This window comes from Leptinotarsa decemlineata, unplaced genomic scaffold (assembly GCF_025532065.1).
Source record: "Leptinotarsa decemlineata unplaced genomic scaffold, Ldec_3_MD MMD2_tig00026347_RagTag_RagTag, whole genome shotgun sequence".
NCBI lineage: Eukaryota > Metazoa > Arthropoda > Insecta > Coleoptera > Chrysomelidae > Leptinotarsa > Leptinotarsa decemlineata.
In genome coordinates this window covers 2497499-2607987 of record NW_027412698.1, presented here as the reverse complement: position 1 = coordinate 2607987, position 110489 = coordinate 2497499, and the positions used below count along the sequence as shown (strand labels likewise).

The window sequence follows — 110489 nt, the reverse complement described above, 5'->3', positions numbered from 1 at the left end:
AAATTGATTGACTGTTTAATTTAATATTTAACGAAATATTCAAGTTGGTTCTTATTCTTGCTAAAGTATCTGCCGTTTCATTTCCTTTAATATCAGCATGACCTGGTATCCAAGCAAATTTAAACAAGATGTTATTTAAATGAAGCATGATATGCTATGTCTCTGATGGATAAACTTGTATGATCATTTTTAGCTGTTATTTCTTTGAGTAAAATTTTTTCTATAGCACTTCTGGAGTCCGTAAATATTAGATTATTTTTTAAGTTTTTTCTTAAGCATACTACCATAATTTCATGAATGGCTATTAGTTCTGCGTCACAGATATTTGCCATGTCATTTACTCTGGCCGAAAAAGAGAAATCTATTTCTGGGATGTTAATTCCTATACCCGTTTTTCCTTCTCTTTTTAAAGCGTCTGTGTATACGAAAGTATATTGTTCTTTTTATTTCTAATTTAGTTTCCCCGGTTTCTCCTAATGAAGCATTAATAGGTGTAGATTTCATTGTTCCTGTTACCAATCTTAATCCTTGATTATGTATTTCAGATATTATTTTATTGAAGAAAGAAATTTGACAAACTGTCATTGAATTCAAAACTTTGTCTCAACTTCAGCAACCAAGACTATCCAGCCAGTTTTTAACGGATATCATTTATAAAACCAAATGTAGACACATTTAAGTGAGCCTGAAACGAACATATCCGGGCGTATCCTTAACGCCCCCTTCAAATCCGGTGGATAAGTCCGCAAGAATTTTGAGTGCCTATTGACAGTTATTTGTATTGGGGTTGCAGTGGGAAATATATTTTCCACTGTTTGAATAGAGAGGTCGATTGTTTATAATATCAAATATTCAAAACATCTAACAGTTAAATTTAACGACTTTTCTATTGAACGGCTTGGCTCTGGTTGACCATAAGATTATTATTATTGAAAGCTTGTAAAGGTTCCCTTCTTCTACGAAAACACGTGTTTTGGTAATCAATATTTAACGAAAAATAATATACCTAACTTATCCTTTATTACAACTTTTATGTGTTTTCCCACTCTTTCGAGAGTGAACATTATTGAACAATGTTCTTGTAGTGAGTTTTTCCTTGTGAAGTTTAAGCATCAACGAGTTTTGTTCATTCGGGTTCGAAATTAAATGTAAGGACTACGATGCAAAATATTATGGACAGACAAAAAGATCTATTGAAATAAGATATAAGGAACACTTAGCACACTTAAAATATGGAAGACCTGAAAAATCAGCAGTTGCCCATCATATTTTGCAACAAAACCATTCCATAGACTTCAGTTCATTAAGATTAGTTATAGACAACTTAACAACAATAGGCATCAAGATGCCTATGAGAGTGTAGAAATAAATGAACATAATAATATTATGAATAATGATGAATAATAGCATACTATATAGCTTGTTAAAATAATATTTTAATCATCAGATTTACCTGACTATTGCATAAGGACACTTTGTAAAATTAATTTAAGACTAGTAGATAAGGCCATATTGTGAAATTAATTTAAGACACTCAAGATGCAGGCACCTAGAAGAGGTATCTATGGTATAAATAAGGATAACTTTATAAGTTTGATCTTCCTCTTGAAAATGATCACTTTGTGAACGAAACACGGGTCGAAGTGTTAAAAATAACGGTTTGGTGTTGGAAAAAAACTCCAGTAAAATTTATATTATCAAAATTTAATCTACATTTTGAAGTTCTCAAGAAAAACTTGTTATTTTCGTTTCATTTCATTTCATTTCAAACATTTCAGAATTATTGTCATGAATGAATATGGGCAATAATTTTGGGATAACCTTTAGGTATATGTGTAACATGCAACCTCGCAAAACCTTGTATTTGCTGAGGATGCAGAGAAATTTCTCTCAAATACAAATTTGGAGAAATAAATCAGCTATCCCAAAACACATTCTTTCAACAATACATTTACAATACAAAACATTTTTTGATTTCTCGACTTATGTACTCAAGAGAAATTGAATTTCATTTCACACAAACAAACAACCCTCAAATAGCTGCCACCATTGAGTAGCCTACTAGTTATCTCATCAAAATACTAATATTGTTAAGTAATAGACTAGGTCAGTCTATAGACTGAATATTCTTTGAATGTATTTTGAATAAATGAATAATCATATTAAAGATAAAGTCGTTACTTAAATGTATTTTGAAGATATTTCGAATACATGAAATATCATTCGTATTAATATTTGAATTTAAAAAAGTCCCCAAGTTCAAATAATGTTACTGCCAACATCTTTTTGTGATTCCTGTTGCAAATCTTTTAAAAATTCTTTTGGTTTGGAGATATATAATGGAAAAATTCATAAAAATTCAAGAAATAATACCAATATTCCTAATCCTGAAACCATCGATGTTTCAAAGAACAAAAATGCTTGCATACCCTTCCACAAGAGTTTGGCTACTTTGAAACGTAATTCAATTGTTTCTAAGAGGATACCGAAAGCTGCCAGATTTCATTCTGCCTCCGTCCCCTCGAATACCATCGATGAATGTATCAAATACAATTCCACCGAATCCTGCGAAAAACTTCTTTTATTTGGTTACAAAAATTTCAAAATTCCATATGATAATAGCAAACGCAAAATATCTCTAGCAAGTATTTAAAAAAAATGAATCAAATAACATTTGAACCTACTGAAACTAAATTTATCAATAAATCTAAAAATCCGGAGTCTACCGTAATCAAGATGATGATCAATAAAGTATCAGATGAAGATCTTTCAGAAGCTGTAAAAATATATTATGATGACAAACTGACAAATTTTGGCACGGAAACCTTTCGTAATCTCCAGTCCAAGCATCCGTCAAAAACTCGAATTTGTTACGAAACTATATTAACTCCTTTTCAACTAGTTCTTTAGTAGTGAATGAGAATGAAGTTCGTCAAGCAATTATGTCTTTTCGTACTAGTTCTTCTGGATGTTTGGATTCTTTGAGGCTATCTCATCTGCAGGACTTGATAAGTTATGGTGCTGGTTCTGCTGCGTGGAAGATTTTATCATCGCTAACAACCCTTTGTAATGCTTTGATATCAGGTACTGTGAACGAAGAAATTTGTTATATTTTATTTGACGCTTCATTATGTACTTTGAAAAAGAAAGATGGTGGAATTAGGCCGATTGCCGTCGACAAAGTGTTTCGCCGTTTAGTTGCAAAACTGCATCCATTCAAGCTGAAGGAAGAACTGGGAAATATTTTCCCTTGATTTTTATATTGTTTCGGATCTCCAAATGGTTGTGAAGCCGTTTCCCACGCTGCCCGAAGATATATTAATGAACACGAGTCCAATAGATTCAATTATACCACCCTCTTTTCCATCGGATAACAATTTGAGGGAGGCCGAACAACTGTGGATATCACGAACTGATCTAGAAGTACCAATAGCAGAAAAAAATGTTCAACAAACCTTAGATATTCCACTGGTAAAAAATGCCTTGAATAATTTGTAAGACATCGCTAAATCTCCTATAGAAAAGTCACGTATAAAAGCAGTGTCGTCAAAACATGCAGGTTGGTTGAATGCCTTACCAGTGTCATCCCTTGGTACATTATTGGACAATGATTCTTTCAGAGTTGCTGTAGATCTTTTACTAGATTTCAATATTTCTGTTCAACACAAATGCAAATGTGGAGTGGAAGTAGACACCCGAGGATATCATGGATTGAGTTGTAGATCATGCCTTAGTTTCGGCAACTATACCTTCCATCTTAGAACTCCAGGCACTTGTAGCGTTGATGGGAAATGACCAAATAGCATGACTCTCATTCCTTGGCAGAGAGGGAAACCGATTGTCTGGGATTGCACCAGCGTCGATACTTTGGCTTCTTGTCACGTTCCTTCGAATTTTGTGTCCAGCGATGCAGCAGGTTCATCAGTGGAATTGTCAAAAAAACGAAAATACAATTATTTAGGAGATAATTTAATTTTTTATGCAATGGGAACCGAAACCTTTGGTACCTTTGGCCCCCAAGCATTGGAGTTCATTCATGAAATCGGCATTAGGATCTCCAAAGAGATCAATTACCCAAGAGCTAGTACCTCTTCCTTGATTAAAAAAATTAAGATTCTGTGTCAAAGAGGTAATGCAGTTTCAGGTTTAGGTACAATTCCTCAATCAAAAACACTAAGTGAACTATCCATGTTTCCCATGAACATCTACCTATGATGGTACAGCCAATCCTATCCTATCCTCATCCCCAATCGAGTATTATCTATCACAAATCTCTTTCTCCGATGCCGCTATCAAATTTTCATGTTTTTATGCAACAGAATCCTTCGGTTCATAGTTACCCGTACAACAGTTAATACAAATATGTACAGACAGTGCAGGAACTGGAGTTGTGCAGTGTGGTGGTAGACTCGCAGCAAAACGGTCAAGCTTTGACAAAAGAAGAAGTGGGAACTCTAAATGAGGCTGAGTTTAATCCTCTGGCTGAGCCCTCACAGCCCCCAAAAGAACTAATATCCAATTCAGTTTCAAGTAGTTTAGCTTCGAATTCCTTATCCCACTGATCCAATGAAAGGGTGAATCATCGTATTCGTGGTTACTCAGAAAAAGACAGTAGTGGCGAAGGTAGTATCAACAGTTAGTCAGTCAGAACTCTCGAGTTTGATGGGTTGAAAAATATTGGAAACACCGTTTCATGAACAGTGTAATGCAATGTTTATCAAACACAAGATGGTTGCTAGAATATTTGTAAAAGAATACATATAGGGAAGCATTTCTAGTATAAAAGGTATTTAAATCAAAGCCATCGCAAGAGTTATCAAAGAATCTTATTCAAATCTTAGAATGCCTTGATGGTGCAGTAGGTTTATTATGTTTTTGTTTCTTGGGAGCTAAAATAGGAAATACAACATGGAGAATTGATAATTAGTGTAGAGCACTATGTTAAATAACAATACTATATCTGCCTTCCATATCATTATTTGTCAGGAGGTGATCAGAAAAAATAGTAATAGAGAAAAAAATTTCAATTCACTTTTTTAATTGAAAAAATAACAATAAAACAATAAACAATAAAAATAATTGAAAAAATAATAATTATTGTTTGGAATTCCTCATTTCTTCATCAGAATTAGGCAAACTCGTGAAAAATCCTAGTCGTTTTAACCTCAGTTTACTCCAAACTGTCGCCGTTTCTGGATATAACAAAGTGCCGCATTCCAAGTCGAAAGAGACATTCAAACTAGACCAAATGTCTGTCGCTAGTTCATCCTTGGGACCCGGCGGACAATTCATCACCGGATAATCTGTGTTGCCAGAAATAACTGGTTCCAGCCCATTTAGCCTTCTAGCCACTGCAATAAAAATTATAGGAATATTCAGTCCTTCATAATAGTTTATTATGTCCAAAGTATAACCGGTGGTTTTGTATGCAGAAGATACTTTGAATTCAGTATTCAGTCCAAGATCCTCACAGCAATTTTTAATTTCATTACAATGTTCTTTATCAGCTGTGCTGCCCATCACTATCACAATAAGACAATTGTTAGGAGGAATTAAATGGTCCAGTTGATCTGCAACCCATTCGAAATTCCTTTTTACTATATCCAAATCTTTATCAGTAACATTGGAAAGGTTTCTGTACACTTGCTTGTCCACCATCAATCTTTTATCTCCCGAAGACCGCAGCCGCCAACTATTGGAGTCAATAACATCAGCAACCAGAATCTCACCTGGAAGTTAAAACGAAATTAGTTTCAAAAAATCATCTAAATTCAAATTTATGCAATATTTTAGACCCCTCTATGAAATCAGAAATGTTTAATCAACTGTTTCAACAACAACAAACAACAAAATATAATTTTGAAAAAAAATTCAAAACTCCAGTTAATCCCAATAAATGTTCAAAATTTTTACCATTCGCACTCTGACAATAATGAAGTTTGTTTACAAATGTATATCCCACATTGGGAGATGTTTCTGGGGGTAATTTCGTCTTCATCAGTATTAGGCAAACTCTTGAAAAATCCTAGTCGTTTTAACCTCAGTTTACTCCAAAACATATAATTGTTGATAGCGATACTCTGTGTCGCAAATAATGCCGCCGTTTCTGGATATAACAAAGTGCCGCATTCCAAGCCGAAAGAGACATTCAAACTAGACCAAATGTCTCTCGCTAGTTCATCCTTGGGACCCGGCGGACAATTTATCACCGGATAATCTGTGTTGCCAGAAATAACTGGTTCCAGCCCATTTAGCCTTCTAGCCACTGCAATAAAAATTATAGGAATATTCAGTCCTTCATAATAATTTATTATGTCCAAAGTATAACCGGTGGGTTTGTGTGCAGGAGATACTTTGAATTCAGTATTCAGTCCAAGATACTCACAGCAATTTTTAATTTTATTACAATGTTCTTTATCAGCTGTGCTGCCCATCACTATCACAATAAGACAATTGTTAGGAGGAATTAAATGGTCCAGTTGATCTGCAACCCATTTGAAATTCCTTTTCACTATATCCAAATCTTTATCACTAACAGTGGAAAGGTTTCTGTACACTTGCTTGTCCACCATCAATCTTTTATTGCCCGAAGGCCACAGCCGCCAACTATTGGAGTCAATAACATCAGCAACCAGAATCTCACCTGGAAGTTAAAACGAAATTAGTTTCAAAAAATCATCTGAATTCAAATTTATGCAATATTTTAGACCCCTCTATGAAATCAGAAATGTTTAATCAACTGTATCAACAACAACAAACAACAAAATATAATTTTGAAAAAAATTCAAAACTCCAGTTAATCCCAATAAATGTTCAAAATTTTTACCATTCGCACTCTGACAATAATGAAGTCTGTTTACAAATGTATATTCCACATTAGGAGATGTTCCTGGGGTAAATTCGTTGCAAGCACCTCTTTATCTATCCACGAGTTCTGAAAATGAACTGCAATTGTGTATCATATACTTCAGATGTCATCTCAAAAACATCCAGATGCGTCATATCAGTGATCTAGTGAGCTCTTGCAAGGCATAATTTCTGCTTGTCTTCCGGTAAGAGTAATTTCAGCAAGATAAGGTTGATTTGAAAGTGGCTAGATGTCAATTATCCAAACCAGTGTATAGGCAAATATGCTTCCTTAGCCTCTGATATGACGTTTAATTTTTTTTCTCCTCCCGCTTGAGGAATTACTATTCCTGTAGCTCCAATCTCCAAATTTTCGTGACTGGGCGCATATACCCCAAAGTTGAGGATTTTATTACGACAACCAAAATTCTGCCACGAACTCCTGGATGAATAGCCGTTATTTTACCTGATTTCCACTTATTGTGTGGGGTTTGATCATCGACCAGTATGACTATGTCATTGAGTGCTATGGGTTCCCAACCATTTACTTCACTTGGACAAGGTTGGCAGCGAGTCCAAAATGAATTTGTTAGCATTCGAGAAATCTTTCATACCGTCCGGTGGAACGGTATCCGGTCGATTCGACGTGGGTGCTTTGTTCACTTACTCAAATCGACCGATGTGTTGGTCGCTGGTTCAAGCCCCAGGCTGAACGATCAATTTTCACTTGCTGTCGTCCAACCCGTGTTAGGAATCACACGTTAAAAGGTAAGACCTCGTCAGTCCTTAGCTCGCACAAGTTTCGACTTCTGAGGGTTGGGGCAAAATAGTTCATGCCAGTGTTGATGAAAGCTCTAACACCTCTCTTCAACCATGCACCTCGAGATTGCTGATTTGACTGCAGCTCGAAAGTTTATCACCCAGTATTTCTGATTTCATTAATGACAAATTCTACTTCTTAATGATGAAATTTTTCATCATAATGTTGTATCAACAATCTGGTGAAATCATGTTCTTATTCATTCATTTATTTACGGCATTGCCTATTTTTACGAAATAATCAACAAATTCAAACTTATGTACTATAACTATCAGCTAGATGCAAGAAAAAATAAAAAAGGCAAAAATAAGCTAATCAATCACAATATTTTCACAGTATTTTTACACGAATCCAAAAAAGAATTGAAAAGTTCTATATCCACATTGTAAGTGTTAGCAAATCTCATAGTTTTGCTTATGGACTCATTCTGGCCATAGTTAAAATGATAAAAGGGTACTTTGGAAAATGTATATATTTCTTGTTCTTAAACTCAGTAATACATACAGTTTATTGTATGATTTTCACAATACAATAATCTGTATTAATGAGTATTAATATGGATTATCATCAACTATCGGCCAGTTCTATTCAATTATTTTTTGTTCTCCATGGATTTACATTTAAAGCAACAAGTTCCGGAAAATTAATGCTTCCATTGATTATTTTGTGAATTAGCTCAAGATCTGATTTTAATCTTCTATGAGCGAGAGTATTCAAGTTGAGAATGTCCAATATAGTTTCATAGTTATATTCAACAATATAATTTTCCAGTTTCTAAGCAAAGTACCTTAAAAACTTGTTTTGAACACTTCCAAGTATATCAATATCCTCATTATATGAAGGGCACCAAATTGTGGAGTTGTATTCGATTATTGATCTAACGATTCAGCATATAATGTTTAAGGAAGAGAGAGATAATTCCTCTGCAGATCTAAGAGTGAAACCTAACATTTTTAGTGCTCTAGAAGTAACATTTTCAATATGGTGTTTGAATGACATTTTTAGGTCAAGGGTGATTCCTAAATCTTTGATTGTATTTTTTGTTTCCAGATCCGATTGCTTGATTTTGAATGAAATATTTATGGAATTTTTGTTACGGAAAATAGTAAAATTATGATATTGGGATATATTGCTATGATCAAGCTCACCAAAGAAGAAACTCACCTCAGCTTCTTGTGCAGAGCTAGAGACATCAACATCGTACCCAAAGGTTTTCTGCTGAAATCGCCAATCCCAGGAAAGAGAGCCAAACGCATATTGAAAATCCTAGTCGTTTTAACCTCAGTTTACTCCAAACAATATAATTGTTGATAGCGATACTCTGTGCCGCAAATAATGCCGCCGTTTCTGGATATAACACAGTGCCGCATCCCAAACCGGAAGGGACATTCAAATTAGATCAAATGTCTCTCGCTAGTTCATCCTTAGGACCCGGCGGACAATTTATTACTGGATAATCTGTGTTGCTAGAAATAACTGGTCCCACCCCATTTAGCCTTCCAGCTATAAAATGCTATAAAAATTATAGGAATATTCAGTTCTTCATAATATCCTATTATGTCCAAAGTATAACCGGTGGTTTTGTGTGCAGAAGATTCTCTCATTTCAGTATTCAGTTCAAGATCCTCACAGCACTTCTAAATTTTATTACAATGTTCTTTATCAGCTGTGCTGCCCATCACTATCACAACTAGATGTTTGTTAGGAATAATTAAATGGTCCATATCCAAATCTTTATCGGTGACAGTGGAAATGTTTCTGTACACTTGCTTGTCCATTATCAATCTTTTATCTCTCGAAGGCCACAGCCGCCAACTATTGGAGTCAATAACATCAGCAACCAAAATATCACCTGGAAGTTGAAATAAAATAAGTCTCAAAAAATTATTTGAATTCAAATTTATACAATCTTTTAGACCCCTCTATAAAATCTTTGGATTTCACAAATGTCCAAATAACAATATCAACAACAACAAACAACAATCAATGAAATATAATTTTGAAAAAAAGTTCAAAACTTCAGTTAATACCAATAAATGTTCAAAATTTTTACCATTCGCACCCTAATAATAATGAAGTCTGTTTACAAATGTATATCCCACATTAGGAGATGTTCCTGGGGTAATTTCGTTGCAAGCACCTCTTTATCTATTCACGAATTCTGAAAATGAACTGCAGTTGTGTATCATATACTTCAGATGTCATCTCAAAAACATCCAGAGGCGTCATATCAGTGATCTAGTGAGCTCTTGCAAGGGATAACTTCTGGTTGTCTTCCGGTATTAGTAATTGACAAATCCAAATGAGTTTTCAACTGATGTTACATTTCATCAAGATAAAGTTGATTTGAAAGTGGATAGATGTCAATTATCCAAACCAGTGTATAGGCAAATATGCTTCCTTAGCCTCTGATATGACGTTTAATTTTTTTTCTCCTCCCGCTTGAGGAATTACTATTCCTGTAGCTCCAATCTCCAAATTTTCGTGACTGGGCGCATATACTCCAAAGTTGAGGATTTTATGACGACAACCAAAATTCTGCAACGAATTCCTGGATAAATAGCCGTTATTTTACTTGATTTCCACTCATTGTGTGGGGTTTGATCATCGACAAGTATGACTGTGTCATTGAGTGCTATGGGTTTGCAACCATTAACTTCACTTGGACAAGGTTGGCAGCGAGTCCAAAATGAATTTGTCAGCATTCGAGAAATCTTTCATGCCGTCCTGTCGAATGGTAGTCAGTCGGTTCGACGTGGGTGCTTTGTTCACTCACTAAAATCGACCACCGTGTTGGTCGCTGGTTCAAGCCCCAGACTGAACGATCGATTTTCACTTGCTATCGTCCAACCCGTGTTAGGAATCACACGTTAAAAGGTAAGACCTCGCCAGTCCTTAGCTCGCACAAGTTTCGACTTCTGAGGGTTGTCATTCGTAGGAATGCGGCAGCTGGTAACCGTAAAAATAGATTTTTTGAACAGATTTTTTCTTATAGTATTCGCGTCTGGATTGATTGGTACCAAATTACCTTCCCTGTTGGAAAAGCCGACCAAAAAATGATTTGGAGTAGGTGCTTCCGCATCAGCTGAATCCATCGAAACCTACGCTTCCGCTAATAGCCAAGCATGTGAATAGCACATCCCATCTTTTTTCGCAAATACTACCAATCTTCAGCATAATTGGGGAAAAATAGTTTATGCCAGTGTAAATGAAAGCTCTAACACCTCTCTTCAATCATGCTTCAGGTGGTTGATCCATTGGAGGTGGTGAAAATTTGCTTTTCAAAATCCTACATTTGAAACACCTCGAGATTGCTGATTTGACTGCAGCTCGAAAGTTTATCACCCAGTATTTCTGATTTCATTAATGACAAATTCTACTCCTTGATGGAATTTCTCATCATAATGTTGTATCAACAATCTGGTGAAGTCATGTTCTTATTTATTCATTTATTTATGGCATTGCCTATAATAAATTGTCCGCCGTGTCCCAAGGATGAACTAGCGAGAAACATTTGATCTAGTTTGAATGCCCCTTCCGGCAATTTAAGTATTGAAAAATTATATTTTTTCAATAAAAATAATGATAATAATTATAAAAGAACTCAAGAACGGCTGGACCCATTCCTATGATTTTTGTGTTTTTGGATTTGTCTTCATCGGGAATAGGAAATGAGAATTGAAATATGATATTTCATCAATAAAAATAATAATAATAAAAGAGGAAAAACATCAGTAATAATAGTGACGTATTATAATAAAACGCAATTTATCCGTTAGTTTTTCATAAAGATACATCAATATATATCATGAAAACATGTCACAGGGCCCGTATTCCATGATTTATTTGATTTGGATAATTCTTGAGTGTCTATATACTTACTAGGGAATACCAGTATCTTCTTTTGTTGAATCGGGAACACCATAAAATCCAACAATAGGGTGTGTTAAGACAAGACTTTGTTTGTGGTAGCTTGGGTCTGTTACAGATTCTGGATATCCCACCATACCAGTTTGAAATACTAGAAAAAGGAAAATTATTACGAATACACCATCAAATATGTTAGATATGTGTTTACTACAACTTTTGATTAAAGTATGCAATGCAGAATTTGAAGAAACATTTCAAAATTCACATTCTGTTTTCAAATACGTATCAACTCAGAATATAGTTCAATGAAACTGTTAGTTATATCAAGTTTTCAGTGTGTAGTTCAATATAACAGTTTCAAAAGACTGTCTTATACAATATATCTCAATTATATGTGTATAGGAGACTAGAGGAGGAATGGAAGGATTTATCCCATTGGCCAGATTGGGAAAAAAAAAACAATTTCAATTGAATACTGGTGATATAAAAGTCAAGTGCAGAATGCTGCAGTAATTTGAAAAAATTATGTTCTTGGAGTATATGTAGAACAGTAGAAAAACAGCGATCTCGTGCATGTATATTTTGAACTGAATATATGAAGAATATTAGTAGGATTTGTAGGATTTGATCTATGGGGTTCGGTTGATAAAATCATTACAAATAACGTAGTTGCACAAATATCTTTTTGTGAGTGAAGACTACTAAAAGACATATTTTTGCCAAATTCCTGCCCTGTATGTGTACATTTCTCGAAATTAATGTTTACTTGATTATATCTTGCCAAACTTTTATCGGGTTCAGATTTAAAACTCTGCAAAATGATCTACAAAGAGACTGAAACAGTATTTTTCGTTATATCCAAAGTTGTTTTCCATTTAAATCAAATATATTTTCAGAAGAGAGTAGTTTCTGAAAAACAAAATTTTGGCTTTCTACTTCTACTTTACACTAGCTATTGTATAGCGAAATACGTGTTGCGTTTTTGGAAAACTGATCACAATAAAGAATGGCCAGAAAGTAATTGATACGGTCAGAAACGTACAGCCTAATCTGAATAACAAAAAGGTAAATGGTCCATGTAACAGGGGGATTATATTAATAATCATTAAAAAATAGAAACTTTCCAAAAATATTGTATTTTCAGCAGATAGACATAGATAAAATTTCATATAAAAAAACATGGAGTATCACAATCAAATACAGTAAAAAAGTCTCACTTAATATAAAAGGAACACTTTTTACAGTTGGAACCATGAAAGAATTCGCATACGACATCAATTTATGCATCAGATGTAAGTCCACATTACGATTTTGAGTCGATTTCATAAAATTCGTCAACACTTCATTAATGATTCTTAAAAACCTATATTACATTCTATTTTTAAACTCCCATACCTAGTAATTAAAATTTTCCAGTATGCGGAATATTAGACATAATCATTCCCAATTCGAGATCAAAATGTATAATTACTGTATAAAATTTACTCACTGTGAAATATGAAGTGCCTAGTTTATTAGTTGTGGAAACAAGTGAACAATGTAAAGTGTCAAACGGTCATCGCCATCATCCCAATATTAGCTCCCTCTGATTGAATACAAATGTAAACTGTTTGTCTTCCTTTTGTGAACTGTAAAAGAAAAGGATGCTAAATGTATTCAATCGCTTATTTTGTTAATGACCCACATGAATACTTTTATCGCCTCAATTGTATTGGTCATTAGATGAAGTTTCAGATATTTGCAGTTAATTTTGGTTAATTTTGAAACAGCACCATTGTGTCATTGATAGTTCAATTGCTAAATTATTTTCGATAGGGAAATGAAACCATACACTATGACTCAACATTTCCCAATAATATTTGATATAGTTGAGCTGGTAGTAATAACTTTGATCCAAATTTCTTCAACGTTATTATAACATTCGTTCAAGTTCAAAGATGTTTATTTGTTTTAGGTTTTGTTAGTTTTCGGTTAGTTGTTATCGGGGGGGGGGGCCTGCTATAGGCTCATTCCTCTTCAGGGTTAACCATCCCTTCAAAAAATTAGTATATATATGAAAATTTAAAATAAGAGTTCAGGAATTTTAATTATATCTTTAGTTAATAATACCACTGGCAGAATGTGTCGAATGGTCCAATAGCTGAATCATGCGGATTAATTCGTGGACTCATATATGAATTTGAGAATTCGTCCTTTTATCATGTGTTGTTCAGGTGGTACCAACAAACATAAACACATCAATGAAGATTTCTTTTTTTGAATTGAAGGGGTTATATTTTTGGAAGTGATTAATTTTTGGCTTTCTACTACTCCATCTTGATACAAAAAAATGTGGGAATCTTCCAAAGAAAGGAAAGAAGTAATAAATTTTAAAATAAGTAACTCTATACATGGATGTGTATGTAGATCATGCAAAGAAGTTACTTTCAGACACAAACTGAAAGAAAGCCCTCCTAAAACAGTTACTTTCATATAAACATTGAATTACACGAAAAAAAAATCTTTCGAAACAAATACTTTTATATGAACACTGAATTACTCAGAAGATACTTTTCTCTACTCAGTTTGTATTCCAAACATTCGTTATGGAATAAAATCATAAAATCAACTTGGCTTGGAATCTCTCAACTTTTTAATTTAATTTTTATATTTTTGTTCAATTTGTTCCCTTTTTACTTGTATTTTATTTCACCATTAGTGAAATAAAATACAAGGTTTTTTTTGCCTAATATAATTGTTTTTTCAGCTACTCATTTTTATTATTGTTCTTTAATTGTTTAATTCTTTTTTTTAGTTCTTTCACGGATTTCATATCATTTTATATAATATCAGACAATGGAAGTCCGAACTAATGAAATTCATTAAAATATATGTTTTATAAAAATGTGATTTATTTTACTTTTCACTCATTTCACTTATATTTCATTGTTTTCAATGAAACTCTCTTTGGGTATTACTCACAGTTCATTTCCACTAATCAATTATGTTTAACATAACTTGTCGATTTGACGTTTTCTATAAATTTATTCAACTCGTTTCGAGTGATTTTGAAATGTGAAAAAACGACAAAAAATTACTGGATCTAGTCTTGAATCAGAATTTGTACTTGCGTTGAGTGATTTCCAAGTTGAAAAGTGAGGAAAAATGATTGAACCTTGCTTAGAACTGCCGAATGATATAAAAATATATTTATAAAATTAACGAAAACAAAACGCCTTACTTCTCGTAAACAATCACATGTTTTATTTTTTGTAAATGATTACGGAATATGCCTTTTATAAATATATGTTTATATCATTCGCTGATTCTTGTCTCGGTTCAGTGATTTTGTCATACCTTTCAACTCGGAAATCACACAACACAAGAACAAATTTCCATTCAGAACTCTTACTTTATCTCTTCTGCCTCTATGAAATCACTCAAAGTAAATGGAGCAAAATGAATGTATAGAAGACGCTAAAGTGACAAGTTATGTGATGAATAGCATCCTTGATTAGTGAAAATATTTGTAGATTCAATACTTTATTATTGAAAAATAATGAAAACAATGTTGCAATGGAATTAGAAAAAATCTTGTATGTAATACGAAAGGATTTCATGGGCACAATTTTAAACTTTTCGTAACTCTTTACATAAATAGCTATTCCAGAAGTATGGCCAAGCATATAATGCATCAAATATACTAATTTCACAAACCTATTCTGATGAAAAATATAAATTCAATCTTTTTTCACGATTCTACATTTTTTAGAATCACAAACTAAACTGCAAACCAAATAAACCTAAAATGATATTGAAAATTTGCACATCATTTTCGTATTTTCAATTTTTAACGCACACGCCACTGCGATCTTTGGCCCCGCCACTGAGAAACGAATGAAACCAGCGCAGCGTTGCCAAGTGATGAACAAGCGAATGTGGGCATTCAATAAAAAATGCTGAATCTTATTCTCGTCGCACTTATTTCAAGTGCTTACTTCCACTACTCGCCAGCAGGGGCGTGCATCTTTGAGAGAGTGAAGCAAGAAGAGAGATGAAAATATCATTGACAGATAATAATTTGGTCACGTGCTCCCACGGTCTCTTAATAAAAAAACATTATTGGAAAAAAGTTCAAAGCTCAGTTGACGCTTCTTCTGGTCAGTCAAGAAAAATATAACATAAATTTTGCTCAATAGGAATCAATCTTCCAACTTTTACAGAACATATAATTCAAATTGAAGAGACGCAATTCCTCACAAACATTCGAGATAGATTGTTCAGTTTTGATTAATCAGAAAAAATACTCACGTCAACCCCATGCTCGTTATAAAAATCTGCAGTTCCTAAACTGGCATACAACTTATAGACCCTCTTCTGCAGTGACCTCATAGTAGGCAACAACTGCATTTTGTGCTAAAAAATAAATAGTTTACTTTTGGCCTAGCCTTCGGATGAAAAAAAAATCACCTTAAAACTTCCTATGGAGAGCAATATAGATTTTTGAGGTCGTTATCTTTGGTCGTTTAACATAACTATTGATCTCAGGTAATGATATACCCAAAGCAAATTTGGCTGCCATTAAGGCTAAGGGATATCCTGTAGCTTTACTAGCCAAGGCACAGCTACTGGAAAGTTTCGCATTTACCTCGTTGATGTAATATTCTTCAGAGTGGGGATTCAGTGCATACTGTATGTTTCACACACCTACAACACCGAAATGCCGGATGACATCGATTGCTGTTGTTCGAAGCATATTATATTCACTATTTGTGGGCGTCTGACTCGGAGCTACCACTCAATCAATGAAAGAGGTAACCCAGTGAGTGTTTCAAGGAGGCATAACCTAGCGCCTCGAGACTTCAAATAAAAAACCTTATATTCTATTAAATATTAAAATTAAAAAAAAAATGTTGATATCAATTCAAGCAGCAGCAGCAGAAGTCTGAAGGGAATTCTAAACAAAACATTACTTTGGACAACAACTTTCTAGAAGTTAAAAAAAGGCGAAATAACAGACTTGATAGGACAAATCTAGATATTGAGAAATATAAGATTTAAATTTGAAATACCACAGGAAAGGTAACCGGACGTCATCGTGTGAGAAAGAACTTTGTACATAAGAGAATAGAGGATATCAAGAAAAACCATCAGGTCGGCCTATACCGAACATCATGTATAACTAATGTCTTCCGTGGCATTGTTTTTATGTTTACTCTATTCTCATTTAAGGGAGATATTACTTTAGACATGCATCTAGATGGAAATAATGAAATAATTAAATAAAATCAAATCTAAAATGTTTAAAAATTTACCTTGATCGTTTTCGGATACTGGCAGCGAATATACAATTTTTCCTAAAATGGTTCCCTTTTCTCTGATCTGTTTTGTTGGCTGCCTAGTGTCTATTCTTTGAATAGACATTCTAGACACTCTCCTTCCTCATCCAAGCAGAAAGAGTTTGGTTGTTACGCCAACTACTCGGAAAGTCGCAGTGTTCGTCTACAACAATGAAGCCCATATCGATTTGACTCGAAAAAGCTACAGAAATATTCAATTTTACATTTTTCAGATACACGAATTTGAACTTTCAAGATTTTCATAGTGATAACTTTAGAAAGTAAATTATTTCCATATATTCTTGCATTGCATGAATATTGAGGTACAAATTTTCAGTTTTCAAAAGTTAAAAAATTTAATTTTTCATCCTCTAATATATAAAAAAGAATTGCTGTTCGTTAGTCTCTCTAAAACTCGAGAAATGCTGGACCGAATTGGCTAATTTTGGTTTTGAATAATTTGTGTTAATCCAGAGAGGATTTAAAAGTTGAGTAAATATGAAGAAAGAAAAGTAATAATAAAAAAAAAAACTCAAAAACAGCTGGAACAATTTTTAAGGATTTTGGATTTGTCTTCATCAGGAATAGAAAAATTATTATTGAAATATCATAATTCGTTAATAAAAAACATAATTTTGAAAAACTCAAGAACGGCTGGACCAATTTTTATGATTTTTGTGTCTTTTTTGGGAATAAGTTAATAATTATTGAAATATGATATTTCATCAATAAAAATGATTGTAATAAAAGAGGCAAAACATCAGTAATAATAGTGACGTATTATAATAAAACGCAACTGATAGGTCACATGTATATCACAGGGTGCCAATTCCCATTTATTTTATTATATACCAATACCATTCATTTTATTATACTGATTAGTTTTGTATCAATATTAAAATCCTAAATTTGCTCATTCATCGACTGTTAGGCGGAACGACGTTCGAGAGTCTGCTAGGTTTTTATAAAGATACATCAAAATATATCATGAAAACGTGTCACAGGGCCCGTATTCCATGATTTATTTGATTTGGATAATTCTTGAGTGTCTATATACGTACTAGGGAATACCAGTATCGTCTTTTGTTGAATCGGGAACACCATAAAATCCAACAATAGAGTGTGTTAAGACGAGACTTTGTTTGTGGTAGCTTGGGTCTGTTACAGATTCTGGATATCCCACCATACCAGTTTGAAATACTAGAAAAAGGAAAATTATTACGAATACACCATCAAATATGTTAGATATGTGTTTACTACAACTTTTGATTAAAGTATGCAATGCAGAATTTGAAGAAACATTTCAAAATTCACATTCTGTTTTCAAATACGTATCAACTCAGAATATATTTCAATGAAACTGTTAGTTATATAAAGTTTTCAGTGTGTAGTTCAATATAACAGTTTCAAAAGATGGCCGCGAAAGCCTAAATGTCTTATACAATATATCTCAATTTTATGTGTATATGCGACTGATACTCTCCTCTGCTTCAAGGAGAGGAGACTAGAGGAGGAACGGAAGGATTTATCCCATTGGCCTGATTGGGAAAAAACAATTTCAATTGAATAACCATGATATAAAAATCAATGCAGAATGCTGCATTAATTTAAAAAAAATATGTTCTTGGAGTATACATAGAACAGTAGAAAAACAGCGACCTCTTGCATGTATATTTTGAACTGAATATATGAATAATATTAGTAGGATTTGCAGGATTTAATCTATGGGGTTCGGTAGATAAAGTCATTACAAATAACGTAGTTGTACAAATATCTTTTTGTGAGTGAAGACTACTAAAAGACATATTTTTGCCAAATTCCTGCCCTGTATGTGTACATTTCTCGAAATGAATGTTTACTTGTTTACAGAATGCTATATGTATTCAATCGCGAATTTTCTTAATGACTCACGTGAATACTTTCATCGCTTCAATTGTATTGGTCATTAGATGAAATTTCAGCAATTTGCAGCATTATTTAAAAAACTTCATGAAAGTTTCATTTATCCATCTCATAAGGTTGAGCAAATCTATGAATAGGTATACTAAAATTGATCAGGAAAATATATATAATACAGTATTCAATATTTAACAACAAAGTTACTTTTCAAAAAACATGTTAGTGTGTTCAGGAACTAATTTTATGAAAGAGGTTCATATAAAAATAGGTTCGGATAGGTTTTGTTTCCAAGCTACAGTGGCTTTTTTATCATTTGATTTGTTTTCGAAACTAGTTTTGTTTTCTATAAAAATTAAATAGAAACCAACATACAAAAGTTACTGCGTAAAATCAATGTTTAAAAAAACTTTTTTTTATCAGTAATATGTAATATGTCGTATTTTACAGGTTGCTACAGGTAACTGAGACCTTAAACTGGTTCCATTGTTAGAATTAGAGATATGTTCCAATGATTAATTTTGAAACAGCACCATTGTGTCATTGATAGGTCAATTGCTAAATTATTTTTGATAGGGAAATGAAACTATACACTATGACCCAACATTTCCCAATAATATTTGATATAGTTGATCTGGTAGTAATAACTTTGATCCAAAATTTTTCAACGTTATTATAACATTTGTTCAAGTTCAAAGATGTTTATTCGTTTTAGGTTTTGTTAGTTTTCGGTTACATAGTTGTTATCGGGGGGGGGGGGCTGCTATAGGATCAGGGTTAACCATTCGTTCAAAAAATTTGTATGTATATGAAAATTTAAAAAAAGAGTTCAGGAATTTTATGTGATGTCTTTAATTATATCTTTAGTTATGTGATGTCTTTAATTATAACTTTAGTTAATAACACCACTGGCAGAAGAACGCCATTTGCGGAAAATCATCTGTGATATTTAATGATTGGGCAAGTTCTTGAATAATGTGTCGAATGGTCCAATAGATGAATCATGCGGATCAATTCGTGGACTCATACAAGAATTTGAGAATTCGTCCTTTTATCATGTGTTGTTCAGGTGGTACCAACGAACATAAACACATTAATGAAGATTTCTTTCTTATTAGTTATTAAATGTCAGAAATGATTATAAATATTCATTTGAAAGTATTACAACATTTCACCAATTACGAATCATTAAGAGCCCTATGGAGTGGCGGCGCCATATTGAAAATCGCGAAAACACTTTGTGAAGAAATGAGATGTTACATAAAAAATATGTAGGAGGGAAAGTTATCGATAATGTAAAGAAGAATGTCGGTAACTCATTGTTTTCCATTTATTCTTCCAAACATGTTTTCAACTTCTTCACCAAATGAAATATGAAATAATGTTTAACTAATCTATAAAACGTGTTTTCCCCATCAAGTGCTGCCATCTAATAAAAACTGAACCCATTTTAGAGCAGAGAAGGTTTTAGCAACATCGCTCTTAGCAAAGCACCCGTCGAGTGCAAATAATATCAGTTTGATGTTAGGGTAATTGGTTTCTACAAGTTTCAACTTTTACACCATTCAATCTCGTTTAATCAATTTGGTCATTTCTATATCTTCATAAATATATGTTATATATTATAACATATATTTATGTTAATGAATAAATAATAATAAATAGATTATAATTTATTCTTCGTATACGTTAAACTCCACTCTTTTGTTCAGTTAAGTATCATATTTTTATTTTCCATTTGTCAACTTCACATGAATAAAGTCGATCATTACTTTTTCCATCTGCTATTTTATTTCTATTGAAATTGATAATGAATAAGTTTACCAAAATATTAGTGTTCCATCTTTAAAGATTCTCTCACTTTCATTTGATTTTTTTAGTGTTATTAGTTTATTGTATTTTATAAAAATAAAATTTATGTTTGTTTGAAGGTGATTGACAATGTTTCATGATGAATTTCATTAGTTCGGACTTCCATTGTCTGATATTATATAGAATGATTTGAAATCCCTGAAAGAACTAAATAGAAGAATAAAAAAATTGTAAAATAAGAATAAAAATGAATAACTGAAAAATCAATTATATTAAGCAAAAAAAACCTGAAATGAAATAATATTGAAATAAAATACAAGTAAAAAGGAAACAAATTGAACAAAGATATGAAAATAAAATTAAAAAGTTAAGAGATTCCAAGCCAAGTTACTTCACGACGTTTCGATTGTTAGTATCCAAAATCGTCTTCGGGTGATGACTGGACTCATTCCTCCGTGAGCTGACTATTTATAGGACTTATGATGTACTGTTTGGAACCTTTGGTGTAGTAATGAATATTACTGGAGTTTTTTCCCAACACCAAATCATTATTTTCACACCTCGACACGTGTTTCGATCACCAAGTGATCATCTTCAAGAGGAAGATAATATCTTCATCTTCAAGAGGAAGATAATATCTTCATTTTCAAGGGGAAGATATTATCAAGGGTTAGCCTTGCAAGTATTTCCAGTTCAATTCCTCTTGAAGATGATCACTTGGTGATGGAAACACGTGTCGAAGTGTAAAAATAACGATTTGGTGTTGGGAAAAAACTCCAGTAATATTTATTTATAGGACATTTGAGTACTTTCACTTACCCCTGCTTTCCTTTTTCCGCTTCACTGGTTTAGTGGGAGATGACCGTTTAGCAGGAGTTAAGCATTTTTTGTTTGATTATGGGTTTCCATATGTTGTGTATCTATACGCTAGCTTGGCTGAATATATTGTTGGATGGCATGTATGCGGCTTCTTTGAAGTTTCTCCAAAACCAATGTTCCTCTTTGTGTATGATCTCTGCTTGGGACCATTAGAAGTTATGTTGTTGAGTCTAAACATGCTCTGCTATTTCTGATTTGCTGGTTTCCCCTCACTATGTGTGTTTCTTGTGCTCGGCAATGCGAACATACAATAGCCTCTTAGTTTCACCGATATAGGATTTTCTGCACTCCTAGGGTATCTTGGAATCGCAGTTCGCGTTTGGTGGCCTGGTCGTCTAAGAATTGAAATTCGTTGCAGGCTTCCTTCTCCAATGTGAAAGTGATGGAAGGTCTTACGCTGTTGTTGTGTTTCAGGAAATCGTCTAGTTCACCATTTCCTTGGTTCCGTATTATGAAGGTGTCATCAACGTATCTCAATCAGACAAGAGGTTTCTTGTGGGCTTCTTCAGTGGCCAGAGTTTCAAACCACCCCATATATATGTTGGCTATGACTGGTGAAAGTGGCGATCCCATTGGCAGTCCCTCATCTTGTGTAAAGAACTCGTCCTTTAATTGGAAATAACAGTTTCGTACACAGCATCGTAGCAAATCCATAATTACTTCTATAAGTAAATTCGTTCTGTCTTTCAGGTCCCCGTCTTCGGATAGCTTCCTCTGTATGATTTGGAGTGCTTCTTCTACCGGAACGTTGGTATAAAGGCTTTCCATGCCGAAACTGATTGTTTTAATCTTCATATGTGATTTCAATTGCCCCTAGTAGTTCGACAAAATGCCTTGAATTCTTCACAATGGTAATGATTGTATTATGGGGAGTGAAACTCTAGACAAGTCTTGTGTAGCCGAGTCTCTGGAGCTGATGATCGGTCTGAGCAGGACGTTCTTCTTATGGACCGATCAGTCATCACGACTGTTGATACTAACAATCGAAAAGTCGTGAAGTAAATTGGCTTGGAATCTCTTGACTTTTCAATTTTATTTTTATATTTTTGTTCAATTTGTTCCCTTTTTACTTGTATTTTATTTCACTATTATTTCATTTCAGGTTTTTTTTTGCTTAATATAATTGTTTTTTCAGCTATTCATTTTTATTCTTGTTCTTTAATTGTTTAACTCTTTTTTTAGTTCTTTCAGGGATTTCAAATCATTTTATATAATATCAGACAATGGAAGTCCGAAGTAATGAAATTCATCAAAATATATATTTTATAGAAATGTGATTTATTTTACTTTTCACTCATTCTATGTTATATTTTATTGTTTTCAATGAAACTCTCTTTGAGTATTATTCACAGTTCATTTCCACTAATCAATTATGTTTATCATAACTTGTCGATTTGACGTCTTCTATAAATTTATTCAACTCGTTTCGAGTGATTTTGAAATGTGAAAAAAGACAAAAAATTACTGGGTCTAGTCTTGAATCAATATCTGTACTTGCGTTGAGTGATATCCAAGTTGAAAAGTAAGGAAAAATGATTGAACCTTGCTTAGAACTACCGAATGATATAAAAAAATATATTTATGAAATTAACGAAAACAAAACGCCTCACTTCTAGTGCAAAATCACTACATGTTTTATTTTTTGTAAATGATTACGGAATGTGCCTTTCATAAATATACTTTTATATCATTCGCTAATTCTTGTCTCGGTTCAGTGATTTTATCATACTTTTCAACTCGGAAATCACACAACACAAGAACAAATTTCCATTCAGAATTCTGATCAGTCATTACTCTATCTCTTCTGCCTCAATGAAATCACTCGAAGTAAATGGAGCAAAATGAATGTATATAAGACGCCAAAGTGACAAGCTATGTGATGAATAGCATATTTGATTAGTGAAAATATTTGTAGATTCAATAATTTATCATTGAAAAATAATGAAAATAATGTTTTAATGAAATTAGAAAAAATCTTGTATGTAATGCGAAAGGATTTAATGGGCACAAAATCAAACTTTTCGTAACTATCTATATAAATAGCTGTTCTAGAAGTATGGCCAAGCATAAAATGCATCAAATATACTAATTTCACAAACCTATTCTGATGAAAAATACAAATTTAATATCTTTTTTCACGAAGCTACATTCTTTGGAATCACAAACTCAACTGCAAACAATAGAAACCTAAAATAAGATTGAAAATTTGCACATCATTTTCGTGTTTTCAATTTTTAACGCACACTGCCACTGCGATCTTTGGCCCCACCACTGAGAAACGAATGAAACCAGCGCAGGGTTGCCAAGTGATGAACAAGCGAATGTGGGCATTCAATAAAAGATGCTGAACCTTATTCTCGTCGCACTTATTTCAGAGTTAGAGAGAGTAAAGCAAGAAGAGCGATGAAAATATCGTTGACAGATAATAATATTTCCAAGAATAAAAATATTCTTGGAAAAAAGTTCAAAGCTCAGTTGACGCTTCTTCTGGTCAGTCAGGAAAAATATAACATAAATTCTGCTCATTTGGAATCAATCTTCCAACTTTTACAGAACATATAATTCAAATTGAAGAGACGCAGTTCCTCACAAACATTCGAGATAGATTGTTCAGTTTTGATTAATCAGAAAAAATACTCACGTCAACCCCATGCTCGTTATAAAAATCTGCAGTTCCTAAACTGGCTTACAGCTGATAGCCCCTCTTCTGCAGTGACCTCATAGTAGGCAACAACTCCATTTTGTGCTAAAAAATAAATGGTTTACTTTCGGCCTAGCCTTCGGATGAAAAAAATTACCTTAAAACTTCCTATGGAGATCAAGATAGATTTTTGAGGTCGATATCTTTGGCTATGAGCTGCACGTTGAAAGGACCAGTAACCTCTAATGAAGCAGCTATTGACCTGACAATATTTTTGATTTTTGCCAAGGTCTCAGTGTTGATATCCTGAGGAGGTGTTACGAGCGTAGCATCTCCAGAATATACTCCAGCATTCTCAGGATGACACCTTCGTAAGTTACTGCATCAACATCTATTTCTTTGCTCTCCACCAAGAAGTTTGATATCACTACAGGATGTTCCTTACTGACGTCACTAGCTGCATTCAGGTAAGTTTCCAAATCCTGATCTGAGTGAGCTACATTCATTGCAGCACCGCTGCCCACACAGCACTAGATATTCATGGAATATTCCCTGTATATCATAAAACGAACGTATATATTCCAAATATTCATAGAATATTCTTGGAATATATACATGCCTTTAGAATATTCATAGAATATGCTTGAATGAATATGGCAGGATTATTCCCGAAAGAATGTGCATAGAATGTCTATAAATGGATTATTCTCCCTTGAATATTCTAAGAATATTGTCGATCGAATATACCATATGATATATTCTTAAAATATATCCCTACGATATATTTTGGAATATTCTATACAATGGAATTTTGAATTATCTTATAATAACGTATCCAAAAATTCAATATTATTAAAAACAAAAATATTTGAAGATCTTAATCGAATGCATAACCTAATGTATATAACCCTGATATTGTTAACCAGTTTTTGAACTCAACGCAAAGATTCTGGATGAATTGCTCCAACAGCAACTGTTGGAAACGACAAAAAAATTTGAATGGGCCAATAAATGAACCAATTGCATCAATAAATTGGTTAATTCTCATCCTATTTGTCTTTTTGTATTTGAAATTATTTAATTAAAAAGCGAAAAATCCTGGAAACAGAGAAATGGGGAAGTGAATAATTGGAGTAAACGTTTCTCATTGGTCAATTGAAGTGTAGCGCGCGACAGTCGAATAAGCTCTGTGAAAGCGGCTGTCCCTTAATGCATGGTACATTTGCGTTTGCGTTAAATTCGACATTTGATTCAACATGGCGGTTGACGTTGCAGGTTCGCGTGTGTAATGCATGGTGTGTTGGTGTTATTATCAAAGTATAATTCTGTCACGTTCAGTGTACCATTTATAATTTGGGGTTGTCCAATTTGCAGTACAGCGAATAGTTTGATTTTGGATCTTCAAACAGGAGAGTTGCATCTATTCAGTCTTCAAGAAAAGTAAGTAAAATGCAATAGTATCGATAGTAAAGTCATGGTGATTAACCTACTATACCTCATTTTAGGTTCGAGGAGAGTTGGTGTGTGGGATTTTTGTTGGTTTGACTAAGTACATGTTTGAACTAGAGTGATTTCAGTTGTGTATCTTCAATAGAGAAAAGTAAGTGAATGACACATTCTTTTGTATCATTTGTTTTCATAATTTTTATCACTCCTTTTCAAGATAGTATCAATTTGCCCAAAAGGAAACAGAGTGGTACCTGGTACAGGCAGGTGCGCCAAGGAACTGAAAACGTAATGATTACTTTTCAACAAGACAATGCAAGTTGCTCTCCAAGTCATAAAATGTTGTAAATGTTCATGAGTAACCTTTGCGAAAAATATCTATTTGATTTTTATTCCAGTTTCATTGTGCCATTTTCAAATAGTGATAATGAACGTTAATGTACATTTTGTTCCAGGTATTACTATTGAAACACTGGCTGATGCATTGTTGGACAAATATAAGGAAAACTATTCTGGTAAGCAAAGTTTGAGTAACTTTAAGTAACTTTAACCCATCATACCACTCATTTTAAATACTTCATTTGTGGGTTTATTTTTCTAAGTGAGAAACCTAACCTAACCTATTTCTTGATGTAATACACTTTTTCTTTTTCAATGAAATGATATATTTATTATTTTTTAATTAGTGCTGATGAATTCACAGAGTTGTTATTTTAGTATATTTTTTAGTATACATTTGTTTGAGAGTAGGAACATCCTACTCATACATTTCTAATATTTGTAATATGACAGTATTCAGGAATATTTTATTCAGTGAATAAATATTTTGAATTAGATTTTTTATTTTCAATATTGGTTGAAACGTCAAATATTTCAGTGTACATTGTTTTTAAAATATATTTGTTTATGAATATTATGTGTTTTATTACTTGTGTGAATCTTGTATCAAAATGCAATATATACATGCCTAATAGCAGTTTCTCGTCACATTCTTGGAATATTCCAAATATTCCTAGAACATTCATAAAATATATTTAAAGAATATTCTATGGTGTTTCTCTATTGTATATTCCTACAATAAACTAAGAATATCCTGAATATTTTATGAATATTCCTCGGGTTCTATTCCTGGAATATTCTTAATAGAATATACCTTAGATATTCTAAGAATATTATAAGATATTCCAAGAATATTCCCAAGGAATATTCTTAAAATATATCAAAGGTTCGCCAGGAGCACTTCCAGGGAATATTCTCCAGAAGATATATATATATATATATATATATATATATATATATATATATCCATGGCATATTCATAGCATAATACAATATCCTTAAATGTATATTCATGAAATATACCTGGAATATCTATTGCTATGTGGGTGAGTAGGTACATACGAAGACCTGACAAGACAAGGATACTACTTCGTTACAAAAGTCTGCCGTCGATTGTAACTTAGTTAACTCTTTCCATCTCGATTGCATTAATCTAATTCTATCGAGTATTCGTGAGGACTTGAACCTGTTTTCAGCACCGACAATTCTCTCTGGAGAGGTGCCCGAAATCCTCGTCTACTGTCTATGCAAGTCTATGGCTATATTATTTGGAAGTCGACCACCTATTGACAAAATTATCCCACATGGATTTTCTATGTTGTATATGTCCATAACGACTTCAAAAATATATTACTTCAAAGTATAATCTGTCAGACATGTCATAATCTGTACTAACAGTCTCGGGGTAATTGTTTTCCATTATTGTCTTGCGATTTAGACATCTCATCTCTCTCAGATACCCGACAGCACATCAGTCGAATTCAACAGAGCTCCCGATTCGATAAACACCAGAACCGATCACCATCGTGTGTTCTTCATTGAAATCTAAGCCATGAGAAGATGCATTAAATGTTAGGTAGAGGTAATTAGTCGTGGCAGGCCAGTCTGTTGCTACAGCGTCGATTTGTTTCACAAAAGGTTTTATATTGAGTTCTTTTCTAGTACAGCAAGTTCTGTACTTTTAACGGCAGAAGCAATCTGTTTGTCTGAAAATCCAATTTGCTTAGCTTTCAGCAAAAGACCGTGCCTCAAACCATTTTGGTCAATCGTTTCAAGCAGATTATTATACTCTAGGATATTTTTCATTTTATGAAGGAACCATTTATCGATTTTGGTAAGGTCATTCAACTTATCTATAGAGGTGCTGCAAGTACAAACATTCTTTTATCGGTAGGCTCTTTCAATTCATCATCATTCAAAGGCTTCAAGTAGGGATCAAAGCCTGTCACATTCTCATCAACCATCCTTAAAGGTTTTTTAAAGGCTTCTTCGAAATTTTTTCCTACAGCCATCACTTCCCTCACACTCTTCATAGAACTACCAATTTTAGTGCTGACCCTGGAAAAGTTATGTAGATCTCACTTTGGTATTTTCACTACACAGTAATCGAGGTTAGGTTCAAAACAAGCAGTAGTGACGCCGGTAACAGAATGTTTGATCCCAAGTAATGCTATACCCAAAGCCAATTTAGCTGCTACATAGGCTAAGGGATACCCTGTAGCTTTACTAGCCAAGGCAGAGCTTCTGGAAAGTCTCGCATTTACCTCGATGATTTAATATTCTTCAGAGTGGGGATTTAGTGCATACTGTTTGTACACTCACCTACAACACCGAATGACATTAATTTCTGTTTTTTGAAGCATATTATATTCACTTTTTTTGAGCGTCTGATTCGGACCTACCACTGTGGATTCTCCAGTATGTATACCAAGTCGATCTACATTTTCCATGTTACAAACCATTATGCAATTATCAAAAGCATCTCTCACCACTTCATATTCAACTTCCTTCCATTCTTTCAAGGATTTGTCAATGTTCAGCTGACTGATAGCTTTCAATTCTTCCTTACAATTGGCGTATCCTGAACCTAATCCACTTAGAGAAAAAGTTGATCTGGCCAACACAGGATAACCCAACAGGTCGGCAGCTTCTAATGCCTTTCAAACGAATACTAGGAACAACCTTCTCTCCTATTTCAGATATTCTTTCACTGAACACTTTGCGATGATTGCCTGAATAGATGTTCCCAAAATTTGGCTATTATACTTTTTGAAGAGCCCTAACCTATCCAATTCGACACCGCAATTCAATCCTGTTTGTCCACCGAAAGTTAGGAGTATTTCCCCCGGTCTTTCTGAAGGAATTACTTGCTCTACATATTCCGGAACTAGTGGCAGGAAGTAAATTTTATCCGCTAGCTCTTTTGATGTTTAAACTGTGGCTTATTGGAACTGATCAGTGCTGTTTGGATGTTTTTTTCCCTGAGAGCGTTTATTGCTTGGGAACTTGAGTTAAAAAAAATGTCCAAAATATGTTTTTTCCATTAACCAGCTATCGCACCCCTATGAACAACAACCCTCACAAGTTGAAACTTGTACGTGTAACGTGTGATTCCTGACACGGGTTGGACGATAGCAAGTGAAAATCGAGCGTTCAGGCTGCGGCTTGAACCATCGACTCACACATCGGCCGATGTACTGAGTGAACAAAGCACCCACCCACGTCGCTAATCTGTGTAATTCTTTTCAACTTCCAAAAATACATCAAAGAACACTTTCGAGTGTTGCTGCCAGCTGTGTGTTCAGGGTGAAATCGTTCACTGAAGTAAGGAAGCTGACTATGGACTATATCTTCGTTTGTTGCATCGTTGGCATTTGAAAAAAGAGGCTCCAGATCATGAGGCAACCTTTTGACATCAATAGCAAAACCATGATTTTGAGGAGTAATGTAACACCTTCCTGTATCATGATGAATACCTGGTTGGTTGTGACCTCGATTACCATATCTGAAAGATATAAACAATGTGGATGAAATTGTTCAGTGACTATTAAGTATATCACCTACTTCATTTCAAAACTGGAACAGCCTATAGCTATAGACAAAAGTTGATGTCCTAGATAGATTCCGAATATTGGTTTGACCTTATTATTGCCTAGAACCGTATTGATGATAATGGTCCCTTCGCACATCTCTGGATTGCCCGGATCATTACTGAGAAAGGGCCCATAGTAGTCATCAATATTGAGTTTATGATTGCATGGAACAACGTCGACTCTTGCACCTCTATTTATCAAACATCTAATTTGATTGTATTTCAAAGCGCAGTCGACTGCACAGATCCTGGGTGTACCACTTGGGTTGTATGTGATGGGTTCCTAAAAAGAAAACCACAAATACTTGCCATTTGATTGCATGAGCTTGAATGTATGTCCAATTTACTTTTGAAGTCACAATTATTCATCTATACTTTTTATATATGTATATATATTCAATTGTGAATATTTCTGATTGTGTACTTATATGTGTATTTACATTTTATAATTTGATGATGCTAACCACAATCACTTTATATATTTACTCAATGTATCATAAATGGTGAATACATTACTATCATTATTATTATGGCCAATGAAAATGCTGTCAGGAATCAATAAATATCATATGAATATATCATATAAATAAATAACAAAGTATGTTCTGATGTTGACTTAATATGTTATTGTTGGTCCTGAAATATTGAGACTTCCTGAAGTATTTGTGATACTGGGGAATTTGTTGAACTTATTATGGGATTGTTTTCTTGTGACCATCTGTATAAAAAAATGTTCTTGTCTGATATTCTAAATTTGGTTTGAATGTGGTGCTTGGAAAAATATTTTATGAGTAGAGGAACTCAACATGTCCTTTATTTAAATGAGTTTGGGACAGGTTAATATAATTTACTTAAAATAAGGTAATTTTGTGTTATAAATTATGGTTTTTGACAATTTCGTTGAATAACCTGAAGATCTGTAAAGGATGTCATGATGTTATCAAATCTCCAAGAGATATTGACATTGTCACAATCTATAATATACGTTAAAAAATATATATAAAATACAAATATTGGTACACTAAAATCAACACAGACACATTGGACAAATAACAAGAGACATGTTAAAAAATCATAATATAATTTGCATGCTCTATAAAATCAAACATACAGTCTAAAATAGATATATGAAGATAAAAATAATTATAAATAATAATAGAGGTGTCGATGATAGTCAGACGATTTCAGAGAGATGAAATACATGGGTTTCTTAGCAAATTAGTACTCATATAATTCAGTTAAAAAATAGTTACTTATAATACTTGTAACGTTTCAACTGTCTACTAGACCATATGAGAAAACCTAAACATATATATGACAAATTTGCGAGATGTTCTGTATACGGCTTTTAAATCTGAGAGTATCATGAAAGAAGTAACCGAGTGGGTGTTTCAAGTAGGCAGCTTTCTAGAAGTTAAAAAAAGCCCGAAATAACAGACGTTGATAGGGCAAATCTAGATATTGATAAATATAAAATTCAAATTTGAAATACAACAGGAAAAGTAACCGGACGTCAAGCACTTTGTACATAAGAAAATAGACGAAAAAACCATCAGGTCAGCCTATATAGAAAATCATGTATAACTAATGTTTTTCCGTAGCATTGTTTTCAAGTTACTCTATTCTCATTTGAGAGAGATATTACTTGAGACATATTTCTAGGTGTAACTCCTGAAATAATTGAATAAAATCAAATCTAAAATGCTTCAAAATTTACCTTGATCGTTTTCGGATACTGGCAGCGAATATACAATTTTTCCTAAAATGGTCCCCTTTTCTCTGATCTGTTTTGTTAGCTGCCTGATGTGTATTCCTTGAATGCCTGCTACATTCTTCTTCCTCATCCAAGCAGATAGAGTTTAGTTGTTACGCCAACTACTCGGAAAGTCGCAGTGTTCGCCGACAACAAGGGATGAAGTCCATATTCGATATGATTCGAAAAAAGCTACAGAAATATTCAATTTTGATATTTTTCAGATACATGATTTTAAACTTTCAAGGTTTTCAGTAATAACTTTAGAAAGTAAATTATTTTCATATATTCTTGCATTGCGTGAATATTGAGGTACCAATTTTCATTTTTCAAAAGTTGAAAAGATGTCATTTTTCATCTTCTAATATATGAAAAGTAATTGCTGTTTGTTAGTCTCTCTAAAACTCGAGAACGGCTGGACCAATTTTTATGTTTTTTGTCTTTTTGGGTTTCTCTTCGTCGGGAATAGAATAGTAAATATTGAAAATGAAATGTCATTAATGAAAATAATAATAATAATAAACATTGGAGACCTTGGATTATCAAAGCGCCTGACGTTCGCTTTTCTTAGGTCGAGTGGGCTGTAGTTAGAAACTTAGTCTACCGCGGTCGCGTTATGGGTATAAAGATAGAGATTCCTGACACAAGGTGCAGGTCCTGTTGCGAGGCGTCTGAGACCCTAATGCACTTGCTATCAGCATGTCCAGCATATGTGGTCTCGGCCTATATCCATGGACATAACGCGGCCCTGAGAGTGCTATATTACCGTCTACGGCACTCTTACGGCATTGACGAGACACCGGTGTTGCCCTACGCTCCGGGGGATATTGAATCCGTTGTGGTGAACGAGAAGTGCCGAATTTATTGGAACTATTCGTTCCCCACCCTCAGGCTCATACAAGCTAATAAGCCTCGACCGGCACAGCAAGACGATATTTGTCGTGGAGTTTTCAGCTCGTGGCGAGACGAATATCGTCAGAAAAAAAGAGGAAAAACGGATAAAATATCGAGATTTTCTCTTCGAACTCCGCAGACTCTATCCAGATCACTCGGTCAAGATGGTTGTTCTGATTATTGGAGTACTTGGTGGAATGATGCCCTCTCTACTCTCAAATCTTAAAATCATACCGACTTGCCCTACTAAGGCAGAAATCTTAGCCGGAGAGATGCAGAAGGCTGTCATTCTTGGCTCACTGATACAGGGCACATGATTCTTGGACCCAATGACCACTAACCCCACGCCGTGGGGAGTGGTCGTTGGTTGATAATGCGGGAGCGCCCTCTCGAATGTATCGGGGCTTCGGGGAATAAAGCCTGACTAACGCAAACTATGGTTTGAAAAAAATAATAATGATGATTAAAATAAAAGAACTCAAAAACGGCTTAACCGATTTTTATGATTTTTGTGTTTTTGGATTTGTCTTCCTCGGGAATAGGAAATAAGTAATAAAATATGATATTTCATCAATAAAAATAATAATAATATTGACTGTTAGCAGAACGACGTTCGAGGGTCCACTAGATTTTTATAAAAATTAAAAGATCAAAATATATCATGAAAACGTCTCACAGGGCCCGTATTCCGTGATCTATTTGATTTGGATAATTCTTGAAGGTCTATATACTTACTAGGGAATACCAATCTCTTCTTTTGTTGAATCAGGAATACCATAATTTCCAACAATAGGGTATGTTAAGACGAGAATTTGTTTGTGGTAGCTTGAGTCTGTTAGAGATTCAGGATATCCCACCATACCAGTTTGAAATACTAGAAAAAGGAAAATTATTACAAATAAACCGTCAAATACGTGAGATATGCATTTATTTACTAAAACATTTGCTTAAAGTATGCAATACAGAATGTGAATAAACATTTCAAAACTCATATTGTTTTTTAATTTTTTTTTTTGGTGATCAATAGATGAAAAACACAATTCAGCATGATGTTTTCAAATACGTATCAACTCAGAATATATATCAATTAAAACTGTTAGTTATATCAAGTTTTCAGTCTGTAGTCTGTTAAAACATCCGGACCAGTACTGGTGATTTGAAAAACACCAAACCCTATATTCAGTTAATTTTGGAACATATCTTTAAAATCAGCCAAATCTCAGCTTTCTTTTTTGAAAGTTCCTTAAGTTTTCAAATTTCTCAAACATATGTCAAAGAAAATTCGAAACATTGGCATATGTCGAATGAATTAGAAAAACAAAGTGACTTCTGAAAATTTGCTTTATATATTTATATACCTACATTTTTCAAGTTTTCTTGTTATCTGTCGAAGAAATTTAAAATATAAAACAACTTTTGACAAGAAAACTGCTGCTATGATTGGTTTTGAATTCTGTAAAATTTGTTTTGAATTCTGAAGACAGATCCAGATTTGGGTATGTAAATTTCAAGATAAGTATACTAAGATCAACGGTTATGGACATACAGGATTGCTTACTTACATATATCGCCACGGTAAACAAGCACCAAGCAGATGTAACGTAACACTGGTGACACTTTCAGTAGCTGCCATAAGACTGTGTGTTTAATATTTTTCAAGGATTATTTTTGGACAGTATTACATTGTTTTTGTATATTTTGATTAAATTTTTATTTAACTATACTAATTAGGTTTCTGAAACATTGAGTTTGTTATTGTGAAAGTCATATTTATTGTAGTTTTGGGCATTTTTTAAACTGGTGTAACGAGTAGACGCCATATAAGACTCTTCTTCCATTTTGAAGTTTGTTTTTCGACATTGTGGAACTTGTTTTTTGAACATTTTTAAATTAAATTAAGGTAAAAATTGGAAATATTCACATTTTTGTAAGTAATAGCAATAATTGTTTAACCATTAAATAACCTTGTAATTTTTAGTTAAAATGTCTGGTCGTATTTGTGCAGTGTCAACTTGCAAAAGCAATCAATTGGCATTGGCACTATTACATCAGTGGTGTCACTGATGTAATATTTCACTCTTTTCGTATTGCTAAGGATATGATTTCTACAACTTTGCAAAAAGAATGGATTCGTCGCTGCAAAAAAGGGGATAAATTCACTCTCAAAAATGGATTTGTTTGTTCTAAACATTTTACAGAAAATGATTATGAACGAGACCTTGAAAATGAATTGTTAGGAAAAACTTATTCTATTAATTTACTGCTTAAAATAAATATGGATTTTTTATAGGTTCGCCTTTGCGTCGTAAATTTAAAAAAACTGCAAAAAGGGAAGATTTTCCTTTGAATATTATTTTTTAATTTTGCAAATAGAGAACAATTATCAGAATGAAATATAATAACTTAAAGGCTGACGAAAATAGGTCACTTAAAAAAAATGTAAACAATTCTGATAATAGAAAAAAAAATCGAAATTTGAATAAAGTAATACATTAGTCCTTTAAATTTATTTTTCTACATTCATGCAAAAAAAAAATAATTCGAATATATTTAGTGGATTAAGTAGTTCCTTCCTGCTCTAATGTAGTATTATAATATATTAAATTGTGGATTTGTCAATTTCATCATTTATGGAATAAAGTTAAAGTCAAATTATTCTATTTGAATTTCTCATTCTGTTAATGAAAAATAAAAATCGTATAATGTATTTTCTGTCATGTAAAAAAAGTTGTTACAGCTATAAACAATTTATTACTTATATATATTTTTGATCATTATTATAAAAGATGGTACAAAAAGTTATGAAAAAAATTTTTAGATAATATTATTATCTAAAACAAAGTTCATTACAAAATGTTTTCACGAAAATAATAAAAAACTTTCAGAAATAGCAAAATAGCTCGCCCTATCATCCACATAAGGAAAATTTGTACTTAGTATTAATCCATTTATACAAAGTATTTAATGTTATATACGTACGCAGTTACGTATCAAGAAACCCGGATTTCTCATTGAAGTTGATATTACATTCTGAAAATGATTGGAAAACGTGAGTTTTTGATCAACCAAAACCCCCACAGAATCACGGAATCGTTTGATTCCGTGATTCGCGTTAAACTTTAACCTTCTAGTACATAGTTGAATGTTACCGGTGATATTTTACGTTTGAATGTCATTATTTTACATTTATTCGTGTTTAAGTTAAATTTATTACCAATACACCAATTAGTCAAAGAATTTATGTCCACCTGCAAAGTGAAACAGTCTGCTTCATTTTGGATTTCACGATATATTTTCATGTCATCTGCAAAGAGAAATTTATGAGCAATGTCATTTAAAAATAGTATGAATAATAACGGTCCTAGATTAGACCCTTGTGGGACACCCGAACAGCAGGAGGATTTTATACCATCACATTCAAATGGTTCCTTGAACAGTTGTTTTATAACTATTTCAGCACAGTTTTTCACTTAAACTCATCTGTTCGAGCGTTAGTGGCATGATGAGGATAATTTTCGAATAGATTCTGAGTTGAAAACACTGTAAACAACGAAAATTGAGACCGTTTCACTTAAACACGTCCTTCTCACACGAAACCTACTGTACTATTGTACTCACTTACTTACTTACCTACTTCTCCGTCTATGGGTTTTATGGCCCCAAAGGAATGACCGGGAAGCAAAGTTCCATCTTCGAGCACTAAAAAACGAGGAAATTGTCAATGCCGTCGTCCATTTTAGCAAAAAGTGTAGAAAGGTTCATAGAGGCACGAGAAAAGCGATAACTGTGTTAACGTCGCCTGGCTTCGCAGTCACTACTCTTGTTGAATGGTGATTGCACGATTCAAACGATTGCTTGCTTTGATATTGTGTCGTAAATGATACCGGATAATCTCGTGTACAGTAAGTTAGGTAAGGATTTCTGAAGACCAGTTGGGGATTGAGAAGTTGACTATATAAACGAGAACTTTGATATTCTGAAATGGAAAGGTTTGGTACCTGACTGATAAGGTTCTTCGGCCCATTGTTTGTGTTCATTCATATTAGTATCTATTTTACCAAATAAAGATTATATTCTCTGTATTTTCGGACCTTGAAAAGAGGTGTAGCAGAAACAAATACCGCATTGCTGATTACAAAATACTAGGTATGTATTTTTTAATAACGAATACCGCAAACATATTTCATGATAACAAGCATTTCGCATTGTTTTTGGAACTTTGGAAAGATTTTCAAGGAACTGGGTATGAAGGTGGTTTTTAAAACAAGTCATACACTACATACAGAGCCTTTTAGGGAGTCCAAAAGACGAAGTCGAGAATTCGGAAAAGTTTGGAATTTACGAAATTAAATGTAAGGACTGCGATGCAAAATATTATGGACAGACCAAAATATCTATTGAAGTAAGATATAAGAAACACTTGCACACTTAAAATATGGAAGACGTGAAAAATCAGTAGCCGCCAATCATATTTTGCAACAAAACCATTCCATAGACTTTAGTTCATCAAAATTAGACAAGTTAACAACAATAGGCAACTAGATGCAAATCAGAGTGTAGAAATAAGTAAACGTAATAATATTATGAATAATATTATGCAATACCAAATAGCATACTATATATAGCTTCTAAAATAATATTATTGGATTTACTGTAATATTATTGTAAAATTAACAGATAAGGCAAATTGTAAAATTAATTTAAGACACCAAAGGTGTGGTATATCTGTAGGGTATACATGTATGATACACCTGTATAGATGAATAGGGTTAGCCTTGCAAGTATTTCCAGTTCAATCTTCCTCTTGAAGATGATCACTTGGTGATCGAAACACGTGTCGAGATGTTGAAAATAATGAAAAATAGTGGATCGTGAATCACAGAAAAAAATTTTTTCACTAATCTTAGAGTGCTTGTTCAGGAGGCCTGGCTCAAGTAATTATTCATTATCACTACTTATATGAGGTTGAAACGAAAATTAGTGGAAAGCAATTTCTTATCGAAAATAATGAAAAATAGTGGATCGTGAATTATAGAAAATAATGTTTTCTCAGTAATCTTAGAGTGTTTGTTCACGGGACCTGTCTTTATCTATAATTCATTATCAATACTTAAACGAGGTTGAACCGAAAATTTATGGGAAATGATTTTTTAATTGAAAATACTGAAAAATAGTGGATCGTGAATAAGAGAAAATTCTTTTTTCTCAGTAATCTTAGTATGCTCGTTCACGAGGCCTGGCTTAAGTTATAATTGATTTTCAATACTTATACGTGGTTGAAAAGAAAATTTGTGGAAAACGATTATTGATGGAAAAAAATGAAAAATAGAGCATCTTGAATGATGAAAAATTATTTTTTCTCAGTAATATTAGAGTTCTTGTTCACGAGACCTGACTTAAATTATGATTTATTATCAATAGTTCTCAATCATCATCAATATTTTTCATCAAAAATCGTTTTCTACAAATTTTCGTTTCAAGCTCGTATGAGTATTTATAATGAATTATAATCAGATGGTCATTGCTTTCACCCTCCATTTAGCTAAGGAAGGAAGCACCTGAAGAATTCACATTCTTCTAATTTATTTTTTTCACAAAAAAATTGAGTTTTTTGTTCAATGATGCAGAAATTGAAAGCCAGAAAACGTTTTCAATTCCATAAATGGAATTTGGAAATTCAAAGACTTATATGAAAGGATTTAAATCTACATGTTAATCAAACCACTTCAGAAAGTTTTAAGGTTATTAACACTCCTGCTTGTGGGTCGAAGTGAAGAAGACCAGGAAAAAATTACCAATTCAAATGAGAAATCGATAGTTCTTGCTTTTTCCTAAAATGTGTTCACTATGAAGTTCCTTATAATGACTCTTTTAAGTTTTCTTTTGGCCACTTTGTATAACTAGATACTGTACAACACGTACCACAAAGTGTTATTGGTGTTTCACTGTTGAATTAAATTATAATACAGAATCAACCGCAGAAATGTCAGTATTTTTTTATGAAATTAACGGAAACTGATATATAGATGAGCACTAGCGAGAGTGATATGAGAAGATTAAAAAATGTACGTGGAAACTTTACCTCTGATTTCGAACTGCTCGAGCTCCTCCGGGTAAAGCCGTCCAGTTTCTCTGTGGCAATTTTGCCTTGGGTATGTTCAGGATTCATGAATTGAAAAGAGGGTTCAGACTTATTCCTGCATGAGTGGAGCTTATATTAAAGTAGTTTATTTTCTTACTCTTCTATAATAATATCGAAAGACTCACTAGCACATCTTGAAAGTCACGTATTCCATAGCCAGTATGGGAAACAAGAATAGTTGTCCACACTCCAGACAGACACTCGACCTCTTTCAGAATTCTCGTCGATAGACAACGAACAGCAACCGCTTGCAGGGAAAGTTTGATTGGACTCATGTTGTGTTTCAACAGCGCCAGCTTCAGAATATATTGTCCAAGAAAATGGCATTTTGGAACTCCTGCAATATCATTATTCTTGTCAAGTGATTTTGGGTGGTCCAGAACGAAATCTGATGTTTGCATTATTGTGAACGCTTTGTTCAAAATGGGTCCACCATTATGAGTGGATACGAGATTTTCAACTTTGAGATCGATATAGCCAAAGTGTTTATTGGTAATCCACAAGGTTGATAGGGCCACCAATTGAAGCAGAGTATATCTCATTTCGTTGTTCTCCTGCATATATCTGTCCGTAAATGTTATTGCAAGATGCAAAGTTTTGTCTTTGACTACTTTGAAGCTATTATAGAAACCGATTAGCCAACGCAGAACAATCTCACGCGTCGTAGGATTTGTCTTGTGCTCTTGGATAAAGTTCTCCACAATCAAAAACTTCTCCTCGAGTCTCCTAAAATTTCGCAGAGCAACATCCATAGGGCAGTCTGTTTCCTTTTTAAATATGTTTGGAGTGGTTTTCAGAATCCATCCGTCCCATTGAGTACTCCTCTTCTTCCATTGCTCTTTCTAGTGCGTTTTCTAAACTGAGGCAATCAATATTTTCATCTTCTTCCTTAACTTTTTGAGCTTTGGGCATTTTTCATTCGTTTTTGTTGCTTTGATTGAAGCAGTTCTTCCCCTCCTCAACTTCTTCTGACGATCGGAACATTTCTCTTCACTTTTTATTTTGTATTTCTTCTTTTTTTTATGTAGATTTTATTGGAGTAGATTTGAAATTTTCTTCATTGTTTTGGTAATTTTGACACTGTGGAGGAGTTGAATTTTCATTTGCATCATGGATTTGAAGTTCTTGAATTAGATTCTAAAGTCCTGCATGTCTGAGAAGCTCCATTATCGTCTGGAACTGTAGGGGTCCTGTTCGATAGAAACTCATTTGAACCATTTTCTTTTGTCTCTTTCTTCTGGACTTCGTGGTTCCTAACTGTACCATCATGTCTGTAGGATGCCTGAAGTTCAGTAGTTCAGTGTCTATTCTATATTCAAATGTGATTTCAACGCAGCCTTCTTGTGGAATTCCTCAACATTTTTCAGCTCCAGCTGGAAAAAATTATCTGAGAAGTTATTCTAGATAAAATTTATATTTTCAATCAAATTGCAAAAATATTTTATGAAATGAAACATTCTCAGCTTGATATTATTTGTAGAGATAGACAAAAGAACCTACGGGGTATTTTGGAAATATTAGGGAGATATGACCATGAAATTTCATTATTTCGGGATGTGTAGTACAAGTCAAAACTTTCACTTCACGGGAAATGATTCGAGTGTCGGATTCATATTTCAAATAACCAAAATAAATATTTAAAACGATTTAGATCTAAATTTCGAGGGGGTGATTATTTACAGGTCGTTTTTTTATCATATGGTGACATTTCTATATTCTAAACCGTAACACATACGAAGACGATTAAATGGGAAATTAGGTAACTGTCATCAGGAACAACACAATGGCAGAAGAAATTTTACGCGTTATTTCGGGAAAAACCAAAAATGCTGTTTTTTTCGAATGGAATTGTTATTACAGAGAATATCAAAAAATGAAAAAAAAAATTATACTAATACATGCATCTCTTATTTTTTGTTTGAGATGGTCGATATCTGTACTTGGTGTTGAAAACCTTTATCCTTTATATATCTCCAGACGAAAAAAATTAGAGAAGTAAGATCTGGGGATCGAGCTGGCCAGTTAATTGGTTCATTGTTTTCAATCCATTTTCTTGGAAATATTGCATCTAAATGTTCCCTTACTATTACTGTATTATGGGGAGGAGCACCGTCCTGTTGAAAATATTGTATTTAATGGCAGATATTCAGTGACAACTCATCTAAGTGGTCATCGAATTCATTGAATAGAAAATGAAGATAAATTTCACTATCCTAATGATCATCGTAAAAGAAAGGGCCAAGGATGTTTGTTCCCACAATTCCCAACCAAATATTTATTCCGAACCTTTCTTGTAAATTGGTTTCCCTATAATGGATATTTCTGTTAAACCAACCATTGTTGGTGAATTTTGATTCGTCCGTCCATATTATTCTTCCACAAATATTGCCAACTTCACTATTTCTAAGTCTTAACCATTTCGCGAATCGAACTCTCATGCCGTAATCCCTTTCATTGAGGTGATGAACTTTGCGTATCCTACTGTATTTATATTTGTACTTTTTCAAAATAGTTCTGGTCAATTTTACAGAAATCCCCATATCGTGGGCAATTTCTCGTAAAAAACAATCTTGATTAGCATAATTTTTGTAACTGGCCAATCCCAAATTGATAAAAAAAGATGTTTTCACTGTGTAAATGTTCATGTGGTAATATTTGCTATTTAATAAGTATTTGATTTTTCACACTTTCAGTAACCACACATTTTCTTGTTTTCTTTTCTGTCAAATCCACCATAGTCCCTCAAATTTCTTTCCAATCGTCTAACCATTTGAATGTTCGGAATACGACGATTCGGGTATAGCTCAACACACATATTCTTTGCCAAAAGAGGATTTCTATTTGATTTTGCATAACTAAATAGTATATTAGTCCTTTCATCATTTGAATACATCTTTGATATTCTCATAAACGTCTGACAGTTCTCAACAGATATCAACAACGCATTCATTTTTCCTGTCATAGAAACCAAGCAAAGCCTACGCGTTCAAGATGGTAAATGAATTGATATGCTATTTGATCACACCAAATCATACAATAATCGAATATTGACCAAAAACTGATAGTTTCGTTACTTCAAGGATTGAGAATTATAAAAATATTACGATTTATAATTGATTTGGGATAAGTAAGACTTGAAAGAAGAACTACGGCTATACAAAAATTTCCAAAACAAAAAAGTACGAATTTTCATTGTGTTAGGGTACCTGCCTGTCGAATTTATTGGGTTGTCTGAATTATATTTTGAAGAAATCGAAAATATTTACAAAAGTAACGGCAGGACCGTAATTTAAAATTGTTGTCACTGATGATGGTAGTTATTTCAAATAAAACGCTATGAAAATATCAAATGTGAATTTATTGCATTATCAATATCTGTAATAAAAAAGAAAGGTCCATATTTTAAAACAAAGTTGGTGTTGGTCATGTTGACACGAAACGTTTTATCGAATATTTATTATTACATCATCATCGTTATATTCTCCGAAATAACAATTCCATTCGAAAAAAAACGAAAAACAGCATTTTTGGTTTTTTCGGTATAACTCGAGAAGGGCGAGTCTCCATAAATTTTATTCGACCATTGTATTGTTCCCGATGACAGTTACTTTTTTTCCATTTAATCGTTTTCGTATTGGTTAGAATATAGCAATGTTACCACATGATGAAAGAAACGACCTGTATATATGAAATTATGTGCGTTTAATACTCATTCGAAATATAATGATTGTTGATATTAGTGGAAAGGAATAATTACCCGCATAAATCCACTTTCGAAAACGAGCCTCCAAATTAAGAAGTGAATACGGATTATCTATACAAAAGTGTAGCTGGGCAATTAATATTAACAATAAATGTTTTGTCAAAAAATTAAGTTGAATGTTCGACCAAGAACATATCAAAATTAACATATACCTAATCGATTTGTTTTGTCGAAATTTACAGAACACACTACTGAAAGCACTATAAGAAATGTCAAAAATTCTTAAAATTGTAATTCTTAGAGATGAGTTCGTTGACACTGAACAAAAATATACTTACAGAGAGCATGTGAGTGTCACAGTAACGAAAGCTATTTTGTTTACGAAGATACAATTTAAATAAATCATATACCGAATTCCACACATCTGAAAATAAGACCTGATGTTTTCAAACAATTTTTTTCAGCCAATAAATACAAAAATACGACTTAGAAAGCACGACTCTAAGCCCCCCATATCGTGTTTAGTGCTTTGATTATTTTGTGTTATTCTATTTTCTATGATGAAAAACTCAATTTTCACTAAGATTTTTATTTGTTATGACCGATTACGGTTTGTTAAACCTTATCAAGTGAACTGACGCATTTTGACAAACAAAATCCTTAAATAAACAACGAACAGTCAATGTCCTTTTGGTACCTGTAAAAGGTACCTGAAATAACAAAAATATTACCTGGATTATCAATGCCCCATCTGATCTACCAAAACAATAATTGTTCAAATTCTATAACATATCGAAATAACCAACTATTGATCCAAAAACACTACTTGAGAATTGCTCCAAATATCAATTGATCCTAAACTAGTTGTCAAAATTCACAAATACAAATGGGGAGAGCAGCATAGTTCTAGTTGGACATTAAGTGCAATAAAATTGAGGTTTTTATACAATTTATTTAAAAGCGGGCGATGCGCGCACGCGCTGACCGATACGGACCTTTGAATAATAAAAATTATTTTAACCCATTAAATATAATTATTAAAAAAAATATCACATATCTTCTAGATACTTGAATAAACGAAAATCCATGGAAAAAATGTTTCCCGTGATTATTTCATTAGATATAGATATATATAGATTTTGAATTCATAAAAACCCTGATAATTTTCAAAGTAAAAACCTCAAATATTTTTCACTCCTTGGAGTTTTTCTTTGGAAAAATTAAAAAACAATAGATTTCATTCTTTTATCAATAACCAAAGACGTTGAAAGTGAAAAATTTTCAGTTAAAGCAATGAAAATATTTTTTAATATCCATATTTATTCGTATTTCTATTAAAAGTCACATAAAAATGATTTTTCATAATTTCAAGTTCTATTTGTTCGAAAAATTATATATATATATCTTATAAACAAATGTATTGTTTATAATATATTTGAAATATTTTTGGGGGGATTTTCATCAGTGATAAATAATATGAGTTTCAAAGACATAATCGTTTCTTTAAAAAAATGTATTGTTTGATAATTTTTTTGCTATTAAATATGAATATTGAGAAACGATTTTTTTAAAATCATAATTCCTTTTGATATTCTGAAAAAAAACTTTTAATTTATATTTTCTTTATTTGTTCAATACACAATTTGATTTAAACAAATGAATTTTTACAATATATTTTTTTAAATACTACTAAAAAGAAACAAAAACAACCATGTATCAACAAAAGCAAAAATAGAAAAATATTAAAAAAAATTCAAATATAGAAAAAACTTTTTCACACAAAAATATTGTAAGAATTAATTTATTTGAACAAATTTTTTATTGAATAAATAAGGAAGATATAAATAAAAAAACTTTTGTTCGAAAGTAATTGACAATATTTCATGATGAATTTCACTAGTTCGGACTTCCCTTGTCTAATATATAAAATGATTAGATATCCCTGAAACAACTAAAAAAGAAGAATTAAAAATGAATAGCTCTGAATAACAATTATATTGAGCAAAATAACCTGAAATGAAATAATAATGAAATAAAATACAAGTAAAAATAAAAACAATTCAACAAAAATTAAAAATAAAGAAATACAAAATGAAAATAAAGATAAAAATAAAAAAAATAAAAATATGGAAACCCATCATCAAGCGAAAAATGGCGAACTCCCGCCAAACGGTCATCTCCCACTGAACCAGTGAAGCGGGAAAAAAAATGGAAAGCGGGGATAAGTGAAAGTACTCAAAGGACCCATAAATAGTCATCTCTCGGAGAAATCAGTCCAGTCGTCACCCGAAGACGATTGTGGATACCAATAATCGAAACATCGTAAACTAACTTGTCTTGAAATCTCTTAACTTTTTTATTTTTATCTTTATTTTCATTTTGTATTTCTTTGTTTTTAATTTTTTTTCAATTATTTTTATTTTTACTTGTATTTTATTTCACTATCATTTCATTTCAGGTTTTTTTGCTCAATATAATTATTATTTACAGATATTTATTTTTAATTCTTCTTTTTTAGTTTCAAAATATTTTATTGAAAGAACGATAAAAATAAAATTAAAACAACAATAAAAATTAACTGGCACTTTGGGGTGACTTTATTGATTCCAGTGGCGCATTTGCTTTTTCAGCTGCAGGAAAACTCGGAAAATCATTTTTCAGTTGTTTCAGGTATTTCTAATCACTTTATATATTTGAAAATGGAAGTCCGAACTAATGAAATTCAATAAAACGTTTTTCTTCAGAATATTAAAAAGAAATAGGAAACTGTGATTTGAATAAACATCACATTTTCCTAAATATTCATGTTTAGTAGCAAAAAAATTGTTAATCAACGAATGCGTTTTTGAGCAAAACATTTTTTCAAGGAACGATTCTGTTTTCAAAAATCATAATATTCATCACTGATAAAAAATCCCCCTATGAAAATCTCAAATATCTTATAAGCAGCTGTTTGTTTATAACAATGTGTTTAACAAATAGAGCTGAAAATTATGAAAAATCATTTTGATTAAACTTTATTCTATAAGAAAACGAAGAAATTTCAATATTGAAAAATTTTTTTTTCATTGCTTCAATTGAATTTTTCACTTTTTAACGTCTTTGATTATTAATGAGAAAGTGAAAAATCAAAGTTTTTCATTTTTTCCAACGGTAATCTACTTTGGAAGCTTTCAATAAAGCAGAAAGAAGTGAAAAAAATTGAGGTCTTTAGGTTAAAAATTATCAGGATTTTTATGTAAATTGAAAACTTGTAAAAATCATTTAATTAACTAAAGTATATCTAATGAAATGATCACGAGAAAAATCTTTTCCATGGAGTTTCGTTTCTTCAAATGTCTGGAAGATATGTGATTTTTTTTAATAATGATATCTAGCGGGTTACAATATTTTTATTGTTCAAAGGTCCGTATCAGTCAGAGCATGCAGGACGCGCATCACCCGCTTTTAGCGCTATTTTCGCCACTAAACTGAAATTATAAATGTTGGTGATGGAATTCCGGGAGGCGAGATTCTTTTTAGGAAACTTCCTTTCAAATTTCCGATATCTTTGATATTTCTTAGATATTTGCAAAAAACCAAACCCTCCTTCTTTTACTAAATTACTTATGACTTTTGCAATTTTTTCAAGTCCCTCTTGGAATTTTTCAAAAAGTTGCTATAGGTCATTCCGAATCGAATGAGCCCTGGATCATAATTTTCGGTGCCCTTGGACAGAAGTTCCAAAAAAATGATCTTGTGACCCAGACTAGTATGGCTGATTTTTATCTGACAATACATGCTCAAGGTACCTCACGAGTATGTTGAAATTTCTGACTGTCTGGCCTGTATAAGCTGCTGAAAAGACACCATATTCTAGTCTATATATGCCCGATTTATTCCACATATCCCTTTTGGGTTTCGCGTTGTATAACATGTTTCCCTAATTATTCTTACCAGTGAATGATGTTATTATGTTAAATTCTGAGAAATAGTTTTTTATGTTTTCGGAGAACTTTCCCCCGAATAACTTATGCTAGCATATTTTTTAGCTTCTTTAGGTTCTTCATGATTGAGATATAGTTCATTCCTCATCAATTTTTAGTTTTTTATTGGAGATCAGTTTCTCAAATAAGTTGACTTGAATATGATTATTAAATGCTATGTGCTTTTTGATCCTCATTCCTTCTTGAAAAGCCTTCTCTGATGATGGAATCATAAATGCTTTATGTATCATTGATCTGAATTCAGATAATTTATGTAATTATGAACTGAAATAATCTAAGGGGATTGTACAGTCAGTAAAATCGTTTTTTCTGAATATGTTCAACTGAAATTCATTATTAAATTTTGTAATAGTGACATCAAGAAATTTAAAGCTGTTGTTAAGTTCAATTTCAACTGTGAATTTTATCTTATCGTGAAGAGTGTTGAGGAAATTCAAAAACTGATTTATCTGTCTATTTGATTCGTCAAAACCCACGAGGATATCACCCACATACCTAAACCACAATGAAAAAATGCGTGTCTGTAATAAGGCATTATTCAGGATACGCGTCTTTTCTAGGTTGTCCATAGATATATCTGCTAGTAAGGGAGTCAACGGTGAGCCTATTGGAAGACCTGAATTTTGCAGGTAAAAGTTTTTATTATATTCGAAATAATTTTGTTTGAGACAAATTTCAAAGAGGTTGTATAGTTCTTCAGTGATATATGGATTTAGTATTCTGTTTATCTATTATGTCTTTCAGCAGAGGAAGACATTCGTTTGTTTGAATATTTGGAAACATGTTTTTCACATCAAAAGATACTAATTTATTGTTATTATTGTAATTAAATAATATGGTGGTGTGATGTGTGAAATGATGGTGTGATATTTGCTAGCTCTCTGAACTTAGAATTCAACAATTTTGAAAAATTATCGGTTGGAGCATCAAAGAATTTCGGTTCATTTGCTATACCCAACTTCACGTTAATGAAGTTCGCTACATCTGTTACTAAAATAAATCAATTGAAAATCACTCAAAGATGATTTAACGTGTTCTGAAAAACCCATATTTTGGAAAAAATAAAAGGTTACTTATTCTTCTTTTCACCATCTCTTCCTAATCATGAAAAACTACTTTATGCCGCAATACATTTTGATCACGAATCACTTTGTCATGAGCTATGTAATAAGTTTTGGAAGATAGCACTTACCTTGAGAAAATTGGTCCAAATTATATCTACAGAATTTATCACAACAATTATTTTGTTTCTCTCTTACAAGTCGAGGCAAGTTGACCACTGTACTGATGGCTAATTGTCGAATGCATCCTTTGATGTACCCTCTCTCGTTTAGGTAATAGAAATACTATTGCCAAGATTAATACATTTTGATGGGTTTCTCAACTTTCTCCGACCGGATAAGCGACATTCCATTTTCGGGTAGTGAAGCTAATAACCTCATAAATTTATTTTTAATATGGGCCGAGATAGGGCCATTCCCCTGTCCGGCAGCATTCTAAGCAAATACCTGGAAAATCACTCTATGTCTATTAAATTTCCATATACCCTCTTTTTTCTTTTTCTCCAACTAAGCCTTCGGATACCATTTCGAGCCCCTATACCAACCTATAAGATCGTATATTGCAATATAACCCCCTCTTTTTTTAACAATTTATATGTAGTATATATCATATAGATCTTCCATGTACAGATTGAAATATATACATCCTTTATATTATTATATAAATTATTATAATTTTTAGTACCTACTTTAATATTGAATATGATTCCTATATTTTTATATAATGTAATTTCTTGCGTTTTTCTTTTCATAAAACTTTTTCTGATGCTAAAAAATACTGAAAAACTGCCATAAAAAATTGTATGCTCTAAAACTTTGTAAAAAATACCATAGAGTTTTTCTAATGTCTCTTCTACCATACAACGGTGTGGGGTGAGTTACATCCAACAAAAATTACACCTTTCTTAACAACTAATTTTACAAAATAATTTCCATTCTTTTATGTTAGTACTTAAATGTTTCACTTCTGTCCATGTTACTCCTCTTTTTTCCAGTATGTGCCATATTGTCTTATTCCATGTTTTTCTTGGTCTACCTTTCTTCTTCTGGATTTTCGCTTCTTAAACTTTTTTAGTTAGTGTTACCGTATATCAACACTGGTCGGTATATGAATTCAAATGATTTCAATTCAGTTTTGCGTGTAATCTCTTTTCTGTTAATGAATTGTTCATTCATGGCGTAATAAAGTTTCAATGTTTTCTCAATTCTGTTGTTGATATCTGCATCTCGTGTTCCCTTCTCATCGAATATAACTCCAAAATATTTGTACAATATTACTTGTTCTATTCTTGTTCCATCTATTTCTATTTGCATTTTTTTTCTTCTATTTTCGCCTATTGTCGTTACCTGTGTTTTGTTTTTATTCATCGTCATTTCGTAATCCATCAATACTTCATTCCATATATCCAATTTTTTTTTGTAATTTTTCTTCGCTATCTGCTATGATCATGAGAGTTTTATTAATAAATATTGAAAGACCAAAAAATGCTCGATGCAAGATTACTTTCAATGGTATATTACATTTCTACAAATATCAAAAATTTATGTACATTGTACAAATGTAATAAAGATAAGCTAATTAAGCTACAGGGCTCATGCCCCCTTTATAAAGAATTAACTCATTTTCTTTATAATTACTAATATATTTGAATTTAAAATTTTTTCTTTTCCAATTTTTGGCTCTCTAATTATTGTTTCTTCATATTCCTGATTTGGAATATGAATCGGTTTGGAAATTCATTTTCTTTCAATCATCACCTTATTGAAATCCCCACAAAGATTATTCTCCTCTAAATCAGCAATACAATATTTCATTACACAAAGATCGCCATCTATATTCCTTTTATTTTCATTTCCAATAATAAATAATTTAAATGAATTTATCTTCATAAATTTTTATTTTTTCATAAATTTTATATTAAATTGAAGTCTTCTATTAAAAATTGGAATAGCCCCGTTCTATTTTTGATTCCCCAATGTTACAGAAGATTTTAATTGAAAAATAGCATTTACTTTATTGACTTGGTAAAAATTGAGTTATATAGTTATTCCAAAGTACAGCCTTAATAGAATTGATTTTTCAGTTTTTATTATTTTTGTTGTTGGAGGAATTTTAGGATTAAATCAAATCAAATTACGAAAAATTATAGGCATTTTCTCCTATTAATATTATTATTGATATTAATTTCAATAAATATTATTTTTTATTTGAAATTATACTAATTTTTTACCTAAACCACTTATTTATTTCAATAAATCAGCACAAATTAGAATTTCATACCTAAAAATAATTTTATTTTGATATTTTTGTGTTTACTTTCTAATTTTATTAAATATTATTATTATATTCAAAATTATACAATTTTTTTACCTAAACCAATTATTCAAATCTATAAATCAATATATATTAGGAAAATTATTCTTTATTTTAATTTTTTTTTCAATTTAGCAGGTCCACTGCCTAGGATTTTTACCTAAATGAATAATTTCTAATAGTTTAATTGAGAACGATTTTTTTAGTAACTTCCATTCTAATTATTTCTATCTTAATTTTATTATTTTTTTATATTCGAATAACTTTTTCAACATTAGTTTTTTTTCAAAATAAATCTTTTTCATTTATTCCCTCAAAATTTGATTTTTGAATTATTTTATCAAATAGGTTCACTCTAGTCGGATTATCAATTTGTACAAGAATTCTTAGAATTTTCTGAGGATTTGAGTTAGTATAAACATGAAATATTATTTCATATATTGGATCTTCAATTTCCTTAGTAAGAGTGATTTTCTTCCTATATATTTTATGAGAATCATTCACCTTTCAACGAAAAAATTCAGGAGCCTATAATCTAAGAAGATTGGTTTCACTCCTGCCGAACATGGTTACTCAGCGTAACCTTACTTAACTTCTAAATTTCAATATGGCAGATTAGTGAACTGGATTTAAACCCCATTTATAAATATTAACCTTCTTTATAAATGATGGCTTGGAACACTATAATACTTCAAGATAGAGCTTCCTTCTTAATAGAATAGTTAACTTTTTTCCATGATCATACATTAATAATTTTAATTATTATTACAGTATTAGTAGGTCAATTAATATTAAAATTATTTTTAAATAAATTCTCCTATTGATATTCATTAGAAGGATAAACTATTGAAATTATTTGAACTATTTTACCAACAATCACTTCAATTTTTATTGTTATTTCTTCTTTACGTTCAATTTATATGTTAGATGAAATTAATACTGATCTTACGAATACTATGATTTTAAAAATATTGAATTTGATTCTTATATACTCCCAACTGAAGGATTGAATACATTCAATTTTCATCTTTCAGGTGTTGATAATGGAGTAATTGTAACGCTTAATTCCCAAATTCGAATATTAGTGACTGCCACAGATGTTATTCACTTATGACCAATTCTTTCAATAGATTTAAAAATTGATGCAACACCTGGGCGATTGAATAAAAGTAGATTTATACCTAATCATTCCGGAATATTTTTGGGTCAATGCTCTGAAATTTGTGGTGCTAACCACAGATTTATACCTATTGTTATAGAAATAATTTCTCCTCATTTTTCAAAATGAATTTTTGAAATAACTATTACTTCATTAGATGGTCGATAATGAGCAATGGAAATTTAAACTATTTTATAGTAGCAGGGGAACCCACGATGCTCGAGTAAATCCCCAAAATGGGGATTTACTCAAGCGTCATTGAGACGTATTAGGTTGCAAAGCTTAGATGATAAGAAGAAAAAAATGTTATATAATATATACCTTTTCATCGGTGGAGAAAGCGGCTATAGATTTTTAAATATATAAAAAATAATGTTGTATGGACATACTCCAGCGCGTCAGATATTGATAGTATCAATATCCTACGTATTTTTAATAATGTTGGTATGTTAATCTGATCGTTTGCATGATGATGGTTATATGTAAGGGTTAAAAGTGAAAAGAAAAAAAATTCAATCGAGAGCGTCAGATTTTCTAAGGGGGTGTTGAGTGCAACACCTCCTTAGAAAACATTCAATAATCTGACGATTTCGATCTGACGCAAACTCGCGGCCATTATTATAATGTGCAAAAAAAAATGCAATTTTGAAATACTCAAGCGCGTCAAATTAAGATTTATATGGTTCATCTTTATGTTTTAGACATGCTGTCTCATAATCTGACGATTATCTAGAGGGATTAGCTTAATCTGACAAGAACCACATTTTTTTTATTTTTTTTTTTATTTATTGAACTTAATCAATTGAAAAGCTCAGGAAATAGCATGCAAATAAATGAGTGTATGTTTTTTAAGTAGAATACTTGTATTTATAAGAAAATGATTTTTTTAAAATGCTCAAAAAAAATTTAATTTTTCATAATCAATTGATTAATTAATGAAGAAAAGAGAAATGAAACTTTCAATGTTTTTCAACACTTTTATTTGTTACTAACGTTACTGCAGTTTCGTCTTATAAGGACATTTTCATACTTACAATACATAATGACATTTTCAAACTTATACAAAACTGCAGTAACGTTAGTTACAAATGAAAGTGGTAAAAACATAGAAAGTTTGATTTCTCTTTTCTTCATTATGATTTCCTACCACGTAGTTAACGGCTACATCCATCAATTAATTGATTAATCATCATCTTCATCAGGAACGAGTCTCCGTGATCAGCTGTGATGGCGTCATGGCAACAGAATTCAGAGTGGGGACGGAGTGAGAGAGTAATAGATAGAAAAAGTGAATAGAGAATAGAGGAATAGAAACTCGGAGATGGAAATATAGGTATCACACAGCTGCACGCATTAAACTTTATCGACGAATTTTTGTTATTTCGGCTTGCGAAAATCGTCAGATTATATATTTTTCGTTATCCTTGAATTATTTCCTTCAAAATAAAAAAAATTAGCTACGCTGGAGAATGTCGAAATGACGTTATTTTTTTACAACGTTGCTGCCCTCCCCTTTCTTTACGTCACTCTCAAGTTGTCAGATTACTAGAATATACACTTTTTAACAGGTAATTGACTCACCCTACCTTAATCTGACGCGCTCGAGAATTTCTGATGATCATTTTTTTACTAATCTGATCCTTTATCCCTCACAGGCGGCCTTATATATGGGGTTCATATTTGGTGGAGGTACTTAACCGGGTACAAGGTATCCCCCTGTATATTAATCTGCCGCGCTTTAAGAAATCTAGAAATCCCTGCTTGGGCTCCCCTATTATAGTATTTCTACCGATACAGAGTATCACAAACTGCTTGGCTACAGTAAAACAACGTGGCTGGCGTCAATGCCGGTGCTTTTGAAAAGTTTCAAAAAAATGTCAGTCATTGAAAAATCATTTTCTGATTATTGACAAATGCCGTTATATCTTCAAGATGTTTTTCGAAAGGCAAAATGTCTCGGCCATAGAGTTTGCCAAGGAAATAAATCGTCTCTGAGATAACCTGGATAGTAGAAACTGCAGTGGCCAAGTTTAATGAAACAAGTGAAGAATACTTGGAGCATTGCTATCAATGAGCCTTTTTCCTGAGAATAGTACAGCGAACGTGTCACGAGAGGCAGCACTAGTAGTAGGGACAAACATAAACTATTCACATGTGAAACAGTGTTATTTACGTAATATTAATTTATTATTTAAAAATATAAATCTGATATAAAAATTATTTTGTGCTACTATAATGCCAACAAAGCATTGCTGTTTTGCGAATTGTACGTCTGATAACCGATATCCGAAAGAAAACGTGTTTTTTATACCATTTATAAAATCTCATATCAATTAGGTTAGATGTAAGAAATGGATACATATTCCGAGGGGAGTGGATTTAACAGTGCAAAAAATAAATAAATATTCATATGTACGCTCTAAACATGAAATTATTAGTAAATTTTTCATAGTTAATTATTTACCATCGATTAGATTGAGATATAACCTCAATCGTTTATCATTATATAATTTATTATAATTTATAATCATATTCATTTATTATATTTAATTGAATTTATTTCATTATCATCTATATTTGATTCATATTTCACTCGGAAATAAATCTGAAATTCATAATTATTTTTAATTTCATTTATTACAGTTTGAATCTACCGCTACTCTTTCACTAGAGTCTGTATACTAACCTGTCACCTGTCTATTAATGCACCTATTTTTCAGTTACTTTTGAATTACGGCATGCAAGCCAACTTTTTTTTGGTACAACATTGTTATCCTTTACAGTTGCAAATTTTAGTTTTGCTCCAGGAACATCTTCTCCTGTTAAAAACATTATTTTTTAATTGTAAATTACCATATGTTTATATGAGGATTGGGCAATGTTTCTCACTACCGAACTACTAGCGCTGCTAATCTTCATGTAACAAACTTTCCTACAATTATTGAGTGAGTTATGTATCTGTCAGGAAGTAACGAACCTGTCGAAAGAGTTTTTTCTCAAATGAACAAAATATGGACAAATGATAAAATAGTTAAGTCTCGCAGTAATGAAAGCTATTTTGATTACGAAGATAAATTTGAATAAATAATATACCGAGTTCCACACTTATCTAAAAATAAGACCCGATATTTTGAAACAAATTTTTTTCAGCCAATATATACAAAATACGACTTGGAAGTCACGCCACTACTGGTGCTCAGAGTCGTGCCTACTTAACTATTTTGTGTTTAGTGTTTTGAATATTTTGTGTTATTCTATCTTCTCTGATTCGATGATCGATTTCCTCAATAAGTCTTCTGCAAAATAAATATTTGTTTTTCATATCATCGGCATATTGTAGAATAGTATTCTTTGTACAATTTCTGTAGTGAATTATATCCACTTGAACACGATTCTGCTTTCATTATTTTCATGAAGAAATAATAGGGGTAGCAAAGTATCTTGATCGAGACGGGGGCGTTGATTTACAGCTGCATGAAATTTTATTGATAACTATTAGAAATATTTCAATTACTCATTAAGCGTTGCTCTAATTTAAAACTTCAACTTCTTCGAATGATGAGCTACTTAATTAGTAGAAATTCATATTGAATATAGGATAAAGAAAATAGCTTTTGTATAATTTTTACAAGATTTTCATTTGTTGTGGCCGGTTTCCACTAATGTTTTGCTAGCGTTTTCGCAGCTATTTTTATCAAGTACTTCCTTGGTTTTTCTCATTTTGTCTTCAATCGAGGACCGCCTGCCGGGTACTGACGATGCCCAATAGGCTGAAACAGCTGTCTACCGGTGGCTCTTAAATTGAAATCAATATGGGGATGATCAAAAAGTACTTATCTATTCATTTTTTGATTTTCATGGAATTATTTTCCAGCAGCTTGACTGCATTAACCTTTCTAGATTTCATATCATTTCTAGAAACATGTGGATTCGTTTTCCGATGGCATTTCAGGTTAGCTTCCCAAATTTCTGCTACCGCAGTTGTCGGTTGAATGGTCAAACCACCAACACTGACATAAAAAACTTGGCAAGTTGACTTGGGTGTCACACCAATAGGTGGTTCCACTTATGTTTCGCTTGCGTTTACGCAGCTATTTTTATCAAGTACTTTCTTGGTTTTTCTCATTTTGTCTTCAATCGAGGACCGCCTGCCCGGTACTGACGATGCCCAATAGGCTGAAACAGCTGTCTACCGTCGGCTTTTAAATTAAAATCAATATGGGGATGATCAAAAAGTACTTATCTATTCATTTTTTGATTTTCATGGAATTATTTTCCAGCAGCTTGACTGCATTAACCTTTCTAGATTTCATATCATTTCTAGAAACATGTGGATTCGTTTTCCGATGGCATTTCAGGTTAGCTTCCCAAATTTCTGCTACCGCAGTTGTCGGTTGATTGGTCAAACCACCAAAACTGACATAAAAAACTTGGCAAGTTGACTTGGGTGTCACACCAATAGGTGGTTCCACTTATGTTTCGCTTGCGTTTACGCAGCTATTTCTATCAAGTACTTTCTTGGTTTTTCTCATTTTGTCTTCAATCGAGGACCGCCTGCCCGGTACTGACGATGCCCAATAGGCTGAAACAGCTGTATACCGGTGGCTCTTAAATTGAAATCAATATGGGAATGATCAAAGAGTACTTATCTATTTATTTTATATATATATATATATATATATATATATATATATATATATATATATATATATATATATATATATATATATATATATATATATATATACATATATACTCAGTATCATTCAAATCTAAATACCAGTTACAAGACATCAGCTCAAGCTTGATTCTATCCATATCTTCTTCGTTAAGATTCCTGTATTTTTTCACTAGTGTAGTTTTGCTATCACTTTTAAATATGTTAAGGGTAATCAGAGAGTGATCACTTATTTTAGGTGTGAAATGAACTTGAGCAATACATTTTTTTTGATTAACTAGAACATAGTCTATCAGAGTTTCACTATCATTTGTTATTGTAGTAGGTTCAGAAATTAACTGAAAAAATACAGGAATCTTAACGAAGAAGATATGGATAGAATTAAGCTTGAGCTGATGTCTTGTAACTGGTATTTAGATTTGAATGATACTGAGTATATATGTATATATATATATATATATATATATATATATATATATATATATATATATATAGAAATGATATGAAATCTAGAAAGGTTAATGCAGTCAAGCTGCTGGAAAATAATTCCATGAAAATCAAAAAATAAATAGATAAGTACTCTTTGATCATTCCCATATTGATTTCAATTTAAGAGCCACCGGTATACAGCTGTTTCAGCCTATTGGGCATCGTCAGTACCGGGCAGGCGGTCCTCGATTGAAGACAAAATTATGTCCTTCTTATATTACAGCCCTCGATAAAACTAATAAACATTAGCGAAAGCTCGGGCAGCTAAAAAGAGTAATATTTAGTCTAATCAGATCGAATCCCCATAAAAACTACTCTTCTATATATATATATATATATATATAGAAGACAGGACAATAACAGAGACAGGAGAGGCAGCTCAGGTAATAAGACCAAAACAGGTAGTCGAACAAACACAGGTAGTGGCAGCAACGCAGGTAAAGGGAAACATCCATCCCTATAAATTGAGACACAGAGTTCGAAGTAATCAGTCTAGTTGAAAAAACCAGACATCACCAGAAGATGGCAAATGAGACTTTGCCGAAACGTTGTGAAAATAATCCTTATGGGGAGAAAATACACAGAACACGGAGCGAAACCCGAGAAAACAGCTCATCATACTTTATCCGTGAGAATCTTCGAGTTAACATTTTAAACCTTTACGGGGAGAAGGTATTCCAACAAACAAGAACATTTGAGAAACTTCGAACAAAGAGGTCCAGGCTTCTCTGCCAACTCACGTTCCTTCGACGCTGTAGAGACCAAAAAAATCATTCCAAACTGCGTAAAAATAAATTATCACCTCAAGACCCAGGCCACAGAAAACATCATGAGAAGAACAAGTTTTGCACTCTTACGAGCCAACATCCATGACGCCAGAAGACAACTAAACGAAACAGACACACAACGGCTTAGACTACACACAACTTTAAGCAACATAATTCATCCACTAATATGGGATAAGATTGACACACTAGCGGAATTCCGAGCGGAAAATGACTTCGATATCACAACAGAGAAACAGAAGGACAAGTTCAACCGTCTCAGTCTGACACAAACAAGGAAAAACAACATACCAAAGATTGAGGCCACCAGAGTGGTTTACAACTATTCGAGCCAGCACCTAGATGAGGCATCCACTGAGGCGCTAGCTAAAGGTTTCAACTTCGCGGTCGCACCAGGCCGCATACCGGTTGAAAATATAATTAGCAATGTAGAATCAGCCCTGAATAGAATAGACGACAAGGAGACGCAAGAGTCAATTAGACAGGACATTGCACACGTACTCAAAAATGCAAACCCGCCGACCAGAAATATACCCCATAAAGAATACCAAGCACTGAAAAATCTACGAGAGAATGAGGATATCATCATCCTACCAGCAGACAAAGGCAATGCAACAGTAGTGTTAAACACCATAGATTATGAATCCAAAATGATGAAACTACTAGAGGATCCAGCCTACAAGAAAATAGTTAGAGATCCAACTACCTATCTAGAGAAAACCACAAAAACTGCCATCAATAATTCTCCTATCGACGACGAAATCAAAAGACATCTGATTCCAAGAGAGAAATCATCCAAGTGCCCTAAACTTTATGGACTCCCCAAAGTCCACAAGGAAGGGGCACCACTTAGGCCAATCGTGAGCTCGGTAGGTTCGCCAGTGCATCAATTAGCGAAACACGTTGCTCATGTACTTCAACCACATGCGGAAAAGGTCGATTCATATGTGCGCAATGCCGACCACCTCATAGACATATTGAAAACACAAACCGTTAGTCCGGACGACATCCTTGTCAGCTTTGACGTAACCTCGTTATTTACCCAGGTACCCACCGGAGAGACACTAGAAATAATCAAAAAGAAATACAAACCGGAAGAGCATATCATCACATTGGCGGAACATTGCATCAAAAACACTTACTTCATCTATAACGACCAACGATACAGACAAATTGAAGGGGCACCAATGGGCTCGCCACTATCACCCGTTGTTGCCAATCTCTTTATGGAAGAAATCGAAACCGAAGCAATAGCAACGTCACCCTTGAAACCTAAACTCCGGCTGAGGTATGTCGATGACATCTTCGTGATTTGGTCTCATGGTCACCAGGAACTGTCCAGGTTTTTTAATCATTTGAATGAAATCCATCCACGCATTAAATTTACGAAAGAAGTTGAAGAAGGCAACCAGCTCGCATTTCTCGATGTACTGATTATGAAAAAGCCAGACGGAACATTAGGTCACACGGTATATCGAAAGCCAACACACACGAACAGGTACCTAAACGCAAATTCACACCACCACCCAAAACAAATTCACGCGGTGGCAAAAACACTCACTACACGTTCGAGGAGGCTGGCAGACAACGATCACAGACAACAAGAGTTGAACACCATCGAAACAACGCTACAAATGAATAACTACTCAGAAAGAAGTATAAAAGCGGCTGCCAAGACCACACGGAAACAACAAAAAACTCGAGATACACCGGTCATAACAACCACACTACCATATATTGCAGGAACAACAGATAAAATCAGCAGAATTCTTCACCGACATAACATATCAACTTCGTTCGTACCAGAACGAACAATAAGGTCCATGCTTCGTAATCCCAAGGATCAGATACCACTGGAATCACAAGGAGTGTATGAAGTACCATGCCATGATTGTGACAGGACTTACATCGGCCAGACCAACAGACGAATCAACATTCGCAAAGATGAACACAAACTAGCAGTGAAGGGAAAAGTCACCACGTCTTCTCTCTTCCAACACGTACTTCAAACAGGACATAACATCAATTTCGACAACACAAAAATGCTAGCAAGCAACGAAAACTTTTACTCACGAACAATCAGAGAGGCAATCGAAATTGAAAAACGACCTAATAATATGAACAAGAGGAATGATGCGCAAAGATTACCATCAACATGGAGATCCGTTTTATCACTTCGCACAAGCAATCAGACCGCTCAACTTCAGAGGCAAAACTCAGGTAATAAGACCAAAACAGGTAGTCGAACAAACACAGGTAGTGGCAGCAACGCAGGTAAAGGGAAACATCCATCCCTATAAATTGAGACACAGAGTTCGAAGTAATCAGTCTAGTTGAAAAAACCAGACATCACCAGAAGATGGCAAATGAGACTTTGCCGAAACGTTGTGAAAATAATCCTTATGGGGAGAAAATACACAGAACACGGAGCGAAACCCGAGAAAACAGCTCATCATATATATATATATATATATATATATATATATATATATATATATATATATATACTACCAACTATATATATATATATATATATATATATATATATATATATACTACCAACTATATATATATATATATATATATATATATATATATATATATATATATATATATATATATATATATATATATATATATATATATATATATATATATATATATATATATATATATATATATAGTTGGTAGTATATATATATATATATATATATATATATATATATATATAGTTGGTAGTATATATATATATATATATATATATATATATATATATATATATATATATATATATATATATATATATATATATATATATATATATATATATATATATATATATATATATATATATATATATATATATATATATATATATATATATATATATATATATATATATATATATATATATATATATATATATATATATATATATATATATATATATATATATATATATATATATGTACTACCAACTGTCGAAAGCGCTCGCAGATACTTAATAGAAGATATAAAACTTCAAATCCTTTTTGTAGAATTTAATATTGAAATACTCAAAATGAAGGAAATTAGTTGCATCAATCAAATATATATATATATATATATATATTTGAATGATGCAACTAATTTCCTTCATTTTGAGTATTTCAATATATATTTCAATATATATATATATATATATATATATATATATATATATATATATATATATAAATTGGATAATGTTAACGACTGGAGAAATGTATGGTAAAATGGATTAACAGGGTCTCTCAGTCAAAAAATCAAAAATCAAAAAATGTAATTAACAGAAATGTATGTAATGATAGTTCACCTATCAATATTTCTTATAAATCTATACCTAACCTTGGAAATTTATCTTCAAATATCATAAAACTTTTTCATACTGAACAAAATATCAAAATATGCCAAAAAAATATTAAAACTATAAAGAATTTGAATACTAAATTGAAAGATAAAACTGATACAACAAAAAAGTCAAATGTGATTTATAACATTCCTTGTAATAATTGTAACTTGAATTATATTGGAACAACATCTAGAATTCTTAATGATAGAATAACTTCACATAAAAGTGATGTAAAGCTCAATAAAAAATCATGTGCATTAGCACAACACTCTATAGAAACAGGTCATAAACCAAATTTCTCTAATATCAAAGTTTTACATACAGAAAAAAATATTTCCAAACGCCTTTTTCTTGAAATGGTGGAAATTAATAAGTCTTCTGATTGTATGAATAAGAAAACTGACATTGATAATCTCAGCAGTATATATAGTAATTTACTAGAACTACATCAAAAACATAATAATAATGAAAGATGTATCAATCAATAACTCTTTCATTACAGTAAAAAATTATCAAATCATCATACCCATTGAAAAATGACATTTATGTGAAGGTATGACATTTGTCAAACCCACAAAAAAAAAATCGTATACATGTTAACTTTTATGTCAATTCTATCTTCAATTTATTGTTTTTCACTCATTTTTACTGTAAGTATGATTTGTAATATTATTCAAAGGCGAAAATATTAAAAAATCATTAAATTATAGGCCCTGAAGAAGCTTCCCATTAGAAGCGAAAGCTTGGCAAAGTATATATATATATATATATATATATATATATATATATATAGAAAATCAACTACTCTTTCAAGACAGCCATCAATCACAGTGTTCATCTATATCAAAACATTCCGATTTTTGAATCTGAACCAAACATATCACACCTCATCAACTCTGAAGATCTCAATGATTTAATAAGAGACCTAAATCTACCAAAAAGTAAAGCAGAGTTATCAGCATCGCGGTTAAAACAATGGAATCTACTTCATTCTGATGTTCGAATATCCCATCAAAGAAAACGTCATGCAGAATTTTCTTGTTTCTTTAGTAAGGAAGATGGACCTGGTTTTTGTCATCAAACCTATTGAAAAAGAAAGTATTTATCAATTTACTCAACAGTGGTGCTAATTCTAATTTAACATTTTTACCAATTTTTATGGTAATTCCATCGAATTCTGGAGCTTTTCCCGAATCGAACATATTAATTATATTTCTTCTATATCTTCTGATTCGGTAGGCTTTGACGATGATTTTTATTGAAATGCTGGATTATCTTTTGTAGGAATAGGAATACTAGATGATAAATTTGTATCAACAGTAACAAAATATTTGTTGAAACTTTCACAAGTATGAATTTTCAGGATCTTTTTTGACAATTTCGTAATCCATATTTTCTTTCAAAAATATTCCTATTCCACCCCCACGTTTCAGCCTTGAGGAATAAATAGAATTGAAATTCTTGAAATTAGAGAAGAGTTCTTCGCCTTCACTCTTCCATGTTTCGGAGATTATTATCACATTTGCTTGAACTACTTTATTGATAATTTCTATTTCATACATTTTATTGTTCATTGATAGGCCATTTGAATAAGGAATTTTGAAATCAGCAGTTATTTTGCTATGGTATTCAAAAATTGATTGGTATTCAAATGCTTCTATATTAGGTTTATCCATTCTTCAGAGTTTCGGTTAAATTTGATGAATAACTATTATCAATTTGGGAAAAGTACTTGCTATCTTGAGACTTGATCGATGGACAACGGTATATAGCTACATAGTCAACATAGTGTTTGGTTTTAAAATTTAAATCCGAAATTTCACAATTTGCACATTTTATTATAGAACCAGAACAATTTTTTCTTCATGACAATCGCCACATCCAGAGCAAATTGTTGAATTTCTACAGTTTCTTGAAGAGTGATTGAAGCGAAAACATTTGTAACACTGTGTTAATTGATTACTATCATAGGCATTTGAATTCTGCTAATTGATGAACAATTTTCCTTGTTTTTTTTTTCAAGAATATTCTTAACTAGATTTCCATTAACTTTAGCAAAAATTGTATATTTGTTTTAGCAAGAAGTGTATTTTACGTGATTTATTTTCATGAAATCATTTTCGGTAATGAAAGAGTTTTGTTATTTTATCTTTAAGAGATAGTTCTACAATTTCGATTCTTGAATTGAATTTCTTGAACTTCTTATTACATATAATCATCTTTTAATTCATTTTTGAATTTTATTATTTTATTATTATTATTAATGAGGATACGTAAACCTCAACAAAAGGTTTCGATAATTGCAAAACTGACTTTATTCATGTTAAAAAAGAAGCATAAATCATTGAACAAATTCAGTTTGATGTAATCAAAATGTCTTATAGGGCAATTGGAGATTAGTAGATGCATCGCAATAGTACTCCAGAGCGTTCATCTAGTTCAGATGGAGAATGAAATGCGACTTGACAAAAGTATAATCGTGAAAATCGGAAACTCAGGCCACGTATCAGTAATTATGAGAATGTATTTCATCATTAGTCAAATGAAAAATTCACAAGTCATTTAAGGTGGTACTTGATTTTCTATCACATAATAGAATATAAATTTTGGAAATGTTATGTCTAATAGAGCACACTTAGATTATACTCTAAATTTATGCTAATCTTAAATTTACTTCATTATGTGTAAGTAATTATTCCATTGATTACTTATGAGATTAAAAAATGGAATGAGTTGGAGATTTAGAAATGAATTATGAATGACAGAAAACATTTATTATATATTTCAAAAATTGCGCCGAAATATTCTCAACGTCCACTTCGACCCACCTCTTCAGATGGGTATGTTCTGAGCTTGCCGTGAGCTGAAGTAATGATGTCATCAGTGACGTTCTCGAGGCGACCACAACAACCACGTTCATTATGTGGAATTGTTATAGGAGCATTTTGATCGTTGTGAGCGCTTAGTGGAACGCACGGTACATACCGTATACTGACGCGAAGAGGCGACGCGACTCGATGGGATATTCTGCGATACCACCTACTGACGGTACAGAATCATTAAATTGCACTCTAAAATACCGTTCATCAAATACGGACCCAGTTGGGTGATGACTGGCAAATTGCCGAAAAGGCAGAGCCATAAGAAGAAGAAGAAGAAAAAATACCGACCATTCTTTTGTCCCACGTATTTAACTATTTTGTGCCATTCCCATTGGCAACACTGGTGTCGGGTGCCATTGTGTAATCTGCTGAAAAACATTATGGCCGTACTTTATATTAAGCAAATTTTTATTTTATATTTTTCCACTTCTCTTGGTTTAACGTCGCGATGTTGACAGTCAATACTAAAATGGTAAGTATATCCTTGCAGCAATTATTTTCTGAAATGTATAGAAGTTTTTTTTCAAGGTACCATAATGGGTATTAAAACTGTGAGGTCAAAGGAGATCATCAAATAAATATCCTATTCTATAAAGCAAAAAGTTAATCTTCAGTAGAAATTGAAAATTGTTCTATAGACTCTTACCACACCATGATTCAGATGGAAGATCTTCACATGGTATGTTGATTTTTCTATTTTTGGACTTGAATTCTTATTCTTAATGAGAGAAGGAAAAAGACAATTTTAGAAACGTGATTTATCATGAAGTAATTCAAATTATGGAATATGGACATACATATTCTGATTATTGCAGTAACCAAGTGTAATTCCTGTTTCTAATTATTTTCAATACTGAAATAACGTTATCAGCAACAATGAATAATCAATATCGAACCACCAAATATTTAAACTCACAACATAGATAACAAGTGAGCACTTTCATTTATATAATTGTGACGTTGACCAATTCAGATTTAAGATACCTACATCAAACAGCGAAGTATGATTGTTTTGTATCTGATCCTTCCTCTTTATAATAATTACATACCAATTACTTGGATAATCAGAAAAACGAGGATTTTCATGTAAATTATCACATCAATACAGAGGCTCACTTCACTCTTAATCATCTCTCAATAACTAGAGAAGTGTTTATAATTGGCAATAATCTCATAAGAAGAACCTTCTAACTATTTTTAAATTTTTTTGGAGGTTCTCTTGAGATCCAAGAAATGAAAAAAGTCTCCGGGGGCCAGATTTGGAGAATAAGATGAATGCGGAAGCAATTCATGCAATTTTGCTATTGTTTTCATTGATTTGTGACTCGAGCATTGTCTTGATAAAACAGCACCGTTTTTCTTCAACTAGGGCTGGTTTTTCCCGATTTACTCTTTCAAATGCTATATAATAGTTGCTGTTGATGGTTTTATCCTTTTCAAGATAGGCAATGAATGTTATACCATGCGCATCCCAAAAATACTGATATCATATCCCTACCAGCCGACTTTACACGCTTTGGAGTAGGCTCTCAATGTGTAGTCCACTCAGATGACGATCTGATCGTTTTGATTCTGGTGTGAAATGATGGAGCCATGTTTCGCTCATTGTCATACATCGACGCATAAATTCGTGTTTTTTTATGGTGGAACAGCTTCAAACACTGCTCAGATTCATCAATTCTTTGTTGTTTTTGGTCAGTTGATATCTTTGGAGCATCAGCTATCTCGATCAACCTCACTTTGAGGTCATCTAGAATTACTTTGTTGGGTGCATCATCCTCGGTTCTCATTTCATCTTGTTTAAACTTGGCACATAGTGCCCATGTTTACAGATCTTTGTACATGTTGAAATTATCTTCTGTTTGTTAATGATTTTTTTTCTTTTTTTCAATTGTATGTATATTAGGGTAAGTTTCCTATTCAATAAAGATTCATTCATTCACACCACTTCTCAATGGTTGATTATCCTGGTGCAAAGTCCGAATAATGGTAATCAAGTTGGACCTTGGCTTCAATAGAATTTTTTTCGCCAAAAAGCAATGCTTAATTAACAAAGAATATTTATTTCTATCAATTTTTTTCAAACTAACAAAAGTTGCTTTACTCAAAGTGTTCTTTTGTTTGAAGGTGATTGACAATGTTTCATGATGAATTTCACTAGTTCGGACTTCCATTGTCTACTCTATAAAATGATTTGAAATCCCTGAAACAACTAAAAAAGAAGAATTGAAAATGAATAGTTGAAAATAACAATTATATTAACCAAAATAAACCTGAAATGAAATAATAGTGAAATAAAATACAAGTAAAAATAGAACAATTGAATAAATAAAAATAAAGAAATGAAAATAGAAAATAAAAATAGAAAAAAAAAATAAAAAGTGTAGAGATTCCAAGTCACGTTAGTTCACGACGTTTCGATTGTTAGTATCTACAATCGTCTTCGGGTGATGACTGGACTGATTCCTCCGAGAGATGACTATTTATAGGTCGTTCGAGTACTTTCACTTATCCCCGCTTTCCTTTTTCCGCTTCACTGGTTCCGTGGGAGATGACCGTTTTGGCGGGAGTTGGCCATTTTTTTGCTTGATGATGGGTTTCCATATGTTGCGTATTTCTACGCTGCCTTGGCTGAATACGTTGTTGGACAACATGTATGCGGCTTCCTTGAATTTTCTGAATTTTCAATTCTTCTTTTTTAGATGTTTCAGGGATTTAAAATCATTTTATAGAGTAGACAATGGAAGTCCGAACTAGTGAAATTCAAAATGTTCTATTCCACAAAATAATAGTCCGACAGCTGCACTGATACCTGTTGGATATAATCCGAAGTAATTTGTGATATTAGCCAGGGGAGTAGTTGTTTTCTGATAGGTGGCTGTTCATTAACCTACAGTGTAGGTTGAGACCGGTCTGAACGAATTGTTCTTTAAAATAATTTCAATATCAACCAGTCTTCAAGTATGCCTACTGACTATATTTTTAAAAATAATACTATATCCTTTATGTCTTCTTATATTATGGAAAACGGTGAAATCACAAGTTTCAGTTGTAAAAAAAATTATGGGACTCTTGTATTTTTGTTGGCACATAATCTGAAGTCAAAACACATTGTTTCAGTCTGCTTTTGAAGATACGAGCATCCAAAAGTAAACAAATTGACTATTTCAGACACTCATTTCTCATGATGAAAACTTTATTTAAAAAATATATCACATGTTTCGCTTATGCAGTAGCTTTTTGTTTATTGAATTGAGTACTATAAGTTCATTCTTTCTTACTCTGATATTTATACAGTGTGGTCCAACAAATGGGAAACTTTTTTATTATCGTTTTCTCAGAAAATTTTATTCTTGACAAAAGTTGGTGCATGTTCCAAAACTATACCAAGTGTACATGAAATGGCTTTATGACAAACACCATACAGGATAGGACAAAAAATATAAAGTTCGTTCAACAGTAAAGTACCCTTATTTCAAAAAATATAGAAATATGTTGAAGAGAAAAGTTGCTTAGAATTAAAAGTTATGTTCAGATACGAAGTCATGGCCTGCTATTCGAATTTTTTTTCTTTTATAAAATTTTGAATTACCCCCGTATGATACATATTTTTACTATTTTGATTTAATATGTATTTGAAGTAGCCACAATCAAATCAGTTTGGAGTATTTTTCATCAAATTGAAGTGTATTTGTAAAATTTACTTGGATTTGTATTTTTTTAGGTGACCATCAACTTCATGTTTGTTGCAACGATATTTAACAGAATTCTAGAATAAAACAAATACTCTTTTTAACGAGACAAATACTTTACTAAGTATAATGTTCATATGAATAAACTGTCAAAATCTATCGCGGATTGCCATGAACAAAAAAGAACCAATAAGCGATAGTACAAAAAAATACAGTAGGTAACTTCACAACTTAACAGGTGCTAACAATAAAAATTATCGAAGCGTCTCTGTATGTCCACCTTCTCTTTCGATGCATCTAATTTTTCGCTCATAAAATTCGTTTAATGTAGATCGCAACACATTAGCGGGAATATTTGTGCAATGAACTCGTATTGAAATTTCAAGCTCATCAACATTATTAAAGGGGCGATCTCTGTAGACTTTTTGTTTTAAGTATCCCCATAAGAAATAATCTAGAGCTGTAAGGTCTGGAGAACGAGGAGGCCATCGAGGATCGGTATGTCGTCCTAACCATTTATTACAAAATGTCCTATTCAGCCACTGAGAAACATTTCTAGTAGAATGGGCAGAACAACTGTCATGTTGGAACCATAACTTTTGCCGTTCTTTTAATACCATATCATCCAAAAACTCTCCTATTCAAATTCTCGCGAAAAAAAAAAAAAAAAAAACGGACCTAGTAATTTATCATTTAATATACCACACTAAACGTTTGTTTTCTGATAGTATTGATTTTTTTGTCAATAATAAAATTGGGGTTGACATCTGACCACCATCTGCAATTTTGTGATGATAGAACTCCATTTGTTGTAAAAGCAGATTTATCTCCAAACAGAATACATCGATGAAAATATATCGTTGTTCTTCTATAATAATAATAATAATAATAATAATAATAAATATGCTTTATTGTCTTAAGGGCAACTTGTTGACAAAGCTTGAGCAATGGGACAAGTCATATAACTTATTAATATAAGTAAAATTGCAAGTCATAGTAGATAATAAAGAAATTTCGTTTAACTAATAAAATACGAACATAAGCTTAAGCAATAAGGACAATTAAATATAACTAATCAATATAAATAATCAATCTAATCAATCTATTTGACTCTGAATCCACATGGAAAAATCATATCTCAAATCATAGTCTCTTTCTTGAAATGTACAAATGAATGTAGGTTTGTAAGCATGGTACTTTTGTTTCTTGAGAATACACTTCACAGAGGTTTTTTTATGCCGGTATAATCACTAATTTCTTGGGTGGATCTTCTAGGATTTTCTACTACTGCTTGAAGTACGTCCAGCTGGTTTTCTTCTGTGCATACAGGTTTCGTGCGCTCCGTATTATGTTTATATTCTAGTGAGCCGGGCTGTTTGAAATTCTTTAAAATTCTACTTACACTTGAATAGCAAATTTGTTTGTCTGGATGCCGCTCGATAAAAATATTTCCAGCTTTGCGCATTGTTTTACAACCATCACCACAGATTAAAACTAATTCTGCCTTTTCAGTTAACGTTAATAATACTGGGTGAGGCATTTTTAATTAAGGACAAATATGAAAACGTTTTACAGGCAAGTTTTAAGAAGCCACACTATCAAACTACAGTATTGTTTTAGGGCGTATGTGTTTTTTGTTCATGTCTATCCGCGATAGATTTTGGATTGTTTTTTAATATCTGTTCTAGTTGAGGCATTGTTGTCAGAATAAATGAATTTTTATACTTTTATTGACAGTTTATTCATATGAACATTTAGTTAGTAAAGTATTTGCCTCGTTAAAAAGAGTATTTGTGTTATTCTAGAGTTCTGTTAAATATTGTTGCAACAAACATGAAGTTGACGGTCACAGAAAAAAAATACAAATCCAAGTAAATTTTACAAATACACTTCAATTTGATAAAAAAATACTCCAAACTGATTTGATTGTGGCTACTTCAAATACATATTAAATCAAAATAGTAAAAAATATTTATCATACGGGGGTAATTCAAAATTTTCCAAAAGAAAAAAAATTCGAATAGCAGGCCATGACTTCGTATTTGAACATAACTTTTAATTCTAAGCAACTTTTCCCTTTAACATATTTTACATACATTTACAATTCAATACCACTTCCATCAGTATTACAAAGATCTGACATGTTTTGTCGGTGTACTGTCGGTGATGACTATCATCACCCGAAGACGATTGTAGATACTAACAGTCGAAACGTCGTGAACTAACGTGACTTGGAATCTCTCCACTTATTATTTTCTTTTTTCATTTCTTTACTTTAATTTATTCAATTTTTCTATTTTTACTTGTATTTTATTTCTCTATTATTTCATTTCAGGTTTATTTTGGTTAATATAATTGTTATTTTCAGCTATTCATTTTCAATTCTTCTTTTTTATTTGTTTCAGGGATTTCAAATCATTTTATATAATAGACAATGGAAGTCCGAACTAGTGAAATTCGTATATCGAACTATGTCATCAAGCATATCTTCGGTGTAGCGCAATTCCTTTCACGCCAGGTTAATGGATTATAATGTTTTCAGATCTTGTTCTAACGTTTTTCCTGATTGGGAATTTCGCCCATTTTGACTTGTTTTTGTCTAAAAATTGTATTTTTGTCATCTGCGTGTTCTGTTTCTTCTCCAGCAGCATGTTCTTCGTCTATTTGTGCGACTCCGACTTCTTCTAGCACTCCTTCATCTTCACCTTCAGAATTACTATCAATAAATGACTCATCATCATCATCAGAATTGGCGCCAAACACTTCCCATAAACGTTTGAGTCTTTTTTTGTTCTATTTCGTAAGACATTTCACAATTTTAGCGAAACTCCTGAAATATTCATGAAAATAATCAACAATATTTTGCAGAATATTATTTCAAATGAGAAATTCACCTCCAAACTTGATAACACAAATAGTTACATTGAAAGCGTTCCGGGGTATGTCTACCCCGACTGACTTCCAAGATGTCTCGCTCACAACTGAGACGTTGGACAGAGATGAGGGTGTGTAGTACCTGAAAGAATATGTTTCAACTACAGCTACTAAGCACCAAAAGTCGGTAGATAAATTCGTTTTGATTTGAGAGCTGTGACTTGCAGTTCTGGGGTATAGTATACCCCTAAACACTAACGAAGGGTTAAGTTATGTAAGGGCAACCCATGAAGTATTCTGTATTTATATATTTCATATTCAATGCTACAACACTGAAAGCTAAGTAAATGATTTAACCTTAAAATAAGTTGATGGATGTAGCCTTTACCACATGGTAGTGAATCATCATGAAAAATGAAACTTTATATGTTTTTTGTAATTGACATTACTACAGTTTTGTCCGATAAGGAGATTTTCAAACTTATACATTAAACTAAAAATGATTAATTACATTAACCCTTATATAACACTACTCTAGGCAATAATAGAGGTACTTAACTTAATTGAGTACCTGAATTTTTTTTACCTGTGACGATGTGGATGAGCTAATTTGAACACTGGTGAGTAAACTAGATCGATTTGAACATTTAATAGGTTGAACCTGCAATGCTTATGCTTATGAATTTCCAAGGATTCCAAATAATTGAGTTTGCAACCCTTCCTTGCATAGTGCAAAATTTCTGTATCGTTTAGATTCGGGAAATTGTAGTTGCATCCCAATGGTTTGATATCGTCAAATCATTTTCACCTAGTCTGAACGACCTTTCATATTCAGCATACCGTTTTGAGAAATTTCGCCCACATTGTCTCACATAAACACTATTACACTCTGGACACTTGAGCTTATAAACTGCAGATTTCTTTAATTTTTCCACTTCTTGATTTCTGAATTTACGGCTTTGTTTTCTGACTAACTTCTGGATTGTGTCTGAGTTGAAACCATTATTATGGCGCATCTGTATAATTATTTTAAATTCCCTAGCTGGATTGTTGCCAGACAAAGGTACTGAGAATGTTCTTTGCAAGAGAGCAGACATTACCATTCCAAGTAATTCTTTCCATCCAGACAGTCATAAATTAGCAGCCTACTATTCAGCGTTGCACAGAGCATTCTCAGTACCCTTGTCTGCTAATAATCTAGCTAGGGAATTTAAAATAATTATACAGATGGGCCATAATAATGGTTTCAACGCAGACACAATCCAGAAGATAGTCAGAAAACAAAGCCGTAAATTCACTTACAGATCAATATACCCCCAGATCAAGCAATCAGAAATCAAGAAGTGGACAAGTTAAAGAAATCTGGAATTTATAAGCTTAAGTGTCCCGAGTGTAATAGTGTTTATGTGAGACAATGTGGTCGAAATTTCTCAAAACAATATGTTGAACATGAAAGGTCCTTCAGACTAGGTAACAATAATTTGACATTTCCAAACCATTCCTTGTGATGCAGAAATTTTGCACTATGCAAGGAAGGATTTGGAATCCTCGGAAATTCATAAGCATGAGCATTGCGGGTGCAACCTGTTGAATGATCAAATCGATCTAGTTTACTCACCAGTTTTCAAATTAGCACATCCACATTGTCACAGACAGACAAAATTCAGGCACCCAAATAAGTTGGCTTCCCACCATCAATAAAGGACATATTAGGAGATGAATGTGATATTAATAACCTATTAGCTTTCCTCAGAAATACCAATTTGTTACATACTCTCTAAATTTTTTTTTCCATGTAATATATCGACAAGTCGCTAATGACCCTAGAGGTCGATGCGACTGTAAATAAATAAATAAATAAAAAAAAATAAAATAAGTTGAGTACCTCTGTTATTACCTACAGTGGTGTTATATAAAGGCTAATGTAATTAATTATTTTTAGTTTAATGTATAAGTTTGAAAATGTCCTTTTAGGACGAAACTTTACTTACAAATAAAAGTGGTAAAAAACATGAAAGTGTAATTTTTAATTTTTCATAATTTAACTTCACCAATTTATTGTATCATAGTTAATCCATCGATTTATGAATAAACTCTCTGAGAATCGCACTTGTTGACTAAACAATTCTCTTCATCTTTCTACTGAAAGCAACCATGTATTTTCCGTGCATGAAAGAGGGCAAACTTTTAGATTGCAAGTGTCAGTTGCGGCATAGCGAAATTGGATGAGGTCTTCTGTGGAGGTTATTCTGAAATCTTTTTGTTCCAAAGTCTTTTTTTGTTTCAGTACCGATTACCTTTTGTTTCATTTCATGTATTTGAAATTTCACTGAGATGAATTTTCCAATAACGTTGAGGTTTTTCATGCCTCATTTTCCTGAAAATTATTCTACTTATTGCCAAGTGGACATCTGCATACTGAACCTCCAGTAATTAAATATTATACTGTTCTACTGCTCAAGACTGCCTAAAATATTCTTGATTATGATAGAATTCTTCTTGTTCTTTAGAGGGACTGTCGAATTTAGTATGTGATTAGCAAGATACTAAAGATTTGTGAGCTCCTTCTGAATTCTACGATAAAAATATATGTAGCGATTCCTGACTCATTGAATGAATAAATTTATTTCAGTTTTGAAAATATGGACCCTTTTTTATTGTTTTTTTTCCATTTCAGACCAGAAATCAGTCTTGCATGGACAGTTGTATGTTTAGGCCGATAAGAAGTGCTGACATTCCACATGTGTCTGCTACGGATATGGATTATGGATAAATTTGAGTGGAAACACCTGGGAACACTCGTTGAATGCAACTTGAGGGAGTCAGTTACATACCCATAATAATAGAAGTGGTTCGGAGAACATTGACGAACAAATGGTAAGATTTCAACATTTTTCTTTCTGAAAGATTATGAAACAATAATTATTTCTTAGCAAGCAAAAATTTGAGTTCAAATTAGAATTCTGCATATGAATCATCCTACTGTATATAAAATCACACACAATTAAAATTGAACCATCATCTCTCGTTTCAACTCGAAATAAAATTGAGTATTTTCTCTGTATGAACTTTGGTTGTTTCCATGTGTTTAAACTTCATGAGTGTTATATGCTTCAGATTTCATAATGTATCAAGAAAAACATTAATTTCTTTGCTGATTTCATATTCATAACCTCTACTTTCATAAGTAATACTTTCACTTGTTTTGCAATTGTAATTAAATTTGATTTGAAAGGGTTATATTTTTAGGAGTGATTAATTTTTGGGAAGAAAGTTTTTGGCTTTCTACTACTCCATCTGATACAAAAAAAAATGGATGAGAGAATCTTCCAAAGAAAGGAAGGAAGTAATCAATTTGAAAATAAGTAACTCTATACATGGATGTGTAGATCATGCAAAGAAGTAACTTTCAGACACAAACTGAAAGAAGGTCCTCCTGAAACAGCTACTTTCATATAAACATTGAATTACACGAAAGAAAAAATTCTTTCGAAACAAATACTTCTATATGAACACTGGATCATACAGAAGATACTTTTCTCTATTCAGTTTGTATATCGAACATTTGTTGAGGAATAAGAATCAGATATCATTCACATGAGTTCTACTTTGAATGAATGGTAATAAATTGTACTCACATGGAACACTGTCACCCTAACTGGTATATATATAATTATATCTCATTGTACTATGGAGTTCCTGAAGAAGAGCCAATAAAGTCTAGAAAGCATGAACAGAATGGAGTCTCGAAAGCTTTCGTATTTTTTGTCTCTGACTTCAATACCTGCTTCAATCTTACCCTGTTTCTTAACTTAGCCAGTCGAGCTAACCTCTCCTCTCTCAATATTATTGTATATTATAAAAATATAGTTGTATAAAAAAGGGTTACTTACTAATGTGAGACTTGAATGAACGTGATTACAAACTAACAGAAAAAACATGAATTTTAGGTGACAGTGAGAAAAACAGTAGAATTTATTTTAATCAAAGCGAAAAATTTTGTTAGGGTATTCCAGTAACACATTGTATTGTTTTCGCTGGATATTTTAACTATATAATAGGTTCTTCAAGCATTTCCATTCTGAATGAATGCTCTATATAATAACTATTTGAACCATACGACCACGTTCCGAAAACCTAAAATTTGTAATAAGTGAAGATGAATGTTATGATCTATCTGTCTAATGTTGCGAGTCAAAAAAAATGTGTATTTTATTCATCAATTTCTATTTCGTTCCCTTCAAAGTTGTTCCCCCGATATAATAGTAGTAGTAGTAGTATTTATTAACCATAATGAATACACTCAGTACAAATGGCAGGTCACAGAATAGGTATACTAACATAAATGAGTAAAATATATATGTATATAGAATATAGAGATGTCAGAAATAACAATTACAAACTTATAACAACAAATAGCTTCACAAAAGGAATGTAAATATTAAAATAAACATATATCTGTACATAAATATTTGCCAACACAAAAGATATTTCTTTGTTTTGCTCTTGAAATTGTCATAGCTGCTAATGTCTTTAAGAAGCTTTGGCAGCTTGTTGTAAAATTGATATACAGTTATAGAGAGTTCATTTTTTGAAGGTTGCTGTCCTATGCTTTGGTATATCAATAATGAATGTTCTTGAAGAGTAATTATTACTTCTTCCCAATATGTTGAATTCAGCAAAGTTATTTTTCACAAATGTTATGCATTTTAGGATAAATATGGAATGGAATGGTAGAATACGGTGCTCTTTAAAAGTGGATCTACAGGATTTTCTATGTTCCAAATGGAATATCAGTATAATTAGTCTTTTTTGAGATATAAAAACTCTTTTGTACTCAGTTGGTAGCCCCCATGTTGCAATATTATTTAATAAGTGGCTATATGCATAGTATAGGTTCAGCAACCCATTCCTGTCTAAAATTGGTTTCATTTGAACAATTGCCTAATATGCTTTATTGACCTGTTTACCAACAAAGTCTCTTTGAGAAGAGAAGCTGAGGTCAGAGTCTAGCCAAGTACCGAGTAGTTTGGCACTATCACTAAGATTCATATTGCTATAAAGATTTTCAGGAATTTTTTTCTTTATATGAAAATTTATATAAACCGTTTTATTCTTGTTCGGAATAAGGCGATTTTTCTGACACCATACTTCCATTTCAAGAAGAGTAGTTTTAATATTCTTCTGGAGTTCCTCAAGAGTATCTCCACAAACAGTAACTGTGGTATCGTCTGCAAACATTGTAACTTTTCCAACAGTTATGTGGTTGGTAAGGTCGTTAACAAACAGAAGAAAAATTGACAGTCCCAGTACTGATCCTTGAGGTACGCCTAAAGAAACAGCACACCTCTCTGATAATCGATGTTCCATTTTAATAATTATACTTCTGTTCGTCAAATAAGATTCAAACCATTTCAAAATAGTGCCCCTGATACCCAGAAAACTGAGTTTTTCCAAGATGAAACCAATGTTTAGGCAGTCAAAAGCCTTTGAGAAATCAAACGTAAGTGATACTACATATTGTCCCTTGTCTAAAGTATAAACAAAATTCATTAAATGGTATGTGCCAGCGTTTTTTCCAATCCTCGAAGCAGTTCTGATGTGCACTTTTTGGCATGTACTTGAGCTCTCTCAGCGATTCTGCTTTTATTTCTTCAATCGTCGCAAAACGCCGTCCTCTCAATCGCAGGAGCCAAATCTGGTGAATATGGTGGCTAACACATGATTATGGTGTTGTTCTTTGACAAAAAATTACGAACGAGTAATGACGAGTGAGCAAATTTAAATAAAAACACACCCTCCGCAAGTTTATGGCAACAAGCAAGACGAATGCATAGAATTGCTTCCACAAGCACAACTTACGATAATAGTGACTGGATAGAACAGTTTTTCGAAAGAATCACACCATGTTGGGTAAACAAGGAAACAGATTTCGAAGTGAACCCAAATATCAGCCAGCGATCATCACATAGAGATATAGTATCTGCACCAATCTCCTTAAACGAACTGGATTTTGCGTTGAAACACTCAAACAAATCGTCACCTGGGTTCGATCAAATAACATATGATATGCTTTGGAATCTACCACCTACAGCTAAAAAATTTTTATTGGAAATATTCAATGATGTTTGGACTGGAAACGAAGAGATTGAAGATTGGAAGAAAAGCATTGCGGTGCCAATTCTGAAGCCAGGGAAAAACCCTAACTTACATGAATCCTACCGACCCATATCTTTATTATCATGTATATACAAAACATTCGAACGAATCATCAAACATAGATTAGAATTTTACTTGACCTGCAATTCTAGTCTCCCTTCAAAACAGTTCGGCTTTAGAAAAGGACTAGGAACCATTGATGCAGTTTCACATCTTGTAACCGATATTCAGTTATGTTTTTCAAAAAATCATTACCTAGGTGCTGCCTTCTTGGATATAAAAGGGGCTTACGATTCGGTGTGTATCCATATGTTGAGACAAAAATTAATAGAAACTGCAATCCCCGAAAGAGTTGCTAATTTAATATATAAAACATTATCGCGAAGAGAAGTGTACATTAGAACAGCAAATAATTCGATTATAGGACCTCGATATGTCTCCATGGGATTACCACAAGGATCCGTCCTATCACCATTACTGTTTAATATTTTTACAAGTAATATACACGAGGAAAATACTTCCTATAAACTCATTCAGTACGCAGACGATTTTGTAGTATATAACACCGAAAAAAAATTACAAACCTGCATATTGTCTTTGAAATCTTTCATCGCATCGATGATTACGAAGTTTAACTTATTGGGATTCACCCTCACCCCCGAAAAAACCTATATTACATTTTTTACCAGGCACAATTTACCAAACATGAATAACATCACAGTTAACAATACCGATCTCCCAGTGTCTCCAACAATTAAGTACCTTGGAATTATTTTAGACAAAAAGCTCACATGGAAACCTTTCATTGAACACATCGCAACAAAATGCCAAAAAGGAATCAACTTTTTAAAGTTAATACGAAGGACATGGTGGGGGGCTGACCCGCAGACTTGCCTGCTTTTTTACAGAGCATACATTCGTTCCATCATTGACTATGGCAATACGCTATACGGATCAGCTAGCTTATCAACTCTAAAAAAATTGGACATTGTGCAAAACTCTGCCTTAAGACTCTGTCTAGGTCCCATGTGTTCAACACCCATCGAACCGTTACGTGTAGAAGCGTTAGAACCACCACTTGTATTAAGGAGACAATTTTTGGCAGAAAAATTCATCATTAAATCGGAAATCAAAAATCCTGGTATCATACAAAAAGTAGCCCAATTGAACATGTGTGACCTAACCAACAAATATTGGGAGAAAAAACCATCCCCACCGCTATGTACTGCATATAGAAACATACATAATATAATGGAAAACCCGAATAAAGGTAGCATAAATAACATGAAAGAATTTCAATATGCCCTAAATTCATTCTCTATCACAATCCCTGTATATAGTGATGAACCAAGTTTAAACAATTGCATCCTGAAAAGTTATATAAATAAATTTCCAGAGTACACATGCATTTATACAGACGCTTCCAAACAATGTGAAGGAACTAGCTGTGCATATTATATTCCCATTGCGAATGTGAGTGAGATATTCAAACTGAACCAACTCACTTTCATATTTTCAGCAGAAGCAATTGCTATAACCAGAGCACTTGAATATATAGAACAACAGTGTATTAAAAAAACAATAATAATATCTGACTCACTGTCTGTACTATCAAAAATATCACAACCTATCAACATACTTACATATCAACTCAGCTCGCATATTCTGGAATTGAAAATTCTTATCAGCAGGCTCTATGAAGCTAATTTTGATATCAAATTAATGTGGATCAAAGCTCATGCAGGCTCAATAGGCAACGAGAAAGTTGATGAACTGGCAAAGACAGGCATCAGAACAGGACAACACCTTGAGAATGAAAGTGGCGCTGAGGAATGTCTAATCTTAGCAAAGAGTAGGTTCAAGGAAAATTGGGAAACAGCATGGAAAGAGTATTGTAAAAACTCTGCTACGCAGTATACCCGGTTAGTACCAAAAATCCCTGCGGAAATATGGCACAAAAAAATGAAGTATGGACGGAAAACAATTGTTACAATAACCAGACTGAAATTTGGACATGCATGTTATCCAGCTCATCTTTACAAAATAGGAATCGTTGAGTCAAACAAATGTGCCACTTGTAATGTAATATCTGATATTGATGATATATTTTTTAACTGTTCTGAACATCAGGAACAAACCAAAGATTTCATGGAAACATTAAGACGAGAAAAAATAATACCACCGTTAAATATACTGCTCTTACTGGCACTGAACAAACCACAAGTAATAGATGCTATGATGAAATTCGTGAATGATTGTAACCTGAAGTTGTAGAGGATACTTGATGTGAATTCTATGTGTTCATGTTCCCATCCCCAAAATCCTTTCTTTCCGTTGTCTACCTTTTCTGTGCAAAGTCACCCTGATCGACCCCTGGGTGTGAAAAGTAATATCCTAACACCCGTTCCCTTGCTTTCGAAAAATTGAGAGAAAAACTAACGTTTAGTTGCTGGCTATTATGGACTATGCGTCCAACGGCCACCAAAAAAAAAAATATGATCAAGACCGGTCTTTCTGATCCCAGATTGTTGAAAAAGCTGTTTTTAAAATAATTTTCGAACACTGAAGTTTCCATCCATCCATTTGTTGTGGCAGCGTATGTTGTTCCAGGGAATCCTGTATTTTGTGGAGCCATAAATTGGTCCCATATATTCTTGCCCTTGAATATTATGAGTGGAGGGGCTTTGGCTCCGGCAGCACTACATCCTAGTAGCACGGAGATGTTTTCCTTTCCCGGCGAACTTGTTGTGCGAGTTGCTGTACTCCCTTTTGGACCAATAACCTTAGTTTTAGATGGATCTTCACAAAAGCTGGTTTCATCAAAGTTCCAAATCAGATGTGGCTTGTCGCTTAAATTTAATTCATCGATCGTACTTTTTAAGTTGTTAAAATAATGTTTGATAATGAATGGATCGCAAGCTTTTTCCCGAGCATACTCAACACTCTGTGGTTTTTTCAAAGAAAGGTTATGTCTCTGTTTAAATGCAATGAACCAATCTTTCGAAGGTACACCATCTTTAAATGGAGTTTTTAATCCTTTCTCCTTTACATATGTCCCTACTATGTCTAAAACTTCTTTTCGCGACAATCCGTAGCCGTATTTTTCCATATAAGTCAGACCTGCCACTAGTGTTTTTTCATCTTGTAAGGGTAGAGCTGTCGATCTACCAAAAGAGTGAGACTTCTTTCCACGTCTTCCTTTAATGTGATCAATTATGGTTGTCAGCGGAATATTATAATTTTTACTAGCTCTATATGCGGTATAAACTACTGATTTTACTTCTGCCACAGCTTGTTGCAACTGCTCTCTGGTGTATTTACCACCTTTATCAGTTTTTCGCACATATTTGTTAGGCATTGTGATCTGCAAGAGATAAATATAACTGTTATTTATTGTTATATTTTCAAAAAAATTGTCGGGGAAGTGCGTACTAGTAAAAAGTTGACCGGTACGCACTTCCCCGTTCTAACATTTTTGTAGGTTAAGTGCGTACGTCATGTTTTTTTCCTAATCATGAATTTGAAATAAAAACATAAAACTATTGTTAGTTACTTCAATTATTACTACATGAGAATTCACATTTATACTTACCAAAATACACAAATATTTCACGATGATTGCAGATGCATAACTACGATACCAATTACGACCACCTGTTTATTTTGCACGCTCATGAAAAATGATATTCCGTTGCCTCAAAATCGCGTCGTCTACTGCCACCTATTTATGGGTAGTTGAAATATGTTGAAAAGATTTATTGTGCAAGTCGCCACATTTATTCATTCATAAATAGAAAAACTACAGGCTCACTAACGCACTTACCCGACTAACGCACTTCCCCGAGTTGACCTTATAGAGTTACATAGTTATTTTCAAATTGATTACTTCCTTCCTTTCTTTGAAAGATTCCCTCATGCTTTTTTTTTGTATCAAGATGGAGTAGTAGAAAGTCAAAAACTTTCTTTCCCAAAAATTAATCACTCCTAAAAATATAACTCCTTCAATTCTAGTAACGTTTTCTTTTTCTAAACGTGGAAATGTATTCTGCAAAAGATAGTGTTTCCACAATTTTAATTTGCGCTCAAAGCCTTGAATTTCATCATACACATTGTGAATAAACTGTTCTCTGCCTTGAAGTTCCACATTAAGATCATTGAAATGCTGAGTCAAGTCGATAAGAAACCCAAAATCGCACATCCATTCTTTATTACCAAATTTCACTTTTTAAGTTGTATAATGCATTACACTTCTACTAAGCCAAAGTACTTCGGTTTGAAAAACGACGTCGCCATATTCAGTTTCTGAATCTTTCAGGAATTTTTTAAATTAACAGTGATATCTAACGCGCGCCACTCTTCAAAATTAATTAGTTTAATTATTGGTACTGTGACATTTGGCAAACCCAGTCTTTTCGTATACAAAGTTGCCTGGTGAAGCAGTCTTTACTGCCGTATTTGATAAAATAGCTTGATTTTTGACAATAGCCTGTTTTCAAGTTTCAAATGTCCATGTGGTTTCCCTTATTGACTTTTTTTATGAATTTTATGCTCTCTGGTGGGGGACAGTTATGTTTGTTTTGTATGGCGTGTGTTGCTAGGTTTGATTTATATACTATTGGGTTTATGTATGCCTTTTTGTGTTCATCGTACCTTTGGATCAGTTTTTTCTTGGTTTGGTCGATATAGAATTTGTTGCAGTCCGAGCATTGTATCCATCCCGGGATATACAGTATACATAAAACTCACAAAACAAGTCGATAAGGGAAACCGCATGGACATTTGGGAAAACTTAAACATCCATAAATTTAACAGTCAAAAATCACTTATCGAGGAACAAGTACAAATCAAAACAACAAGACCTAACATTCAATATATTAAACAAATCAACATACACGCCTAGAAACAATAAACCTAGAGAAGATTTAACACAAAGAATAGTACTTGATGTAATCCAAATACAGGCAAATTTACCTAAAGTAACAGAAGTGCCTGTACTGAGGCATTCGGACTGTATAAAAAGACAAACAACAGGATCACACGCTCATATAGAATAGTGCCTAAAGGATGACAGCATGACCAGCTGTCGAAAACGCTCGCATATAATCAAATAGAAGTCATAGAGCTTCAAATCCTTTTTTGTAACTTACATTAATAGTAATATATATATATATATATATATATATATATATATATATATATATATATATATATATATATATACACACACACACACACTCAGTATCATTCAAATCTAAATACCAGTTACAAGACATCAGCTCAAGCTTGATTCTATGCATATCTTCTTCGTTAAGATTCCTGTATTTTTTCACTAGTGTAGTTTTGCTATCACTTTTAAATATGTTAAGGGTAATCAGAGAGTGATCACTTATTTTAGGTGTAAATGAACTTGAGCAATAAATTTTTTTTGATTAACTAGAACATAGTCTATCAGAGTTTCACTATCATTTGTTATTGTAGTAGGTTCAGAAATTAACTGATCAATTCCATATTGTAACAACAGATTTTTAAATTTCACTCTATAAAAATCCTCATTCAACAGATTAAAATTGCAATATCCAACCACTATACAGAGCCATTTAGAGTTAAAAAGAGAATCACATACATTATTTTAAAAATTTTCTAAAAAATTTACCTCAGAGCTTGAGGACGAACGGTAGAAACATTCTACCAACCACTGACTAGACCCAATATCAACTTTAATAGTTTTACACCAATATGTATTATCTAGTATAATGGTTTTATATACCGAAAAATTAACATTAGAATTAACATATATAATGACACCTCCTGTATACTGACTATTAGAATCACATCTGATTAAACTGTAACCTAATATTTCAATTTCCCAATTATCGATTTCTGGAGTTATTCTTGCTTCACTGATTAAAATCAATTCAGGATTGAGCTGCAATACAGTATCCCTGATCTGATCAATTTTATTGAGTAAACTTTGAGCATTTAAGTAAATAATGTCTACATTGAATTGCATATGCCCAACTTTATTAACAATAGTAGGTATATTATTTATATATTTGATCGTTTTTGAGAAATCTCAATTTGTGTTATGCTCATTTAATTGATTTTTTATGTATATATAATGTGCTTGCTGCAATCTTGTTTGGTCAGATGTAATTTTAATATTAGGCATATTTGAAGGCTTATCTACAGCTACAGCCACATACCACACAAAGCGGTCAAATGAACTGAGTCTACCAATTCCAAAAACATGTTTGGTTCAAAACTCGTTGATATATAATGGAATCAGGATATACAATAAACCTCCCAATGAAATCAAAGAGACTCCTTTCATCATATTCAGAAAGAAATGTACAAAACTATTAAATGATAAAGCCTATTATGACCTACAAGAATATTTTGACGATGCGCTGTAATTTAGAATGTGATGAAACTGCGATTGTACTGTGTGTGAAACACATATTTTTATTCGTTGTCCTAGTTCTTGTGATGTAACCTTTGCATATGTATGTATATATAGTTTATATTTTATTTTAATCATTTCTATTTTATTTTAATCATTTATATTTTATACACTTATACTTCACATCTTATACTTCATATATGTATCGTTTATTTAGCACAAGCTAATGCAGTTACAATATTAGTCTTAATCTAGGTTAAAAATTTAAATGTCACAATTAAAATTTAAAATTTAAAATCATGTACATTGAAATATATAAATAAAAACAGCACAATAAATGAAATAAAAAGAAGAAAAAAAAACTGTATTAGCAGGTTCCTATACTAAACACTTTGTAGGTCTAAAAGGTGCACTTTTAATTTTCTTTTAAATATATTTAGAGAGGTAGCATTCTTAATATCCTCCGGTAGTTCGTTGAATGCTTGAACTCCTTTAATGAAAACTGTATTATTTGAATTGACATTACTAGTCTGACGTATATGAAAGTTATTGCGACTTCTTGTATTGTATTCATGATATTCAAAGTTATACTTTAATTTGTCACGTAGATATACAGGAACATCACCAGTTTTAATTTTAAAAATAAATATTAATGCTAAATAACGAAAGTAATTTTTTACTGATAACCATTTTAATGTATTCAACATTAATGTTATATGTGTTCTTCTATCACAAGATAATATTACTCTCATTCCTCTATTTTTAAGTTTCTGAAGTCTTCCAATTTCATTTTGGTTTAGTAAGTACAAGATGGTTCCACAATAAGTAAAATGAGGTAAAATCAAACTATTATACATGTTTATATTGATATTTATTTATGATATTGTGTTTGTAACAAGAATTTTTTATTCTTAAGTACATACATCACATCCTTCGGTGAATTCAATTTTACTTTCATTGGTCTACTTTTGGCTACATTGAATTTGCCTAATCTAAATTATTTCAGACCCTGTTTGTTTATATTATAGTCTTTTAAAATTTTATTCACAGTGACCCATATCCTCAGCATTACGCTCTGCTTGTATTTGTTGGGTAGATTCATTCACATTAAAAATTATAATATTACTTGCCCTTTGTTGTCTATCCATCACCTCGGCTATCGTGTTCTCCATTTCACACAGCTGGGAAAGTCCTGCCTTCGCTGCAATATTTTGTTTGAGCTTTTCTTGTTCAGATTCCAGATTTGCAACCTTTTCTATCAAGGGGGGAAGTTTCTTGAAGACCACTAAACAACTTTCAAAACTACATTTCAATTGATCCATTTCCATTTTGATATTCATTATATCCTTTTTCATTCCTTCAACTGTTTCTTCCATAACCTTGATATTTTTGAGAATAGCTGGAGCTCTTTTGAATGCTTCTTTGCGGTCAGGGCAAAAGTACATAATATCACGTTTAACAAGTATTATAGCTCTGTATTCAGTAGGTGTTGGATTTGCAGTTTTTCGTAGTCTTGGGATTATAGTAAAAAATATCTTTGCAGCTATCACACATTACAGGGTCTTCATCATAAAAATAATAATTTTTAATAATAGTATATTCATTCCACAGAAAAATATAGAACATAGTGAAAACAATATTTTTAGTTTGATTGTATTGATAACTAAAATTGGTGTCTAAGGTCTTATATATTTTTTTCAGAGTCCTGCTCTATGATAAAGACAGCTGAAACACTACCAAAGCCATCTCAAGGGCAAGTCAACCTGGGAAGCTGAAAAGAAGAAAAATGAAGTTTGTGAAATATTGTGGAATAGTAGTAGTGTTTTCTCAATTTATCATCAAATAATTTTGGTTGAATGGCTTACAGGGCTTACATTAGCGTTAAATGTTTTCATTCACAAAATTATTTCAATACATATTATGGTCACATTTTGACGAAGGTAATATAGCTGGGAAGTGTTTTGATTTTCATTTTACTAGCTCAGCATTGGAAAAAAATACTTTCTTACAGGTGTATTGCAGGAAACAGGAATATTTGTTTTATTGTAACAGGAATATTTTATTGTTGTATTTTATTCTCTTTCAGGAAAATCTTACACTTGAACAAATTTGATCATAATGGTGTTTTCTTTCTTGAATGTCAAGGCATACTTGAGGAAGCGATAAGTGATACGGCACTTGTTCTGTTTTCAGAGTTGATTTTCATTATCTTTTGGTGATGCAAATTTTCGAAAATGAGTTGCGTGTAGTTGAATACTCCGACATTGTACAAGTTTTTCAATAAATAACTACTCCAAGGGGGTCAATATATGAAAGTCAGGGCTTCCATTTTTTTTAACTGGAACTTCAATAATTCCCTACTTCAGTAACTACTTTAAAATTTTCTATGTAGTTAGGACTGGATGTCAATCTCAAGATTAGTCACCTTGTCGAAGATGTTGCTCTCGGTCGGGGAAATTATCAAGGTATTGGAAGTTTTGAAATCAATTTATTATTGCTCCTCTTTGGTGCGATCTTCGAAATAGTTCGGATATAAAAAAAAATCTGATGGGTGAAATTCTTTCATTATTTTTTAAATGAAGTGGACGTCTTGGTTGAATTATTTGTTCTGTTATTTTGATTCATAAAAAGTTTTGCTTGCACGACTTATTTATATTCTCAGAATTTTGGTTAAAGGTGCTTTCTTTCTTTCTTAAATGTTTATGCAGAGTTGATTTTCATCATCTCTTGAGCCTCACATTGCAGTTGATTTTGATTATGTTCAGTAAGTTCTAATTAATTCCTGAAGCATTTATTTTAATAGGTGAGCAATTTATGTTTCTGACATAGTTTGGAGATGAAAATGTTGGTTTTTTGTAATCAAATACTTTTGGTTGAATTATTTTTTATTACTTGTTATTATGTAATTTAGATGCATTTTCAACCATGTTACAGAAAAGTCATAATCATAAAAACGACAAAAACCAATCAGGGCTAAGATTAGGTTTTTGATGTTTTTGGAATAATATCTCAATATCCGCCACAATATCAATATTTGGATCAAAACTCTGCCTAAATGATACGCCTCAACCGAATCTAGAATGAGACTGAAAGGTACACTGTGCAAAAAATATTTTACTTGAATATTCTTTCCTGATTACGAAAATGACCCTAATGTCGATGTTCATAAAGATGTAGTGGATATGATATGTGGCGTTTCGCAGCTAGAATTTAAAGAACATCATGAAATATACATTTGAAAAGGGCGGATCAGATTTGATATAACAAGCGATCTAGGGTTAAACTTGAACAATTTTGGTCATTGGTGCTTTCTTTCTTGAATGTTTATACAGAGTTCATTTTCATGATTTCTTGATCCTCACATTGCAGTTAATTTGGACTATATTCAGTAATCTCAGATTAATCACTATTTTAAAGCATTTCTTTTGATAAATGAGAAAGTTATCCTCGTGGAATAGTTTGAAGATATGAAAGTGTTTATTTTTTTTATAATGGAATAATTTTGGTTGATCTTTTATCAATTGATATTATGTAATATACATTTTCAACCTTGTTCAATAGAAACCAAAACCATAAAAACGACAAAAACCAATCAAGGCTAAGGCTAAGATTAACTGATGTTTTTATTCAAAAATTTTTTTCCTATATTTTCTGTTCACATTCTTACGAAGGTAATATAGCTGGGAAGTGTTTTGATTTTAATTTTACCAGCCAGGAAAATACTCACAGGTGTATTTGAGGATACAGGAATATTTGTTGTATTACATGAGTATTGTTTTATTGTTGTTTTTTTCTCTTTCAGGAAAACCTTATACTTGAACAATTTTGGTCAATGCTGCTTTCTTTCTTTAATGTTTATGCAGAGTTGATTTTCGTTACCTCTTGATCATAGCAAATTTTCAAAAATGAATACATGTAGTTGAAATATCCGACATTTTTATAATTACTGCTGTATCTACTCTAATATTCATCATGTAATTAGGACTAGATATCAGAAATTATTTTGATATTTCATGTTCACATTTTTTTAATTGTTTTTCAGAAAAACATTACACTTAACAATTTTGGTCAGTGGTGCTTTCTTTCTTGAATATTTATGCAGAGTTGATTTTCATTATCACTTGATTATAGCAAATATTCGAAAATGAGTTGCTTAGAGTTGAATTCTCCGACATTATATAAGTTTTTCTGTGAGAAAATATATGGAATTCAGCTTCAATGATTTTGTTGAACTGGGATTTCAATACTTCGTTACTTAGTTTCTACTCCATTATTTACAGTCTACCTGAATTCACTGACGTTTTTCGCTTTTTTATTTGCATTATCACAATGCTGATGTGCAAACTAATTTGTGGAAATATTATTATTACTATTACCATGTATCAATGGAAGCCTTGGTGCAAGAAGGTGTTAACACAATATTAAGGAATTATAGAAAAATCGATTTGATTAATAAAAACTGGAACTTTTTATCAACACATATGTCAATAATATTTTTTGCGTTACATGGCAATGAAGTGCTTTCGAAAATCTTGTGGTGGGTATAGTTGCTTGAATTAATGTCCACGGTTCCAGAAAAATTGGAAATACTGAAAAAAAATGAATTCCTCATAACCTCCGAATTCCTCATAACCAGTAAAGTGATTTCAAATTAAACAAGAAAGTCGTAAGTGAATAATTCTATTGTTGAAAGCATTTTTCAAAATAACTCAGATGTAGCACGTTAAGAATAATAGTTCTTTCAGTTTTCTCCTCTTGTTAGATTATGATAGAATCCTCTGAGGTTTTCGGGAATAAATGGTAGCTGTTCCTGAATGTTATCGAATTTTTTGGTGCAATAGCCTCACTTTTTCCATCATACATCATCATACCAAAATGGTATCATCGTTCCTATTTCTGATCGTTTTTCCTGAGATCAACTTTACTCCAATCTTTTGCTTCATCGAAAGAGTATCGACATTTAGTTATTCCGAACTCCTCGGTCTGGATCCACCTCAACTCTCTAAATACAACTTTTTCATTCATTCATTCATAATGCAGATATAAGAATAAAATAGAAAAAATATTATGATACACGAATAATAGAATGCAAATGTAGAGAGAAAGATAAAAAATATTACAAGAGATGTAAGATGGTAATTTTCATCTATCTCCTTGCTGAAGTTTTCCAATTCCCGAATTTTAGGAGAAAGGTTCTTCATGTGAGCAGATCTCTCGTTGAACTGCAGCCATTTGTTCAGACTCCACTTTAAAGAGAGAGACTTGCTCTTCCAGTTCAACAAGTATGCCCCTCTTCGCTATATATTCCGTTCCAATTTCATTGTAAACGTGATATATCTCTAAAAATTTGTCTCTCCTGGATCTCATAAATGAAAACCAATCATCTGATTTTTCGGGGTCAAGCGTTGGGGGCGGTGTAGATCCTGGACTAACATCCTCGTATTCAGGATTGATCACTTGAACCTGTGAAATAAATAGTAGGGATCGACCGATACCGATATTTATATCGGCCATCGGTGATATTGTGATGGGCCCCTATGGTTTGATGTTTTGGGACACTTACCATAGGTGAAGAATGAACCACGTCGCCAACCTGATTTTATACCGTGGCCCAAACCGGCCGACTTTCATACTCAGAGATCGTTCAAATTCACCCTCTCAACGACAAGGGAGCTGTGTTGCCAGAGAAAGATGTTTTGGGAAAATTCAAAAACGACTTGAGTATGCCACAATAATAACTTCCTGTTTGGAATCGAGCGGCTGTTCCCAAACAGGTAGGAGGTTTCTTTGGTTAACTAGATGTTTGTTATAAACCTACTGAATGACAAACCAACGTACATTTTAAACATTTATTGAATAAGAATTAAACTGATATTGCAATAGTAAACACAAAAACAAAGAACATCAGGTGCATGTAATTATCTAAACGTATCATATCGGACAATTATCAATTAAAAAATAGAAAGTGTGTTCGCTAACATTACCTTCTACCAGTCTTACTTTAAGTAGCAGATACGCCGTCTTACTCGATTCTGATAACTCATAGCAGAAACGATACCAATATATAATCATTACTTTTCTCGCCAGTTCATGTACAAGAGACAGTGAGACATGTTTACCAATCATTTACAAGGATTCATTTTTCTGTAATTCTACAATGTCAAATTCAACAACAGGGAACATAATATCAATAGATCTTTAACATTCGAGTATAACAGTATTAATAAACAAATACACAACTTCAACACAATAAAAACCATGGCACATAAAATATTGAAATTCGCTATCATACCAGGGACTCTGTTCACCTGTACCGTAAACTGGGGTGAATAGGGACAGTTTTGAAGGTTTTTTGAAAATCCTGACCAATCGGACAACATTTTTCAAAATGTTTTTTTATGATATCATGGCATACGACCTAAAGTTACGAACTGACATACTGCATATGATCATATTTTTATTGGTTTTTATATATATTTTTTTTAATGGGTGTCCCTATTCGCCCCCGTAGTGGGGTCAATAGGGACACGTCTATATTTCTTGTATACGTCCCTATTCAATACTTCTATGGGGCGAATAGGGACTTTGTATTTATTTTAAAAAGTTTTTAGGACATTATGACATCATTTTCAGGAAAAAAACTTTATTTCAAAATATATAAAAGTATCTCTTAAAGCTAAATTATGTCCTAAAGGTGTGCCTTCCTCTTCGAATATTTGGGGGAGGTAATACATCCACAACTTGCTCCCTGTCAAATTCACATTCATCTGGAACATCCGGAAATACATATATGGATGCCATTTTAGATGTCTGTCTTAGGAAAGTCCCAAGAAATTCGTTTGCTGCAATCTGTAGCACTTTGCCATAAAATACTTTGTCAACTCCTCTGTCATATTTGAATTTTACGCTAACCCAGTCACCTATTTTCAGCTCCTCAATTTTTTTTCTGTTGTCTTCTGAATTGCTTATTATTTTATTTTCTTCTTGTCCACCTACTACATCTTCAATTAGTTCGCCCTCATTTTCACCGGAATTTTCTCCTTCCAGATCACTCTGATGATCATCATCTCTAATTTCGTCAGCGTTATCACTCTGATGACCATCATCATTACTTTCGTCAGTATTAGTTTTGAAGTCGTCAGGACCAATGCTTCGACCTGGTGGAACAAGAAGTCTTTTTTTTCTATTTTTTTTGGATTCTTCATTTCCATAGCGCATTTCTTGCAAAAATGTAGTGAGACTGTCATTTAGCGGAATATCCGGATTTTCTCTTGGTTCAAAAGTCTTTCAAGAACCCTGTGTCTGTTTAAAGGACACAAGCCTGACTTCTTAAAACCTGATAATATGGCGTTTTTGAGACCATCCTCTTTCTTCATTCTAATTAAAGTTTGATTTAGGAGTCCAGGAAATAATTTTTTATCAAACGGCTGATTGGTATTCTTTGCTTTGACCTTAGTTTGTTCTAAAACCGCTCTCCAATGGGTCTTAAGGGACCTAAAAACAGCAACGTCTAACGGCTGGGTTAAGTGGCTTGAGTTTGCTGGCAAAAATGAAAATGAGATGTTATTCTCCACGCAAGTCTGAACTACAGCCGGGGACAAATGTGAACTCAAGTTGTCCCCAATGAGGACTTTTTTCCCTTCAAAACGTCGGACATATGGCAAAACAATTTTTTGAAGCCAGTCAAGGAAGCAGTGTCCATCAATCCATCCTGATTTGCTTCTGTTATATTTTGACCCTTGTGGACCACCTTGGATCCAAAGGTCATACAAATGTACCGCCTTGTATATAACATAAGGTGAAAGGAGTTCACCCGATGCAGTTGCAGCGAACATTACTGTGACTCCGGCTTTGGTCTGGTTCATGATCCGTTCGGGATATTTGCATCCCTTTTTGAAAATTAGCTTACGCCGCCCAGGATCATCCGATAGAGCAGACTCGTCGTAATTTATTATGAGATGAGGCGGTACATTTTCCAAGGTGGCACCAAGTTCTTCAAAGAAGGCGTTGATGTTTTCAGGACTTACAGCGGCCCTACTTCTCTTAATATTTTGGCATATTCGTTGTGAAAGCTGATTTCGATGCCTGTTGATAAAACTAAGTGCCCAATCGGACCCCGGCAGATTGTCCTTGAACTTTGGTACGACTTTCCCCTCTCGCTCTAAATGATATTTTATAAAACAACGAATATCAAAAACGCTGAGCGGATAGCCCCATTCAGCGCACTTTTTTAAACATTCAACAAGTTTTATTTCTAAAGCTGTGGATAATGCTGTTTGTCCACCTTTCTTTCCAATTTCCAGGTTCGGTTTAGAACAATATCGATGCAGAGCGGATTTTGAAATTTTCCATTTCGCCGCTGCTGTTCTCAATGCCATCCCTCTTTGTACATCCAGAACTGCATTCCGAACGCACTCTGGATCAACAGAAGCATGTGTTCCAGCTTTGGGGTCCTTTTTGTATGTTCTGACCATTTTTGAACATCACCTGAATAGAAAAAACAACTTATTTACCTATTCGAAATGGTAGATATAGGTATTATCAAATACCTAACACTATAAATATTGGCACCGAACGATTCAAACGTATTCTTTGCTATGTCCCCATTCACCCCAATTTAGCCATGTGTTAGGTCTTGCTTTACAAAAAAAAAATCATAACAATTCAATGAAAGCCTTAATCTCAAAGTCTAATATGACAAATTACTTACCAAATACAAATTCATTAACAGTTAGATTCACCGAACTGATAATAACAACCACGTGTTTCGTTCCGTCAACAGTTTGGAGGTTTTGATATTTTTGAAGAAAATGACAAATGACGAATGGCCCTTCTTTTGCCACAAACCCAATTTCAATATCTTTATTTTTATTGTATTTATTTATATTTATACAATTATTGATTTTTTTGTCCCTATTCACCTCCATGTCCCTATTCACCCCAGTTTACGGTACTATATTCTCAAATATACAAAACCAAAATGGAAATAACCCATAGCACAATTATCTCAAAAGGTATTTAAATAAACATCGTTTCGTAACGATGACATGACATAATTTCTATGGACAACAAGGTATAAACATTACACACAATTCATAGTACATATTAGGTAGAAACATATATGCCAATTAAAATATCATTATATGTAAAGTTTTGCAATAACCATAGTATAGATATGATACACGACAACCATAGATTCAATAACTCTTCGAATCGCAATCATTTAAACACAGATATTTACGTAAAATAGAGTTTAGAGGAGGCTGTGACAACACCTTTTTATAAATCTTCGGAGATTGTTATAATCGATATAAAGTCTACAATTTAATTACCAATGAAAATTCGATCTTTCTTTTTGAATGATACTCACGTAAAAATGAGCTGTAATACATCATTTTTCCGTAATAATTTGCTGTTACTTTTCCTTGGGCCGGTTTATTCTAAGCTCGAAGAATTTTTCGGTTTTTGTTTATTTCGGCAATAATATCGGCGGTTATGAAACTTTGTTTCCAACTGATTAAACTTTTGTTACACGTAAATTCACTAACAAAGATTATTTTCCCATTTAAACCGAAACTGACATTTCGCGTGGCATTTTACTGACGGAGTTCACTTCAATTTCGCTGATTCGAACTAGACTGGTTACATTTTTATTATTTACTTTCACTGACGGAGATAACTTCTGTTCAACGGTTCAAACTAGACTGATTAACACTTCGCGTAAACTTATTACTGACGGAGATAGTTTCATCTTGACTGGTCAAACTAGACTGATTTACACTTCGCGTAAACTTATTACTGTCGGAGATAGTTTCATCTTGACTGGTCAAAGTATAGTCCGTTCATAATTTGTTGATAGCTCACTGCAAGTTTGGCCCTCATTAGAGAACTGAAATACAGAGAGGACAGCTAATATGATATAATAACTAAAACTGGCAGTTTAAGATGTTTTCGACTAACCCACCTTGTATCTGAAGAAATACAATACAGCTATGGCACTTTTAATCCGATTATGTAGGTATTTTGAGTGGAAATGAGTGACCAGCGTCGTAGAGTATATGATTAAAACATTATTTACTTTAAATAAATAAATATATTAATATTCTTAAACTGTAGGTACTGTAAACTGTATTTTTAATTTAAAAACATTTCTTTATTTTATTCAAAAATAATAAGTTACTTGCAATTTGTAAAAGATACATTTATTTAATTAATACCTATTTTTAAATGATATAAACTACGATTACTTACAAAACTATTCAAATTCAAAATAAACAGGATCATCTTCGGAATCCGAGTCGTCTTGCAGGTTAATAATTAGCGGTTGTGTCTCTACAGTCGCATCAATTATATTGTCAAGATCCCACATTTTTTGTTCTTCTTCTATTGCATGTCTTACTGTATCTCGCCAATTTTGTTCTGTAATATGTTGTAAAGACTCATATAACAATTCACGTACAGCTTGTATTTTATATGACTTATTTTTTCTAGCCACATAGCTTTTCATTTGTGCCCAAATGAGTTCAATTGGATTTAATTCGCAGTGGTAGGGTGGAAGTCTAAGGACTGTGATGTTTCGTCTTTCCGCCATTTTGTCAACTACGTATTTCTTAAACTTAGATTTGTGTTGCCGGGCAATTTTTAAAAGTTCTGCTTTAACCATTCCATCTTCGTAAGGCAGGGACTTATTCCGCAGCCAGTCAATGATATCCTGTTTCTTCCACGCAGTCGTTGGAAGTCTTTCAACTAGTCGTGAATGATAAAGTGCATTATATTCGGTGGTATATGTTCAATCATCACTCTTCGAAAACATCAGCTGTCATCTCCCCGTGATAGTCTTTTGTGCTTTTGGATTCAAATTCCAACAAACCATGCTTAGCAAATCCTTTTTCACTGCCAATGTGAGAAACTATTAATCTACTGCCTTTACCAGAGGGTGGGGAAATACCAGTAGACCAACCTTCCATAAAGGCTTGCCTGGAGCTTGATATATTTTTATCTGTCCAAATTTTTGTGAGAGTATGACCTGCGTTTACCCACGTTTCGTCCTGATAGTAAATTGGCCTTCCTTCAGCCCGAAATTTTCGTATAGATCTTAGATACTTTCTTCTCCAACATATTATCTCTTCCCGGTCAATCAAAAGTAATTTTCGGTCTGATTTCTCCCACCGGAAATTTAATTCTTTTAAAACTTGCCACAATTTGGTTCGTCCGACATGAGGCAAATCCGGGTCGTCTCTAACTTCTTGTAAAATTTTGTTTAAGTTGGATATTTCTTTTTTGTAAAAAAATTCGTGATTTTTCCTTCGAATACCATTTTTGGCAAATTCATCAATTTCAATAGGTTTTCTCCCCCTCTTTAAGTATTCGTTTGTATTTGGGTTAACTATACCTTTTTTTTTCTTTCTGATAGGAACCTATATATTGTTGACTCCCCTACGCCCGTCATGTTGGCACAACTCTTGATTATGTTCTGAACAGTGTTTGTGGGATTCTGAGAAACCAGAGCATCGTGAACGTTCAAAACAATAGTCTTCTCTCTTGGTGAATAGACAGACTTACTGACTGTACGCAACAGTACCGGTGTAAAACTTGATGATGTTGATGATGACGAAGCCATCGCAAGCAATCAAACAAAACAAGCAGGAACGAAAGGTACGTATATGTTTGTAGGAATATGAAAAAAAGTTACTCACGCACTGCACAAAATTCGCAAAATAAATATTAGAGACGTTAATTACTGCCGTAGACGCCGAAACACCAACGAGCCGTAAATTAAATGCGATTAAAAAATGTACAAAACCAAAAATTATTTTCGTTCGTAACAACTTCACCCTTTCAAGGCAAGTTTCGAATATAAACTGAAGTTTTATATTTAATGAATAAACACCTCAGGAACCTCCGCCTATGATTTTACGAGTTTTACGACCGTTTCATGACTTGGGCCCTCATTTTGTGCTATCGACAAATTATGAACGGACTATAGCTGGGAAGTGTTTTGATTTTAATTTTACCAGCCAGGAAAATACTCACAGGTGTATTTGAGGATACAGGAATATTTGTTGTATTACATGAGTATTGTTTTATTGTTGTTTTTTTCTCTTTCAGGAAAACCTTACACTTGAACAATTTTGGTCAATGCTGCTTTCTTTCTTACATGTTTATGCAGAGTTGATCACAGCAAATTTTCAAAAATGAATACATGTAGTTGAAATATCCGACATTTTTATAATTACTGCTGTATCTACTCTAATATTTATCATGTAATTAGGACTAGATGTCCGAAATTATTTTGATATTTCATGTTCACATTTTTACGAAGGTAATATAGCTGAGAAGTGTTTTGGTTTTCATTAGTGGTCCAACTTTGGAGGAAAATATTTTCTTGCAGTTGTATTCGAGGATACAAGAATATTTGTTTTATTTAGACAGGGATATTGTTTTATTGTTACTGATTTTTATTGTTTTTCAGAAAAACATTACACTTAACAATTTTGGTCAGTGGTGCTTTCTTTCTTGAATATTTATGCAGAGTTGATTTTCATTATCACTTGATTATAGCAAATATTCGAAAATGAGTTGCTTGGAGTTGAATTCTCCGACATTATATAAGTTTTTCTGTGAGAAAATATATGGAATTCAGCCTCAATGATTTTGTTGAACTGGAATTTCAATACTTCGTTACTTAGTTTCTACTCCAATATTTACTGTCTACCTGAATTCACTGACGTTTTTCGCTTTTTTATTTGCATTATCACAATGCTGATGTGCATACTAATTTATGGAAATATATAAATAATTATTATTATTATTACCATGTATCAATTGAAGCCTTGGTGCAAGAAGGTGTTAACTCAATATTGAGGAATTATAGAAAAATCGATTTGATTAATAAAAACTGGAACTTTTTATCAACACATATGTCAATAATATTTTTTGCATTACATGGCAATGAAGTGCTTTCGAAAATCTTGTGGTGGGTATAGTTGCTTGAATTAATGTCCACGGTTCCAGAAAAATTGGAAATACTGAAAAAAAATGAGTTGACACCTTTTTCCGAATTCCTCATAACCAGTAAAGTGATTTCAAATTAAACAAGAAAGTCGTAAGTGAATAATTCTATTGTTGAAAGCATTTTTCAAAATAACTCAGATGTAGCACGTTAAGAATAATAGTTCTTTCAGTTTTCTCCTCTTGTTAGATTATGATAAAATCCTCTGAGGTTTTTGGGAATAAATGTTAGCTGTTCCTGAATGTTATCGAATTTTTTGGTGCAATAGCCTTAATTTTATCAATCGTTAAAATGGTATCATCGTTCCTATTTCTGATCGTTTTTATATTTTTCCTGATATCAACTTTACTCCAATCTTTTGCTTCATCGAAAGAGTATCGACATTTAGTTATTCCGAACTCCTCGATCTGGATCCACCACAACTCTCTAAATACAACTTTTTCATTCATTCATTCATTCATTATACAGATATAAGAATAATATAGAAAAAATATTATGATACACGAATAATAGAATGCAAATGTAGAGAGAAAGATGAAAAATATTACAAGAGATGTAAGATGGTAATTTTCATCTATCTCCTTGCTGAAGTTTTCCAATTCCCGAATTTTAGGAGAAAGGTTTTTCATGTGAGCAGATCTCTCGTTGAACTGCAGCCATTTGTTCACAGTCCACTTTAAGGAGAGAGACTTGCTCTTCCAGTTCAACGAGTATGCCCCTCTTCGCTATATATTCCGTTCCAATTTCATTGTAAACGTGATATATCTCTAAAAATTTGTTTCTCCTGGATCTCATAAATGAAAACCAATCATCTGATTTTTCGGGGTCAAGCGTTGGGGGCGGTGTAGATCCTGGACTAACATCCTCGTATTCAGGATTGATCACTTGAACCTGTGGAATAAATAGATGTGATGAGTAATAGATGTCGCGTTTGAGTAATGATAATTACCTGTTGGACTGATGTAGAAGGTCCTGCTACGACTTCCATCTCTCTCACTTTTATCGACTTGTCTTTATCCCTTTTTTCATGTTTCATCGTGTGCCTCCTTCTAGATGGCGACTTCAAGCTGGACTTTTTAGACTTCTTCGCCTTCTTCATTACCTTTTCTTCACCCTCCCTTTTTTTATTTTACGTCTCTCAATGTCCTCATCCGAACTGATCTGATTGAACTATATGAAGATACCATATTCTTCGAATACGTTTCCTCCGTCTCTAATATATTAGTCACAACATATTGTGATGAGTTCGGAAGTGGCTCATCGAGATTCGGGCTGTAAGTCGCCATCACATTATCAAAGTTGGAATGGTTGTCATTCATCTCCACGTAGTTTGGATTGAATTCATTTAACCCTTTGAGCCCCAAATTGAGATTTCAGAACTATTTTAATAAACATTTATTGAAAACTTCCATAATAGTGTATTACGGAACCCTCCTTTTTCTATATCACCTGGTTGGCCTGATTTCAATTGGTGACTCTGAGGAGACGGTTCCCATACTTTCTGACCAATCTAAATACCCTCTCTACAGTTCGGGAGCGGTTATACTGGAGATGATTATTGGGTAATTCGAAACGTCATAAGTGTGTAATAAAAGCTTGATTCACTTGTTCAGAATCGAGCGGTAGTTCCTGAACAGGCCAGTTTTATGGATAACTAGGTGTTAAATTACGAACCTACAGAAACACATCGCTACCTCAGAGCAACAGTGGGGCATCTACAAAACATGCTAGTTTCGGTAATCAGCAATTGAAGTTTTTCACTTCAGATAATCACAAATTGCTTCTTAAGTATACCCTAATTAAAAATGAAAAAAATACTAATATGCTGTGTGATAGTTCTTGAAACAGTGTTTTGCCATATTTTTTGATTTTAGCATTAATTATAGTTATAAAAAAATAAATAATAAGGTTTGACAGGGATGTCTCACTGTAACACTGGAAAATCTAACTTTTTTAAGATCATGTCTCAACGAATAAAATACATTATTAGCCTATTTAGGACTAACTTTGTACTGGTAATAAGGTAAGGGTGAAATAAAATAATGTAGTCAATGGTACAAAAATGATATTATTTTTATTTCTTTTTACAACTTTTATTTTCTCAAATTGAATATAAAATAGTATTATAATTATGCCTTGTTCTCTGTCTTTTTCAATGTTTATGTTTCTTCATCACTGTCGGCAGCTGGTAAGACCTTCTTTGAGCTTTTTAAATTAAAAAAGAATTGGTGATGTGCTTTAGGAATTAGATTTGCTGAGCACAATGAAATTAGATCTTTTCTTTTATTTTCTGTGATAGAAGGTGATTCTGTGTAAGCTTTCTTCAAAACTATCTCCGTTGCGCTTTTCCTTGATTTTCTTCTTATGTCAATTTCTTTGAAACATTCATCCTTATAAGATGTCTTATAAAAAATAGAATATTCATTTTGCTTCCTTAGTTCGACTATCTTTACATCGTTCCATGTGCATTTCTCATCATCTGTGTTTAGAGAAAAATTTTTACCAAAATCTTCAGACAACTTCTTCCAATCATAAAAGTCCGATGTCTCCATTTCTTTCACATTATAGGGCTCCCCCGTCTTTTTGGAGGTCTTAACAAGCATGGATATTTCACTAGGAATGAAAATGGGCCCACTTTTCAATATTCTTTGCTTTTCTCTTTCAATACAAGAATGAATATTGTCTGCTTCATTTTCTGTGTGGCCGGCTATTAGGTATTTATGTGTAATAGTTTCTATTTGCATGGTTTGAATACAAAATAAGTACATAGCAAAAACATACCTATTCTTATTTTGTGACACAGTATTATCACTGTAAAATATCAAATTCTTCTTGTCTTTACAGTGGTCTTTTATGAATTCATAAACACAGCTTGCAATTTCCACACCGCCTCGGTTTGCAATGCCTTCATGCCACAAATAGCAATAACCTTTTCTTTTTGAAGTTTCTTTTTTTGAAATATCGGCTACAGTAAAATTATACGCATTCAATTTTGATTTGTAGTAGAATAGTGATGCTTTACCCTGTGGCAACTGGAAGACAGCTTGTAAATCATACACTGCTATAAGATCTTCATTAGTACATTTTTCTTTGTCCTTTTCTTTTTCCAATCTTGAAAGTGAAACTTCTTCTCTGTGCTTTTTGTGTTGATCTTCTTTTTCCATCTTTTCTTCATCACTCAAGAGTTTGTATTCCTCGCATTTTACACATAAATCTTTCTTTGGCTTGAAAAAGCTTATATTAAATTTAGTATTAAAAATCGATTCATACAAGTGTTTTTTTACATAGTTCAAGCCTTTAGCTTTGTTCTCTTCTTCGTACAGTCTGTACATCATTGATAAGTTTAGACCACCCTCTAAGTATTCCTTTTTAGTTCTTGACCTACAATAGTGAGACTCAATGCGAGGGAAACTATTTATATGCTGAAATACTGATTCTAATAATGCGTCTTCAGTTTTTTTTTGTTTTCCATGTTTTCCCCTGGAGTCTTCTCCAGTGAAACCATTAATGTCACTCTTTTTCAAAACAGTAGATATGAAGTTGTTAGAAATAGCAAATGTAGATTTGAACATTGCTTTACATACACGCTCTCTTCTACTATCAACCTCAAGGTAAAACAATGTGTTACATTTACGAGCAGTTGGTGATCGCCCATCATCATTGTTGGAAGAAGAAATGAGTTTTGATATGTAATCTCTTTTCCGCGTTATGTCACACAGATTGTAAAATTTTTCAAATATTTCCTTTCTACATGTATTCGTAAATTTCACATTACAGCTTAAAGTACATTTATCAGTACGACATGGCAAACCTAAAACCTTTTGCTCATGATGTTTACCAAGTCTTGACACGTACGCTGCACCGGAATTAACTTTTTTTTTTTAAATTACGTGCCCAGTCCGCCTCATTCCTTACACGCTTTCGAGTTAGCTGCTTAACAGGGCCAATTGTATTTTCAATTGGGTTCTCATCTGTTCGCACATCAGGTAAATCCTGTTGAGGAACATCACCTCTAACACTACTGTCAGATTCTGAGTCCGGGACATATTCTGGATCGTTATCACTGTCATAAAAAAGATCTTCAATTGAATCAATGTTATCAGGGTTATCATCATTTAAATAATCCAATTCACTGTTTACTTTCATGGGTTGTAATAGTTCCAAGTCTAAACTTCTCAAACTGTAATCATGGTCGATGTTACTGGTACTTGGTATTTGTTCAGTGGTTGTCGATTGCTCAGCAGAGTTATTATTTTGAATAAATTCATCCAGGAACATATCATCCGGTTGATTGCATGCTAGAGTACTGCATGTTGGCTCACCAGACATATCAGGCACTGCTTTACTTTGCTCTAGAGGTCTCGTAGTAGTAGAATCACCAACATCCAGTAGTCCTGGTCTGATTTCACCATCTGAAAAATTGAATGGTATTGTAAATACAGTGATGGAAAAAAGTATTTGCACATCATGTTTTTATGAATAAATGAGTTCGAGGAAACAAAAAACTTCGCTTTCCTTTGCAAAAATGAAAAGTACATTTATTAAAAATGAGAAAAACCTTTCGTAAATAAATGGCACGACTTCATAATGAAACAAAAAAATTTAAACAATAAAAGCACTATGAAAAAAGTATTTGCACACTTGGTCTACTTTGACTCACAATTTCTGTTTACTTTTGCATTAATCCTCCTGTGTCCATAGGTTTGTTTACTAATTTATCTCTAATCGTTTATTACCAGTATTCTCTAATCTTTCAATCAGTTTCCTTCAGTCATTAGACAATTATCATGCCAAAGAGAAGTGAACTGTGTGCCGCGACTCACGAAAAAATTATTTTACTGAAGAGCCAATGTACTTTTCATTTTTGCAAAAGAAAGCGAAGTTTTTGTTTCCTTGAACCAGTTATTCATAAAAACGTGTTGTGAAAATACTTTTTTCCATCGCTGTAGCTTGGATTAATTAACATCAGTAAGGATACATTCTTAAATCTTAGGTTATGTAACACCTACTTTACAAGTAAAACTTGCACTTACCTTTCATAAGTTTGATTCTTGTTTCATCTTTATCGGCCAATTTTCTACAGTTCTTCATTATTTTCAACGTTCTAGATGAAATCATGGCAACAAAACAAAATTAATGATTGTGCTAATCAATGAAAAACATACGGTACGTTAGAGAAAGAAACACAAGAGTAGACGTAAACAGAATAAACAAAATAAAAAGCACAGAGGAATACGAGGGCAACACTGAGACAACTCAGATATCCCACTGTTTAACTGAAATATAATTAAAAATCAATGGAGTGTTACACCAGGATATCTTTTCTATTCGGTTTAATATTAGAGTTATTGGAAAACCCACTGTTGCATTGAAATCTACATCTGCAATATACTTGAACACCATCATAATCTTAAAACACAAAAAATGGAAGATGTCCCACTGTTGCTCTGAGGTAGCGACATGTCGAGTACATTTTAACATTTTATTTAAAACTATAACTAAAGAACAACATAGACTTTAACACGTTCACTGCTGATTAGAGACGTATATAGGACTCCAGGAGGTTTTTTGCTAAATAAAAATGCTCTAGGCAAATACTAACATGAACTTTACATTTTTTAATAAAAAAAGCCTAAGAATGACGTCAACAGGGCCATGACGTCTTTAGACGTCGTCAGCCTCCCATGACAAAAAAGTATGCCAAGGGCTGATGACGTCTAAAGACGTCATGTGTGTATTCACTATACAAACATACCAAATAATATACATTTTGGAAAATAGTTATTGAAAAAATATTTTTCATAAAATACACATATTATATGTAAACAGAACGAGACTCAGATCCTTATTCTAATATTTCCTGAAAATGAATTTTCGATACTAACATCTTACATAGTATACCTTATATACTCAAAAAACAAAAATGCAACTCAAAATATGGTAAAATAAATATATAACAAAAATAATTTAATTATTCATATGAAATATAGAAGAACACGGTTCTAAACAAAGCGCTGGCGTTCCAGGACAAGCTGGGCAGTGGTAAACTGTCTCTTTTCTTATCTTATTTTTGTTACAAATCGTGCATCTTCTATGTGCATGTTTCTTTCCTTCTCCGGTTTGAGGATTTTTTTGTGTAATATGCGTTGCTAGCATTTGCCTTCCCTGATTATTTCGATCTTCTGTTTCAGGTAATAATTTTTCCAACAATTGTAGTCTATAATCATGTAATGAACTTCTTGGACTCACATATTTTTTATATAATAAAAAAGAATTGATCGGGCTCATGTATATTATATGTACACCCAGTTTCTTATACCATCGCATAGTCTTCCTCTCACATGGGTAGTATGCCATCATTTGATCTTTTCTATCAATTCCTCCCATGAAATTATTGTACTGTAAAACAGCTTCTGGCTTTTTCACTTCTTGTTGCCTCTTGTTGAAAAAATTCACCAAATTATTGTCGAGATATAAAAGACGTCTCTTTTGTCTTTCCACTTGGCAATCATCACTCCATTTGAGTAGCGGGCAATTGTCTCGCCCTTTTTTAATCTCGCCTCCTTCACATCTTTAGGGTTACTTTTCCTATCCACTCTTATTGTCCCCGTACAATAAGTTTTTCTGGTCAGCAATTGAGAAGCCAGCTCATAGGAGTTATAATAATTATCCATATACAATGAATGTCCTACATCCAATTTTTGATCCATTAGACTCAGTACTACGTTGGCGGCATGAGCTTTGCCACCAAAATCATCTAAAGTACCTATATAGATGGCAAACTTTTGAACAATGCCGTCAGGCTCGGTAAGAAGGTATAATTTGACGCCATATTTATGCCTTTTATTTTTTATGTATTGTCGGAAACTTAGCCTTCCCCGCCACAGTACCATTAATTCATCTAAAGACAGCTCTTTACCTGGCTAATAAAATATTACTCATCCTTGAATTGAATGAGAGGTCTAATCTTATATAACCTATCAGTAGGTTTTTCCTGACCAGGTAAAGCATTTCTTGAAAAATGCAGACATCTGAAAATTAGCATGAATCGATCTCTACTCATGTAATTTTTGAAAGCAGGTAAATTGAACAACCGATGAGTCTTCCAATAGTCTTGAAGTCTATTCAACTTGATTGTGCCTGAATGAAGTAATAATCCTATGAATATTTTAAGTTCTTCCACAGTAACATCCTTCCAGGCCGTTATGCGTGATTTTTCTTTCGTTCTAGCCGAAAGAAAAACTTCGGCATAAATATTGGTTTCTTCAGCAATTAGTTCAAGAAGTTCGTCAGTAACCAACAGATTGAAAAAATCTAGTGGCGTGTTTCCTAAAAATGAAACATTATTTCAGGAAAAAATCACCTAGCGTTCTTCGATTTTTGTGAGGAGAAATATGCATAATTTACTACACAATGCAATATATTAATACTTCACAAAATTAGAACTCACCATCAGGTTGAATCAAGGGCTCTCGTTGCTTAGAAAACGGTATAACTGTTGGAATATCTTCTACAGAGTCCCATATCACAGTAGGTAAGGGCCCCTGAGGAGGTGGTCTCAGAGCGGCAGAAATCGTGGGACATCGAGGAGGAGACGAAGGAAAAACAACTGGTGGAAAATCTAAGGCACTACTAGTAGTAGGATCATCACCGGTACAAATATCCCCCGGTTCTTCATCGTCACTGTTCTCGAGAGTCCGACTCTGCATAGTCTGGATCCTTAATATCGTCATCCGAATCCATCAAATACTGTAATAACTGTTCTTCAGTCAACGGATATCTATCACGTACCGAATTCACTTTCTGCTCATTTTTTGTTTTTTCATATCCGAAGGGCCTGGACGACTTTCGTTCATGGTGAACTCGAACTGAGACAATGTTTCTTATACAGGGTATTCCATATCCGATGGTCTATTAGAAGTATCTAGAAAACAAAAAAAGATGAGAGGTTCAAATTTTGGTTACCGATGTAGATGGCTGTGATCTATCGTTTGAAAATATTTTCATCTCCGCATTGTTGCCACATCTACATGTAACAGACATCAACTTGGAAATAGAACACCCTATATATTTTATCTATTTTGAATTCTGCATCGAATTCCAAATAAGTTTTGTGAACCATGTTCTATACCTATCTCTCACCGTTTTTAAAATATTAATTATTTTGTAATTTTTTTTGGCCAAACCATGGTTATTTTATTATTTAATATCGCATGAATTAACTGATAGACCGAACTCCAATTCTGGCAACATTGAGATAAGTTATGGTGGTTTTTATTTCAGAACAAAACTCAAATCTTATTTTATACAGAGTGTCTGAAAAATACGTCTCAATTTGTATCTTTGATAAACGACCATAACTAATTATTTTCAAATGGAACACCTCATATATTATATTATTCAATTTTCGAATTCAATCAACCAATGTGAACAACTTTGATCAACTATGTCCTATACCTATCTCTAACCCTTTATGAGATATGAATTATTTAAAAAAAATTGCTCCTATGCAAGCATGCAAGCATATAATTTCCAATAAAATTAAAAATCAAGTGCATCAAATGACAAACAATCAAAGCTAGATTTTTTGGAGGTTTGATTTTCTGGTGGTTACATTTGATACTGAATTATCCCTCCCTAATGCTTGCCATTCACCTAAAAACTTCGATAGATCGACGTCATAACCCTTGTATGAGATATGAATTATTTTATAATTTTTTTGCGTCTTTACAAATATAACATTTCAAATACAAAATTCGGTAAAAATGTATTATTGAACACATCAAATGATAAATAATAACTTCATATTAGTTCAGAAAGGTTTAACACGTTCAACGCCATGTGTATCTTTTTCGATACACACTGTCCTATCCAATATGTATCGAAAAAGATACACGACGTTCATCTCGTTCAATGCGTTGTGTGTCGTCAACTCGCACACTTGCCGTGTGTTTAATAGGACGAAAATGAAGTTTTGGCCTACACGGAAGTTTGTGTATGCCTGGGTTGGGATATGGATGTTTATATTTTGAAATATCATAAAAATTATATGGTGGTAGAATAAAACAATGTATTCTCTGAAAAATTGTAATGAAAAAACTTATGAAACTGAACAGCATGGTGAATAAACATTAGTGAGTATTATTGAAACATTTACGACACAAAAATGTTCCGCAAACAGAACATTTTGTTATAACTTGCGAGGCTATAACAAGTTTTCCGTCAATCTCTTTCCCCTTTCTGCCATATTTTCTGTAGCATTCCGCACATCGTCCACGTACATTCTTCCCCTCCACTTCATTATTTATAAGATAGTGTTTCCCCTTCGTTTTCTTGGATTCAGCTTCCGTCGTAGTACATCGTTCGAGCATTCCTGTGATCACTTGCTCTCTGAATTCTGTTATAGTCAATTTTTTATTAGTAGTTGTTTCATTGTACAAAAAATGGGCATTTACTAAACTAGTTCCCCATATGATCTCAATAGCGAGCTTACGATACCATTTAGTGCAGCGACGCAAAGCTGATCCATACGTTGCCATTTGGTCGCTGAGGTCAATGGATGATTTGCCGCTATTGTATTCTGTAATACATATTGGTTTCATTATGGGTGTATTTGTTCTAGTTGTGCTGGTCACAGTTCTGAGGGCTGACGTTTTAGTTGAAAGCATTCTCACATCGCGCTTATCTCGCCATTTTAGGACAACAATACCACCATCCTTTGTTTGACTTGCAGACATTTCGCCTCTTTTCAGTTTAGCTCCCATAATATTATTTGGCAAATATTTTCTGTTTGCCCTGAGCGTACCCACTAGATGAGTCTTCCTTCGTCTCAAACGATATGCAAGCGGTATGCTTGTGTAAAAGTTATCCGTATACATTGTTCTGCCTTCGTCCAAAAGACCCTCTGCCAGAGACATCACGGTTTTCTCAGAAACCTCACATTCTGGTGTTCTAGATTTACCACAATAAACTATTAGATTCCAGGTATACCCCTTATCAGTGCAAAGCTTGTAGATTTTGATACCATATTTGGCAGCTTTATTAGGTATATACTGCCGGAATATCAATCTTCCTCGCCAAGGTATCAAAGATTCGTCTACGCAAATGTCTTTACCAGGTGTATAAGATTTTTTATAATTTTCAACGAAGTTATTCAACAATTCTCTGACTTTACATAGTCTGTCACTGGGATCAGTAGTGGTATTATCAGAAAAGTGTAGAAACTTCAAAATCAACTCGAATCGATTCCTAGCCATTACAGTTCGTGCTAATGGAATACCGTAAAGTTTGTGCACTCGCCAGTAATCTCTTATCGCTGGTAATTTTACTAAACCCATCCAACCAATTAGGGCTATGAATTGAGTGATTTCATTCATAGTTACTGGAATCCACGAGTGAGTTCTTGACTGAACTGGAGTGTCGTTCATCATAAGCTGTTGAGTAGCATACAAATTGGTTTGATCTGTAATGAGTACCAAAATATCATGTGTCAAGAATAAATCGAAATAGTCAATAGGATTCGCCTGGGCTAGGATTCCAGAATAAATATCTTTCATTCCCGTGAATGGCGCGGTATACTCAATAGTGGGCGGATCTTCATGAGTAGGCATTTCCCATTCTATATCGTTCAATTTTTGGTTTAGCCATGCAGATTCAGTTACTCCAGAAGAAGTGATACCTGACGTACTTGGTATTTCACCATCAGGCTTCGAAATCGATGATAATAGTGGAGTGTCATGTGATTCTCTCAGTCTATCCTCAGAAAATATAGATGTTCGTCTTTGTTTAGGTGGTGGATTCCAAGGTTCCCCGCCAATTTCACTGTCACTTGATGTACCTCCATTATCATAATCTTCATTGACAGGATCAAAATCCGGATCGTGAATGGAGTCGTCACTATCAAAGTCCATGTTCTTTATTTTAGATTACTTAGTATTTTGCACACAAGAAATATTCACAAACTATATTCAATAAGTAATCTGAAACAAAGAAACAGAATTCAGGAAAAACAAAATTCTTGTTTTTCCCCAATTCAATACAATGAATTTTCGAATTCAATTTTTTTCTCTTCTTTTTCTTGTTTATTCTGCTCGCCAATCTGAAAAGAAAGAGAAAAACATGAAATGATGAAATAAATTGATGTGTATCTTCTTCGATACACATGGCCCATGAATTACGTAACGATTGAAAACTATTTCAAGGGCCACGTGTATCGAAAATGATACACATTCCAAAACGTACGAAAGAATGAAAGGAAAATTTCGAAAATGATTTTTCCATACTCAGAATAACACCAGAGCTCCAAATAAAGTAAAAATAAAAAATAATGAAAAATCGTGGAATCTGATGTAGTACCTTGGCGCTGAACGTGTTATGGAATACATCAATGGACCTTCATAGTGGGTGTAAGACAAACATTACTATTTCGACAGAACGAACACTGTTCAAAATCAATTGACAACCAATTGAATTGACAACCAAAATAATTCTAAAAACCAAGAGATGGTATTGTGAAACTAGCTTCGCAATTATTTGATATTTGATACTGACATGACAAAAATTCAGTAGCTCAGGTGCTTAAATGCTGGCCATTCACTTGTAAACATTGATGGATCGATGTTAAAACGTGATCAGTCGTGGCTCTGCGGATTTCCGACGGGTCGAATTCCTCGAAGGCCCGTCTAACCCGATCTTTCAGTTCCTGTTTCGTATGGATCGGTGTTCTATATACCTTTTCTTTGATTTTTCCCCAGAGGTAAAAATCTAGGGGAGTCAGATCCGGTGATCGAGGCGGCCAAATCCAAGGACCCAAACGTCGTATCCACCGATCTTCGAACATATCGGTTAGTTCACTACTCACTTCACTTGTGAAATGTCCAGGAGCTTCATCCAACTGATACCAACAATTCCGAGACAAGTTCAGCGGCAAATTGTCCAAAAAATCACTCACAGTCGATTTCAGAATATCTAAATAATTTTCGGAATTCAACTTTTCTTCATAAATGCAAATAGAAACTTTATCATCCATGATCATACAAAAAACATTAAAACTGAATTTTTGTTGGAATCCCCTTTGTCTGATGAAATGAGGATTTTCTGATGCCCAGAAGTGATTATTTCGACGATTAAATATTCCCTCGCGTGAAAATTGTGATTCATCAGTCCATATAATTTTTTTCAAAAAGTTTGGATCTTCGTATGTCCATGTCAGTGCCGTATTCGCACTGTATATATATATATATATATATATATATATATATATATATATATATATATATATATATATATATATATATATATATATATATATATATATATACAGTGCTCGATTTCTAGAGATTGAGGTACCGGAACTACAACCTGCCGAGACTTATCACCCACCCCCTTCTATTATATATCATTCCATCACCACAAAACAGTGTTTGCCTGTGTAAAGAATTAGGTTCTTGAAAGGAAATGAGAAGACTTTATAGAACTCAAACTTCTTTTATTAACATAAATAGAAGTAGAGCAATACAGCCTTACTTTTTGTATTCGGATTCTTTTTAAAATACAGTCCAAAACTTTAACTTGTTTTCATCGTATTTCTTTTCTCTTGATCTCTCCTTACTATTGACAGCTAGCGCTGAGTGGTGTCCAGAAACAAGCCAAGTGTCAACGTACTTTTCTGGTTGAAGCAGCCGGAGGGGAGGTCCATTTATTTTCACAAACAACAGGCCAGACACCGTTGTAATTTTGAGTGACGATCTCAAAGGTGTTATTATTAAATTCATTTGAGAAAACCCTCTTTCACATTCACTTGATGAAATGGCAACCGAGTTGATCGATTGCTCGAGCAGACAGAGGCTGTCTGGTAACGTTCTGGAGTAGATATATTCTCGGAAACCCGTTATTTACTGTCTTTCGTTAAGCTTAAACCTGGAAGCAAGTTTCCTCATTTCGTTTTCTCCGAACGTTATTGGGATGTCTTCAGGCCAGTTTCTAGTGTCCATAACTTTGAAAGTTTCTGCTAACTTACTGTCTTTTTTATTTAACAGTCTCGCTTCAATGGACGTTTTCAGTGCTCCGTTAAATTGTTCAGGGTTCATCGGTTGGTCGTTTACTCTACCAGCTTTTGTTTGGAGAGGAACACTGAAAAGAGACAAGTTGTCAACTGCTTCTTGGGCCATTTTAGAGTATAAACCAGGAGTTGTGTTCCTTTGAATAAGGCAACTACGATTTGCAATTTTCTATTTGCATAGCTCAAATCTGCGTTGCAATGCTGTAAAGCTTCACTTAGTTCTGAAAGCTCTTGTAAAGCGTCAGTCATCAAACCCAGGTCTAATATGAAATTTGTATCTGTGATTTTGTTGAGGAGGCCTGAAAAAGTACTTCTTTCTTTGTTGTCTCTAGTTGTATCATTTGAAGCTTCTTTGAAGTGTTGTACTAACGCCTCGTAGGACTCCCATACAGCTGAGACAGATCTGAAACTAGATGCGACCCAACGGGTGCTCAAAACTCTTCCAATTTTAAAATTTCTGCCTCTAATAGATTCGCACAGTTCCGGAGTTCCCTACTGTTCTTTGGTGAGGCGTGATAGACAACATAGAGTTTATCAATAAAGGATTTGAATCTGCTTACTCCTGAAACAGATTTAATAACGTCTGAAACTGACAGCTCAAGTCTGTGGTTTGCACAGTGTCAGACAATAATAGAAGGGAATTTTCAACAAAATAATGCCCCAATTCCTTTGTGTTTTCCGAGCTTGGTAGCAGCACCATCACAAGTTAAGCTTGTCAAGTTATCGCTTAAAAACTGCTCAGATAACCCATTTGAATGAAGGCAGTTCATTAAAGAGTCAAATACTTGTTCAGCGGTAACGCCATCAAGTTCTACCAGATCCAGAAATACGTTAGTGGAGCCACACATACCAGTTTTTTTCAAAGAACACCGGACGTATACAATCAAACTGGACTTATTACTTAAGGAAGTGGATTCATCAATTATCAGACCAATTTTTGTCTCATTCTCAATAATTTCACTTACAAATTTTTTCTTCATTTTCTTACTGATGTGCAAAGCAATGTTAGCACAAGCTTTGTCAGAATGTAAAATGCGACCCATGTTAATCCCGTTAAGTTCTTGCAAATCTATTTCTGTTTCAAAATCATTAAAGGATTGATTTTCTTTAACAACCTTGTATGCCATTCGAAATATTTTTTCGGTCACTTCTTTTTCCTGGGAACGCTGTTTCAAGATATTTTTCTCCAATGCTCCGTCTTTACCTTCGGATAAAATTTTATCTGCTGCTTTATGGCCAGCACTCTCTTTGTGGTCATGAATTTTTTTCCTTAATGAAGTTTGTTTTTTCTCTTTTGTGTCTCCATAACTGTCTATCTCACCATTTGCCCATTCTTTTGAAATTTTCATGCCTGTCTGGACATGCAACAGTTCGTTTAAGTCTTTTACTGTCACCCGAAGACGAAAAGTAATCTGTTAATTTTTTATGCGTAATACGACCATAGAACACCCTATCTATACAGAAGCGCAACTTGAACGGCGGCACTTTGATCTTTTGGGGTCAATTTTTCGTTACCTTGATTTAAAGCTTGGCTTGTATATTGTCATTTCTAGGCGGTAAATTCAAACTGTCCGTTGATATACATTTCAAGTGATACACCTTTGTGAACTTTCTAATCTTAGCATTTCTGCTTCTGAAGTGAAATTTGGACAGTTTCAATTTAATTTGAAGATACGGCCCTAGGAAGGTCTAAATATTCCAGAACATAAAGTTCTTTCACCAAATTGGTCTTGAGGCTTCTTTGTTGATTAGCAGTCTACATTCATTATTCTTTAGTAAATAAACTCTTTTTGCACGTTTATTAACAGTAGGTGAAGTAGATATGAACAACAATCACCTCTTATTTTGGTATGAGTGGAAAATACCACTGAAGTGATGTAGGCCTACCTATTTTAATGTTCAGATTTTTTATCAACTTAATTTTGCAGGAACGAACGTTTTTAACTACTCTGTATATATATATATATATATATATATATATATATATATATATATATATATATATATATATATATATATATACAGAGTGACCCATTTGAAAGCGGGCCACCTCTCTAAAACTGTTATTTATTATCCGATTCAGAAGTTTTTTTTTTCAATAGATAGAGCGTCAATAGTTCTATTAGAGTGCTGTGAAGTCGAAATATAAATAAAATTTTCAAGGCCTACTTCGAATTTTTTTCAAGGTCAAAAATCCAAAAAACATACTAGCGATTTTTTTATATGAAATTTGACGACGCCACTGGATTTGTGATGCTTTCAAATGGTTGTAACTGAAATTTCAAGATAAAATAATGTTTTTTAACAGAAATATGGCATAAGTAAAATATACCAATCACTGTCAAAATAATTCAAATAGTTGTATATTAAATAACAATTTTGTAAATAATATGGTTTGAAATACTTCTTCAGAACATAACAACTTTATGTGCGATATAGTTATCTTTATTAGCACACTGCAGTTTGTTGTCAAAGAATAGAAATACACATCTTTATATCATAATATAATTATCAATATTAAAACCATAAATGAACCACTACAAAAGAATGTATTAACATGACAATGCCCACACATTAAATTTTGGACTGTTCCACCAAATCTCCATTCAATTCGATA

The 110489-nt window shown here is 33.0% G+C and overlaps 5 protein-coding genes, 1 long non-coding RNA gene and 2 pseudogenes across 19 annotated transcripts; 3 read left to right on the top strand and 5 right to left on the bottom strand.

Moving 5' to 3' along the window:
- Positions 1-5079: 5079 nt before the first annotated feature.
- On the bottom strand, positions 5080-28402 carry LOC141486245 (bifunctional phosphoribosylaminoimidazole carboxylase/phosphoribosylaminoimidazole succinocarboxamide synthetase-like). Of its 14 annotated transcripts, none has more exons than XM_074183973.1 (7): positions 28357-28402; positions 15986-16222; positions 15827-15931; positions 13026-13164; positions 11549-11687; positions 5914-6643; positions 5082-5729 (listed from the first exon to the last, which is right to left on the bottom strand). In XM_074183973.1, the coding sequence occupies exons 5-7, from the start codon at positions 11589-11591 to the stop codon at positions 5726-5728; spliced, it is 777 nt and encodes a 258-aa protein (XP_074040074.1). In that variant the 5' UTR covers positions 11592-11687; positions 13026-13164; positions 15827-15931; positions 15986-16222; positions 28357-28402; the 3' UTR covers positions 5082-5725. The 14 variants fall into 14 exon arrangements, with proteins under 14 accessions (XP_074040088.1, XP_074040074.1, XP_074040076.1 ...); XM_074183985.1 differs by lacking the exon at positions 28357-28402 and having other exon boundaries at positions 5083-5729; positions 5914-6265; positions 6386-6643; positions 15986-16330; XM_074183975.1 differs by lacking the exons at positions 15827-15931; positions 15986-16222; positions 28357-28402 and adding exons at positions 18766-18898; positions 24083-24187.
- LOC141486178 (multifunctional protein r-like) lies at positions 24240-38287 on the bottom strand (annotated as a pseudogene).
- An 11690-nt stretch (positions 38288-49977) lies between these two features.
- On the top strand, positions 49978-50744 carry LOC141486220 (cytochrome c oxidase subunit 2-like; annotated as a pseudogene).
- A 5723-nt stretch (positions 50745-56467) lies between these two features.
- Positions 56468-61096, top strand: LOC141486177 (uncharacterized). The gene is made up of 2 exons (XM_074183898.1): positions 56468-57711; positions 61078-61096. The coding sequence occupies exons 1-2, from the start codon at positions 56468-56470 to the stop codon at positions 61094-61096; spliced, it is 1263 nt and encodes a 420-aa protein (XP_074039999.1).
- A 1896-nt stretch (positions 61097-62992) lies between these two features.
- On the top strand, positions 62993-83761 carry LOC141486242 (uncharacterized). The gene is made up of 4 exons (XR_012467721.1): positions 62993-63147; positions 63204-63354; positions 71919-72118; positions 83502-83761. It is a non-coding gene; the product is annotated as an uncharacterized lncRNA (long non-coding RNA).
- On the bottom strand, positions 77739-79131 carry LOC141486155 (uncharacterized). The gene is made up of 2 exons (XM_074183872.1): positions 78993-79131; positions 77739-78764 (listed from the first exon to the last, which is right to left on the bottom strand). The coding sequence occupies exon 2, from the start codon at positions 78756-78758 to the stop codon at positions 77739-77741; it is 1020 nt and encodes a 339-aa protein (XP_074039973.1). The 5' UTR covers positions 78759-78764; positions 78993-79131.
- Positions 83762-89047: 5286 nt separating the features above from the next.
- LOC141486175 (uncharacterized) lies at positions 89048-90274 on the bottom strand. Its single transcript, XM_074183897.1, has one exon. The coding sequence runs from the start codon at positions 90272-90274 to the stop codon at positions 89048-89050; it is 1227 nt and encodes a 408-aa protein (XP_074039998.1).
- Positions 90275-98679: 8405 nt separating this feature from the next.
- LOC141486241 (uncharacterized) lies at positions 98680-100265 on the bottom strand. Its single transcript, XM_074183971.1, has 2 exons — positions 99846-100265; positions 98680-99224 (listed from the first exon to the last, which is right to left on the bottom strand). Exons 1-2 carry the CDS (start codon positions 99928-99930, stop codon positions 98680-98682), a joined length of 630 nt encoding a protein of 209 aa, XP_074040072.1. The 5' UTR covers positions 99931-100265.
- Between the last annotated feature and the right edge of the window lie 10224 nt (positions 100266-110489).

Bases quoted from the DNA above. Each gene is read 5' to 3' on its own strand.
- LOC141486245 (XM_074183973.1), bottom strand. From the start codon at position 11,591: ATGGTGTTCCCGATTCAACAAAAGAAGATACTGGTATTCCCTA. The intron at 6,644-11,548 runs GTAAGTATATAG...TTTAACTTCCAG, and splicing joins GAAGATACTGGTATTCCCTA to GTGAGATTCTGGTTGCTGAT.
- LOC141486177 (XM_074183898.1), top strand. From the start codon at position 56,468: ATGAGAAGAACAAGTTTTGCACTCTTACGAGCCAACATCCATGACGCC.
- LOC141486155 (XM_074183872.1), bottom strand. From the start codon at position 78,758: ATGCCTAACAAATATGTGCGAAAAACTGATAAAGGTGGTAAATACACC.
- LOC141486175 (XM_074183897.1), bottom strand. From the start codon at position 90,274: ATGGTCAGAACATACAAAAAGGACCCCAAAGCTGGAACACATGCTTCT.
- LOC141486241 (XM_074183971.1), bottom strand. From the start codon at position 99,930: ATGATTTCATCTAGAACGTTGAAAATAATGAAGAACTGTAGAAAATTG. The intron at 99,225-99,845 runs GTAAGTGCAAGT...TCAATTTTTCAG, and splicing joins AAGAATCAAACTTATGAAAG to ATGGTGAAATCAGACCAGGA.